The sequence below is a fragment of the Neltuma alba genome, unplaced genomic scaffold (assembly GCF_004799145.2).
Source record: "Neltuma alba isolate B1F8T4 unplaced genomic scaffold, ASM479914v2 tig00012206_pilon, whole genome shotgun sequence".
NCBI classification, from domain to species: domain Eukaryota; kingdom Viridiplantae; phylum Streptophyta; class Magnoliopsida; order Fabales; family Fabaceae; genus Neltuma; species Neltuma alba.
The window spans coordinates 108,643-231,680 of NW_021636742.1; the positions used below are offsets into that span (position 1 = coordinate 108,643).

The 123,038-nt window shown below is 33.4% G+C and overlaps 12 protein-coding genes and 2 pseudogenes across 27 annotated transcripts; 10 read left to right on the forward strand and 4 right to left on the reverse strand.

Moving 5' to 3' along the window:
- The first annotated feature begins 3,444 nt into the window (after positions 1-3,444).
- On the forward strand, positions 3,445-5,109 carry LOC114724945 (cyclin-D4-1-like). Its single transcript, XM_028911414.1, has 6 exons — positions 3,445-3,564; positions 3,655-3,780; positions 3,878-3,964; positions 4,105-4,414; positions 4,523-4,644; positions 4,876-5,109. The coding sequence occupies exons 1-6, from the start codon at positions 3,502-3,504 to the stop codon at positions 5,107-5,109; spliced, it is 942 nt and encodes a 313-aa protein (XP_028767247.1). The 5' UTR covers positions 3,445-3,501.
- Positions 5,110-20,946: 15,837 nt separating this feature from the next.
- Positions 20,947-22,358, forward strand: LOC114724978 (uncharacterized). 3 transcript variants are annotated; one of them, XM_028911444.1, is made up of 4 exons: positions 20,947-21,579; positions 21,671-21,754; positions 21,840-21,913; positions 22,008-22,358. In XM_028911444.1, the coding sequence occupies exons 1-4, from the start codon at positions 21,199-21,201 to the stop codon at positions 22,033-22,035; spliced, it is 567 nt and encodes a 188-aa protein (XP_028767277.1). In that variant the 5' UTR covers positions 20,947-21,198; the 3' UTR covers positions 22,036-22,358. The 3 variants fall into 3 exon arrangements, with proteins under 3 accessions (XP_028767277.1, XP_028767278.1, XP_028767279.1); XM_028911445.1 differs by having other exon boundaries at positions 22,011-22,358; XM_028911446.1 differs by lacking the exon at positions 22,008-22,358 and having other exon boundaries at positions 21,840-21,917.
- Positions 22,359-29,857: 7,499 nt separating this feature from the next.
- On the forward strand, positions 29,858-32,954 carry LOC114724946 (probable amidase At4g34880; annotated as a pseudogene).
- LOC114724924 (probable amidase At4g34880) lies at positions 30,437-41,969 on the forward strand. Of its 2 annotated transcripts, XM_028911381.1 has the most exons (7): positions 30,437-30,441; positions 36,411-36,422; positions 39,552-39,990; positions 40,101-40,315; positions 40,457-40,696; positions 40,813-41,011; positions 41,347-41,969. In XM_028911381.1, exons 2-7 carry the CDS (start codon positions 36,412-36,414, stop codon positions 41,710-41,712), a joined length of 1,470 nt encoding a protein of 489 aa, XP_028767214.1. In that variant the 5' UTR covers positions 30,437-30,441; position 36,411; the 3' UTR covers positions 41,713-41,969. The 2 variants fall into 2 exon arrangements, with proteins under 2 accessions (XP_028767214.1, XP_028767212.1); XM_028911379.1 differs by lacking the exons at positions 30,437-30,441; positions 36,411-36,422 and having other exon boundaries at positions 39,051-39,990.
- A 2,982-nt stretch (positions 41,970-44,951) lies between these two features.
- LOC114724937 (probable amidase At4g34880) lies at positions 44,952-47,427 on the forward strand. The gene is made up of 5 exons (XM_028911407.1): positions 44,952-45,582; positions 45,713-45,927; positions 46,066-46,305; positions 46,403-46,601; positions 46,759-47,427. Exons 1-5 carry the CDS (start codon positions 45,040-45,042, stop codon positions 47,149-47,151), a joined length of 1,590 nt encoding a protein of 529 aa, XP_028767240.1. The 5' UTR covers positions 44,952-45,039; the 3' UTR covers positions 47,152-47,427.
- A 1,901-nt stretch (positions 47,428-49,328) lies between these two features.
- On the forward strand, positions 49,329-51,827 carry LOC114724936 (probable amidase At4g34880). Of its 2 annotated transcripts, none has more exons than XM_028911405.1 (5): positions 49,329-49,904; positions 50,075-50,289; positions 50,435-50,674; positions 50,759-50,957; positions 51,171-51,827. In XM_028911405.1, the coding sequence occupies exons 1-5, from the start codon at positions 49,359-49,361 to the stop codon at positions 51,561-51,563; spliced, it is 1,593 nt and encodes a 530-aa protein (XP_028767238.1). In that variant the 5' UTR covers positions 49,329-49,358; the 3' UTR covers positions 51,564-51,827. The 2 variants fall into 2 exon arrangements, with proteins under 2 accessions (XP_028767238.1, XP_028767239.1); XM_028911406.1 differs by having other exon boundaries at positions 51,080-51,301.
- Positions 51,828-53,223: 1,396 nt separating this feature from the next.
- Positions 53,224-56,029, forward strand: LOC114724938 (probable amidase At4g34880; annotated as a pseudogene).
- Positions 56,030-58,822: 2,793 nt separating this feature from the next.
- Positions 58,823-59,375, reverse strand: LOC114724916 (uncharacterized). Its single transcript, XM_028911373.1, has one exon. It carries the CDS (start codon positions 59,200-59,202, stop codon positions 59,008-59,010), a length of 195 nt encoding a protein of 64 aa, XP_028767206.1. The 5' UTR covers positions 59,203-59,375; the 3' UTR covers positions 58,823-59,007.
- Positions 59,376-67,842: 8,467 nt separating this feature from the next.
- LOC114724928 (ribosomal RNA small subunit methyltransferase E) lies at positions 67,843-72,563 on the reverse strand. Of its 4 annotated transcripts, none has more exons than XM_028911386.1 (9): positions 72,350-72,563; positions 71,830-71,903; positions 71,274-71,416; positions 71,120-71,166; positions 70,915-71,023; positions 70,577-70,638; positions 70,152-70,263; positions 69,636-69,800; positions 67,843-68,142 (listed from the first exon to the last, which is right to left on the reverse strand). In XM_028911386.1, the coding sequence occupies exons 1-8, from the start codon at positions 72,560-72,562 to the stop codon at positions 69,649-69,651; spliced, it is 912 nt and encodes a 303-aa protein (XP_028767219.1). In that variant the 5' UTR covers position 72,563; the 3' UTR covers positions 67,843-68,142; positions 69,636-69,648. The 4 variants fall into 4 exon arrangements, with proteins under 4 accessions (XP_028767219.1, XP_028767218.1, XP_028767217.1 ...); XM_028911385.1 differs by lacking the exon at positions 67,843-68,142 and adding an exon at positions 68,176-68,544; XM_028911384.1 differs by lacking the exon at positions 67,843-68,142 and adding an exon at positions 68,176-68,552.
- Positions 72,564-73,552: 989 nt separating this feature from the next.
- LOC114724979 (thymocyte nuclear protein 1) lies at positions 73,553-74,347 on the reverse strand. Its single transcript, XM_028911447.1, has one exon. The coding sequence runs from the start codon at positions 74,294-74,296 to the stop codon at positions 73,811-73,813; it is 486 nt and encodes a 161-aa protein (XP_028767280.1). The 5' UTR covers positions 74,297-74,347; the 3' UTR covers positions 73,553-73,810.
- A 10,519-nt stretch (positions 74,348-84,866) lies between these two features.
- On the forward strand, positions 84,867-87,172 carry LOC114724917 (uncharacterized). Its single transcript, XM_028911374.1, has 3 exons — positions 84,867-85,365; positions 85,846-85,918; positions 86,627-87,172. The coding sequence occupies exons 1-3, from the start codon at positions 84,919-84,921 to the stop codon at positions 87,070-87,072; spliced, it is 966 nt and encodes a 321-aa protein (XP_028767207.1). The 5' UTR covers positions 84,867-84,918; the 3' UTR covers positions 87,073-87,172.
- A 742-nt stretch (positions 87,173-87,914) lies between these two features.
- Positions 87,915-105,572, reverse strand: LOC114724929 (pre-mRNA-processing protein 40A). 9 transcript variants are annotated; one of them, XM_028911392.1, is made up of 30 exons: positions 105,318-105,538; positions 104,820-104,983; positions 104,615-104,673; positions 103,674-103,742; positions 103,266-103,586; positions 103,001-103,189; positions 102,797-102,873; positions 100,598-100,667; positions 97,905-97,957; positions 97,748-97,805; positions 97,288-97,646; positions 97,122-97,194; positions 96,939-97,034; positions 96,780-96,848; positions 96,586-96,663; positions 95,814-95,900; positions 95,685-95,719; positions 95,401-95,506; positions 94,158-94,238; positions 93,980-94,072; positions 93,856-93,909; positions 93,640-93,756; positions 93,353-93,451; positions 91,261-91,308; positions 91,095-91,187; positions 90,249-90,356; positions 90,084-90,148; positions 89,628-89,730; positions 88,522-88,800; positions 87,915-88,430 (listed from the first exon to the last, which is right to left on the reverse strand). In XM_028911392.1, the coding sequence occupies exons 3-30, from the start codon at positions 104,645-104,647 to the stop codon at positions 88,296-88,298; spliced, it is 3,048 nt and encodes a 1,015-aa protein (XP_028767225.1). In that variant the 5' UTR covers positions 104,648-104,673; positions 104,820-104,983; positions 105,318-105,538; the 3' UTR covers positions 87,915-88,295. The 9 variants fall into 9 exon arrangements, with proteins under 9 accessions (XP_028767225.1, XP_028767224.1, XP_028767223.1 ...); XM_028911391.1 differs by having other exon boundaries at positions 104,615-104,676; XM_028911390.1 differs by having other exon boundaries at positions 104,780-104,983.
- A 6,321-nt stretch (positions 105,573-111,893) lies between these two features.
- Positions 111,894-115,983, forward strand: LOC114724926 (protein SHORT HYPOCOTYL IN WHITE LIGHT 1). The gene is made up of 4 exons (XM_028911383.1): positions 111,894-112,142; positions 112,220-112,447; positions 113,002-113,067; positions 115,374-115,983. The coding sequence occupies exons 1-4, from the start codon at positions 111,990-111,992 to the stop codon at positions 115,527-115,529; spliced, it is 603 nt and encodes a 200-aa protein (XP_028767216.1). The 5' UTR covers positions 111,894-111,989; the 3' UTR covers positions 115,530-115,983.
- A 2,457-nt stretch (positions 115,984-118,440) lies between these two features.
- Positions 118,441-120,869, forward strand: LOC114724934 (tubulin alpha chain). Its single transcript, XM_028911404.1, has 4 exons — positions 118,441-118,665; positions 119,247-119,481; positions 119,578-119,948; positions 120,041-120,869. Exons 1-4 carry the CDS (start codon positions 118,573-118,575, stop codon positions 120,692-120,694), a joined length of 1,353 nt encoding a protein of 450 aa, XP_028767237.1. The 5' UTR covers positions 118,441-118,572; the 3' UTR covers positions 120,695-120,869.
- The last annotated feature ends 2,169 nt before the right edge of the window (positions 120,870-123,038 follow it).

Consider the following 123,038-nt stretch of genomic DNA (forward strand, 5'->3'; position numbering starts at 1 on the left):
AGGGGGTGTACTACATTTAGGGAAAAAAATGACATAAAAAGAAGTTAGAAATTATAATATTTCAATTCAGACACCTAAGAAGTTAAAATCTTAGAAGAAGTGGTGCTTAATATATTATTTTGCAAATGTAAGTAAATGACTAAAACGCCCGTGTACTAGAATTTTTTTAAAGTTATCAAATTTATCATTGCTCGTATATTTCTTATTATTAATTGTTCAACACTTACTACTGACAATTCACAACTTATTAATAAATAACTTGTCATTATCAGTATATTTCTTGTCATTTGTTGTGTAACACTTATCATTGCCAATTCATAACTTGTTAATCAATTTTTTGATACAAGGGCAATTTCATCATTTAACTACATTTGTAAAATGCAAAATGAGGCATCACTTCATTTTTTGAGATTTTGACCTCTTAGATATTTGAATTAGAAAATAGCAATTCCCAACTTCTTTTTTATGTCATTTTCCCATATTTATATGTGAAATTTAATAATATGACTTATAAATTGGATAACAATATATTTTATTTGTTTTATAAATAGAACTAGAGCAGAATATTAATTTAACAGACAATTTAAAAAAAACTCATATTGAGAACTGAACTTGTATCCACAAAATTCGTAAGTTCAAACAAAGAAAGTTCAACTAGTGTATTTTTTATTCTTTTTTGTTTTTTTTAAATATCTTAAGCTTTTTATAATGATTGTCATGTTCTCTGTGATAATCCAGAAGGCAGTGATACATGAGCCCAGCGCAAACGACAGAGTGATTATTAGAAGTCAGTTAAGATTAACTTGTTCCATAACATAACTAATTATTTTTCCTCATGCAATATCCCAGAAAAATAATAATTTACATATCACTCCTCTGATCCAATTTATAAGATAGGAAGAAGAGATTTTTCTTAATTCTATGTATTAGTTATTTCTTTAAATTTTTAGCACGAATTTACTATTTTGTCATTTATTTATTGTAGTGTAAATAATTATTTTTTTTTGAAAGACATATATATTAAATAGGGATAAAGTTAAAAAGTTGTTATATTTTAATGAATAGTCAATACAGTTTGTGATTTTCCTTAATTTGTGTGAAACATATTAAGAATGCCTCATAAATAAGACTAGAAGAGTGTTTTTATAGTGAAGAGTTTATTGACATGCAAAAGGAAAAAAAAAAACTAATACACATACATCCATACACTTTTCACTGTTACATATATTGTTTTTAATCTAGCTAAATTAGTTGGCGAAAAAAAAAATCTAGCTAAATTAATAGTAAGGATCCGACTCTAATCTGTATTAGAATAGCATGATTAATTGATTATAGCTGTTTATTAATTATCTGTGACCTTATAGCTTCTGTATACATGTCTCTTTGCTTTAATTAATTTAGATCTTGCTTTACCATTTTTTTTCAGGAAAAAAAAAACAGCTAATAGAGGCAGTAACCTTAGAGAGTGTTTGGATAAAAACCAAACCATTGTTTCAAAAGTGCTTTTACGGATTACGAAGTAAATATGTGGAGGAGGTTATTTCGTTTTGCGGAAAAGTGCTTCTGAAATCACGGTTTTAGAGCATCCAAACAGGCCCTTAATGATATGGGATACTCCTAGGCAAAAATAACCAGTAAAATTTATTTTGGTAAATTTCAGAACTGAGAAATCACTATTAATCGAAAAAATTTATAACTGGTAAAAAGTCGCATTATTCTAATATATACATGTACATATACATATACATATATATAATAACTTGACAACAACACAGCTCCTTTCATGCTCTGCATGACTATCATGGAGGCGCGCTTTTGCTAATTTAAAAATTTAAGCATGATTGATGAAGTAATGTACTATTCATTTAAACATAAAAAGTAAAATAAGGAAAATTCATTTAAGGGGTGTTTGGAGATTAGGAGAAGTACTTTTAAAAGCATTTTTCTGTAAATTAAAATAAACTTTTTCACATATTTATTTTGTATATCATAAGATTACTTATGAAATCATGATCTGATCTTTATCCAAATACTCCCTTAGAAAGTCAAACTGCCTTGTAAACCCAAAAAGAAAAAAAAAAAGCAAGTTAAATAAGTTCACCCAAAAAAAGAGGAAAAAAATAAAAAAAACAAAAATGAAATATCTATAAATAAGCTAATATAATGACGTAATTCGAGGCTTGAAAACTCACGCCAAGCCGAAGATTTAATCCCACTCGTAACGATAAGAAGCAAGTGCTTATTTCTCTAATAAATTTTAAAAAATATAAATAATTTAGTATTATTTTCAAATAAAATATTACTTCCGGTCTTAATTATAAGATTTTGTTTGTAATCTATAAACAAAGTTTTATAATTAAAACAAGAGGCAGTATATTTTTGTCTTATTCATTAACATTTTACAGAGACCTGACTTCTTATAACTTTTTTTTCGACCAGCATGACTTCTTATAACTTACATTCAATAAAGACCTCGCTCATCATAATTTTGTGACATGAAACGTTCTCTTTATAAGTTGGAAGAAATTTATAAATAAATTATTTTCCAACCGGATATTTTTTTGGTCACAATTTTGTGTTTTTTTTTTGGCAGCAAGGTCACAATTGTGCTATTAACACGGCCTTTGCTCATAGTCATTTAGGGGTGTTTGGATGAAACTAAATCATGGTTTGGAGAATAGATTCTGGAAAAAATAGATTTTGTGAAGAATAGATTTTATGAAAAAGTGATTCTGATAAATGAGAGTATTTAGATAGTTGTTATCAGAAGAACTTTTTATATGTACAAATTTTATTAAAAAAATAAGTTAATATGATAATTACATAAAAGATAGATTTTATAATATATTTTAATTTAAAAAATAAAATTGTTAATAATATATTTTTTTACCAACATAATTATATATAAAAATATAATTAATATGTATATATATTTATAAAATATAAGATTAAATATGTTTATAAAAAAATAATTGAGGAATGTTAAAATCATATTATCGTTGAGATCTACTCTACAGGCACAATCATACTCTCCTATTTGAGTTAGAAGCATAATGGATTCACTTCTTCTAAAACCATGGTTTTGAACTCCAAACCATGATTTTGATCCAAAATTATAGTTTCTGTTTGTTCCTGGATGTTTGACAAGTCTGGGACCCAAACCATAATTTGGATCCAAAACCATAATTTTCTATGTTATCCAAACATGCCCTAATGACGTAAAATAATCAATTTTGTATTGTTAGTGCATGTTTTTATGAAGCAAAATGATGACATACTCTCTCTCCTCTTCTTCTCTTCTGTGAGTTTATCTGTAAATGCACAGAGAGGAAAGGACAAAAGAGAGAGCTCATCAATACCCACAAAAGTACAAAACCTTTTAGGGAGAGAGAGAAACGTGGAGGAGACACAGAGATGGCAAACCCAAACCCCTAAGGGCTAAGCCATGACCAAACTGCCAGGCCACACTGCTTCTCTCGCACCTATTCCTCCTTCACCGCAATGTCTCTTTCATCGGAGTACTCTGCCGCCGGTTATTTGTTCTGCCGCGAGGACGCCGCCGACGTGTTGTGCTGCGGTGAAGATGTGTCGATCTCCCGCCACCCTCCATCACCATCATCTTACCTCCCCCTCTATTCTCCGCCGTCCGAGGAGATCACCATCGGCGAACTCATCGACGTAGAGTCACACCTGATGCCGAGCCAAGATTACCTGAATCGCCTCCGTAATTGTCCGATCGACTTCACCAATCGCCAGAAGTCCACTAACTGGATCTTCAAGGTAGCGAGGAGTACTCTCGCACTTTCGTCGAAGAAACATTTTCTGTTTTTTGGTTTCGAAATTGGTTTCTGACTTTCTTCATCTCTGCGCAACGCAGGTGCACGCCCATTACCAGTTTCGTCCGGTGACGGCGTTACTCTCCGTCAACTACTTCGACCGTTTCCTCTCGTGCTCTTCTCTTCCGGTACAGTACGGCCAGATTATACCGAAGAGGAACTAACTGATTTTCTGGGAGAAGTTTCTGACAATTCTTTATTTTAGTTCTTTTAAAATTGTTTTAATAAATAATAATTGTATATCTCCTTGGGCTGAACCTGGCCGCAGCCAGCTGGGTGGCCGTTTCAGCTATTATCAGTGGCGTGCTTGTCTCTTGCGGCGAAAATGGAGGAACGTCGAATCCCGAACTTGCTAGACCTGCAAATATTCGATCCCGGCTTCGTTTTTGAATCCAAGTCGGTTCAGAGGATGGAGCTCTGGATCATGTCCCAACTCAACTGGAGATTGCGATCTGTCACGCCCTTCGATTACCTCCATTACTTCTTCTCCAAGCTCCCTGCGTCCTCATCCGATCCTAAACCCGGATCGGCGACCCGGTTGTTCAGAGCCTCCCAGTTCATTCTTACCACCACCCGCGGTACAATCTTTGAAGCTTGGCCTGATCATTTCGCTACGTTCAGTGTGATTATTCGTTTTTTTCCATTGAATTAATGATTTTTCTTCAAATTTATGGGTTCGATTGCAGTGCTCGATTTCTTGAGATTCGCACCGTCAAGTATTGCCGCCGCCGCCGTGCTCTGTTCGGCCGGCGTAGCCTCTGACGTCTACCCCCAATCACTGCCGTGTTTTCATGACAGCATGAACAAAGTACGCTATACTAATTGCTAGTACGGCACATGTTTTACTGGGTAGTTCTGATCTCTCAGAATGAAATCGATAATATAGTATTGATTATTAATTATTGCTCCCGAAAAGTGGAAAGGGGATCATTCATTCATTCTAAAAGAGGGTTTTACAGTAACAAAACAAAATGTTTGTTTGTTTTGGATTTTTTTTTTTGAAATAATAAAGGATGTGATCTTTTTGTTTGGAGAACAGGAAATGATGAGAAGCTGTCATCGACTAATGGAGACGTACGTGGATGACACGTGTCGCGGGAACGAGGCGGCTCCTCCTTCAAGTCCAGCAGGTGTGCTCGACGCCGCCGCCGCCGCCGCTCATGCGGGCTCCGACACCCGTTCTGAGAACGCAGGCTCCGCCGCCACTACCCAAACCGACCAGCGGCGGAGGAAGCGGCTGCGATCCTCTGCACCGAATGTACAGGCAGTTTAGCGCCTGTGGTTAAGATCATCAAGCATCCGAAACATATGGGAGATTCATCTGTTGTCATTTGTCAAAGATAGATAAAACAAAAGGCTACAGTGCTTCTGATAATTTTTCCTTTTTTAACTAAAATGAAAAAAGGCAATCACTGTTAATGTAATTTTTATTTTTTAAATTTATTCTCATTTTGATTCTAATTTCTCAATTTCAAATATATGTCTTGATTTTTAAAAAGCAAAATGGTTTAAATTTTTATTAAATTATAAAGACTAATATTTTAAATAAAAAATTAAAAAAATTAAAATTTATAATTTTAAATTCAAAAAATAAAAATCACGGTGAGAGTAAATTAAAAATAGAAAGTTTGTATTGACCCATCACTCAATGATGGGATCATCCGTTGATTGGTGGAACACCCTGGTCCAGTGATTTTTGTGATCCGCTGTATTCTTTGGACAATTATTTACCAATATAATATATTAATATAATGACAGTACAAAATCTAGTGAGTTTTTCGCTGGGACTTTTGTAATAATGTTTCAATTATTACCAATTTACCATTGACCTAGGAGGATTCACGGTGGAAGTTTTTTCATTGAAGACATTTTTAATGAATCCTGACAGATTTTTTTTTAAAATTTTTTTATGGTGGAACAGTAGAAAATCTTCCAATGAGTTTTTTTTTTTTTTTTAAGTAATGTCCTTAAATGGTTGACGCATCTCCTCTGTTACGTTGAGAAACAGCGAGGTAACTAACAGCAGCAGCGCAACCAAAAAAAAAAACTAACAGCAGCAGTAATTAGAATTGGTTTAACACTTGTTCTTTCTAAGTGAAACTTTGGATTCAAATTTTGTAGGGAAAAATACTACTTCAGTGTTGAAGGTAAGAGATATTTAATTAATTTGGATAAATTAATAAAATTAAGTAAATTAATTAATTTTAACAAGGATAACATTATCTCCTAAAAATATTATATGTGACACTAGATTATATATTCATTTGTTTGTCAGTTAGATAAACTAATCATTAAAAAAGATAAATCTGAAAAATAAAATGAATTAAAATTTTAAATTTCTTATAAAAAAATTATATTTCATGTCAAAATTATCTTTTTTCTTGCTAGCTTCTATGTTTAAAATTAGAGGAGAATTATTTATGGTTAAGGATACGACCAAATCTGTACTAATCATGGGTAAAGAGCATGCTCCTGCAAAAGATGTCATGTGCATAGTGATTATATTTATATTTTTTATATAATATAAGATTGATAAGAAAACATATTATTTATATAATTGAAGAATAGCTGGCCAAAAAAAAATATAATTGAAGAATAATTCATTTTATGTGGGAAAGAAAAAGGATGACGCGGGGGAGGGAATTGGGATGGCGCGAAATGGGACGAAAATTTTGGAGGGAAAGGATCGGAGGCGGGGCGGAGGCAACAGGGAGGAATCGAAGCCTTTGAAATGGGGAAGGGACACGTTGGAGTTAGGGGTCACATCAAATGGAGCAAACACACCAAATTGAATATTGTGATCTGACTCTGACTCTGAGATGTGACTGATCGCTTTTCCTCTTGTTGCGGAAACCTGCCTTTCTCCTTTCTTTGTCCCTTCCCTCTCATTTTTGTTGTCGTCTGGATTATTTTCTCACATCAACAAGTAAGAAACTAATTTTACATGGTATTATTAAATATTGTAATGAAAAATCTTTCAGGACATGATGTTTAAAGTGTGTTTAAAGTGTTTAGATCTCTCCCATTTTCTTCACATTTTCGTGATTTCATATTCAATTCTCACCTGTTCGGATTCGGGTTCGGATTGGGGTTCGGGTTTGGGTCCACTTCCAAAATTACTTTTTTTTCTCTTTAAAATATAAATTTTTTCCCATTATTTAACTCATCACCCTTGTAACAAAAAAAAAACAAACATCACCCAAAAAATTATTTAAAATAAGTTAAATCAAATACTCTCAAACCTGTAATCTCCAAATTATATCCGCTATAAAAATTTAAAACAAATTATATTGTAGGATGAATCAAAACATAATTTTGAACAAAAAATTATCATATTTTAAAAATTTTCAAAATAGACAGGATAATTAGATTATACTATAAAAAAAATATAATAGAATTGTTAACAACCTGGTGTGAAATATAAAATTTAGAACAAATTATTTTGCACCTGAGCCATAGACATTTTTATAGTGTTAGAAAAATATTGAGTTAAAATGCATTTTTTAAATAAAATAGTTACAGAAGAGATGTGGATACAATGTAAAAATTGTAGGTTGATCAAATTGAGGTCAAATTTTAAAGACCAAAACGACCAATTTCAGATTGTTACAGGATCAAAATCAAAATAACATCAAGTCTCAAATATTAAAAATGGAATTAATATTTTTTGAATCTATTTAAGTTAGTCAAATGACTTTTATATTTTTTTTTAAAAAAAGCTAAATAGAATTGATTGAGAGAGTGTTTGAATGAAAATCAAACCATAATTTTAAAAATAATTTTACAGTATACAAAATAAATATATAAAAAATTTATCTCAATTTATAAAAAATACTTTTAAAAAATATTTTTTGAAGAAAAGATGGCATAGGGCCAACCGAGCACGTCAGTGATGTTGAGTAATAGGTACCGGTGGCTAACCTTGGTCAGGTGATTGAGTTGTACTCCTCCGATCTTTAATATAAAATTTATTTAACTAATTTGATTAGATTAAGAAAGTTAGATAAATTAGTTAATTATAAAAAATAAAATTATGATATGTTTTTCTTAAAATACCATAATAATTTTACTTAATATCCTCCTTTTCTTTTTTATTTGATTATGATTGAGAAAGTATCTATAGGGATAATTTAAAACAAAATTAATAAATATAAGAAATGTGTCTTATATTTAAAATAAATCAATTCAATAATTATATCATATATTAACTATAAAAAGGGTAAGATCACATTATGTTCCCAATTGTTCATCTCCAACACCCTCTTGCTCTGCCGCCTGTCTTTTCCATAGATCCACCGCACTCATTTTTGCTCTTTTGTTCGCGCTCCCAGTTTTCCCGCTTCTTTTATCCCAACCCTTGCCCAATGACCCCTCCCATTTTCAAATATTGTATTCGTAGCCCTCCCAAGCTTGGCGAATGGAGACTGGAGCGGGCCAATTGCTGAATGCTACTTCCTGTTCTTATTATAAAAATTAATTAATTAATTTGAGTAGATTAAATAAATTTATTAAGTTAATTATTTGTAATAAATTAATATTATTTTTTTAAAGTATTTTTGCTAATCATGTGTATTAGCCATAACTATCATTTGATAAAACTTTTAACATGTATAACTACTACAAAGATCACTTTGAAAAAAATGAATAAATATGAAAAACAAAATGAACTGGGTATTATATTTTGAACTAATTTAAAAATCAAACTAACTATTATATTAAGAACCAGAGATAGTATATATTTAATTGTTATTGGAATTTTCATAAACCTGTGCATCTATGTCAATAATTTTTTTTAAAACAAATCATTGGATTATTTGCTACAACCAGGTTGAGTTCTAGTGTGTAAGAAAGAAAAAAAAAACCCTTTTGCCATGTATTTTTTTCCAATTAAGGTCAAACTCAAATTTTTTGCTTAAATGATATTGTGTCATTTATGACTCAATCTAATTACCAATTATTATTGTACGAAATGGAGGTGGTTCAATCTTTTTTCTGGTGACTCTTTACAAAACTGATGTTTTACTCATTTCTCATTCCCTAAACTCTATAATGCTGTCCTTAGTTGTATAATTCTGTTATTTTTATGTAGTTGACCTGTTTATCTTAAGAAAACATTATTGGAAAAAGATGCGTAGTGTAATGAGATGTTCTTATCTGATACTTATTACAGGATTGATAACATTTTTAGAAGTAACCGTTGTAAAATATTTTTTGTTTTAAATTTATATATTTAAACACAATTATTCAGAATAAATAAAGTGAAATAAACTGTGAACCATGCAAAATTTATCTCGTGATACACATCGAAACTAGCACTTCCAGGAATTTTTTTTTTTTGTGTATATATATTTGGCTAAAGTATAGACATCATTTTATTAGAGATAATCCTATTCGAGATACTGTTGACTGTGACTATTTCCTTCTACTAAATCTAAGTTGTCGGTTGTTGTCGGTTGTGTGGGGTATATTTTTTGTTCTTTGATTTCAAACCCCATATAAAGCTGCTGCGCGGGCATGTGAAATCTGGGCTGGGCCCATGAAGGTGGGACCGGCATGGAAAACGGGGGCCCACAAAACAGGCTTTAGATACATGGTGCTGAAACTGAAGCTGGCTTTTTGAGGGATCCTGAAGGGTAATAGGACAAACGTACACAAACAACCCTTCGCCCCTCCACACACCAATGTCAAAACTCCAAAGTGGTGTAAAAGGGCCTAGATAATTACAATAAATAAGGTAATCGAGATTAATAGACTTGATTAGACATTAATGGTTATGATTAGTACTCCTTAATGCAGGATCTAATTGTAAAGTTAATATTAGTCCTATATGTAAGACCTATTTCATATATTTATTAATTTTTTTTCTAAATTAATCTTACTATATTTTCCCAACAATAATTAAGTATGAGAGGGAGGGAGGGAATTAAGGAAGATACTTGAGGTGTTTTGAAAAAAAAAATCATATTAACTACTCCCTCCGTTCCTTATTATAAGAGACGAATAATCGAATTACGTTGATAAAAAAACGGTTAAAATTAGTTAAGAACAATCAATGTGTGAAAAGTATAATTTTTTTTTACAAAAATGCCCTCATTAATAAGGAGAGAGAGATGAGAGAGAACAATTAAATTATTAAAAGAGAGAGAAGTGGGAGAAATAGAGAGTGTGAGTTGGAGACAATAAATATGGTTAAAATAGAAAATCAACACAAAAAATAGAGATAACTTTTAAGTGTCTCTTATATATAGGAACATGCCATGAGCATCAAATGTCTCTTATAATAAGGAACTGAAGGAGTATTAAGTAATTTAACTAACATCTTTAATCTGTTTAAATTAGTTAATAAGGTCGTACATTCTTAATCGAAGAAGTAACTAATTAATCATGATGAATCTCACAGCATATAGGCCTGTAATCACATCTTGATATCTTGGATTTCATTTCCGCACCCCCTTTTTAACACTTATTCAGTAATTTTTTATTATGAAAACAAAATTGCTAACCTTTTTATTTTGATATTGTTTTAATTTTGTTCTGTGCAAGACCTTAGCTGTAGGAGATCATGTATGAAATATGCCTATTAATTTAGGATATTCAATGCATACACAGTCTTAGAATTGTGTGTTTCCATACATAGTCACATTTATTATTATAGATAAAAAAAAAGGTGATATTTGAGTAAGGGGAGTCATTTTAAAATTAATACTCTTTTGAATTTAAATATAAAACTCATTTTTTACGTAGAAATAAGTAAATATAAAGGATAAGGTGCATCCAACACCTTGAAATATTTTTTTCGAGTGCATTCAATATCTTAAAGTATTTTATGGTGCATCCAATACCCTAAAGTATTTTTTTAGGTGCATTAGTACTTTAACGCATTTTGTTATGCATCCAACATCTCAGAATATCTTTTTTACGTGTGTTCAGCATCTAAAAATATTTTTTTGATGCATCCAATTTCAAGAAAAAAAAACTTTAAAATGCTGAGTGTTTATAAAAAATATTTTAGGATATATTTTAGGATGCTGGGTCCCCGTAAAAAATATTTTAAAGGATTAGATGCATTAAAAAAAAATCTCAGCTGGATGGATGTAACTTAACTCTAAATATAAATGTCTGGGTCCCATACTCTGTGATGTATGGGTTAAAAATAATAATGGATGATGCAAACTCCAATCCAAGGTTGGTAAGCTGTCAAAGTGTGACGGGGGAGACTGGAGAGACAGAGAAGCAGTACAATTCAATTCCTATCCTTTGACCAAACCTCTTTCACACATTTGTATTTATCTGTGGCCCCCTCTCCCTCTCCGTAACTAACCCGAAACACAGCAAAGTAAGCTATTCATTATTATAAGCTGAACAATTAGTTAAAATTAATTAAAAATAATAAATACATTAGAAATAGGAAAGATTATAAAAAAATCATCGAGATAGAGAAATTATACATAGGGATTTATTTATAAAATTGTTATCAAACTCATACTATTATTGTCAAAACCCATACTAATATTGTCATAGATCCTTATTTGTAATTTTTTTTATTTTGAAGGTCTTCTTTGTAATTTTTTCTTTAAAATATAATTTTATTTTTAAATATGTGGTTGTAATAAATAAAAAATGATGAAAAGAATGTGTGAGAAAATATGATAAAAAAAAGTATGACAAATGAGAGAGAATAAATAATTAAAAGTAAAATTAAAAAAATAATATTAAATATTAAAACAAATCCAAATTTAAACTTATGAAATAGACCATATCCCTCTCTAAAATTGAAGCTTATATATAAAATCGAAAGGAGTATTTTATTTAGTATGGAGAATGTCACTAAGGTTTGATAACACTTTAATAAGTTTTGACAACATTGAACTTGTGAATAATAACATACTTTTGTAGCAATTTCTTATTTGGGATTGAGTAATTTTAAGCTTTTTTTTTTTTTTAAGATTCTCCCTATTGAGTATTTTTCATATTTTATATTATAAAATATTCTAAAAATTAATGTATTAATGACTTCAGTTAAAAAGTACTCTTTATTACGTTGGCAAAAAAAAAATAATTTATCAGTCTTTACTATTTACTCCAAAAACATCAAACAAATTAAACTAGAAGAAGGACTTAGAAGAAGGACATGATAAATCATCCAAAGAAAATAAGCAAATATGCTCCACCGGCCCTGGGCTTAAGGATCTTATACTCTTAATGATCTTTTGTAATCTCTCTCTTAACATGGGAATGAGCAGATTCGCATCAAGGCTTCCCAAAAAAAAAAAAAGCAGGACTCAGTCTTAAACAATTCTTTAACTTAAATTCATTTTATAACTAATTTCTCAACTATTACTCAGCACGATTCAACATTTTTTTTTTTTAAACTTATTTATAATTTATAATTCAATCCCCCCGCCATGGTCCTATGTTTTTGCCTTTGTAGTTGCTGATGTCATGGCTTATATAAGATTAATTTTTCCTAAAATTCTTTAAGACGTATTAAAAAAATTGAAAATTTTTATATTTAAGGCAAGGTCATGACCTAGATAAGGTTAATTTTTCCTAAAATTCTTTCAGATGTGTAAAAAAATTGAAAAATCTTATATTTCAAACAAGAGTACTTAAAAGAAGCACCACAAACTTAAAATCATCTCTTATTAAAAAAAAGAAAAAGAAAAAGAAGTGGTGTGTGGTAGATAATTTCATTTTGTATAAAAAATATTTTCATTTATTGCTTCCGCATTCTAAATTCAAATTTAAGTCTCTCTTATTTCTCATACATTCTTAATCTTTAAATTATTTTTTAATGTACTAACAATTATATAAAAGCTCAAAAGCACATCTCTTGTCATTTGTAACTTTTACGCCCCATGATGGTGATTTAATTAAGGAAAAATAATAAAAGAAACACCTACATAATTTCAAAATGAAAAATAAATAATTTTGACTTCTTAAAATTATTATAAGAGTAGTTAAAACTATTACAAGAGTATTCAGGATAATCTATTTATCGTTTTAAAATTCAATAGATATTCTTTTATTTTTTAAAATTAATTTAGTTTTTTTTTTGGGTGTCATGTCTTAATTTAGTTATGAAGGCGTAGACTGTACTATATGAACATACTTAAATGACTTTGACCAAAAAAACAAACTTAATGACAAATACTTACTTTTAGTTTGAAAAGTAATTAATATTATCTTGATTATTTGTCGGATAAAAAAAAAAAACTATAGATTGTTCGAATTGTGTTCATATATGTAACACATGATCAATGTTGAGAGGATGGGTTATTTGAGTGTATCGTTTAAATGAATTATTAAAGAATCTATTGATTCAATTTTAAAAATGAACTAATTTTTAATTATCTGATAATCCTTTATAAATATTTGAATTTTATTTCTTCTTTTTCTTCTTTTTTTTTGGGGTGAAAATACGGGGCAAAAGCCCAATTTCTTACTTGAATTTTATTTCTATTACTCCAATCTTTTAGTTCTACAAACTCCCTTGTCAGAGGCATTATGTTATATGGGCCCATTACATACGTTTGGGTTACAGTGACGAGCCCATTGTCCATTTATTGGGCCCAAACCCTTTGTTCATTGTCAGGCCCAGAACTTTTGAGTTAGGTCTAGTCTTGGAGTGGAAGCCGGTCGTCGAGGCCTAAATAAAATTATCTTGCATATCTTTATTCTAATTAATAAATTATGTTCATGCTTCGTTATTTTTGAACAAACAGAAACAATATAAGAATATTATTTTAAGTTTATTTTTTTAATGAACCAAACATATGGTCAGTTTTATATGTATATATATAAAATTTGTAAAAAAAAAACACGATTAATAAATAATAAATAATATGAATTTTCTCAAATTTAACGCAAAATACATAACCCAATTTAGTTATTACAAAATTAAGTCATTCCTCCACACACACATGAATATAATTTCGTCAAAAAATTAAGTTAGATAAAACAAAATATTTAATAATATATTATTTAATAGTTAATTAATGAGATAGGATAATGATATATGATATATGATTAAACCTATTAAAATTTGGTTGTCGAAGATTTATTCACTACCCTCCACGTGTTGATATTGGTAGCTCCTACTCTCCTATAGAAACATATCTTAAAAAAACAATCTGGATTAAGGTGCATTTTTGTTCTAAAAATTTTCGTTTCGTTGAGGAGCTGTGGGTGTCCAGAATTTTTGTTGGAACAGTGCTTTATGCTCTTCACACCAACTTCATCATCTTCATCGGCTTCACCGACCAAATTGATCGATCCATCCACGTGCCTAGCTCGACAGCAGTGTTCTTGTGGTCTGAAGTGCAGATTACTCTTTCAAGTTATTAATTACTTTTTGCTGAAACTAAAAATATCCCTTGTTAAATTTGAGATTCAATAAAAACTAAAATATATATTTAGTTATTTAATTTTATATAAGGTTTTAGTTTAGTTTTTTAACTTTAAAAAGTATACTTTTAGTCTTTTAATCGTAAAATTATTGCATTAAATGATTTTTTTTGTAACAATTATGACTGTTTTGAAAGTTAAACTTAATATCATAATATTTAGTAATGTTTTATTAACATTCAAGAGCTCAATATTATTTTTTTTTTGTTAACGGTTTTAGAGTTAAAGGATTAAAAATTTACTTTTTAAAGTTAATGGATCAAAATAAAATCTTATGTAAAGTTAAAGGACCAAAAGTATTCTTTAGCCTTCAATAAAATATATATAAAAAAAAGTAGGCAGTTTTAAATGGAGAGTTCAACCAAGGATAAATATGGGAAAATCATGTTTTGCTGTAAATTTAATTAATGTATAAAAATAGGTATGCTACTAATTTAATCCTTTATGTGTAAGATCCTTGCACCATGCTTCTCTCCTCGTAATGATAAATTAAAGAAAGAAGTTTTTTGTGCCGTTGATAATTACATCTTTAAATTTTTTATTAAAACATCTTTAATCATTATTATTTACTTAAAAATGCATAATTAAATAAAAAAATTGAATCTTAAGAGTTAATAGGATTTAATTTTGATAAAATATGCTTAAAGGGGGAATTATAAATAAGGGGGAAAGAAGGTGATTTGAGAACGATCCCAGGGACCCACCAGGAAACAAGGAGGGGCCAATAATTGAAAGAATGGAATGTGAGGATATGTATGAGGTCGCGGAAGTGAAAGGCGTCCGTACAGACGAAAGCACACGAGGAAGCCGACAAATCAACAGCCCAGAGAGAGAGAGAGAGAGAGAGAGATCCAAATATATGATTCACAATCAGACACTCTCCCACATACACTGTTGTCTCCCGCCCCTCCCTCCCCCTCGCTCTCTCTCTGCATGCTCGCCAGCTCACTTCAATCATCACATGCGAAATTATATCGAGTTATTTTTTTTTTAAAAAAATTATCATTACAAGCTGCTCTCTTATCATTAAAATTTTTAAATAATTATATTTTTTATTTGGGATTTTATTGCAATTCTTTTTAAGCTATTTCATCATAATATAATATATCTTGTATTTAATATAAGAGCTAGATAATTAATTTGTGCATATTAAAAAAATTAGTTAAGTTAGTTACCTTTTTTTAAAAATAAATTGATGTTTTTTCTAAAATATTTTTATCAATCATGTGCATTAAAATTTACAAGAAAAATTTTATAAAATAGATAAATATAAAAAATAAAATAAATTAGAATCTTATACTCATAATCAAGTTAAATATCTAACTCACTTTTATATGAGAGGTCAGAGGTAGTATAATACTACATCCAGTATTTAATATAATACCTCATTTGATTTTTATTTGGTTCTAAATATGAGACCCTAATCCACTTTATTTATCATATTTGTGTATTTTTTTCAAGGTACTCCTTCTAATAATAGTAATTCTAACCGGTATACTTGATTAGTAAGAATATTTTAGGAAAAACAACATCTATTTGTTACAAATAACTAACTTAATTTTTTTCCTTAATTTTCTCAAATTAGTCAACTAGCTCTTATAATTAAGATCGGAAGTAACATGAGTTTCAACCCATTTACTGTAATTTGCATTGCAAACTAGATTTTGTGGAATTTTTTTAATCAATTATCAAAAATTATTGTTTGGCTGGATATCTCTTAAATGGTTGAAGTCTTTTGAAGGGTTTCATTACGATACCAAAGTCACCTCCTCTCTCATCTTGCTGATTTAAATTCTTGTCATATTTCTTTTTATGTTCCGACACTCTGTCTTATTTTTTCAAAAAAGAAAGGTTATATATTTTTTTTCCGTCCAACCAAATCAAATAACTCCAAAATATCAATAATTTGTATTGTGGATTGAGTTTATATTTTCAACCTTCTTACTTAGATTGGCAACTTAATTTCAATCTCTTACTGAGTGATAATCGTTGCCAACTAAAAATATATCCTTTTTTTTTTTTGGCCCCCCTTAAAAGTGATTGAAGTTGACCCGTTACAGGACGAGTAGGTCAAAATAGTGATGGGCCCAAAGTTATTGAGAAGACCCACATGATAAGTTTTTGTCAAATATTGGCCCATATGAGCTGTATTTCAGTCACACATTCTTCCAATTTGCCAGGCAAAATCCAGACAAAAATTTAAAAAAGTTAAAAAAAAATAGGGGAAAAAAGCTTCAATTATGAAGGGGAAACTGCCACTGCGGACATATCCCTGTCAAAATGATCTTTTCTTGCAATAATATTGTGCCATGTCAGAAAAGCTAATCAACCAATTGATATTTTGTATCCTTATTTTACTTTGAGTTTTATGAAATGAAAAAAACAACACCGTCAAGAGAGCTTTCAAGGGCCAGTTTGGATGAAGCCAAAAAAACATTTTTACACTGTATAAAGTAAATATGTAAAGAAAAATTTATGTCGTCAAGCATTAAAATTTAAAATACTTCCTTTTTAAGGGAAGTCATATGGGAGTTATTTTTGAATATCAGTTGGAGTGTTAATTAAAAATGGATATATATAGTAAATTCCTTATTAATTTTTTATATTTCTATATTTTTTTAAAATTAGAATAGAAAAGATACATAGTAATGGTTTGAGTTTATAAGCGAGATTGAACCCACGACCTTCCACTTGTGGGAAAGCATTCAAATTACCAAGCCTCTAGACGATTGACATTTTCAAATCCGTCTCTAATTATATATAATAAATATAAACGGAAGCGTTCAAGTTTGAAACTAGTAATTGATACAAGATTTGTTTGTTGTGATAACCAATGCATGCCTGAGTGATCCAAGGGAAAAGTGCACATGCCTCTTAATTCTCATCTTTTGGTGGGATTCTCATATAATTATATTATGATTTTAGGTTTAGGGTTTAGGCTCTTGCATTAGGGTGGCTACCAACCAACAAGGATTTTAATAATCCTCATCACTATCACAAACCAGGAAGCTTCATCCATTTTTTGATCACCTCATAAAAAACAGATTAGGAACATATTTCAACATAATCATGTTTTATTAATGTCGTTTATAACCAAACTTTTGACCATTTTGAGTCTGATTTTGTCTGCTTTTGCAGAGGACCCAACTTGGGCGGTTCCTTCTTTTGCTTCAGTCTTACCAATACTCTCTTTTTTAATCAAACTTGGTTGATCTTATCTCTTCATTAATATTAATAGCTCAAATTTCCCACTTTTTTATTGTCTCATAGTATTTGATCTGATCTTAAGAAGCCATTTCTCTTACTTAATTCATGTTATTCATTAAGTAGAAATATAATGATCATGAATTTAAAAAGTTTACTTTTTCTCTACCAACTTGTGTTGATATGAATGACAAGAGGCTTTATTTATTGAACAAATTATTATGTACTCCATTTTCAACTAAGGTGTGTGGTGTAAATTTAGTTGGGTCTTTTATCTTTACTGTATCTAAAAGAAAATTAGTGTATCTCAAGAGAGATTAACATTTTTCTCAAACTAAACAATAAATATCAAGATTAGACTTTAGTGTCGGTAAATTATAATATTCGCCGCAAGATATTTATGACTCAAAACCTAAACACATATGGCTTATCTTTGGCCCATTTTTGGTGTTATTTATAATCACTGAGTAATTTGAATTATTATAAATTTAATACGTATCATTATTAGATCTTTTTAGTGGTGCAATTTTATCCAGAATTTTTTGGGTGCATGAGAGATAAGATTAAGACTAAAGCGATTACAGATTGCTTATCACAAAGTCTTCATATTTACAGTGAGATTCAAACTTACAACCTTATAAATTATTAGCTAACTTTTTACTAGTATCTAACTCTTGTTGGTTATTTCTTTTTTTTTTTTTAAATTTTTGCTAAAGCATAAGTATCCTCCTATTAGAGGCAATCCTATTCGAGGCACTGTCAGGTACTAAATGTGGACACCTCTCCCAGCAGAGAGTTGAATCTTGGTTCACTACGTTGTGAGAGACTAGTCCTTACAACTATACTCAACCCCCATTAGTTTGTTGGTTATTTTATCTTATTTCATCAGGTAAGTTCTTTTTTTTTTTTTTTTGCTAAAGCATAAGTATCTTCCTATTGGAGGCAATCCTATTCGAGGTACTGTCGGACACTAAATGTGGACACCTCTTCCAGCGGAAATTCAAACTTTGGTTTACCACGTTGTGGGAGACTAGCCCTTTCTGCTAGACCCAATCCCTATCGGGTAAGTTCTTAGTCTCTTATGGAAGCGTCACGTGTGAAACAGGTTTGAAGATAAAGAGGTCACGGCCCATATTGCATATGACATTGCTTTAACATGAAGGTCCATTCTCGATAGATTTTGTTATGTTTTTTTTCCCCTAATCAATGTAGCTTTTTTTGTTGTTGCTAGAAGCATATATATATATATATATATATATATATATATATATCCTTCTATTAGAACTAATCTTATTCAAGGTACTGTCAAGCACTAAATGTGGATATCTCTCTCAATGGGAATTCGAATCTTAGTTCGTCACGTTATGAGGGATTAGCTCCTTCTGTTAGACTTAACCCCGTTGATTAATCAATATAGTTTTAAAACTCATGATATGAGTATTATTATTATTTTTTTTACCAGAGATGATATGAGTATTAAAATCTCATTTTCTGGGCTAACGACAAATTTTCACCGGCTGAAAAGATCCGAGGCCTTATAATTTTTTTTTTGTATAGAATTATTATTATTGTTTTTGTTGTTGTGAAAGTGAATCTCCTATGAATATAGGTATATCACCTCATTTTCTTTTAAATTAATTTGAAAAAAATCACTGTTGATTTTTATGGTTGAAGTAATATTTTTATTTAGTGTTGGAAAAATGTTTTTATTTAGTACTCATTATTATATTTTTCTGAATATTCCGTCTCATGCTATTAATAGAAAATATAAAAAGTACATACTCATAACTTGTGAATATAAAAGTAACAAGAATTAATTATATATATTTTTTGGCCAGGACAAGAATCAATCATATTAATAAACAAAAATTTTGAGGTTACAGTTTTTGTTTAAAATTGAATGAGATTATATGGAGGAAAAAAATATAATTTGCTAAACAAATGAGGGAAGGGAATATTCTAAAAATGTTAAGAAATAGAATTTTTGGGATTTTATAAAAATGGGAGTCCACGTGGTGACATGTGTTTGAATATGTGGGAGAGCATATGTAAATATTAGGCACACGTGGCCACATGGTTGTGTGTGTGTGAGAGAGAGAGGGGCACAGAATAAACAAATGCATAGGCAAAAAAAAAAAAAAGGCCACCTACATTTCTTTGAAAAATCGAAGACATGATATAATTTAACTACAGATACTTATCTTCATAGTCCAATATATTCCTAATTTTTCAGTTTTTCCTTTTACATGTAAGTATATAATCCCAAACTCTCAACTCAAAACAAAACAAATGGGCGATAAATATAATTTCTTCTTCTTGTTTTTTTTTGGGGGCGGGGGTGGATAGCAGTTATGGGTGGGATTATTTTTTTCCAAAAAAAATAGAAAATAAAAGAAAAAGAAAGTAGCACATGGGATTTGTGGTGTGAAATGTGAATAATGAAAAGACAAAAAAAAAAAAAAAGAAAAAAAGAGAAGAAGGTAGAATGATGTGAAGAGAGAGGCCATGGATGCAGGATACATGTTTGGGACAGAAAAGGAAAAAGAGGGACACAAAGCTTACCAACCCAAAATAAATACAAAATGTAGTGTTTATGTGCAGAAATTGCATCCTCCCTTTCCTCATTTGTATCCCTAATCACTCTCTGTTCATGTGTCCTCATTTAATCTCTGGACCACTTTCATTCATCCCTCCTTTCCTTTGTCTCTCCATTCTCCATCCTCTCCTCCCACATTTCAACATTTTGGGTACTTTTCAACAAAATATAGTGTAATAAAATAAAGCTCGTATAGATGATGCGTGGACAGTCTCAGAAACACAAGTCTTAAAATATCATAATCATTTCATCTTTGACATACTATTTCCTCCCTAATTATTGATTGGAGCATGGTAACACAACACAGAGTAGTGACCTTTCTGGGATTGATGACATTGAACCAGTCTCACAGGGTCCCCATTTTTAATTTAAGCTGAAAGGAACATTTTTGAAATTAAGATTGAAACAAAAAGACATTTTAAGGACTAAACTACTCATTTGCTTTGGGCATTATAGAGTTCCGCTTTTCTGCTTCCTTTGGAGAAGTAACAGAGTATTGTTTATTATCTTCACTCTTCCATTAACAGTATTTGCCATTAATCTCCCAAAAGGGGACATTTGGTAGACGCACGGGGGAAAAAGAAAAAAATTGACTAAAAAACATGGCCATTAACGCCAATGCAGAACAGGACTTGAACAGAAACAAAATGGGAAGGTTACATTTGAAGTTTACAAATGAAATTGGAAAGGTTAAGTTTGATCTGATAGAAAGATCAGGGCCAAGGCATAACAACACCACAGAAGCAACTTACTTGGTGGGAGAGGGTGACATTACTGCACAAAGGGATAGGTGTCCATGTACTGTGGAAGGAGAAGTGGACGTGTACCTGGTTTTGTTAAGAGGGTACACAGTGCCTCGCTGTCTCGCATGTGAAAGGCTTGTGCCTTCCCCCTCTTCCCTCTTCTTTCTTCCATGCACCCACTATATCCCAACCATCTGGCATTCTCTTCTCTCGCTCCTATTCATAACCTCAATAACACAACTTTTCGGTCCCTTTCTCTCCTCATTCCTCTGCAATTCACATCCAACTTGGTTCTCAGTAACCAGGACTAGAGAGCGATTCCCATTGCTTTCGGTGGATACAGTTTCATTCTTTTCGACATTTCCCACTTACCCTTTTCAGATTTTCCCTGGAAAATCGGAGGTGAACGAAGATGAATGCATTTGCCTCAGAATGCAGCAGTGGATGTGAGTCTGGTTGGACTCTGTACCTTGAACAATCTTTCCTGAACCAGAATGGTTCACACAGAGATAATCGATTTTATGGTGAATACAAAGAGAAAAGAGAGCAGAACGAGGAGGAGGCTATGGAGGAGGATCTGTCTATGGTTTCTGATGCTTCTTCTGGGCCTCCACATTTCCCAGAGGATGAGACTTACTTCAATGAAGATAATGGGTGCTTTTATCCTCCAGTGTCTTCGAAAACAGCCAAACTGGAGAAAACTAGTAAAGCGAGAAAGAAAGTCGGAGAAAATCAACACCTGCTTTCTCTGCTTGATGACACTGCAAGCTCTCCTGTTTACGACTTCTCTAAGGTAAAATTTCGAACTTGAATCACACAATTTCAATCTCCGATAATGGGGTCGTGGGATATGTTTCTTATTTTGTTCTCCACTATTTTTTCAGAACGATGTCACTATGACCAATCAACAAGGTTCAGCAGAGAGCATGCTGGATTATTCACAAGGTTTCTCTGCAACTTATTTTGAGGTACTGGGCATGTGTTCCTTTCAATTTTCATTTGGAGATTCTACTTTGTTAAAGTGCTTATTCAGAGTTATTTGTTCTGTTGCAGGAGAGATCTTCATTCCCAGACAATTATGGTTATCTGCAATCATCTATATCACAAAATGAGCTTCAGAATAACCAGTAAGTTATTGTATTTTGTACTATTGTTTCTTCTCTGCATTGAAAGAAAATTTTGCATTCTGTGTTGATTCAATCGCATTCTGTGTTCGATTAGCAGGCGGTATGGAGGGAAAATGAGATGAAGATAAGGCGAGTTCCATTGATGGCTGCCAAGAAGTTGCAGCAGAAGTTACTGAAAATCAATGTAGGGAGAATTCGAGTGTGAAAGGAATTTGATCTCAGAAGAGATTATGGCCCGGTTCTTTTCTTTTCTGTCAGTGCAGTGGAAAACAACCTGCAGAAAAAGAAGTTAGATTTTGTTTTTCTCATTTACTTTTTGCCAGCAAAATTTTAATGTTCTTGTCAATGAATAGTGGATACAAGTAAGCTAAGTTAGGCAGGCTCTGTATAAGCATGCGCATTCCCTTGTTTTTGATGAAGACCCATGCTCACTTTATATCAGCAATGTTCACCACTTGCAACTCTTATTTAAAAATCATTCAATATATAGTTTACCTCCTTTTTTTTTTCCCCCGGGTGTTGAATATTGAAGTTAAGTATTAAACCTCAGTATCATGTGCTTCTTCAGTTTTGCTAAAACTGCTCAGTGTCCGAAGCCTAATTAAGAAGATCAGATGAGATCTTGTGTCTGTTAAAAATATATCGCAGAACTTCCTGCTTTGGAAATGAAAATTTTCTTTAGTAGGTCAGTACATTCTTGGGGTTCACAACCTGTTCCTCAACCTGCATATTTGATTTAGCAATTATTCTTACGTCTGTGAACCAACAGAACCCTTATTCATGTCCTTAGCAAAAATGAGGTATTGAAGATGTCAGAGTACTGGTACTCTTCACTTGCCACTCCCATCAAAATATCTATAAACCTTGCTTCTCAGGAGAAAAGAAAACTAGAAGATCTAACCAGAAAATTAACAAACATTTTATAGCAGATTGGGTCACAAAATATAAACAGATTTATAAATAAATTGTAAAAAGATCAGGCGCACTTTCTGCAGGAATCATGATTTACCTAAAAATTTAATTCATGGGAGAGCGAGAAGAGCAAATGGGTGTCCATTATAAATTAAAATGATGCAGCTTGTGATTTTATTATTGGGTGATTTTATTATTGGATAAAACTGTTCCTGATTTTACTCATGAATGCAACCTTTTAGGTAAAGCAAGACAAATTCAAGGATTGCCATTAAATCTATATGATACTGTAAGCATATATATAATTTAGATAAAGGCTATGTCATCCTACTTGATTAGGTAGGATTCCTTTACACATTTGCATTCAAATCTTTATATCAGAAGTTGTGAATTCATGAAAAAAATCTCTAATCATTAATAAAGACACCACCTTCATTGATGTTTGGAGGAGTCCAGACAAGGCTGTGAGAAAGTTCTAGCCTTTCCATATTATCAACACAAAGTTAAAAGGCTTTTTTTCTTTTTCTTTTAAACTCTGAATCACAAAGGAGACAAGATAATAAAGAGTGATATGGGTGAAGGCAGAGTGGCAAGGATAGTGTACAAAGAGGAGGAGGAAATAACAGTGTTCATGTTGGAATATTTCATATATAATCATATGCATTTTCTTGAGGGTTTTGTAAACTCCAGGAGATCCTGCCTGAGATCTTCCTGACCCAAAAGAACATGCTTCCCTTTTGTTTAGTATTGTCCACTTTATCTCATTTGGAAGGATTCTCATTTTAAAATGCTAAATTTAATGTTTGTTTATTTTGGGGTTTTGCTCCCCCAAGTCTGTCTGTTTGGAAGCTGTCATAGGAGTTGATGTCATGCACAATTATATGTCTTCTTTTGATTACTTTTCTTTTTCCTTGAATCATTCCCAGTCAGCCCTCTGTTTACATTAAAATATCTTATTGCATGTGAGCCCAGAAAATGTTAAAATGATCAAAGATATAATATGGCCTTTGAGAATTTAGGATGTCAAAAACTCTTAATCTCTGTGCTCACATGTCTCTTGTTCATATAAAAAATTCACCGTGTAATACCTGGAGTTTTCTTTATATCGGATTGAAGAACTAGAAGTATATTCTAGCTAATAACTACAGAATTTTCCTTAAAAACAAGTGTCTGATAATTGGAATCGGTTTCAGAATAAGACAACAGATTTGAACCCCGGGGATAGCTTAGAGAAATTGTAGACAAGTTAAGAGTTTACCGTCTGTACTATTTTTTTCCAGTGCTCAAACTGCAAATCGAAAATATTTGGAATTATTTTTTTTCCGGCAAAAATATCATATAGAAAGAGAAGTTTTTAAAATTAGAATTAGAATAGAATTTGAATTATATGGGCAGTCTAGAGAATAGTTAAAAATTTTCCATACGCTGACCATGGATTTTTCTTGCTATACTATTCTGGTCATGGAAATACATACTGATGTTGTTAATTGAAATATTTAGTAGTTGTTATGGAATAGTTAGACCATCACAACAAACTATATGATTTTTAATAAGCGTAGGCCCATTTGAAATAAACGTAGATGTAGGTTTATTTCAAGGATTAAAACGCCTTCAAGTATTAATTTCCCTCTTATTTCTTTTTCTTTTATTTTTGTAACACTCTTATTTCATTTTCTTGTGTATATATGCCTTTTGCAAATACCCCAAATATTAAAACAAGGTCAAGTCATTGCTTAGCTGCACTCAATCAAATAGGATAATGCATGTCTCCTTATGTTCCAACAGTGGATAGCTTTGGCCATAATATATTATAATAAACGCATAATCTTAACCAAACTTCTGATACATAATTGAACTTCTTCTGAAATGGGACTCTTCCACGTGTCCTTATTTAAAAAGGGGGTCAAACTAATGAGCCAGACTAATAAGCAAAAGACAAATCAAACAGATACAGAAATAAAAAGAAAAGGTTGATGAAGCGTGATCAAGTGAATGCTTAGCTGCATCCCATAAGAAACCCGGATAAGAATCTGTAAGAGATAGAGTATGGGAGAAAAGCTTCTGCTATTCCAACCACCGCCCAGAGCCAAAACCTTCAATCCCAATGTATGTAACTCACAACAACACAAGGCTTCGTGTCTTCCAAACACGTGTCCTGTGTGGTAATCTGATCTGCTATTTCTGTATGCGACCATTTCCTATTTAGTTTCCTTGTTCCCATTTCCTAGGACAACGCCTTCCTGTGTCTGTGAAAGTGTCTCTTTCTCTGTCAAGGATATGAATGTGCTAATAACTACAAAACCCATGAGGCATATATGCATGCATGTACTGTATCGTACTGGTATCACCACCTTTGGATTCAGAAAGCACACTGTTAATTTTTATTGTTTCTGTTTGATGATACAGAAGTGAGGCTAATCTTAGTGAACATAAGCTTGTGCTGCTTAATTATGACAATTCACATGGATTGGTCTAGAAACAGTGAGTCTAATGGATCACTATACTTTACAGCTTGCATTTTGCTTGAGAAAAGCAAAACCTATGGCATCTATATTGTTCATTCCAACAAGTGTTTTTAGGGTAGGTTACAAACGCTCTACATAAAGAGTACACGAAACATGAATCTTCTTCTCCATTTTTTATATCATTACAGAAAACTTCATCATCAAGTCAAAGTCTCCATATTAATTATCTTTTAAGTCTTCTCCAACCTTATTAGCTAATTTCTGAAGGAAGATTGTCTGGTCTACTCAGACATCTGTAAAAAACTCAGTAATAATGGTCTTCCTTTGATTTTTAACTCATATGATAAACCGAATTCCCAAGACTATACATTGGATAATTAGCTAGGCGACTTCAAACTCACGCTATGCATGTACCTACTTATTATATAATATCTTCAAAGTGGACCCTGAGTGAAGGAAATTCAAGTCTTGTACAGTATTACTCAAGTTGCGTTAATTCTGAGAACACAATAGATAGGATAAGCCAGATTTTATATTTGACCCCAGGTCATGAAAAATCTTGTATCAAACCCATCATGTCATTTTTCCTTAACCAATCATATCCTGACACTTTACATATCTCCAGTAAATAATTTTGTTCCACAATGTTCTTTTTCCATTGTCGGCAGAATGAGGAACTTGAACTGTTTTGAGTCATGTTAAATAACATATAATTCTCGAGGATTATTCCGTCACATCAGCAGATATCTTTGCCCTTTGGATTAGCTGTCTGGAGAATTGATTTATGTGAGAAGATACAAAAACATTTATCTCAAGCTGATCCAAATAGTTTCTTGATATAATTAATCAGGAAGCAAAACTACAGGAATAATAATTCACCTTTGATGTTCTTGCTTGGCCATCGACTTAATCTAAATTATTGGGCAGAAATGGTCAGGTTGTTCCCAATACATACACGTCAACTTCGTGCTGGACCTTGCTAGCTAGAAAGAAACTACCTTCAAATAAAGATGATCTAAGGGGGAAGGATATAATAAACCCAAAACATTGTTGGATCCAGCGGATGGACAATACATAGATAAACTTCTGATAGAGACAACGTTAAGGTCAGATAAAAGTCAATTACTTGACATAGATGAACTTGGGTTGAGCTTATTGTGTTCTTCAATTATGGTTGCTTAAAACAAAAAGGTGAAGGCCCAGTAAGTTACTGCACATATGCGTGGAGCTAAATAGAGTCAAAAAGATGCTTCAGTATCACAAAAGCATTAGCCAGAAGATTCTTTGACGTACCCTTTATTTTCAGTGTTTGAAAATTTTACCTTTCTTTTGTTTTAAAGTTCCTTCAACCAATTCAGAATAAGCACTGTATTTATGATTGTTACAACCTCTGCAACACAACCTGATATAATGATGTAGAATGAAGTATACCATGCTCTGCAAGTTTTAGCTTTATGCTCATTCGTGAAGATGTTTTCTTTGTTTGTTTGTTTTTTTTTTTCCTGATTGAAAGAGACATGCACTAATGGCATGATGATATTATAAGTGGGATAAGACGAGAGTTTTCATGCTATTAGACTGCAAAACTATTCTCATGCAGATCAGAACTTAAAATGGGGCTCTTCTTCAGGAGTGTTTGGATGGAAACCAAACCATGGTTTCAAAAGTGCTTTTACGGTTTACGAAGTAAATATGTGGAGGAGTTTGTCTCGTTTTGCGGAAAAGTGCTTTTAAGAAGCACTTTTGATAAGCTTGCCTCATTCTTTGTTGCCTTGTTTCTCTTCGTTTTCTTCAGATATTCTGATGATAGTTGCATTCTAACATTTAATTTATAGCAAGGCCCTACACATCTTATTTAGAAGTAGATTTTGTTGAGTCATCCGTATTTTGAAGACATTGATAATAAATTAATAAAATTTATAATATTATGGCAAAAGAAATATAAAATTTATAATAAAATTATATTGGTCTAAGGTACCTTCAACAAAATTATAACTAGCACAAGTATACAACTCATTATTTCCTAATTTTTACGCAGTGCGCTTGAGAAACAAAATATACATTGCTATGTCTTAAACTGAAGTCTTGCTAAATGTGGAATTCTAGAATTGGGCTAGTCTTATTTCAAATTGGGCCGAGCCCAATTATCAAAGCAAATTGAAACGAGGCCGATTTCAAAGTTTAAGGGACATCTCAATTCACAATTGAAGATGTGAGAAGTGCAAAGTTGTGCGATCCTTTCATATTTAAAGCATTTCTGACCCCAAAAACAAAAAAACAAAGCATAACCTATGAAGTAGAAACTTATCAATAATTTTTATTATACTCTCTCTTGAAGTTGAATAGAAGACAAAAACTATATGGGGCAAAATTGTAAAAACAATAACATCTTAAAATCCCCCTTTCTTATTTGTGATTTTTGAAACTGCTGTGACCTTTTGGAGATTTTTAATTTTCAAAATTTATTTTATTGAAATTTTCCTTAATACAAATATCTGCTTAGTTTTTTTTTTGTTGCTTTTTTTCCCCCATGTAAAAGGGGTATTGAAATTACAAGCGAAATTAATTCTGCAGTCTCCTATTTATAGAAAGCTTTCGTGCTACCAAATCACAAAGCTATTTTCTGCGCTTAGCTTATTTTTATCTCCCATATTCACTGTTAATTAATTAATATTAATATATAAAAACACTTGCAAGCACATAATAATTGCATTTCTCATGATAGGTTTTTGGTCTTTTGCCCATCATGATTATGACAACATCAGAGATGAAAACTGTTAGTCAGAACAAATATCTAATTTTTTTTTTTTATGATACGAAATTTAAGGGGCAAATAACTGCGGGTGGAATTGAAGCCGCCTTCGAAACATCCCATAACATTCTTTACGGGCATATTCTCTGTGACCCCCACCCTAAACAATATGCATTCATATTTTATATACTCCTCCGGTCCTAATTATAAGACCCAATTGACTTATTTGAGGAGATTAAGGAAGTAAGTTAAGTTGGTATTTATAATAAATAAGTGTTGTCATTCCTAAAATATCCTTGCTAATTAAGTATATTGGCTAAAACTATCATTATTAGAAGGATTATCTTGGAAAAAAATGCATAAATATAAGAGACAAAATGGATTGGGGTCTTATAATTAGGACCAAATAAAAAAATCAAATAGGGTCTTATAATAAGGACCGGAGGAGTATATAAAATCTAAAAAGGAAAAAAAATCAAAATTATAAAAAAGAAAGTCCTTCCACAGGAATATATAATATGGAAATTAATTTTTCTCGATTACCTTGAGGTTGCATCTTTAAGGAATAGTTAGTTAATTAAGAAAGAAATGATTAATTATTAGTTAATTAATATATACGCATGATAAGATTTTTTTTAAAAATTATAACACCATCTCAAAAACTCAAAGCTGATAATGTTCTCAATCATGACTTCGTTACGCGTATGATTATGATCTTGTTAATGAAATGACAGGTAAACAACACAAAACTGCAAAATCTGAGTTTTTTTAAAATATGATTATAACTATTTAATATCCAATTTTAGTATGTCCAATTTGATTATTGGAATGAAAACAGTTGTGATGGAAACACATGTTTGTTTGGAAAGATACTACTTCCTCATGTTCTTAACATAAGAACTAGATTTAAATTAATTTTAATCCTAAATATAAAATCCTAATCTTTTTTTTTTTATAATTTATAGTTCATTCTCTAAGGTATTCTTATTGATTACATATATGAAGAGGTTTTCATTTAATGGTAGTCATGATTAAAAAGATACTTTAGGTAAAAGAATCAATTCATATTTGTTACAAATAATTAATTTAACTAAGTTTTTTTAGCTTAGTCTTTGCAAAGTTTTTTTAGCTGAGTCTTTGCAAGTTAGTTAAGCAGCCTTTTTATATTAAGTATTGGAGCTAGTATTAATTACTATCTCTGATTCTTAATAAAAAAGTTAGTTTGACATTCAATTTAACCTTAAATATAAAACCACAATCTATTTTATTTTTCATATTAATCTATTTTTTTAGCTAGTCCTTATATTAGTCGTACATATTAAATGTTTCATCAAGTGGTAATTTTAGTTAGTATACTTGATTAGTAAGAGTATTTTAAAAAAAATACCTATTTATCATAAATAATTAATTTAACTAATTTTTTTAATTTACTTAAATTAGTTAACTAGTTCGTATAGATATTATATTAAGTTTCTGAGGTAGTATCTTATATTTTAACGAGGAAGTCGTTTTTGAAAGATTTTAACGATCTGTTGAAAACCATGAATGTATTTGTATCATAGGTTGTTTCAAACTGTTGAAAACGAGGAGTGGGCCATTACGTACATCCATAATCTGCGTCTATGGCTTTTTCGTCAGTCCTTACAAACACTCAAAATCTAACCACTCAAATCTAACCACTGAGTAGGAGTTGATTATACTGCCAACATGAGAATCTTGTTAGTAAGTAACTTATAAGTATCTTTATAAATATTCTCAAAGTCGTCTCCACTGGTAATGTATGGAAAAAAATAAACAAATGACTTTGAAATTACTATGACAGAAATTACAAGTACCAATTCCAACGCCATCTTCAAACTCAAATCACAACCAAACAACATGAGAACGAAGCCTTCTTCACCGTTTCTGAGCCTCGAAGGTGTAGTGGTAATAGGGATCATTCTCACAGGTTTCGTCAAAGAGATGAACGGCTCAGATTTCAGGATCACCGAAGCCACCATAGATGACATCCAGAAGGTTTTTGCAGAGAACAGGCTGACCTCCGCACAGCTTGTTGACTTCTACTTGGAGAGGATCAGAAGACTCAATCCCATACTTCGCAGCGCAATGGAGGCGAACCCGGACGCGAGAGATCAAGCGCAGGAGGCTGATCGACAGAGGACGGATACGCCGTGGGATGCCAGTGCTGCCCAAGTACAGCATCGACGCCAAGGACAAGCTCAACACCGGCGCAGGGTCCTTTGCGTTGCTGGGTTCCAAGGTTCCACGTGATGCGCACGTGGTGGAGAAAACTCCGGTCAGCCGGCGCCGCCATACTCGGCAAAGCTTCTCTGTTGGAGTGGTACGGGATTCGCTCCTCCGTCATGCCTCGGAGTTGGTGCGCCAGAAGTGGCTTTGCTGTGGTCTGTTCTTCTTCCTTCATCATCCATGTTTCGGTTGCTTTATGAATTTGCAATTTTAAAAATCGTTGAGGATGGTAAATGATTTTTTTCCCATGCTTGGCTTAGTAGCAGAAAACATGGAAAATTAAAAGTGTCTAGTTTCATATTGCCAATTACGAACTTACCGTTTATAGTACATATCATATAACATATTCTTATATTCCCTCCGTTCCTTATTATAAGAGACGAATAACCGAATTACGTTGATCAAAAAAATAATTAAAATTAGTTAAGAACAATTAATATGTAAAAAGTATAATTTTTTTTCCAAAAATACCCTCATTAATAAGGAGAGAGAACAATGGTAATTTATTAAAAGAAAGAGAAGTGGGAAGGAGAGAGTGTGTGAGTTGGAGACAATAAATATGGGTAAAATAGGAAATCAACACAAAAAAGTAGAGACAACTTTTAAGTGTCTCTTATATATAGGAACATGCCATAAGCACCAAATGTCTCTTATAATAAGGAACGGAGGGAGTATATAATAAGACCAATTATTTGACCATATTTTTTTTTAATACATTTTTTACTTAAATTTTTATAGGACCATACTTATATGAAGTCACTGATATTCATTATCTCAAGTTCTTCAATTGTATATGATCATATGTCTTTTTTTTATAATGTTTTTATAATTAAATAATAATATTTTAAAAATACATGGACACATGGCTTTATACAGTTGAAGAACTTGACATAATAGATATATAAACTTTATCTAAGTATTTATTATTATTATAATATATTATTAAGGGGAATTTAACTATAATTTTAATATTAATTAAAAATTATTTTATTCAATTAATTTTTTATTTTAAAATTTTTTTACAATGATGTAAAATTTTTTTAAAATAATTTGGAAATTTAAAATATATGGCATCATTACTTTAAGAACCAATTAATACAAGGAGTGGGGGGAGACGATGAGGAAGGAGGGTATAGGAGATTGAAAAAAATAATACATTTAATTTTGGAAGAGTTTTTTTTTGTTGCAAAATCTCTTTTTTCCAAGAGAAAAAAGTTGTTGCAACTGGAAACATGCATGCAATAAGTTAATTTATTTTGTTTTGTCTTCAGGTTTTAAGCTTTTGATATTCAATTTGTATTTAAAAAAAATACACGCATGCAGGATCCTTGCGTGGGAACAAATAATACAGGCGGGTCGAGTTTTGGATCGGCAATATCAGTAGCAGCAAACATGGCGGCTGTTTCTCTGGCCACCGAAACCCATGACTCTATCATCTGTCCATCTGATCGCAGCTCCGTCGTCGGCATCAAGCCCACCGTCGGTCTCACCAGCCGGGCCGGGGTCATCCCAATTTCGCCTCGCCAAGACGCTATTGGGTATCTATATATATGTCTATAATTGAAACGCATGCAATTGACTTTGCTTGCTTAGCTATAGTTTGATTGAAATAAATGTTTATAAATATATATATTTATATATATGACGCCGGCCAATGTAATATGCAGAACAGTTTCAGATGCAGTTTGCTTGATGTGATTGTGGGGTTTGATCCCAGAGATGATGCAACACAATCTGCAGATAAGTATATACCTGAAGGTGGTTACACGCAGTTTCTCAGAAAGGAAAGACTGAGAGGAAAGAGATTGGGTGTTGTTAGGCATCCATTTTCCAATCCCTATAATGGATCATTTGCCATTTCTGTCTTTGAACATCATCTCAACACCATGAGGTAAACAACAAGATCCAATGATCTGTTCTCTAATTCATTCACCTGTACGTATAGGCAGATTATTAGTATTACAAATGGATGTTACAGGGCAAGGGGTGCAATTTTGGTGGATGATTTAGAGATACCTAATATCAGCATCATTCAGGACCCTTTTCAAAGTGGAGAAACTATAGCCCTCACAGCTGAACTCAAATTGTCCCTCAACATCTATGTCCAGCAGCTCATTTCCTCCCCCGTGAGGTCACTAGCAGACATTATTCAGTTCAATATCGATCACCCACATTTGTTAATCGTCAGACAAACATTAATTTTTCTTCTGTGGTTAATTTCATGTCTAGAACTTATCCCGAATCTTACACACACACACACACACAGCAGTAAATACGTAATGATCTTTGAACGTGTTTGTAGGAAAAGACAAGAGAGTTTGGGCAGGATTTGTTTATTGCATCAGAAAAGACTGATGGGATTGGTGAAGGAGAACTGGAGGCAATAAAGAAGATGGAAGAGTTATCAGCAGAAGGGTTTGTGAAGATAATGAAGGAGAATGAATTGGACTGGTTAGTAATACTAGGATCTGATGCCGCCACAATGCTAGCGATTGGAGGGTATCCAGGAATCACAGTGCCTGGTGGGTATGACCAATCTGGAACGCCCTTTGGGATCTGTTTTGGAGGCTTGAAAGGATCTGAACCAAAATTAATTGAGATTGCTTTTGACTTTGAGCAATCCACTAAGGCCAGGAAACCACCTTCTCTTCACAATTGTGTTTGAACTTTGAAATGATGATAAATGTGACGAGCATTCTTTTAAAACCCATTTAGATTAAATCAAACAATTTATTTGAAAGATTAATCATGATAGAAAAGAAAAAACCTTAAAATCTTAAAACCATTATCATGATTAAAAGAAATAAACTTATATTACGGGTAACATAGATCGTTAACTTGGGCTTTGGACTTCTAACATCCGGAAATATTATTCAACTATTAGTTCAAACCAAGCTTATACTTTCAAATATACAAACTGATAGATCGTTTTAATATAAGATATGGAGTCTTTTAGTCAAAAGTCAACACTTTCAAGCAGAGTTTTGGAGGACTCTGGTCCTCTGACAGTCCTCCCACATCAAATAGTAGTAATTAAAAGTATTAGTTTACAATATTAGAGTAGATAAGTCCTATGTGGCAATTTATAACAAATCAGCATATATAACAAAAGTTGGGAGGCCATACAAGCTATAACAGCACACTATGCTTTCGGAGCCTTCCCTGATGGGCCACCACCGAACTATTACCTGAAGATAGTAAAAACCACGGAATGAGACAAACGTCTCAGTAACCAACTTTCCAACTAATCATACAGGTGTCAAGTGGGACAGTTATTAGTTCTCGAAAAACATAGATACATCCATAGAAATATAATTTTAATCATCCAAACCCTCACTATGGGAGCTAACACACAAGCCACATAAGTCTATCCTTCACTATGGCGGATTAATTAGACATATAGCCTATCCCTCACTCTGGGGGACGAATAAGAAGCTATAAAGGCCTATTCCTCACTGTGGGGATGAAGGAAGAAGCCAACTAATATGCACTAATGGCATCCTTACCATCTGGCAGGATAGGGCTCAATCCAAAATCCAAATAACAACCAATCATCCATAATATAACAAAAATGTCTCAATCTTTTCTTAGTATAATTCATAAGATATAAATCATATATCTTTTTCAAACTTCTCAATCACAACTTCAAAAATCCCACAAGACAATTTTCATAGCTCAAAAGATATAACTTATCTACTCGAGTTCCAATTAACAAATTATTATACCAAAATAGTAAAATATTCACAAACAACATATTAGCACATATAACAAGTAGAAAGTGGTTACCTCTTGCCAAAGCAATAAAAAGGATTACCACAAGGTCAATCCTTTGCTCAGCCAATAATTAATCTACACAATTAATATAACCACATATTAACATAAACTAATTAATTAAACTTCTTTATATTAGTTAAATTTCTAATTTAATTTAATTTTTATTTTAAATTCTCGCAGCTCTCGTAACACAAAATTAAGTATTTTAGAAATACTTAAAATCTTCTAACAAACCAATTATTTATTTACGACCTTCAATTTATTTATTTTAATAAAAAAGATTTTCTAAAATTTTTAAATATAAAATTATTATGTTCTAAATTCTAAAAATCTCAATTTAAGTTTAAACCTCAAAATCAAACTATCAAAAATTCAATAATATTTCAAATATTTATAAATAAATGATCTAATCAAAACTTTAATGATATAGCTATCATATATATATTTTCATGAATAATAAATTTTTTAGCTAAAATAATTATTTTAAAATCTTCAATTACCTGATAAATAATACTAAACCGATTAAAATCTCAATAATATGTCAAAGTACCCAAATAAATTATTTAACTTAATTTTAATCGGTAAAAATATAATATAAATCATATATGCCAGATTTTTCAACTAGAAAAATTCATTTAAGCACTAAAAACCAACAAATGAACAAATCTAACTAATTAAAATTAACAACTCATTTACCTCTAAATTTTCATGATCATCTTTTACCAAAACTCCATATTTATATCATATATAATTCTCAAAATTTTCTCTAATCATTATAGTAATAATATAAATAGGAAGCTTAAAATATACAGAAAATATTCATAAAGAAAGTTTGATAAAAAAAAGTAATTTTATGTACCTAAAATATCTTCAAAGCTTGTTTTCTCTTTTACCGGTTTGCTCCTCTTTCTCTCACCCCCTCTATCTCTCTTTCTCTCTTTCCTTCTTGTGCCGGGGAACTGGATAGTTTAATACTCCCACACATTTATTAGGCCCCCTCATATTTCTCTTCTATCTCTCAACTCCCAACTCTCATCTTTCAACCTTCACCCCTCACTTTCAACTTTCACATTCAACTTTTCACCGAATTTCGGTGGAAAGTTGACTTTAAATTTTTTTTTTAAATTAAAATGTTATTATTTTATTTATATTTATTTATTTATTTTGGAAATTTTTTTAACCTAAAATAAACTTTAAGATATTACAATAAAAGCCCTAGTGCGCGCGCGCACTCATTTGATGAGAAAAATAAATAGATGTATGTATTGTACTACCTCCAGTCCTACTTATAAGAAACAAGGTCCTAAGATAGTATTGTTGAATTCAAAAATAATCTTGGATGTATGCATTACATATAATATAAATTAAGAATATGTATTGAAATCTTTTAATTTGATGCGACTTTGGATATTGTTGCTCTGTATATGCAACTAGCATTGCTCATATGTAATTAAGAAGGATTAGGGCAATGCAATTTTAATTAGTCCAAGATGTAGAAAATTTAATTAATAAATATGATTGACTAAAAATGGCTAGACCAAATTATATGCACATAATTTTATATGTATAAGAGATCATGTAACCAAATCAATTTATACCCACACCATTGTGTACTTGTTATTGTCACTTTAGAGGGGTGTTGCATGACTGGTGAGAATGACAAAAAAAAAAAAATCTAAAATTTTCAAAATATTTACATCAAGTTGTTTATATTTATTATATCAAGTTTTCCAATAACACACAAGTACATGTCTTATTTTTGAAATATTGACATTTAATAGTATTTAACTATAAATTCACATGAAACAAAAAAAAAGGCATATAATCATTTGTAATTGAGAACTTGATATAATGAATATAAGCAATTTGAGTTAAGTTTTTTCCCCCTAAATTAATGCATAATGCTATTTTAAAATTAATTAATTATATATGTATGCTTTCGAATATTTTAGATTATAATACTTGCTATATCACTACTATAAGAGCTAACTAGGATTAGATTTGGTCATAAATATAACATATCAATTTATTTTATCTTCCATGTTCATCATCTTTTCTCACACTAATAGCTATAACTTATAAATTAATATTAAGAGAAATTATGTTACATTTATTATCATTAACTGTTTTATAGGAAAATGATAGCAAAATACCATGTGAATTTCAAAAAGACAAATAAGGCACCTGAATAAGTAAAATGACAAATAGGGCACTGGGTACCAATTTGGAATTTAGATTTTTGGCCTAATGACTGAATTGTCCTGATGAGTGAGGTAAAAAGGAGCTGAAAGTGAGAAGAAAGCAAACAGAGAAAGACGTTGATGAAACACGAGAAGAAGGAAAGAAGAATGTTGGAAATGTTATTATCTTACTTCTCCACATCACTATTCTGTAGACATTGTTGATTTGGTGGGCTTTGGTTGTGGGAAAGAGGATTTGTAGTAAGAGAGGGAGTGAACCTGTAGGATTACGTGAGTGAGTAGAAGTTGATGGCGGGATTTGGATTATTTATTTTTGTGGCTGTTTTGTGGTGAAATAGGAACATGATTATTACATTTGAGGGTTTATATTCAGTATTTGGTGAATGATGAAGCAGAAATCAGAAAATAGTGGCAAGCAATTACGTAATGTAACTGCTATCATATGCCTGCTGATTTTTGGTAAATCCCATTACGTGAATGGTAGATTTTATTATACATGTAGTTAATTATAAAAGTTAATAGTTCAATATTTATTGTGATGTACTTCAGGTGCATGTTCACTAAATGATTTATTTATGCTTATAAGTTGTCCTTTCGGTGAAAACAGGTTTACAAAACCCATTGAAGAAGTGGTCACTTCACTATAAAAGTTGTAAATCCCATTATGTGTTTTGTAAAATTCAGCGTGAAATTTTATTAGTGGTGAAAAGTAAGTTACTCATCCCCTAAAAATATGTTGCAAAATCTATTAACAAAGCGGTTACTTTTACTATAAAAGTTGTAAATCCCAGTATATGTTTTATAAAATTCAACGTGAAATTTTATTGGCTTTTAGAAACAAGTTGCCTATCCCCTAAAAACAGGTTGCAAAAGCCATTTAAGAAGTGGTCATTTTCACTATAAAAGTTGTAAATCTCACTGTGTGTTTTGTAAAATTCAGCATGAAATTTTATTGATTTTTAAAAACAAGTTGCTCATCCCCTGAAAAGAGGTTGCAAAACCCATTTAAGAAGTGGTCATTTTCACCACGAAAGTTGTAAATCTCACTATATGTTTTGTAAAGTTCAGCATGGAATTTTATTGGCTTTTAGAAACAAGTTGCCAATCTCTTAAAAACATGTTGCAAAACCCATTGAAGAAGTGATCATTTTCACTACGAAAGTTGTAAATCTCACTATGTGTTTTGTCAAATTTAGCATGAAATTTTATTAGTTTTTAGAAACAAGTTGCTCATCCCCTGAAAACAAGTTGCAAAACCCATTAAATAAGTGGTCATTTTCACTACGAAAGCTGTAAATCCCACTATATGTTATGTCAAATTTAGTGTAGAATTTTATTAGTTTTTACAAATAAGTTGTTTATCTCCTGAAAACAGGTTGCAAAACCCATTAACAAAGGGGTCACTTTCACTACGAAATTTGTAAATCACAATATGTGTTTTGTAAAATTCAGGACAAATGGTTTAATAATACTAGAAAACTAGACAGCTTCACATTCTCTGAAAATGGTTTTATGCGAAGAACAAAGACAGGACCGAAAAGAGGAATGCTAGACAATAACATTTTAAGCTATGGGGACTCATTGAAAATTCTCTATGAAGAATAATATTTAAGCTTCCTACTTGTTTATCACAGTTGGTGTTACTTCAACGACCTCTTCGACGGCGACAATCTCAGGGAGTACGAGTTATTTCAGACAGGGCAATGTATTAACTTTCATAATTAACTACATGTATAATAAAATCTACCATTCACGTAATGAGATTTACTAAAAACCAGTAGGCATATGACAACAGTTACATTACGTAATTGCTTGCCACTATTTTCTGATTTCTGCTTCATCATTCACCAAATACTGAATATAAACCCTCAAATGCAATAATCCTGTTCCTATTTCACCACGAAGCAGGCACAAAAATGAATAATCCAAATCCCGCTATCAACTTCTACTCACTCACGTAATCCTACAAGTTCACTCCCTCTCTTACTACAAATTCTCTTTCCCACAACCAAAACCCACCAAATCAACAATGTCTACAGAATAGTGATACGGAGGAGTAAGATAATAGCATTTCTAACATTTTTCTTTCATTCTTCCCGTGTTTCATCAACGTCTTCCTCTGTTTGCTTTCTTCTCACTTTCAGCTTCTTTTTACCTCACTCATCAGGGCAATTCGGTCATTAGGCCAAAAATCTAAATTCCGAATTGGTACCCAGTGCCCTATTTGTCATTTTGCTTATTCAGGTGCCTTATTTGTCTTTCTGAAATTCACATGGTATTTTGCTATCATTTTTTCCTGTTTTATTTTATTTTTTTAATTTATTCTATTTACTATCTTTGGTAACCAGTTTGTAGGTCAAAACTACTTAAAAATATATTTTATGTTAATCAAGATAAAAATTCATCTCATATATTTATTTTGTATATTTTATATTTAGAGGATATTTGGTTTCTTTTGAAAGTATTTTTTTAAAAAAATTTCATATAAATTAAAAATTCATCTTATATATTTATTTCACCTACTATAAAATTAGTTTTAAGACTAGTAATTATAGTCAAGTAGCACTCGTGGGCGGAAGTACTAACTAATTAATACAAGTGCCTTTTGTCTCATGGTCTTATGGGTATTGTAGTCTTTTCATCTCGTTTCCCTACCCCAAAAGCTGCTCTGACCCCATCCTTGGCAGGAAACCCATTTGCCATTATGAGCATTTGAAATTTCAAAAGCTTTTGATAAGAAAAGGGAAGTCCACTTTCCTTTTTCCACCCATAAACGGAAATGCATTCTCTCCTAAGCCCCCCCCCTCTCTCCTTTTCCCTCCTGAGCATTGCAGCCCGCATAAACGAACTCCCTCATGCTGAAAGTGTCACAGATTGAAACAAGAGCCTGTTTGCGCACTGGGATGGAAGAGAAAGGATGAATCTGAAATTCACCAAAAAGATATGCATCGTCGTCTTTCTTTCTCATCAGTTTTCGCCCTATTTTATATCAATCTTATTTAAAGTTTTGCTCTGATCCAGAGACTCTATTAAGGATTGATTAATTAAGCATGAGAACTACTCATGACCGTGGTCAAACTCACGTGAAATGAAATAGGGCCCCATTAAGACGGTAATTAGGGTTAATTAAGGTTGAGGATTACTCCCAGCTATCCTCAAACTCAGATACTAATGAACAAGATGAGAACCAAGCATTCGTCGAAACGTCTGCTTTTCTCTGTTGTTCTCGTAACAGTGACTCTGACCGGGTGGGTCAAACCGATCAATGGCTCCGATTTCACCATTAGCGAAGCCACCGTTGATGACATCCAGAAAGCTTTTGCAGAGAACAAGCTGACCTCCACACTGCTGGTTGACTTCTACTTGGAGAGGATCAGCAGCCTCAATCCCATACTTCGCAGCGTACTGGAGGTGAACCCTGATGCGAGAGCTCAGGCGGAGGAGGCTGATCGGGAGAGGAGGGATCCAGTGTTTACGTCCTCACGGGGACCACTCCATGGGATACCGGTACTGCTCAAGGACAGCATTGCCACCGACGACAAGCTCAACACCAGCGCAGGGTCCTTTGCGTTGTTGGGTTCGAAGGTTCCACGTGACGCGCACGTGGTGGAGAAACTCCGGCAAGCCGGCGCCGTCATACTTGGCAAAGGTTCTCTGTCGGAGTGGTACGGCACTCGCTCCGCACGTGTGCCTTTTAATTGGTGCGCCAGAGGGGGGCATGCCCTGGTCTCTTCTCCTTCCTTTTTCCTTTCTCTACTGGAATTAATGTCGACATATTTGATTGACAAATATTACTAATTCGACTACATATATGGAATTGATCCATCTTTGTGCAGAATCCTTATGTAGAATCGGGGGATACATGTGGGTCAAGTTTTGGACCAGCGATATCAGTGGCTGCAAACATGGTTTCCGTTTCTTTGGGCACTGAAACCGATGGCTCCATCATTTGTCCGGCCGATCACAACTCCGTCGTCGGCATCAAACCCACCGTCGGTCTCACGAGCAGGGCCGGCGTCATCCCAATGTCACCTCGTCAAGACACTATCGGGTAATCTTCTCTTTCTAGCCGGTCCAAGCTGCAAAGTAAAGTGAAAGGATCATATGTGATTTCCTGTATAATTTCTTTCTTGTCTGGCATTGACTGAAAGTTTGAATACATGTTTAATTGGAATGAGTGTGTATATGATAGGCCAATATGCAGAACAGTGTCAGATGCAGTCCACATGCTTGACGTGATTGTGGGGTTTGATCCCACCGATGAATCAACACATTCTGCAGCAGAGTATATCCCTCGAGGTGGTTATAAGCAGTTCCTCAGAAAGGAAGGACTCAGAGGAAAGAGACTTGGAGTTGTCAGGAATCCATTTTCTGACCCCTATAAAGGATCTCAGGCCATTTCCGTCTTTGAGCATCATCTCAACACCTTAAGGTAACAATACTGTTAACGTTATTTCATCAATCACATTATTTCATTAATCTGTTATGAGCTTTATAGTACAGATGGTTACTATGGATTTTGAAGATCGTGATTTGTGCAAATTGAAGGGGGAGAGGTGCGACTGTGGTCGATAATTTAGAAATAGCCAATATCAGCATCATTCAAAATCCTTTCGACAGTGGTGAAGCAGTACTTTTGTTAGCAGAATTCAAGTCGACCATAAACAAATATCTGAAGGACCTCATTTCCTCTCCCGTTAGGTCGCTGGCTGACATTATTCAATTCAACATTGATCATCCTGATCTGGTAAGCATCATCATCACAACAGGATAAAGCTAACTTGGCTTTCTCTTGCATATAGCTAGTTCTTTAATACGCGCGCACGTGCGCATACACTCAGTTCACAGCATATTTACCTTCATTTACATCTAGGCCAGAGCAATGCTCACCTTTTAGCTTGTATGAATCCTCTCATAGTTGCATTATTCCCATGATTGGCCTTACAAAACGGCAAGCTGTCATCTACAGAGAATAGTATCCACAACTACACTGATGATAATTTCTTTTTGGATATTATACTGAGAATCACACGTATGTTTTATTTAGTAGTAACTGATGATAAACTGCATTTGAACTTGTAGGAAATGACAGAGGAGTACGGGCAAGAACAGCTTGTTGCATCAGAGATGACAAGTGGGTTTGGAGAAGAAGAGATAGAGGCAGTGAGGAGGTTGGAAGAGTTATCAGAAGGAGGGTTTGAGAAGGTAATGAAGGAGAATGAATTGGATGGGTTGGTGACATTAGGATCTGATGCTGCTACAATGCTAGCAATTGGAGGGTTTCCTGCAATCACAGTGCCAGGTGGGTATGATCAATCTGGAATGCCCTTTGGGATCTGTTTTGGAGGCTTGAAAGGATCTGAACCAAAACTCATTGAGATTGCTTTTGACTTTGAGCAATCCACTAAGGCCAGGAAGCCTCCTCCGTCTTCACTTGCTTCTCTCTGATTCACTAATTTTACCCTTTCCTTGAGTGATGTATGTGTTTTCTTAGTCTAGTTATTGCAAAATAGAACCTTTCATCACTCGTTAATAAGATTTGATGCTGTTCACGTAGGACAGTAGCAAATTGTTGCTCTAGGTGCTTCATCCGTTGGACGCCTGTTAGTACCTATTGCTTGTTTCATTTAAACCTTAAAACAATGCTTTTTCATGCTTGAATTTTTAGTTAATGCAAATTAATGTTACTGACTCTGTTATGATCATCTGTGTAATCTAACCGTCCTTTCCGTTTGAAGACTCAAAGCAACAATCGATATCAATCTGTATAGCAGAAAATCTGTCATAAGTCACCTTTCTCTTGTTTTTAGAACTATTCCTTTTGATTCTGTTAACTCTAAACCTTTTTCCTTTTAGTTCGATTTCTTTTGGATCTCTTTATACTACCTCCGGTCTTTAATGAAATAGTTAGTTGACTAATTTAAGTAGATTAATTAGTTGACTAATTTAATTAGATTAAAGAAACTAATTAAATTAGTTATTTTTAATAAATATGTTTTGTTTTTTTGTAAAATATTGTTGCCAATTAAATGTATTGACTAGAGCTATTATTATTACAAGGACTATTTTTGGAAAAAAACAGATAAGAGACAAAGTGATTGGGGTCCTTAATATAAGATTTTATTTGACTTTTATTTTAGTCCTAAATATAAAACAATAATTTACTTTGTCTCTTATCTTTTTTTCCCCCCAAAATAGTTCTTGTAATAATAATAGTTATATCCAATAATTAGCAAGAATATTTTACAAAAAACAAAACATACAAATAACTAACTTAATTAGTTTTTTTAATCTAATTAAATTAGTTAACTAATTAATTTACTCAAATTAGTCAACTAATTCTTTCATTAAAGACCGGAGGTAGTATTAAGGATAGAAGGTAGTACTTTGTATTGTACTATATTTGTTTTGGAAAATCATTTTGTTGTTCATAAAAAAAATATAAATATAAATCAAGAGCGATTGGCAATCTCCTTGGTTAAGCTTAGATTTCTTATTAAGCTAATCGCTCTTAGAATACTTGCTTTTCTATGCTTGCCGGTTGATTGTATTGAGACCAGTGTTTACTCAGTTCAGTCTTCCATTTCTTGCTATTTATATTAACCTATAGAGGATACTTGGAAATTTTACGAAGAACTATAAAATTAGTTTATGGCATGTTTATAATTGATTTGTAAATCATTTATAAATATAAGGGATCTTTTGGATGAATAAGAAAGCTTTATAAATCGATTGTCTAAGAAAAATATGACTCACCATAGTAATTAGTGGATTAATAAAAATCTAAACTACCTCCCGATGTTGTTTATATTTGTTGGTATTTGTATTTTAATTAATTTTAAAGGAAATTAGTTAATTAGTGAACAATATGTTATAATTGCGCAAATCTCCAAGGAACAATTACTATGCTCATTTTATTTTGAGAAAATTATAATTAGGTCCTATCTAAGGAAATCAAATACAAGAAGTTAAATATTAGAAATAATTTCATGATTTTAAGGAATCTTTTTGTGTTTAATTTTCTTAGGTGGGACCTAATTGTAATTCTCTTTTTTATTTTTCTCGGCATGACTCGTGTACTTATGATGTTGGCAATTTTTCCTACCAATTATTTTTCTTGTTCAAATGAATAAAGCATGTCTAGTAAAAATGGGAAAAACAAGAAGCTAAACATTAGAAAGGCCAGACATTTAATATCAAACTAAACTGTAATAATAACGGTTTACAGAATATAGAAAAAGTAACCAAAAAAAAAAAAAAGATAACGACGCAAGAAAACAAGGATTGATAATAAAATTCCTCCCATCCTCAATGTGAGATCTATTTATCTAATATATATAGATTAGGAAAAATAACTAAATTAATTAATTTTAACAAATCGATTTTGAACGGTTCATATTCAATTAAATTTTTTAAACAATTTTTATCTTAATAAATACATAATTTAAAATAAAATTAATCTTAACATTAAAACTTCAAAGTCAAAGTATGTTTAGTCTTTTTATTTTATATAAAGTTTTAACTTAGTCATTTAACTTTAAAAAGTATTTAGAGTCTTTTTTTTTTTTTTAATCTTTAGTCTTAAATGATAATCTTTGAGAACAATCAGGGTTGTTTTAAAAATAAATTTAATAAGTTAGTATTTGAGAATATTTTATTAACATTAAGATCTCAATATTATCATTATTTGTTAATGGTTTTAGGACCAACAAAAATAAAAATATACCTTTTAAAGTTAAGAGACTAAATTGAAACAAACAAAATTAAAAAAACTAAGATTATATTTTAATCGTTTTTTTAAGCAAACTTATATTTGAGAAAAGAGTAAAAATTTTATATTTGAAGTGTTTATATTAGATCTTGTATAAAATTAATATTTCATGAGCATATTATACTCATCCCTGTGAGTGCTAAACCAGAACCAAAAAGAAGCAAGAGAGCCCTAGAAAAAGGTAATGAGATTTTGTTTGGCCAATAAAGGTGAAGAGATAGATGAAGAGGCAAGTGGAAGTATACTTATTTAATAGCCTCTCTCTCGACAACAAAAAAACTGAACAGGAGTTTTTTTTTCCTTTCCAATTCTCTGAATATGTCATCTCTGTTTCTAATTATAAGATCTTATTTATATATAGTCTACAAAAAAAGTCTTATAATTAAGACTAAAAATAGTATATTTTGCTTATATAAAATCTGTTTCTGACACTTATACGCTGAAAAATCAAAATTTGAAATCCAATGAATCATACATGAGAACATTTGCATTATATTACAACAGTATTATATTATCAGACTAATTTAGCTTATTACTTCAAATGATTAATTATTAATTAATTCGATAGCATGTTCATCCTCCTCTTTGTTTATCTCAATATCTCCTCTGGGACCACCATTGCTTTCTTTATATTAACAGAGACCGTATTAAGGATTGATTAAGGGTCAGGATTATTATTAGCTCATAGCTATCTTCAAACTCGCATCAAACAAAATGTAGCCCTTTTTTTTTTTTTGTTGCCAACAAAATGTAGCCCTATTAAGCTGCTAATTAGTGTTAATTAAGGATTACTCACACCGGCATCTCTTAACTCAGATGCCAATCGGCGAGATGAGAACCAAGTATCCCTCCAAATCTCTAGTTTTCTCTGTTGTGCTTGTAATCTTGACTCTCGTGGGGTGGGCCAACGAGATCAATGGGACCCTCTGCGTCCTTCACCACTGTGTAAGGATAAGGATTACTCAAAAGCCATCATCAAACTGGGACGTGCAACAATCAAAAACATGAGAAGGACCAAGCATTCCTCGCAACGTCTGGATTTCACTCTCGTAGTAGTGATTCTGACAGGGTGCATCTGGGAGATCAATGGCTCGGATTTCAGCATCACCGAAGCCACCATTGATGACATCCGCAAGGCTTTTGCGGAGAACAAGCTCACCTCCGCACAGCTGGTTGCCTTTTACTTGGAGAGGATCACAAGCTTCAATCCCCTACTTCGCAGCGTACTGGAGGTGAACCCCGACGCGATAGCTCAGGCGGAGGAGGCTGATCGTGAGAGGAGGGCTCCGGTGCATCCGTCCTCCATGGGACCACTCCATGGGATACCGGTGCTGCTCAAGGACAGCATCGCCACCGACGACAAGCTCAACACCAGCGCAGGGTCCTTCGCGTTACTGGGTTCCAAGGTTCCACGTGACGCCAGCGTGGTGGAGAAACTCCGGCGAGCCGGCGCCGTCATACTAGGCAAAGCTTCCATGTCGGAGTGGTACGGTGCTCGCTCCCACCGTGTGCCTCCTAATTGGTGCGCCAGAGGTGGACAAGCTCTGGTCTGTTCTCCTTCCTTTTCCTTTTCCCTTTTTCTTCTGTATTCATTGGAATTAATAATGGCGACACATTTCATGGGCAAATATTATTAATTCTACCGCAAATATGAAATTCATCTCTCTTCATATATAGAATCCTTACGTAGAATCGGGGGATACGTGTGGGTCCAGTTTTGGATCAGCGATATCAGTGGCTGCAAACATGGTTTCTGTTTCTTTGGGCACTGAAACCCATGGCTCAATCATCTGTCCGGCCGATCATAACTCCGTCGTTGGCATCAAACCCACCGTTGGTCTCACGAGCAGGGCCGGCGTCATTCCAATTTCTTCTCGTCAAGACACTGTTGGGTAATCTTCTGTTTCTTGATAGTTCAAGCTTGCACAAAAGTGAAATGATCATTTCCCGTATAATTCTTTCTTGACTGGCTTTGACTGAGAGTTTGAAATTGAATACATTTTTAACTGGAATGCATGTGAATATGGCAGGCCAATTTGCAGAACAGTGTCAGATGCAGTTCATGTGCTTGATGTGATTGTGGGGTTTGATCCCAGAGATGAATCAACACATTATGCTGATAAGTTTATACCTCTAGGTGGTTACAAGCAATTTCTCAGAGAGGAGGGACTAAGAGGAAAGAGATTGGGTGTCGTTAGGAATCCATTTTCCGGTCCCTATAAAGGATCTCTTGCCATTTCCTCTTTCGAACATCATCTGAAGACTCTCAGGTGACAAGAGAATTGATCTGTTCTACTTCATGCATCTGTCATAGACAGGTTATATTGCTATTATGAAGTTACTTAATGTGATTTGTGCAAATTGAAGGGCAAGGGGTGCAACTGTGGTGGATGATTTAGAGTTACCCAATATCAGCGTCATTCAGAATCCCTACAAGAGTGGTGACTTAGCAGTCATCCGTGCGGAATTCAAACTTTCCATCAACAAATATCTGAAGGACCTTGTTTCCTCGCCCGTCAGGTCACTGGCTGACATTATTCAGTTCAACATCAATCATCCTGATCTGGTAAGCATCGTCATCATGACAGAAGAAAAAAGCCATCTTGGGTTTACCTTCTTTCACGTTTTGGCCAGAGAAATCTTCACACACGCACACGCACACAAGCTTGTATCAGCATGGTCCTCTTTTGCAGTAACTGATGAAGCTGGATCTGAAATTTTAGGAAAAGACAAGAGAGTACGGGCAAGGGAAGTTTATTGAATCAGAGATGACAAGTGGGTTTGGGGAAGAAGAGAGAGAGGCAGTGAGGAGGATGGAAGAGTTGTCAGAGGAAGGCTTTGAGAAGGTGATGAAGGCGAATGAATTGGATGGGTTGGTAACACTAGGATCTGAGGTTGCTGCGATGCTGGCGATCGGAGGGTATCCTGGGATCACAGTACCAGGTGGGTATGACCAATATGGAATGCCATTTGGGATATGTTTTGGAGGCTTGAAAGGAACCGAACCAAAGCTCATTGAGATTGCTTTTGACTTTGAGCAATCTACTGAGGCCAGAAAGCCTCCTTCCTCTTCACTTGTTTCTCTCTCGGGCACCTTCTCTGCTAAATCAGCTTAGGATGTGAATTTGGGAGGATCGATGCAGAGTTTGGAAGCCTATTTGGATGGTTATATTCCTTTGGTTTGCCATGAGGGGCAAAGATTTACAAGACATATGATCAGAGATATCAGCGACCAGTGTTTCCAATTAAAGGAACCCGCAGAAACACTTAATTTTAAATGATTCCACAAAACCGTAATTTTAGCATCTGCCAAAATTGCGCAAACTCATGTTCTGTGTGTGTATGTTATAATTGTACAAATCTCCAAGGTAACAATACCAAACTTGGCATGACTCGTCGTTGCGATGTTGGAAATCTTTCCTACCAAGTATTTTTTTTTCCTTGTCTTTTGCCTTTGTTTTTTTTCCCCTCTGATGAAAGCAGCATCGCCTAATAAAGATGGAAAAAAAATGAAGCTAAGCATTAGAAGATCCAAACATTTAGTGCTGAACTAAACTACTAGCTCTGGTGCTAATTATATGACCTCGTTTGTAACTTCGGTTCTAATTATAGGACTTTGTTTGTAGACTATAAATGATGTCTTATAATTAGGATTGGAAATAATATAATAATAATATAGAAATTGCTGCAAAAATTTGGTAACGACACAACAAAATAAAGATGTACATGTATCCTAAATGAAAGACTGATAATGTAAATCATATTATAAAATAATTGTATTTAGGATTGAAGAAATATCAAGTAAGGTACTACCTTCGGTCCTTAATATAAGACCTTGTTTGATTTTTATTTTGGTCCTAAATATAAGACCCCAATCCACTTTCTCTATCATATTTATATATTTTTTTCCAAGATAGTCTTCCAAACAATAGTAGTTATAGTCAATACACTTAATTAATAAAGATATTTTAAGAAAGACAACACCTATTTATTACAAATAATTAACTTAACCTATTTTCTTAATCTCCTCAAATTAGTCAACTAGCTCTTATAATTAGGACTAGAGGTAGTATTTAAAATTCTCTGTCCCTTGCTCATCAAGGCCGGTATATATATACTAGTTCCTGTCCTAATTATAAGAGCTAGTTGACTAATTTGAAGAGATTAAAAAAATAAGTTAGGTTAATTATTTGTAATAAATAGGCGTTGTCTTTCTAAAATATCCTTACTAATTAAGTTTATTGGTTAAAACTATCATTATTAGAAAGACTACCTTGAGAAAAAATACATAAATATGAGAGACAAAATGGATTGTGGTCTTATAATTAAGATCAAAATAAAAGTCAAACGATGTTTTATATTAAGAACCGGAGGAGGTAGTATAAGGAAATACTATGTTGACAATTATTAGTGCATACTTGTTGCTGGCTTACTATTCTTCTTTATATATTTATATACTTCCTCCTTACTAATATAAAAGTTAGTTGAAAATTTAGAGGGTACGGTTTTTCTTTAAACTTAATACTCTTTTAGTTCTAAATATATAATTCATTTTATAGTGTAATTTATATTACAAAATGAAAATACTTCAATCTACTTTATTTCTCATCTTTTCTCAAAATATCCATATTAATTGTAAATGATTCTATCTAAAATATAATTCCAATAATCTAATATACATGACTGAATGAAGATGATAGTTTTGGGAGACTATCATATGTTTGTGACAAATAACTAATTTAGCTATCATATCTTTGGCTAATAAAGGTGAAGAGATAGATGCAAGAGGTGAGTGAAAGTATACTCATTTAATAGCCTCTCTCGACCCGGGGGGGGGGGGGAATTTAACAGGAATTTTTTTTCCAGTTCTCCCAATATATATTTTGCTTATATATAATCCGTTTTTGACACTCATACGTAGAAAAATCAAAATTTGAAAATCAATGAATCATACATGAGAAACATTTGCATTCGTAGGATCTTCAAAACCAGGAGAAAAACTTGACGTTATAACAGTGTTATATTATCAGACTAGTCTAGTTTATTACTTCAAATTATTAATTATTATTATTAATCAATTCGATAACATGTTCTTCTCCTCTTTGGCTATCTCTATATCTCCTCTGGGACCACCATTACCTGCTTTATATTATCCAGAGACTGTATTAAGGATTAATTAAGGGTCAGGATTATTATTAAGTATTAACTCATAGCTACCTTCAAGCTCACATAAAACACAATGGAGCCCTATTAAGCTGCTGATTCTGTGTTAATTAAGGATTACTCACACTGGCATCTCTTAACTCAGATCCCAATCAACAAGATGAGAACCAAGTATTCCTCCAGATCTCTAGTTTTCTCTGTTGTGCTCGTAATCTTGACTCTAGCAGGGTGGGTCAACCAGATCAATGGCTCAGATTTCACCATCACTGAAGCCACCATTGATGACATCCACAAGGCTTTTGCGGAGAACAAGCTCACCTCCACACAGCTGGTTGACTTCTACTTGGACAGGATCAGCAGCCTCAATCCCATACTTCGCAGCGTACTGGAGGTGAATCCCGATGCGAGAGCTCAGGCGGAGGAGGCTGATCGGCAGAGGAGGGATCCGGTGCCCACGTCCTCTCTGGGACCACTCCATGGAATACCGGTGCTTCTCAAGGACACCATTGCCACCGACGACAAGCTCAACAATAGCGCAGGGTCCTTTGCGTTGCTCGGTTCCAAGGTTCCACGTGACGCGCACGTGGTGGACAAACTCCGGCGAGCCGGCGCCGTCATACTTGGCAAAGCTTCTCTGTCGGAGTGGTATGGCATTCGCTCCTGGCGTGCACCTTCTAATTGGTGCGCCAGAGGTGGCTTTGCCATGGTCTGTTTTTCTCCTCCCTCCCCCTTTCCTCTTTTCATCGTCCATGCTTTGGTTGCCTTATGAATTTCTCTGTTTTCTCCTATATGTTTGGCTTCGTAGAAGAAAACATGGAAAAGAGAAAAAAGTATTTAGTTTCATATTTGACAATAACGAACTTACTATTTGTGCAGAATCCTTATGTAGAATCGGGGGATACGTGTGGGTCCAGTTTTGGATCAGCGATATCAGTGGCTGCAAACATGGTTTCTGTTTCTTTGGGCACTGAAACCCATGGCTCAATCATTTGTCCGGCCGATCATAGCTCCGTCGTCGGCATCAAACCCACCGTTGGTCTCACGAGCAGGGCCGGCGTCATCCCAATTTCTTCTCGTCAAGACACTATTGGGTAATCTTCTGTTTCATGCTATTTCAAGCTTGCGCAATAGTGAAATGACCATATGCGATTTCCCGTGTAATTCTTTCTTGACCGGCATTGACTGAAAGTTTGAAACTGAATACATTTTTAATTGGAATGGATGTGAATATGGCAGGCCAATTTGCAGAACAGTGTCAGATGCAGTTCATGTGCTTGATGTGATTGTGGGGTTTGATCCCAGAGATGAAGCAACACGTTGTGCAGATAAGTTTATACCTCTAGGTGGTTACAAGCAATTTCTCAGAGAGGATGGACTAAGAGGAAAGAGATTGGGTGTCGTTAGGAATCCATTTTCCGATCCCTATAGGGGATCTCTTGCCATTTCCGTTTTTGAACATCATCTCAACACCCTCAGGTGACCATTCTACTTCATGCATCTGTCATAGACAGGTTATATTACTATTATGAAGTTATTTAGTGTGATTTGTGCAAATTGAAGGGCAAGGGGTGCGACTGTGGTGGACAATTTAGAGATACCCAATATCAGCATCATTCAGAATCCTTACAAGAGTGGTGAATTAGCAGTCATGCTTGCGGAATTCAAACTTTCCATCAACAAATATCTAAAGGATCTTATTTCCTCACCAGTCAGGTCACTGGCTGACATTATTCAGTTCAACATCAATCATCCTGATCTGGTAAGCATCATCATGATAGCAGAAGAATAAAGCTATCTTGGGTTTCTCTGATATTCAATGATTGAAACCACTCAAATATATTCAGTTCATAACATGTCTACCCTCATTCACGTTTTGGCCAGAGAAATCTTCACACACACACACACACACAAAAGCTTGTATCAGCATGGTCCTCTTTTGTAGTAACTGATGAAGCTGGATTTGAAATTTTAGGAAAAGACAAAAGAGTACGGGCAGGGAAAGTTTATTGAATCAGACATGACAAGTGGGTTTGGGGAAGAAGAGAGAGAGGCAGTGAGGAGGATGGAAGAGTTATCAGAGGAAGGGTTTGAGAAGGTGATGATGGGGAATGAATTGGATGGGTTGGTAACATTAGGATCTGAGGTTGCCGCGATGCTGGCGATTGGAGGGTATCCTGGGATCACAGTACCAGGTGGGTATGACCAATATGGAATGCCATTTGGGATATGTTTTGGAGGCTTGAAAGGAACCGAACCAAAGCTCATTGAGATTGCTTTTGACTTTGAGCAATCTACTGAGGCCAGAAAGCCTCCTTCCTCTTCACTTGTTTCTCTCTCTGGCACCTTCTCTGCTAAATCAGCTTAGGATGTGAATTGGGAGGATCGATGCAGAGTTTGAAAGCCTATTTGGATGGTTACACGGCTTTGGTTATTTTTTTTTTTTTGGGACTGAAACACGCCTTTGGTTTGCCATGAGGGGAAAGATTTACAGGACATATGGTCACAGATGTCAGAGACCAGTGTTTCAAAGTAAAGGAACCTGTACTTTTAGCATCTGCTATAATTGCGCAAACTAATGTTCTGTGTATATGTTATAATTGCGCAAAGGTCCTAGGTAACGGTACTTCACTTGGCATGACTCGTGTCGTTGCGATATTGGGAATTTTTCCTATCAAGTATTTTTTTTTCTTTTTTTTTCCCATTTCTTTTCTTTTGTTTTTTTTTTTTCCCAAAGAAAGCGGCATGGCCTAATAAAGATGGAAAAAAAAAATGAAGCTAAACATTAGAAGAGCCAATTATAGGACATCAATTGTAAACTTATAATATAAATTATATTATAAAATAACTCTTATATTTAAGATTGAAGAAATATCAAGATATTTATATACCGGCCTTGATGAGCAAGGGACAAAGAATTGTAAATATAAGGAAATACTATGTTGACAATTATTGCTGCATGCTTGTTGCTGAGTTACTGTTCTTCTTTATATATTTATATATATACTTTCTCGTTACTAATATAAAAGTTAGTTGAACACTTAAAGGGTTGGATTTTGCCTTGGGTATAATACTCTTTCAGTCCTAAATATATGACTAATATTGTAATTTACACTATAAAAAAAGAGTACTTCAATCTACTTTATTTCCCATCTTTTCTCAAAATATCCATATTAATTTTAAATGATTCTATCCAAGAGATAATTTCAATCATCCAATACATATGATTGAATGAAGATGATAGTTTTTGAAGACTGTCATACCTTTTGTGACAAATAACCAATTTAACTAATTTTTTTAATGTCTCTAAATTAGTATTTTAGTCCTTATATTAATAATTGGAAGTAGTGTATTTATGTGTATAAATATATATATTCATAATATCTAATTTTGAGGGTGATATATGATTGGTACGCGGAATAAAAAGAATACTTGACTTATGCTGGATTGAATCACTAGCCGGCAAAAGAAAAAGGGTGAATAGCTACAAATATTCTTATCCTAAATTAATTTTCATTATTACTAAATTAAACATAAAATAAAATAGGTAATTATGTTTACGTGAAGGTGCTTAAGTATAAGTGTTTATATTAAGAAGTTCCAACCACATAAATATTTATTTAGTGCTACCACTTATGCCAAATTGCCAATTGAGTTGTTAAAATAGGTGATTTTATTGGAAATAATAAAAAGAATATAATTTGATCTATTTTTCTTAGTAATGTCATTTGATCTTCTACTAAAAAATAAAAAGATTCTAATTGGAATAAAAAAGAAATAATTTTTTCCTTTTTTAAAAAATATATTTATTTTCTATTTTTCAAATTTTCAATGTTAACATCACAAACTCAATGAATTTGTGTGTATATAAAGAATTTGAGAGGTGTTTGGATAAGATTAAAACTATAATTTCAAAAGTGTTTTACGGTATACGTAGTAAATATATAAAGAGTTTATCTCAATTTGTAAAAAAATACTTTGGCTACCCACACACCCCCTTGCTCACACCTTCACGTCCTCCGGATCATCGCTGGATAAGGATAAGGGTTACTCAAAGCTATCATCAAACTCAGACATGCATCAACCATAAACATGGGAAGAACCAAAAGTTCAGCGCAATATTTGGTTTTCACACTAGTATTCGTATTAGTGATTCCGACAAGGTGGATCAGAGAGATCAACGGCTCGGATTTCAGCATCACCGAAGCCACCATTGATGACATCCACAAGGCTTTTGCAGAGAACAAGCTCACCTCCACACAGCTGGTTGACTTCTACTTGGAGAGGATCACGAGCTTCGATCCCGTACTTCGCAGCGTACTGGAGGTGAACCCCGACGCGAGAGCCCAAGCGGAGGAGGCCGATCGAGAGAGGAGGGATCCGGTGCTTGCGTCCTCATTGGGACCACTCCATGGGATCCCGGTGCTGCTCAAAGACGGCATCGCCACCGACGACAAGCTCAGCACCAGCGCAGGGTCCTTCGCGTTACTGGACTCCAAGGTTCCACGTGATGCTCACGTGGTGGAGAAACTCCGGCGAGCCGGCACCGTCATACTTGGTAAAGCTTCCATGTCGGAGTGGTACGTCCATCGCTCCCCCCTTGTGCCTGCCAACTGGTGCGCCAGGGGTGGATTTGCTCTGGTCCGTTCTCCTTCGTCTCTTTTCCTTCTGCATTAGTTTCTTCATAGTAACTACTTAATAATACTGAACAAATATGAAATTGACGCCTCTTTATGCAGAATCCTTACGTGAGAACAAACGATACATGTGGGTCAAGTTATGGATCAGCGATATCGGTGGCTGCGAACTTGGTTGCCGTTTCTCTGGGGACTGAAACTGATGGCTCAATCATCTGCCCAGCTGATCACAACTCCGTCGCCGCCATCAAACCTACCGTTGGTCTCACGAGCAGGGCTGGCGTCATCCCAGTTTCGCCTCGTCAGGACACTATTGGGTAGCCTCCTGTTTCTTGCTAGTTCAAGGTTGAAGAACAGTAAAGTGAAATGATCGTGTAATTTCTTCTAGAGTTCCTTTCTTGCCTTGCTTTAACTGAAAGTTTCAATATGTTAGGCCACTGTGCAGAACAGTGTCAGATGCAGTTCATGTGCTTGATGTGATTGTTGGGTTTGATCCCAGAGATGAAGCAACATATCAGCAGCAGAATATATACCTGAAGGAGGGTACAAGCAATTCCTCAAAAAGGAAGGACTCAAAGGGAAGAGATTAGGTGTTGTCAGGAATCCATTTTCTTTCTACTATAATGGATCTTGGCCATTTCTGTCTTTGAACATCATCTCAGCACGTTAAGGTAGCAACACTATCGGTTCTTCTTCATTAACCTGTTATGAGCTCCATAGCCTATGTTGTTACTGTTATGAACATTCAGTTATGTCGTCTGTGCGAATTGAAGGGCAAGGGGTGCGGCTGTGGTTGATAATTTAGAAATACCCAATATCAGCATCATTCAAAATTCTTCTGAGAGTGGAGAATCAGTGGCTATCTTAGCTGAATTCAAGTTGTCCATCAACAAATATCTGAAGGAACTCATTTGGTCCCCTGTCAGGTCACTGGCTGACATTATTCAATTCAACATCGATCATCCTGATCTGGTAAGCATCATCGATATTCATCTCTAGAGAACAAGACTTTCCTGGGCTTCTCTGTTAATTATTACTTTGCTCGTAATATACCCTTCGCAAACATATATGTGGTTTTATCAATCATCTCACAGTCACGTATGCTTGATTTAGCAGTAAGTAATGAAATGAACTGTATTTGAACTTGTAGGAGAAGACAAAAGAGTACGGGCAAGAAGAGCTCATGAAATCAGAGATGACAAGTGGGTTTGGAGAAGAAGAGAGAGAGGCAGTCAAGAGGTTGGGGGAGTTATCAGAAGAAGGGTTTGAGAAGGTAATGAAAGAGAATGAATTGGATGGGTTGGTAACGTTGGGATCTAAGGTTCATAAAATGCTGGCAATTGGAGGGTATCCTGCAGTCACTGTACCAGGTGGGTATGACCAATATGGAATGCCATTTGGGATATGTTTTGGAGGCTTGAAAGGAACTGAACCAAAACTTATTGAGATGGCTTTTGACTTTGAGCAATCCACCAAGGCCAGGAAGCCTCCTTCCTCTTCACTTGCCTCCATCTAATTTACTCACTCGAGCTTTTGAATGATGTTTGGTCCAGAGTGATGAATGTTTTGCTAATCTAGTTACTAGGAAAGCTGTTCAAGAAAGAAAAAACAATAAACGTTTGGTCAGTTGTTAATAAGATTTGATATGTTGTGCAAGTAGAGCAGTGGCTACTGAAATTTGGAGGAGAACTCAGGATTCTAATATCAAGACCCAAAATTGCAACTGGGTATGCGGTTATAATGATGAACACGTAAACAGCTATAAGAGGTATTAGTCTCATGGTTTTATCTAATTCAATCAAAGAGGCTAAGGATCTGATTGGCTTCTTAAAGGTCATTTACATTACAGCTACAGAACTGTGATCATTGAATCTGATTGTAAAAGGGCTGTGGAAGTGTGGAACTGATAAGATTCTGCTTCAACGTCACTGGCAAAGTGCATGTTTGCCACATCTTTTATGAAGCAAATCAAGCCGCTGACCAAAAAGATAACAAACAACTTTACTATTTCTCAACTTCAGAGGATCAAACAGAGCTGTGCGGTGGGGATCCTCTAAAGCAGGGGTGTTTCTTGCTTGGATTTTTCTTTTGTTTAATGCAAAATCAAATAATAACCACATGCGTAGTACTGGAGTCCTTTTCATTTGAACACTCAGAAATGTAGAATATGTCATAAGTGATACTATGAAGAGTTCATGAATAGCGCGCACATGTTCTTGTATTTGTTTTGTTTTGTTTTTGGTTTTTGGCCAACACGTGTATGTATTTTTTGATTGTTAACATCATATGAAATGCATAATAAAATGTACAGCTTCGTTTGAATGAAATTCACTTTTCACAAAAAGAGTAGGTGTTTGAATTATCTTAGTTTAAATGATTTTGTGCTATGTAAAAAAAAATTACATGAGTACAATTTTGTCTTGTAAAACATAAAAGTACTTACCATTGTTTCAAACACCCGTTAAAAGAAAAAAAAAATGGGCAAATTAAATTGTGAAACTTGTTTATTTTGAGAGTTGGCTCAACGAGGTTATTGAACAAGACCTTCTAATCAACAATATATCTAGAAATTTAGCTGTTAATAAAATACAATGGCATCGTGCGATTCATGTAGTCGACCATACTTAGTAGAATAAGACTTGTTTTTTTTATTTGTTTCTTTTGAGAGTTGACCCACAAAAATTTAAACTTTTCTGTATTAAATGTGAGTATATATCTTAACGAAAATTTGAATATTGGTTTTATCATGTCATAAAGAATTAGCTATTTCTGCTGTACCTAACTCTGTTGGTGTCTCTTGGAGCATATTGAAGCTGAATGAACGTTCATCTGTAAATCTCGGCTGGGTGTTTAATAATTCTTTCAACTATCTCCTTAGAATCAGATTCAAAAACCACTTTGCGGAGCCCCGGATTCCACGCTGTATTCATTCCTCTTTAAAGTGCCCATTCCTCTGCCTCTGTAGTGCCAAAGCATGCACCCAGAAGTTTAGAAAATCCCGCTATCCTTTCTCTAATTCTTGAACCATCAGCCAAAGGAAGGCTCCAATTCTTTCCACCCCTTTTCACTTCCGTATAACATTAAATACGCAAGCCAAGGAAGAGTTCCCTTTGTTTTCAATCATTCCATTCAGATTCTGAGCTTCTTTAGTTTTCATATTCTGGAGACCAGCTTCTCTGCTGAGTTCACTTGGTCTTACTTCTGGCCCTGAATTGCCCACTACGAAAAGTAATCTTTTTTTTCCCCCATGCATTTCATAATTAAGAGTGTTTGAAAAGAAAAACAAATCATAATTTTAAAAATAATTTTACACCATACAAAATAAGCATACGAGAAGAGTTTGTTTCGACTTACTTAAAAATACTTTTTAAAAATGCTTTTGGGTTAATCCGAACACCCAGGATAAATACTAGTTTGAGAGTTAACTTGACATATAATTTTAAAATCATGCTTTTTTTTCCCAACGAATTTTAAAATCACATGTATTTAATACTTTTTTGCCAGAGTGCAAGTATTTAATGTGTTCATATATATAATTATATATAGAAAATGTTATCAAAACTCTCAGTTGCAAGAAATACATAATTCTAAATAATTTCATAAAAAACTATTACTTCCGGTCTTTAATATAAGACTTTATTTGACTTTTACTTTGGTCCTAAATATAATACCTAAATCCATTTTGTCTCTAATATTTATATATTTTTTCTAAAGTAACTCTTCTAATAATGATAGTTTTAACTAACACACTTGATTAGCAAGGATATTTTAAAAGAAACAACACCTATTTATTACAAATAATCAATTTAATTATTTTATTAATCTACTCAAATAGTTAACTAGTTATATTTAGGTAGGAGATAGTATAATTTTAGCATCCATTAGAAGTTAAGAGCCCAGCGGCCTGATTCCCCATCTCCTCGTTTTACTACTTAAATTAAGAAGGCACGATTAGTACACACCCCAGAAATGAGAAACGTCTTGTGCTACTTTAGCTTTGTTTGTTTTTTCTTGGTTTCTGAGTTCTGACTGGTGTTTGTAATTGGGTTTTAAGTTGTGAATGCAACCATTCAGTTTCAAGTCAAAAAAAAAAAAAAGGGAAACGTCAACAGGTGAGATCCGCTATTATGCACCGACCCAAGCGGGCGGCACGCCTCTTCGATTCTTGTTCCTTGGTCTCCCTTCATTATCATCCCAATTTAATTTTTATTCATAATCATTCAATCCTATTCAATTAATCGGGTCAAAAAAATCCTACTCAATCAATGAGAGTGGGATAACTTATGCTATTTTCTCTTGTTAATCTGTTTTAACTTTCTTTATACTAGTAACTAACATTCAAATGAGTATAGAGTAATTAATAATAATACTTTCATAACCATTCTTCCAATAAAGCTCTAAATGTTCCGTTTGGTACAAAGTATTAAAAATAAAGGATTGAGATTGAGATTGCAATTGAAAAAAATCATTAAAATAGTATTTAATATGAGTAATTGCTTATTATATGAAATTAGACAAATTTATAGAGTTGAATTAGGAAATACCTATTCCCCTAATGATATTTTCCAATCCCACATACATGAGTTTGGCTAATCCCATATGATAAACAATTTCTTATACTAAACATTCTTTTAATAGATTTTCTCAATTATAATCTTAATCTCAATCCTCAATTATAATCTTAATCTCAATCCTTCATAAACGCAACCAAAGAGTAAAGAGAGAAGAGATCAATCCATTAAAACAGACAAGTCAATAGAATCTCAGTTTAGTTAATCATACTCACTTAGAAAACACTTTGTCTACCTACCATTATATTAATCAAACAAATTTATTATCACAATATGTTTTTCTTATATATATAATCTTGTTTTCGACGCTCTTCACAAAGATGGATTAAAATTTAAGATTCAATGAATCATAATTTAGAAACGCTTGTATTTTTGCAGTTTCTTCAAACCAGGAGAAAAACCTGTCAGGCCATAAGAAATCTGGAGAACAAGAAGATGTCATATTAATAATAGATATTATATTAGCGCATTCTTACTTCAAATTACAGAAACTGCGTTTTGATTAACTAAAACTGTATGGAAGCAAGAACCTGTCTTCACAGGATTCCGAAGCGTGCATTGGGATTGACGAGAAGGGATGAATCAGAAATTTGAAAAGCCATGATTAGCCGACGGAGCTCTTGCCGGGATGATCGGCGGCCTTCAACGTCTTATCGATGAGCTTTCGAGCCTTCCGGCTTCGGATCTCCACCTTCACGCTCGCGCTCTTGTCCATTTTGACGTACGGCTTCTTCGATTTCTTCAGCGATCGGACTTTCGACTTTATGCTCGCCACCAGATTCTCCAACTGATTCGCCATCTTCTTCTTCTTGTTCTTCAAATTTATGTTTCTATCTATTACCGATTTCTGTTCTGTCTCACAACTCTGGCATTTCTTCTTCTCGTTCTTCGATTCCTATACCTATTGCTAATGACGTCGCTTCTGGATTTTCTGTTACTCCGTCTTTCGCTGGAGAATAGTATGGGAGGTCAGCCGGCGTGTAGACACTGAACCAGAGGTTCTCATTTTATTCATACATCTTTTGACAAAAAGGCTTATTTTTGCACTTAATTACGAACTTGGCCATTAACGTTTTCTCACTTTCCCGCTTCACTTGGCGTATACTGGCAAATTATGTGCCCCTCCTGCTGACTGGCCCTGACCGTCCGGGAATCATTTGAAAAAAGGACCCCCAAAAACAAAAAAACACTATATTTGAAGTGAGATGAGGAAATTGTGAAGAATAATCTGCTGGGATACGGATATCGAAAATGCTTTTTATTTCCCTATTAAAAAAAGCATTTTATATATCAATATTTAATATAAGAGTTAGTTGAAGATTAAATTTGATTCTAAATATAAGATTGTAATTCATTTTATCTCATATATTTATCTATTTTGCTTCGAGTAATCTCTATGATGATCGCAAGAATTGTTTAAATACACACCAATGAGAACCATTTATGAAAAACAACACTTTTTTATTATAAATAATTAATTTAATTAGTTTTTTAATATTTATAAATTAATTATCTAGTTTTTATATTTTTTAAAAAAGGAGGCAATAAAAAATTAGATCAAATGGAATGCAATGATATTTTCCCCCCCAAAATCTATACATTTTATGCAATTATAATACTAGCAAATTATTGATCCTAAGAAATTCTTTATATGTGATTGAAAATAAAATTTTTTTTGAATAATTTACTTGTAATGGTAGAATTAAGTTTTAAAAGGAAATCGCCAACAAAATAAATTTCAATGAATTTCAGTCGTCAAATTTATTGGAATTAGTTTTGGCGCTCATTCGTGATACTCATTATTACAGTAAAATCTACAAAAGTCACATACAATTTTAATAGTTTAAATTTAAAATTATTAACTAATAATTTCTAAATAAAAATTATTTTTTGAAAAACTTACAATTAATGTCTTACATTTATTTTAGATTATATATTTATTAAAAATATCATATATATAATTAAATCTCTGATATTCATATTAAATTTCAACATAGTTCTCCGTATGAATCTCGTGTGAGGCAGAAAGAAGAAGTTGGTCAAAAAACGAGAACTGCCGAAAAATACACAAGGGCAATTTTGTAAATGTCTGTTATCCTACGTAGGACCAGTACCCTGCCAAATTTATGAGGAATCAAATTTCTCACATTTTCCAGCGTAGAAAGTCAAAACGGTTACGTTCCTTGTGATCAATAATCCTGCACGCCAAATTTATGAAGCAAGCACTCCCTTCTTGATGAGTTTGACTTTTTCCTTCAACATTATTTTTTAAAGGAAAAAAAAAGCAATAATTATTGAATTGAATGGAAATTTTTAAGCAAAAACATATTTCAAACAAAGGCCCAAGGAAAAAACACCAACTGTCCAACACGACTGGCACGATACCCAAGCAACTTGACTAAACATGTGGGGATCGTTGACCTCGGGATTGTTTGGAAAACCATAAAAATATTTTTTTAATAAATTGTGAAAAACTCCTTCACATATTTATTTCGTATACTATAAAATTACTTTTAAAATTATAGTTTGATTTTTATTCAAACACCCTAGTCAAAATCAAATATTAGTAAGTTATGAAGTACTAGATGAGAGAAATTTTATTTCAAATTTTATATAAAAATACCCATCTGGTCCTAAATATAAGGGTCTTATATTTAGGATTGGAGGAGTACTTTTAAAGATTTTTTTTGGGTTTTAAAGATTTTTTTTTGGGTAGTTTTCCATACATACAAGAGCTTTTTTTGAATTAAAGTGAAGAAAAGACCATCTAAAGACTAGTTTGAAATGATAACTGGAGTCTTCAAAAATAACTTTTTAATTTTAATTTACTGAATACAAAATAGTACTTGAGGAGGTTTTACTTCACTTAACATAAAAGTGCTTATAAATATTTATATTAAACAGCTCCAAACAAATATTGACCTCGATGGTGTCCAAACAGCTGGATGGCAAAAAAAAAAAAAAACAATGTAGGAAGTATTATTGTACTTGTGGCATATTAGATGGTAGTAAAAAATAAAAGAAAACATATCCCCGGTTGCCTGCACAAGGTGCTTTTGCCCCTTGGATAGAATTGCTTGATACTTCACAACGGGGAGAATTGCTTGATACTATATTTTAAGATTTTTTTTCCCTTTTACCTTTTTTATGAGCATTGATGTCAATAGCCAATAGGAACATCCTATATTTATTTTTTTGGCCAGAAAAAATATATAAAAAATAAAATTATATATTGTTTGATAAATATAATTTGTAACAGAACAAGTTACAGCTCTTTTTTGATTATATCATGATCTTTAGATGCTATATTTTTTTAAGATTTTATCAGTATTTACTACTCCTCCGGTCCTTAATATAAGATCCATTTAACTGATTTGATTAGATTAAGAAAGTTAGGTAAGTTAGTTAATTATGAGAAATATGATGCGTTTTTTCTAAAACACCATAATCATCTTTCTTAATACCCCATCTCCCTCTTCTACTTGATTATAGTCAAGGGAATATCCATAGGGGTAATTTAGAGAAAATTGATAAATATGAGAAATGGGTCTTACATTTAGGACCAAAACCAACTCAATAATTGGGTCCTATATTAAGGAGCGAAGGAGTATTTAGGATACCCAGTAGATTTTAGGTAATTCAAATCAAGAATTCGTACTAGAGTCCCTGACATAGAAAATGTTTAAAACCTGGGTCTTAGAAAATTACCTTAATGCGATTAAGGCATGTAATTGGAGTAATTGTTAAATACTCTTCCGGTCCTAAATATATAAGGGTCTTATATTTAGGACTGAAAGAATAATTATAGATATATTCATCACATTAGTAGAAAAAGAGGAGTGGATCTAATCAGCTTCTATTAGAATATATTACTTCACACTTGAATATAGTTGTTAATGCAATTAAAATGAGGATTTTACCGTTGGCAAAAAACAATATAAAGGATTTGACCTCTTTTCACCTCGATTGGAGCATGACGTCTAAAAGCATTGGAAAGGTATAATTAAGATTTAAGAGATACGTTCTGGCAAAAGAAAAGAAAAGAAAGAAGAAGAGGTAAATTGGGTTATTGATTAAAAAAAGTATGTATATTAACTATCTTGAATTTACATGACATGAGATTTACATCATCCTCCTCTAATCCTATTTATAGTACAAAGAAAAAAATATATTTTTTAGTTATATTTATAGTGATACTGCAATAAATTTTTTTTATATAGATATACAATTTTATCATTCATTTATTATTATATGGACCTTGTTTACCTAAAGTATAATGTTTATTAAACAAGAATAAAGTTGAAAGGTTATTAAATTTTAAAATTTTCTTAATCTGGATGAAATATGTTAAAAATGATTTACAAATAAGACTATATGAGTACTTCACTTTCTCTAGTACAAAATACAAGGGGTCTTCAACTCTTCTAAAAGAAATACTTTTTCATAATATAAGTCATTTAGAGAATTATTAATTATCATTTTTTAATTTTAGTCTTATTTATTAGTGGCACACGTTGGATATTACGAAGCATAGTTGAATTTTTTCTAATTATTTAAGAAATATTTAACAAGTTAACTATTTTCATGAAATAATTGAAAGTGATTTCTATTTTAGGGTTGTTTGAAATTTGAAAACCCTCATAAGTTTTGTTAAAAAAAAAAAACAAAAGAAAACCCTCATAAGCACTTAAAAAGTGTTTTTATATAAGTTGATATAAAATTTCTCTTACATATTTATCTTGAATTTTATTAAATCAATTCTAAAAAGCTATTCCAAAATCCCCCTTAAATCAAAGAGAATAACATCGATATACTTCTTTGGTTTTTTATGTAGGACCTAATTGAGGAGTTGGTGTTGGTTCTCTATGTAAGACTTACTTCACTTGTTTATCAATTTTTTCTCAAGTTAACCCTATTGATATTTTTCCAACAATAATCACGTAGGAGAGGGAGGAAAGAAATTAAAGAAGATGTTTATAATGTTTTAGAAAAAACATATATCATATTAACTAATTTAACTAACATTCTTAATTTATTTAAATTAGTTAATTAGGTTTTATATTAAGGAGCAGATGAATACATCATAATAGATAGAATTAGATTTTCATGTTGCTAAAAGCTTATTAAGATTAACAAATCATAAATTTTTTGTTTTTATTAAGTACCTTGATAATATTAAGAAATTTTTAAATCGATTTTATGAGTTAAAAGATTACATTAATGAAATAAAAAAATTATGAAATGAAAATAAATAACATTTTAAATTAATTTAAGAGACAAAAAAATCTATACATCAATAAAAAAAATTAAAGAAAACATTTGTCTAATTTAATGTAACTCAAACAAAATTTAATAAAAGACTAGGTTTGTGAAAAGAGTAATGCCATGAATCAACAAAGAAGCAACAACGTAACTAATGAGGTTAGGTCGAAGATGTTAGTTTTTCACAACATGATGAATTAAGATATCTACATTTAATATCTGATAATGTTTTGAATAAAACTGCCTCCGAAATAAAGATGTTTTTATCCAAAAAAAGAAGAAGAAGAAATGTGAGACAATTACTATTTTAGTTCACCATGACTTGTCTCCCAAACACATGACGAGGAATTGTCTGCTGCTCTATGAGTTACCATTACTTTTTGTATTTTGCCACCTACCATTACATTATTTATACTCCGACTGAATTATAATATATGACACATGTCATACCTAAATATAGAAGTTTTACAAGCATAAACATGTGGGGTCCATGTCTGATTTGGATCTTATGTTATATAGATGATGTGGTGTTCTTAAAGTACTTGATAATTACTTCAAATATGTTGGCTGTTATTAATACTGAAGAGTAACATTTAAGTGTTTGCCAAAAAGAAAAAGAAGAAGAGTAACATCTAAGATAACAATTATTCAAATAAATATTGATTCATGTTTATTTTTAACTAATCACGTGAAAATGCTGCGCTGCTGTTGAATTCTTTTTTTTTTTTTTTAACGTCCTGATCTGCGCATGGCCTTAACACCTCAAATAATAATGTGATAATAAAATTAAGGAAAAGATTTATTTACTTAATATATGTTTTGCTTAATTAAATCAAAATAAGTGGATTATAAAGTGTTGATAATATCAATAAAAAGAGTTTGTTAGAAAATAAATAATAATATGTGAAAAATCCGCATATCTAGATTTAAGTGGAAACGAACGCGGTAAGTATATAAAGTAAAATACTCAAGGTTTCTCGGTAACGTAATTATGAAAATTTATAACCAACTCAAATTGTGTTAGCTGATAGAGGCTTTTATTTGGGAAAATTGGTTAAAAAAAATCTCTGTTTAAAAATTTAATTAACTAAAAGGACCTGAATTTAAGTAGGTGCAAATATGATCTGTAAGTGCAGTATATCTTCCGCTGTGTGCAGCATATATATCGTTATGTGCAAATAACATCCATATTGATAATTGTTGCACATTATTGATGATATATTGTACACAGAGGAAGATATATTGTACTCATGAATAATAGTTGCACTTGTTTAAATTTATGTTCTTTTAACCAATTAAATTTTTAATCAGGGATTTTTTTTACCAATTTTTTCCTTTTATTTTCTTAAACAAATACTACCTCTAATTCTAATTATAAGATTTTGTTTACATACCAGAGGTAGTAGTTGGTTGTTAAATAATTCTCAACTTTTACATAAAAGAGATCTAGTCAAGGTAAATCTACCATTTGTCCTCCATTATCAATATAGACAGAGTACTCTAATATTTCAAAAGAAAAAAAAAAAGAACAAAGTTCGGATGTATCTATAATTCACAGAACTTTGGATTTCATTAAATATGAAATAGATGTGGTGGGTCAAAAAATGTTGACTTTGTATGTCATATATTAATTATAAATTAACCACATTTGTCACATTCATGGAATTAGAAACTAACAAGGTGGTGTTTTCCTGGTGCCATACTTTTTCAACAACTCTTCCTTATTTGATTATTCTAAAAAAATCAATCACACCCAAAAAAAAAAAATCAAAAGATTCCAAACATACGATTCGAAATTTATTGTATGATAATTTTTGCAAAAAAATAAAAATAAATAAAGAACCTACAAGTGTTCAGAAACCCCGTCAAATTTTGACTAATCCGTATTAGGGTGAATTAGATCTTCAATTTAAAAATTAAATTACAATATGTCATAACTAAACTTTATTAAGACACTTTAATTTAATGTTGAGTTCATCAATCAAAATATAATTATACACGACAATTTTTTTTGAAGATATTAATTATTAACTGTAAAATGCTCAAATGTTAAAAAAAAAACACATTTATTAATTATTAATTATATTTAATAAAAAATATGACAATAAATAATGTCTCCGACTCATATTATTTTATCTTTATTAACACTGCAAATATGAAAAGACGAATAATCTTGCACGAAATTATTACTACTTATTAATTATAAGCTGCTGGCTGCATAGGAACAATTGAAATAAAGAATCGAACTATCTTAATAATAACAAGAATGTCGATGTTATATATACCGAAGAAAATTATTGGCCAGTTTTTTATTACAAAAATATTTTATTTATAGTATATTAGACTCTATATATATATATATATATATATATATATATTCCATCCCATTCTAAATATAGAAATTAGTTGGATGTTTATTTTAGTCTTAAATAATACTATCTATAGTGCTTAATATAAGAGCTAAATAACTAATTTGGAAATATTAAGAAAATTAGTTTAGGTAGTTATTTGTAGTAAATATGTGTTATCTTTGTTAAAATACTTTTGTTAATCATGTGTATTAGAATAACGACCCTTTAATATCACTATGAGGACTATTTCGAGAAAAAATAAATAAATACGAAAGATAAAAATGAATTGAGATCATATACTTGGCATCAATTTAAATCTCTAACAACTCTTATATTTAGAATTGAAGATAATACTACCTTCGGTCCTTAATATAAGATTCTGTTTGACTTTTATTTTAGTCATAAATATAAGATCCCAATCCACTTTGTCTCTTAAATTTATGCATTTTTTTTCAAAATACTCCTCATAACAATAATAGTTCTAGCCAATACACTTGATTAGTAAGGATATTTTAGAAAATATAACACTTATTTATTACAAATAACTAATTTAACTTTTTTTCTTAATTCTCTCAAATCAGTCAACTGGTTCTTATAAACAGGACGGAAAGAAGTATATAAGATTTTGACCTCCTTTTGTCTCTTATGTCAACAAAGAAATAATAGCATTAAACTATTCTCTCAAGAGCAACTGATAAAAATGGCACAATACGGCACCCCATTAAACACCGGCCATTTAGCTCATTGAGAAAATTACTGTAAATCCCACAAAATTACAAATAAGGACCCTATAAAAAAATTAATATCAAGTGAGGCCCAAAAATTACAAATCAATGTCAACAAACTAGTTAATAATTTAAGATGCCCAATGCTTCTAAGAAAATAGTTCAAGGATAAAAATGCCTTTTAACCTTTAATAGTTCACATTGAATATGAAACGGGTGAATCAATCATAAGTAATACTCTTCCGGTCCTAAATATAAAACTCTTATAATTTTAAAGTAGAATTATTAATGGCAAAAAATTTTTTTAAAGTAGAATTAATGTGGATACATTAGGAATATTAAACTGTGGAATTTTAGCTTATTCTTTCTGGATCATTCATTGCAACTTAATAATAACACTGCATAAAGAAACCTTCCCCAGTAAACACCATCCTTATATGTTGCCTAAAAGTCAAACCACAAACGAACACATCTTTCAGCACAGGGACCCCTAACCCCACAATTAATATACTCAGTTTCTTACTTATGAATTGTACGTCGGCAAAATATTATTCTTCATATGAAATACACGAAGTTTGAATTCAAACTCTTTTTTTTTTTTTTCAAATTATAAATTATATGATCAAACTCACTTTCATTTGCATACTAGCAGGCACATTTTATAATAATCAAAACAAATTAGCCTCTAAATGAGCTAGTCTTGTATACTACTCTTCTGGTCCTATTTATAAGTCACTTTTAACATATTTCATACAAACAAACAAAATCTTAAATTTTATTAACTTTCATTTAAAATTTAACAAGTTGTCAACTTTATTCCTCTTCAACATACATTATATCTCATATAAACAAAGTGAACACAATAATAAATGAAAAATAAAATTATATATCCATACAAAAAATTTCTCTCAGTAATTTATAAAGAGGACAAAAATATCTTCTCTCCATCCTATAAATAGGATCAGAAGAATATTGAATAGCTTGGCAAGAACTGGGCTCATAGCCCCAGGAGGGGAAGCTCCCTTGACTTATTTTATTTGTAGAAGTCTCTCTAATTTAAAAAATAAATAATTATCTCTTTTTTCCTTTAGCATTTAAAATTTTTAAACATTACTTGTTATTTGCCTATCCTAGACGTGTCATTTCTATTTCAACAAGTAACCGTAGAAAGATGTTAGCCATCTTCCCTACCATCGTTACCTTCTAAAGTAATGGCAGAGATCCAACCAGCCGAACTCTCTGGGCTACAGCTTTTCGGGATTGATTATATGAGCATTATGGCTATTAGACGCCACAAATTGTTCATAGCGAAAGACCTAGAGATTTCAGAGACATCTGTGCATTTCATGCGTAGACTTGTTTGGAATTAGGATCCTTCAATGGCACCTCAATGTAATTTTCCTAAATGAAAAGCGTGTTCCAAAGTCAATGAAGTGAATAAAAAATGACCACCAAACACTTGATTCAATTAACAGGGGTTTATAGGTGAAAACTTGCAGACATAAAACAACATATTTTAAGATCCACGTGCAAGTATCTTATCTTCATCAGAAATTTCAATTTCCTTCATCTACAAGGTAGGAGAACAAACATGAAGGAGGCAAATACAAGACACCCCACGTGATAACTGTAATCTAAGAAGAACAAAGCACATGAAACTGAGAAGTACACAGAACTTGGCTGCACAATGTAGTTCTCAGGCAGAAGATGTGCAAAGCTTGACTTGATCTTGTTCATTGCCAGAGAGAGCTAGAAATCAAGTCACAACATGCCAGGAGATCCAGGGTACCCGAATCAGCAATCCTGTGCTGCTATAAAGTAACAAGGACGTTTTCTATTTTTAAAAGCCTGAGGGCAGAACAAGGACAAAACACTAGATGCCATAAATTTCATCATTCAAATGAGAATGGCCTCAGATCATAACTGGGTCTAACGTAGACACGTTTTCTTTGATCATTGTTTCAGTTCAAGCGTGAATCGATGTTTCACATATTTACCAGAAGAAAAACAAATGATAATCTATTCCTTTCAAAGGCAATAATCAATCTTATCATTTTCCTAATCTTATCAAGACTCAATATACTCTCGAGTTTTTCTTTTTTAAAAATTTATCTTTCGTAAACCCCAGTTTATGGAAGGTGAGTAGATTAAATATATTATATCGGGAATACTTTTGAACAGGACTGACCCTTCACATATTTACATGTTTATGCGTTATTTTCAGCAAGATTTTGGCGGCAAGAATGAAAAAGTTCTTTTGCAAGAGGTGTTCAAATTACTTATGTCCTGAATGATTTTGGCAGCAAGTGTGAGTGTGATATAATGTCATTGCACAAGTCTAAAGAGAAAGTCCAATCCTAAAAAACTAGTTTACTAGGAGGGAGCGTTCCTTGAAATTATAAACCCCATCACACTTATGAGGCTCCCCAATATGGGACTCATAACACATAATTCCCTTGCAGTTTGCAAGCAAATTGATCTGGGTTCTGCATTGATAAGTCGTACTTTAATTCAGTCCCAAACAGTAGAACAATTAGATGGATGCAACACTATTACACTGGGGCAGCAAATAAATTATCATCATATCATGATCTCAGCAACTACATCAAATAGGGTTGAACAGGACTATAAAAATAGATTATGCAAAATATCCTTGTTCGTGAATTTTGGATCTGATTGACGAACTGTTTCAACGCAGACGTTCAGCGAATCCACCCAGTGATGGAGGGCCGTGGTCTACATTAACTTTTGAGCATTTATTTGCGTTTCCCATACTCAGACATAATTTTAGCTTGAACTAACATGAGCACTTGTGTGAAAAAATTACCTATCCAATAAAGACAGGGAAAATTATAGCTGTATGTTTGTATCTAGAAAATAAATGCATGATCTACCTGTGGTAATGAGTCAAGAGACAGAATTTCTCTGAGCGTCAGACCACATGATGACAGTAGCCAAAAGCGCTATTGCTGCAGTTTCAACCCGAAGTCGATGTGGCCCTAGACCAACAGTAGTAGCACCCGCCTCTATCATCATATTGACTTCCTTCTCTGTGAAGTCTACAATACTCCATAGCAAAAACAAACCATAATCAATTTCGTTTAATTTTTTTCCTCTCAAGTTGATAATAGATCATAGGCATCACAGATTAACATTTTAGTCTGGTTGTCCAAAGCCCTCAAGCCAAGCCAAGACAAGGCATGGGCTCCCAGCTTAAAGTTTGTCCCATAAAAACTAATGGTATTGTTTCGGATAATCTTACCATTTGTAATATAAAGAGGGAGTGGAAATTTACCAAATAATTATCCTCAACTCACAAGATGAACAATCATTCAAAATCCCCTTTGATGCTCAGACATGTAGCAAAAGTGTGAAACCAAATAGACGGACTGAACATTAGACAAACTAACCTCCTTCTGGTCCAATTATGATCAAGCCACTAGTTTCCTGTGATGACGTCAATGCACCAAGAACAGGAGCTGCCTTGGCTGCTGCAAGGAGAGAGAGCTTGGATTGTGCGATCTAAGGGACAACAAATAGGTTGATCCGGTTACTAAGAGAGTAGAAAATGAGTTCAAATGCCATTGTATTCTTTGACATCAAAGTCATTATGTAGCCTCAGACTACAAACAACACAATGGAATCAGATCCATCATGTTGGGATTGGAATGCCCAAAAGTAAAGGGCAAGTAGAATATGCAATAATGTTGATATCCACTATCTATAATTCTAGCACTGGGCAATAAGATGGAGGTTACCATAAAAGTGGTTCAAATTCTCCTCAAAGAACTTGAAGGGATGAAAGTCCCTGGCATAAAAAAAATGTAGAACTTACAAGATGCAAAAGGTCATCAATCTCTATTGGAGGTTTCAGGACCATTTCATGCAGCCTTTGGCCTGCACAAAAACGTGAGAATGTAAGTAAAAATATTCCACAAATCAAATGAACCCTCACTAGACAGACTAGTCCCTCTAAAGCTGGAATAAGGATTTCAATTGACGTGGAATGGCAGAACAAAAGAATGAACCAAGCATGTTGGGTGTTGGAATCTTCATTCCATTCTTTTCTCTACAGAAAACTCCCTCCAACCAAATGAAGCCAAAAAATCTAGTGAATTATTAATAGAAGTTAAATGTGTTTTGACATCAGATACAAGTAAAAAATGTAGTTACATTGTTTAGATGCTGCTAAAATGACACGTTCCAATCTGTCTACCCGATTTTCTGATATTGATGGACAACGTTCAGTCAAGAGAGGAGTTACGCTACTGGCTCCAAGTTCCTATGGCAGTTAAAAATATGAATAAAATAAAACACCGTCACACAAAGAAATTCCAAATCTAACCAAATAACATCTTGATATACAACTGAAACATACCGCACACTTCTCTACAAGCCAGTCAGCCCGACCACCTTTCAGAGTACCTAAACAGGGGTTGGATCTCAAAAGGTGAGAAAACATATTGAAAAATACAAGTCTTCAAAATAGTGCCGCAAGTATACAACTGGTTTATAAAACTACAAGAACTTACCAAAGCCTGCAAACACATGCCATTGAGCGTTTTGCGGAGGTATTAACTTTGGATCATTCAAAGCTACAAAATCAAGTCCTGTACGATCAATGTTCTGTATGCGCCCTTCCACTAAACCTCCTTTCCCATTAAAGAGCTCTACCCTTGCACAGTACGATATCGATCATCAAGAAAGTTTTCTCTGGATCCCAGATAAGTGCTAGAAATAAGCATGATACACCACATGTAAAAAGATGAGAAAGAACTGTCCATCCACTTTTTTCAATTGGATCACAAACATAGAAGCAAGCAATGCCACAACCTTGAACAAAATAATCGAAATCCACCGCCAGAGCAAACTCCCTCTCAGCCTTCCCTTTTCAGTCTAAACAAACTAGCAACTGACACATTAACAAGATATACAGAGTTTTATAGCTGATTTGTCTTTTTGTTCAAAATTTTGACATCTATACCAGATCATTTAGCAAGATAGAACCAAACCATGCTTCAGGGTCAAGACTTATTGGCATAAATCAAGCCATCCTGTCATTCATAAATGACAGTCATTAAAAATTACCTATCATTGGCGCTCAATCTTAAAACTTTTGTCATGTGCCAGAATTCATCACCTTGTACGCGCACAATATTACCCTGCATTATTAGAAAGTAGAAACAAATATATCATTATATTTAATCAACCAGAGGTCACATTAGCCACAGTGGTTTCTATAAATGAATGTCATTCGTTAAACGCCAAAAAAAAAGAAGCCAACTTTACGTCTGAATCAAAAACTTCCCGAACCCAACAAGAGAACCGCAAGAAATATTGTCATCTGAAATGGAATATTAGACGCTAAAAATAGTGACCCATGACTCAAAGTACCAGGTAATAAGAAAATCCTAAGAAGTTACTAAAATGCAAAATATAATCCTCTCAGTGAACGACACGACACACTAAAATGAAACTAAGTTTTGGACAGGATAAACCCTGAGCATTCAAGAGAACGGACAATCGGTTACATAAGCAGAGTGAAAGTAGCAAGAACAGATATCGTGAGACAAAATGCACCGCAGTATATAAAGGAGGGGGAAATTGCCTTGGAAGGAGGAAGAACTTCGGAGTAGAAACGCGGGAGGCCGCCACGTGACTGGTCCCCATAATCAGATGATGAGAATGCTCGGACGCTCAAGGTTCTGAGCCATGAGCCGTTTAAAACTTCTGCAGAACGAAGCCTTGCGTGTGGTAATGTTTGCATTTGGAGCAATTTCACCTTTGAAGGGAAAGGACGCAGAATGGCTCTCAACGACATATCTGCCGAGAAGTAAAATTTCTCCTTTGATACCCCATTTGATTGCTGTGGACATTTGGGGGCATAGCGTGTCCTTTTGCGTATTTTTTTTTTTGGCCTGAGGGAGTATGGCTTGGCTAAGCTGGTTTATTTTGTCCTGAATCCTAATTTCTGTAAAAGACTTGCGAACTTTTGAATTTTACTCGCAAGTTTTTCAAAGCACATGACCGGGTTAGAATGGTGATCATATCAGAGTAAATTGGGTATTGTAAAATTTTTTTTACTTTTTGAATATCAAAACCAATAACATAGCAAAAGGCACCAAGTATTAGGGAAACCTTCGGTAATCTTATAAGATTTTTCACCATCCCACATCTATGAAGTTGCATTATATTTCAAAAGAGACACTTTCGTGATGTATGATGATTTCTCAATATCTCCACTTAGAAAATCTCTTTAAAATGATAATTTTGTTAAAATTTATTATTTTTAATTTTTTTTTGGAATGAGTATTATTTTTTAAATTTAAACATACTGTTCATACCATAATTCGCAATCTAAATAGGAGGATGCATGCCTAGCTCTCATGATTGGCAGTGACAATACACGCCCTCTCTTGGCGGGACGGGCTTAAATCAACCCACCTCCTGATAGGCTGGAAAATTTTCAATCCAGCCCAGCATGGCAACCAATTATGGTACTCCTTCGACCCAAACCTAACCCCAAAATGGAACATTACGAACGCCCACACCCTTATTTATTTATTTTTTGGATAGGCATAGGTATCTTCATCATAAAGTAGGCAATCCTGATCGGATATTATGCTCGAATACTAAACGTGAGTACCTCTTTTGAACTCAAATTTTGATCCATTGTGTTGTGAAAAAGTGACCCATTTTACTAGACCAAACCTCCCTCGGTTAAGCTCCCACCTTCTTGATTCTTAGGAGTTGGGAGATCGGAGTTCTCTGAATCTGATCGGGCATGGATCGGTATAATAACGCACGAAAGTAACGTAACAAATCTAGCCAGACTAAAAACGATTCGTTACAAAGCCAAGCAAAAAGACCTAACCAGGGATCAGGGAGGAGGCATATTTACAAACGCCCATCCAACAAGCAATTTCATCCCCACAAACCGAACAAAAAAGATTACTCTGATCCCTCTTCTTCCCCATTTTACATTTCTGTCCCACCATGCAAAAGTCTAAACCACACAGATCAAGCAGGCAAATCTACAAAAACCTATCATGCCATTTCCCCAAGGACCCTAATTATTCTCCTTCTTCGGCGTCTCCTTCAGTTCATCCTCCTCGCCCTCCGTTCCGTCTTGACCGTCCCCTTCATAGCCACCTCCCAACTCACAGATTTTTTTCCAGATATCCTCCGAGACCGGGACAACAGAGAGCCGAGGCTGCTTGAACAGTGCAAAGTCCTTCAATCCTCCGTCCCCTTTCATCTCCTTCAGGTCCACCGGCCTCCTCATTTCCCCAACCACCTTCACGTCCACAGCGCCGTCTTCACCCTCCACGTACCACTCACGGATGACGGTCACGACGCCGACGACGCGGCGGGCCTTAGCGCCGGAGTGATAGAAGAAGCAGAGATCGTGGAGGGCCATGGACTTGAGGTATTTCTGAGCTTGCTTGTTCTTGACGCCGTCCCATTTGGTGATGCCTCCATTGGAGGCTTGGTCCTCCCATGACCAGTCTGATGGCTCTGTCTTCAAAAGGAAGTACTGTTTCGCTTTTCCCATTCTGATTTTTCAGTTTCTCTCTCTCGAATTGTGGCTCCAGATTCTCTTTTCTCTCGGAATGGGAAGGGTGAACGTCGAATTGAAAGGCCATTTTTTTATGGCGCCAAAATCACTGTGTTGGCGCCAATCAGACCATAATCGGCCCATCCAGCCTAAAACAAGCCTAATATAAAATAAATTCGGGCTCTTTTTCTTTTTCAATACAGATTTGTTTTGGGCCTGAATTTCTCCAACCCAATCAATTATGGCAAAATAAGCCCCATGACCAAGGTTACATATGATGATTAAGGGGGTGTTTGGAAACACCCAGAATCACTTTTCAGAAGCACTTTTCTGCAAACGAGACAATCTCCTCCACATATTTACTTCGTATTCCGTAAAAGCACTTCTGAAACCATAGTTTTGTTCTTATCCAAACACCCCTTAAGATTATTTTCTCCCATAATGAATTTAGTAAACAACAAAAATGAGTTGCACGGAGATGTTTAAAAAAGTTTGTATAGTTAGGTGTAATTAAAATACTATCGTTGATTCTATTTATAAGACATTATTTATAGACTATAAACAAGATCTTATAATTAAGACCAATTAAGACCAGAGGTAGTAATATATATGATTGAGATTACTAATCAACCCCTTTTAAAATGCATTATAGGAGAGTGAAAAAGATGTTGCCCCCTCCTCCCAAAGCTTATTTTGTAAGCATGAAGTTGTAGAAACAAAGGTTTTGATTTGTGCAAGGCATATAAACATATAATTAGGAGCAAAATGATTAGGTTAATTAGCACAATTAATCCCGAGTTGTCAAGTCAGACACTCTAATTGGGTTCCCCATTCAGCAGAACATTCCGTACGGCACTTGTAGTTTCAATGTTAACGGCAAAATATTCTCTGATTTCCTCTTTCCACACGAGAAAATCCAAGAAGCCAGAAAAATGAGTATGTCTGCCTTATAAAAGATTAATTCAAGGGTAGTTAAAAAAAAATAAAAATGAGAATAAATTTGAAAATAAAATGAAATATTTATAGGAAAAATTGGGGGAAAAAAAGGAAAAATATAAAAAAAATGATTGTTAAATTTTAAAATTCTAAATCAGGAATTATTACAAAAATATATTATCTTTTGTTTTTTTAGTGTAGTCATTTTTTTACGAGTATAGTACCTAATACTGATTTGAAATTTTAAAATTTAATAATCATTTTTTTGGGATATTTCCCAAAAAAAAATCTCCTTTTAGAAAAGAAAATCGGTGAAAATTTCTTATTTAAAAATTTATGGACTAAAAAGACCTGAATTCAAGTATAAGAGGTTTAGAGATTAATTAGCATAATTAGTCCTTATTTTGAAGGGTTTCATATCGACAAGGCCTCACATTCCTAAGAACAAGTCATCATCCCATCATTAAGTGGAGGAAATCCGAAATTCATTTGCCCGTGAACATTCATATTCTCATTCTCATTTCATTCAAATAATCATGCATGCCAACCAAACAGGGCCTACACTAATCTTAAACATTCTCCTCAACGGACATAAGCTATAATTAAAGTTTCTATTGACTAACCCGCTAAGATAGAAAGGGGTGCTTTCATCATCATGAAAAGAGGCAAACACCATCAATGATGACCAACTCGGGAGATGTCACAATCATGGTTGCAGGCCAACTTAATTAATTATTACTACCGATCTAATTGACTAATATGAGAAAATTAAAAAAATAGTTAATTATAACATATCTTACCTGATTTATTTGAAATACTTACATGTATAATTAGATTATATATCAGTTTATATACCAGACAAATTAGTTTGGAAAAAAAATAATAAATACAATATTTTGAAATAATTTATTTAACTTTCTTAATCTCTTCACATTAGTTTACTGAGCCTTATATCAAGAATAAGAGGTAATATCTTATAACTCAACAATATATAATAAAGCGGCGCATAACTCAGCTTACGACGAACAACATCAAAGTCCATACGAGTCCTTTAGTAATCATCAAAGACCCATTAAAAAAGAAAAAGAGGGAATAAAAAGGAATAGAAGAGTATTGTGGGGTATTCTAGAACTTCATGGACATATTTTTGACACAGCTTATAATAAAAATCTGCTTGTAATGAGTTTGTACGTACATATGACAAAATACAGTTGTAACTAAAACGTGATTTTAGTATAAGCAGCTTATAATTTTAGTATAACCGATGTTAAAAGTAATGCTTGAACGACATTAATTACCTTTTCCTGGCATAGTGTTTTTAATGTGAAACCAAACCTATGCTTCTAAGCACTTATTTTTCTAAGCACTTATTATTAACAGTTTTATCATGCCTAGCTTATGCTGTTGGTTTTTCTTAGTAACCACTGACAAATAGATGCATTTGGTCTGCTTTTGTGTCATATGTGTGAGACAATAATATATATACCATCAAATGCTAAGTGACTAATTATTGATTATTTGTATATATACATTGTTATTTAATTTCCTTAATCCATTCTCATTAATTGGCCATATGTGTGTTGGGCGAACCAAGACACTATATTCTATAAAAGGGAGTTTTCTTCTTTATACTACCTCTGGTGCTTAATATAAAAATTAGTTAGAAGTTGAATTTAGTCCTAAATATAAAGTCTTGGTCTATTTTATTGTCTTCCATATTTTCTCCTAAATATTATTGTTGACCGTAAAAGGTTTCTACCAAAAAGTATTTCAACATACATAATTAAAGAGGATAGTTTAGGGAGACCAATCACACATTTGAGTTAAAGAACTAACTTAAATAATTTTTTAATATTTTTAAATTATTTATCTAACTTTTATATTAAAGAGCCGAGATTAGAAAAAAAAAATTTTTTGCTGATGAGGTTTTTTTTAACTGATATATTTTTTAAATTTAATCCATTAAAATAATTATCTGCAAGATTATATTTTCAAATATTTAATTTTACTGCTATTAACAATAGTTAAGAAAAAAATGGGACTTTTAATTACTAAATGGAAAATTTTGTATATCTTTCTTTTGGGAAAAAAAAACCTTGTTATATTTTCAGGCTTTCTAGACTACGAACTGTGGTGTAAATCCACAAATGTTTACGGTGACCTGTTATAATCAACACATTAATTAAATAAAGCACAGTATTTGGTTACATGATGTAGACGGAATAACTCATCAAAATATCCTAATTAATAGTGTATGTCTGAATAATTTGATAGGCATGGTCATTAACTTAAGCAAATGAAATCAAGTGGCCCGTGGAACAATCTTCTTGGTAGCAACAAATTAAACATTATGGCCGGGCTGGAAATTAAAATCATCAATTTTGAATATAATTTTACCAAACCTATAAGATTGATTGTACATTAAGAAAGTTAAAAAGTCTATGATTCCCCACACAAGTTATTATTATTCACTTTGGAAATTAAAGGAACTTTCGGTCCATTTTTGTTGGTTTTTTCCCCAGCAACTTGGAAACTTTACAGCCTATATGCTTATCTTCATCATTCCATATCCCATTATATTTTGTATCGGTTTGATTACGACCATTCAATTAATTAAGATCTTCAAAAATAAGAGAGCTTCGAATTGTCACTGTACAGAATTAATGTTTTTTTACTTGATATTTTACTGGGTCTGGCTACCTATAATTTTAAATAGATTAAGTTAAATAAAAACAAATATATGAACGTAACACCTATATTAAGAGAGCAAGTTTTGCCGAAAATATATGGAGCAAACGGGGGTTAGGTAGACGCTCAAATTCTTTATAAATATCATAATTTGGTTTACAATATGTAATCAACAGAAAATGAAATCATCGATGAATATTAATTATTAAATTAATTAAAAGAAAGCCTGCCTGCATCTGCAAGAGTTGAAGAGCTTGAGAGAAAAACAAAGGACTTAACTGGTATTCATATATGGAATCATGCATATAAGTACAATAATAAAATATTGACTCAAACAATATGGAATTAAGAGGACAGTACACCAAAATTTTTTTGCTTGAAAAACAACTGTTTATCATTAAGTATTCCCTAATATGTATATCGGAAACTGAAAATATAACACAGATTAAATGAGAGGATGATGATTTAGAGGATCTCATTTCATGGATTTTGCTTCTGAGTGTAGATATAATCTAAGTGGGCTGCAAGTGTTCTTCTCATCAAACATTCTTCTTCTTCTTCACTGCCTTCACAATTTTCCTCTGCGTTGTTCATCAACCTCTTCACTTCCAAACCCTTCAGGGACGTCAAATTCATATGGTCAGCTCAACAACTTTCATTAAAGTTTATATGTAAGGTACTTGAAGCAATTCTGAAACAAGAAAATAACTGAAACTGATCACTCACCTCATGTGGAGAAACGGAGAAAGAAGGAGAAGGAGAAGGAGAAGAGGCAGGAATTGGTCGGATTGCAAGTGTGTGGCTGCAGACCAAGAAGAAGAAGAAGATAGCTGCCATGAAAAGAGAAGATAGTGTTGGCTTAGATGATGACATTTTTCTGTTTCTTCGTAGAATTTGCCAAGTTCCCAAATTGGAATTCTGTGAGAGACGCATTTAGAATGAGAATATGATAGCTATTTATATAGCCACACTGCGTTGAAATTGGGAGTGGCATATAAATGCAACTTTACCCTTTGGATTCTTTAATTTATTGTATGCATACTCATTATCATCTAATTACCAGCCCTACAATTAAAATTGCTCTTCATTATTATGCATGTTTGAACAGTGTTTTTATATTTTCATCTTTAATTTCCTCCTTTTTTTAAAAATTATTTTAACACTAAACTGTGTAATCAAACCCTCAATATCTTGTTTGTTAGCTCACCGATTAATGATGAAAATAATAATGTATAAATTAATTTTTTTTTTAAAAAAAATTCATCACCATCTTCATTCAAAACTTTACTATATCAAGTTTAGGAATTATTTATTTGTATCTCAAAAATCTAATTCTCTTTTTATGTTTTTGGTTGAGCCTAGTATCCACTACCGATAACAATGACCAATTCTACATCTTTTTAATATATATAGTTTTTGTTGACAGATTTGTTAGGAATATAATTGACTTCATGCAATTGATGGAAGTCAACAAGTGGAATTACTCAAATGTGATCAAAGTCAGGCAAAGGCCTAATTGAGGTTGGGAGTTGAATCTCCACTTACAAATAATGCATTTTGGTGAATATACAAAAGCTCCTTGGGTTCGTCAACGTTTTTTAATTGCTCCACCATAGACGTACCCTCCTCCCCCTCTATATGAAAATGTATATTTCGTTAGATTCCATTCACAAAATTTAAAATAAAATTTAGGAATCATATGTATATACAGGCAAACATAGACAATAGCTAGTACTTTTTCTGATCATACATATAAGAGTTAGATATATAATTAATTTATAGAAATAAGAAAATAAATTAAAGTTAGTTATTTGTAAAAAAAAATACGTGTTCTTATAATATCCTTTAATTATTCATATTGAAAAACTATCTTATTTATGAAAATCCTCCTTTAATATGTGCAATTAATATAGATAGTTTAAAAAAATTTATAAATTAGAAAGATGGATTAGAATGAGATTTTACATATTTAAGAGCAAACCAAACTCCTCAATTATAACTCTTTTATCTAGGATAAAGGGTTTAGTATTTATATAACTTCATTTTCACACACACCTATTTAGTTTTATCTCTGGTTATTTAAGCCATGAGTGAAAAAGAAAAAAGAAAAAGAAAAAAGGAAAACACACATGCTTTAGTCGATCTACCAGAAATTTAACCATGTATACATCCAAAAGTAGGCTCGACCAATTAGTGCATTGACATGTCATGGTCCTAAGAAATTAAGATATATAAACTATAAATGAGGTTTTATAATTAGGACTGTAGGTAGTAATAAACATGGGTTCTACATGATATTTAATGTGTTTGCATATTTCTGCAACTTTTCATTTGAAAAAAAAAATAGAATTTCTTAATAGCCCTTTGACTTCAACTTTAGTGGCCAAACAATCATGAAATGTTATGGTCAAAACTAGTCAATTATAATTTTATTTTATTTTTTGGGTGTTTGTGTGTAAAGTTACTTACAAGATGATGATATAGGGCATGCTCGCACGAGAGGCATGCTTAATGGACCTCATGGCGTGGGAACTTAATGATCGGTTTAACATTATAATAAGATCACACTAATTCCTTAATAATTATTATCTTCTTTTTTAAGTAAGTGAAAGACAACATTAGCAATTTCATTTGATGAAATGTTTGCTTGTGGGGTTTGGTTGGGGTCCTTTTTTTTTTTTCCTGTGTCCTTGTTTACCCCAAAAAGAGTAATAAAATAAAATAAGCTTTTTCATTTGCAAAATTATTTTAACATCAACCTAACTTATCAAGTGATATGAGTTAAATAAAAGGGAGAATTGCAATGAGGTCCCACCTAAGGGAATTAAATACAAAAGGTCCCTTGAAATTATAAAATTATTATGAAGTTCCAAGAGACCTTTTTGCAATAAATTTTATTTGTTTAATTACCAAATTACCTTTTTTTTTTTTAAGTCTGCATTGACAACTGAAAGAGTAGTGGTTGACAACTTAGGATGCAGGGATTGACAACTATCACGGCTAGTTTGACAACATATTTTCTCAGCATATCACACCCTAAGTTGTCAAACCAGCCGCGATAGTTGTCAATCCCTGCATCCTAAGTTGTCAACCACTACTCTTTCAGTTATCGATGTAAATTGAAATTAATGACCAAACTTGGTATCATCTTATTCTTTTCAAACCATCCATTCCATTTAATTACACTTTTGGTCCTTAGTGCAAGACTAATGTAGTTATATTAAGAAAGTTAGTTAAGTTAGTTAATTATATTAAATATAACATGTTTTTTTCTAAGACACTATAATCATTTTCTTTAATATCCTCCCTCCTTCTCTTACTTGATTATGGTTGAGGGAGTATTTATAGGAGTAATTTAGAAAAACTGATAAATATGAGAAATAAATATTATATTTAAGACTAAAATTAACTTAACAATTAAATTCTATATTATATCAAGAATGTGAGGAGCATAATCTGACAATAAATTAACGGGGATAAAATCGAAATAGCTGATCATTACATGTATTTTTTATATATATTTAATTATTTGTAAGATTCTTTTCTTGTTTTTTTTTAAAGATCTTTATTTATTACGCATCAGACAAAAGAATAGTAAAAACAAAACCCAACAAAGAAACAAAGCAAAATTCCGACAAATCGCTGAAAACATTCCTTCCTCTCATCATATGGTTGTGGCGGCATCCGAACTTTTAGAGAGAGAAACCAATTAATTAACCAATTCATCCCACTAATAACCTCTTAAGTAACTTGCTACTTTAACATAATGATGTTATTCATTAGACACCAATAAAGTAATTAACGGAAGTGATAAACTCTCTTAGCTCCAAATGTCATCAATCTTGCCCAATATAAGTCACTTTCAACATATTTTATGTAGGTAAAAAAAAAAAAACCTTAAATTTTATTAACTCTGTTTTAAAATTTTATACATTATACATATATTTTTTTTAGAGCAAAGTAGACATAGTAATGAGTCCAAAAAAAAAAGTAGACATAGTAATAAATGGAGGATAAAATTATATATTCATGTGAAAAATTTTCATACTGCCCTATAACTACAACTAAAAAAGTATATAGAGGCTTCCTCTCTCATGCACTCCACCATTCATCACTTTTGAAATTTGAGCCACAGGAGCCAAGCCTATGAAGTTCTATACAAAATAAAGCACTCCTACTGCTACTTGATTATAGAATCTATTTAAGGGTTTCAATTCAATCTTAAATATAAGGTCTCATTTATTGTTGTCTTTCATATTAAATTTTTTATCTCATAATACTCCTATTTATCCGTGCATTAGCTTTTAATCATTATTCGAGAGGTAGTTCCTGAAAAAGTATCACAAAATTAGTTAATTAGATCTTATATTTAAAAAAAATTTCTTAGTATTTATTATTCACCTTGAGAGATCAAAGTAGGACTACAGAGAACCATGAGAGAAAACCTTCTTAGGCTATGTTTGGATTGCAGTTGGAGAAGCCAAAAGTGTCTGGGGAAGCGTGAAACTGAGGTTAGTGGCTTATTGTGGTTCAGAAGATTGTTTGGATGGGGCTTCTTTTCTAACTGACTTATGGGAAAAAGTAACTTTTCTAACTGACTTATCCAACGCAATCTGGATCAACTTTTCTAACTGACTTATGGGAAAATTGTGTAAAGCTTATGATCTAATTAGTTATCTGATTTCATTTACTTTAATTAGAGGCCAAATGAATTTTAATTTATATTCATATTTGTCCATCATGTATATTTAATTAATTATCTACAATGTGTTTTCAAATTTTTCTCCGTAACAAATATTTTTATTTTATAATCTCACAAATAAACTATTTATATTTTCATAATAATTTTACATATTTTTTTCAAACTATTATCACATTAAAAACATAAAATTTCAAACACTACTATTCAATAAAGTTCATGCCCTTTTCAGTCATTTTACAACTAAACTAATTTTTCTATTAATCATCCAAACAACTTTCAACTTTTTCAACTGACTTTTTATAAGCACTTATCCAAACACAAATCGCATTACACTGACTGACTTTTACTCTAATTTCAGTTACAAAAGTCAGTCGAACTAGAAGTCAGTTTTGCCTAACGTTAATCCAAACATACCCTTAGTCCACAGGTAGACAGTTTAAATCAAATGTAATTTAGATAGTGAATCGTACTGTCTCAAGTATAGTGATATATGCATGGCTAAAGGAGGAACAAAAGGTTCCTAAAAACCTTGAGAGATGAGATCGCATGATATACTAAAGTTGCCAGTAATCTGTATTTACCATTGAGGGTGAAATATAAAGCAGCGGGCCAAGAAAATGGTGGGAAAGTGGGAAAGAAAAGAAAAGAAAAAAGATGAACACAGAATTGGAGGGAGAGGAAAAAAACAGAAGGGGTCAGGCATTTATGTACTGCAAAACAGCACAATTCTCAGAAGTATCATCAGAGAGCTTAATCATTATGATTTATGGCCAACCACTTCTCAATATGTGCATGTCAGATAAAGCTTCCAAAATGCTTTTTCAGATACACAAAACAATTATTACAATGCTTTCTGATATGTATGAATAAGAAGATCATGGCCAGATATATACATAACAGATTAACTATCAGGTTATTGAGAGTACAAGTTCTTTTCCTGATACAAGTAATTAAACAAGAATATTCATAACAAAACCAATCTGATTCAAACCAAAACAAAAGAGAGTTTGGAATGTACAATTTCCCTGGGGTTTTGATGAATTGGTTTATCATCACTACTACTTTGCCAGACTTTAAGTGTCACCTGACAGTTTCAAGAAATAACGTATACGATATGCCTAAAGATGATGTACCCACCATATGTTTGATGAATTGAATATCCCTCTCTTCTTTACTCAAATCATTTATTATTATTATTATTATTAAAGTAATGTGGCTCCTGATCTGTGCAAGTCCCACACCCACGTGATATCGATCGATTATTAGGATTATATATATAAATAAAATATGTGATATTAAAAGACAGTGAAGGACATGACAGACTGATAAAAGGGCCTTTCATATTCCGAACCCTATTAAGTAAAACAAAAGCTTTTGATTTAACGTCCAAAAGAGAAAATGATATGCCCTACATGTTGCTCTTAACCTGCAAAATGCAACCAAAAGCAATCCAAAGTTGCTTCTAATCTCTTTAATATATATATATATATATATAGGCACACACTCCCTGGTGGTACCATTAAGACTAAAACTAATTAATCCATAGCAAGAGGGTTGATTATTTAAGTGTATGTACGTTAAATATAATTTATTAGTTATTAATTATTGAAGTAGTTTGTCCTCTTTTCTATTTCTGGCCAACAGCTAATATTAAGTTTGATGAACTACTAACTTAAACATTTTTACTTACCTTGTTTTTCAGGTTACTCCGCTCCAAATTGGTTTTCAAAAAGGTTAATCTCTAATCCCATAAAACATACTACTCCTCCGGTCCTTAATATAAGATCCATTTAACTAATTTGATTATATTAAGGAAGTTAGATAAGTTAGTTAATTATAAGAAATATAACACATTTTTCCTAAAACACCACAATCATCTTTCTTAATACCTCATCTCTTTTTTTTACTTGATTATGGTTGAGAGAGTATCTATAGGGGTAATTTAGAGAAAATTGATAAATATGATAAATGGGCCTTATATTTAGGATTAAAACTAACTCAAGAATTGGGTCCTATATTAAGGACCGGAGGAGTAATATTTTAGTCTAAAAAGAGTCAGATTTTTATGACTGTCGTTTTTCTAAATTTGCAACTCTGCTTTTTGGATCCCTTGGTCGATCATTTACTTTTCTCTTGCCATTCGCTTCACGTTCATTTGAACTCCAAAGCCTTCAAATCCACTTTACATCCATTACCAACACACCCACCCACACACACATGTACGTTATATTAGCTTTCACACACACTGCTCACAACTAGTGTTCTTCAGTTTCTCTTTTCCTATCGCTTGGAAATGGAGGCATCCAAGTCTGCATCAGTAAAACAGCTAAAAGAACACCTCCAACACCAGCAAGAACCTTTTTCACTCCATAATTACCTCTCAGAAAGAAGTTTCTTTCTCAAGAATTTCAGCTCCCATATTGATGATGGCTACCACGTTAGTTCTTCTTCTTCCTCTTCTTCAGAGAAAACCCTAAAGTGGCAGATCAATTATGAAAAGCACAATATCAGGAAAAGGTTCTTCCATGCTTCCTCCTCCATCCTTAGGTCTCTATTTAACAGGTTCGTTCCATTAAATGATCATCAGAATCATCAGAAGCTCTCAACGAAATGGGTTGCCACTGATGCAGCTTCTGATGAAGATGGTGAAGAAGACGACGGCTTAATTTGCCATGACTATAGTCCAAAGCTTGTTAACATGTTTCACTCTTTCACACTCCCCGAATTCAGACGACTACAGGTAACTTAACCAATTCTTATTCTTTTATATAAACAAGAACTCACACACACACACACACATTGTTAGCTTCATGTTACCAAAATTTTCAAATTAGCTCGGAAACAACATCATTAATGTGCGCATGTCCTGGATTTGACGGAGCAACAATGATTTTTGGGGAAAATGTAATCTTGATTACTGAGCGTTTAAAATCTTCAAGCTCACACTTTTTTTTTGCTAAATTCAATTTTGTATAACAGTGGGAAGTTTATGGATAGTTTTTAGTTTTAAAAAATGCGACGTCAAGTTATTGTTGCAAGTTTGTGACAGGAAAAATGACTGGTGGGATACCAGGCATATTAATAATTTACAATTGTATTAATAGAAGGGAATTTTATATGTAAACTGAATGTTGTTATTTTTAATTAATTTGAACATGACTAGAATTTTCAAATTCACATGATCTTATTATTGAGACTGATGGTTAAACCCTAACCACAGGTGGATGCAGGTGCAAAACCCAGTTGGATAAGTACAGTAGAGAAGAAATGGGAACAACCATTCGCTAATTCAGGTTCGGCTGTCTCCTTTATAATATTTAATGTCGTTTAGAGAGAAATTTCATTGTTTTTTTTAAATATTTAATTAAATTGTATTACCCCCTCTTATAATTAGATTAACAAAGCATGCACTTCCTCTATCATTTGTTAAATCCAAAAATGGAAAATCATAGAGAAGTTTCAGACGAATTTTTAATTATTAATTATAGGTCCCATTTACTTGTTAACTTGTGCTATTTACATGTTATCCTGTGACATTTTTTGTAAAACTTAGACCTTTTAATAATTAAATTTCTTACGTGAGATTTCCATGTGATTTTTCCTTTCAAAAACCTCAATTATACATTTTGTGCTAACGAAGTCAGTACTTTACATAATACAATTTTATTTTTAAAATCTGACAATAAATAATTAGATTGAACCTGCGTCTTAAATGAAGTATAGGATTACTTTTAATAAGATAACAGAAACTTACAAATAATTTAACATTTTAAGAAATAATTGTGTATCTTACCAAAAAAAAAATTTCATTGTGCTGTAAAGTTAAATTTTATAAATTATTAAGAATGCCAAAAGCATGAGATAATGTATTTAAATTCAGAAATACATTGTGTGTAATTTAATGTAGAAATATAATATATACATTAAATTTACTTTAAGTTGCATTATTATTATCTTTTCGTTACAAGTTTAAGTCGCATCATTTAATTGTTATGGAACAGTGTGTGAATTCAAAAGTGAAGAAGGGCCAGAGACAGCTATTTACACTTTGTCCCAGAAACCTGAGGGAGAACCATTCTTCTCAACCTATCTTCCAAAGCTACTCCTAAACCCTAATATTCTGAAATTCAGACGCCAAAAAAGAGACAAACTCCACCACCACGTTGTTCATGGAAGCAAAGGGAAACATGAGGAACTGTTAGGAAGGGCAGAAAAAGCCAGAGGATTCCAAGAAAATAAAGGAAAGAGAGGGAAAATCTGGTTGCTGGAGAAAAGATGTAGTAGAGAGACTCAGAATATCACCAACTTGCTGCATGCAGATTCCTGTGTGGTATCAAAAGTGTGGACAAATTTGCAGAGGCCAAGTAGAGACATTCACTTTGAGATTGGAGATGCTATCATGGATGACATACTCAAAGAGATGCTTTCTATACTTGTAATTAAATAGACTCTGCTCTGACACATGATTCTGGCTTCTTACGTTTCTTCTTTTTGAAGCAGCAGTGCAATTGATGATTTGTGAATATAATATTTTTATATAAATTCTATAATTTTTTAGGGACACAGATTGAAATAAACGAGAATGATGTCCGTGATATTAATTAATTTCAGAGCTTATCTTGAGAAAAGCCATGTTTATAAAATGCAAAAATTCATACTCCTTCCCCTCGAACACCTGGCGAATGTCACCTATTTTTTAGAGCTCTTTTTCCTTTTCGGTCAGTTTTATTTTGGAGCTGAACGATGCTTAATATTGAAGTTGAAGGAATGCCAAGACACCATTTGGCTTGGTATTTCTTTTCTTTTTCTTTTTCTTTTGATATGGTTTGGTATTTCTAAAGAAAGATGAATACGAAAGTAGGAATATTTTTATGTGTTTTATTTTCAACGCCATCCAAATCCAATAAAGACTATCATTCACAAACATGATTTATCCTTCATAAAAAGTTTTAATTTTTTTTATTTGCTGGAAGCCATGACAATTCCTCAATCAGAAGATGGTGTGAATGCCCACGAGATCAACATTTTCAACGCTTCACAGTGAGTGATTATCTGAAAACTAATAAGAAGTTACTATAAAATTACTTCCTCTAATTCCTACACACCACCGACGTTCAGTATTTTCCCAAAGAACCGCGTAACCAACCTGAGTCCGGCTTCCCATTATAGGAAATCAAATTAGCTTCGAGTCTTTCTTCACGCACAGCCAGGTCCAATATACAGAGACATGAAAACATACTTGGTATTAAATTCCCACTCTTGCATGCTTATATGTAGATTTAAGATTCATTTAGCTTATAATCTTTTAGTAAAACTTGACTCTGCAAATCTCGAGATGACATTGTGACAAGGACCAAATTCAGACATGAGTCTGGGTGTCAGCTATTGAGAGGTACAATCAAACCTAGTCAGTGAGGTTTATTCACCATGGCCATAAAAGGAACACGGTGTCAAATCTTATGAGCATAAATATACAAAAAAGAGGCATTGAGCACTGCTATCAAAGAACATGCCAATAGATGTAAGTTATCACGCGAGCTGGGAACTTAGACTTACCTCCTAGTCCAATTCTCTGACTAAAACATAAATAAAATGGCAATTCTCTGGAGATGTACTGATATTTGGAATACATGAGATTGAGCAGAACAGGGGAAGTGAATGACCATATGACTACCATCTTTCTCCATCATCACCAAACTCCCCGTCTTCAAGCTCTCCATGATCGTCATCTCTGTGAGAACTACGGTGGTCTTTCTTGTGTTTTTTGTGTCGCACTTCACTGTCCGAGTCATGACCAGATGCATGCTGTTCCATTTATCCCAAGAAAATTAAAAAAAATAAAAAGTGGATAGACATCCTACTCGTTTATGAAACTGCAAGCAGTAAATTTGCATACCCGTGATGATTTCTTGCGGTCTCTACTATGTCCACGAGATCTTTTTGTCCTCTCTTTATCGGTTTCATGAGAAATATGCTCAGGACTTTGATGCTGCTTTCGTTGTTTTCTACCATCGTCTTCAGATCTTTTGGTTTCCTTGGAGGATTGAATCTCAGTTGTATCCATATTGTCACCATCAGCTTTATCCTTCTTATGTGCCTCTTCTTTCTCTTTTTCCCTTCTTTGCTTCCCTTTCCTTTTTTCCCTATCCTCTCTCTCTTTCTCCTTCTTTGCCTGCTGTAAGTAAGACTTCACTCAATAGCCGTACATTTGAGGATTATTCTAAGATGCAACTTCTTGCACGCATACAACTGATACAAGGTAAAAATTCGGCCCTTGAATTGATCTGATGGTTGTAAGTGAAGAAATGGAAACCTGATTGTAATGAGATTACTCATGCCTATTCCCTAGTTAATGAAGTCGTTGCCCTTGGTGATCATGCTGCTAGACCTAAAGGACTCATACAAAAGTATGCGCTCAGGCTAATTTTCTTTGGCCTTGTATCTTCTCGGTTTTTTGACTCTCTTCGTACACAGTTTCCATTAATAAAGCTTCTTTTCCACTCCAAAAAAAAAAAAAAAGGTAACGGAAACCTGATTAATCGGCCACCAAAGGAAAAGGAGAAAACAGATAACCCTATCTGTGGAGAACAAGTTATGGGTTTGGTTTGGATTGTTTTTACCTGGGACACAAGGAGCATTCCCTGGGGGGAAAAATTAACGGGGAGTATGAATTTAGTTTTCCAGAAACAGTTGACTGTTCCATGTATATAGTTGATTGCTAACACGTAATTTATAATTTGATGCCTCTCGACCATTAATTGCAATTTTCAGAGTAGACAAAGGGATAAGGCTTTTGTTGTTGTAATAAAGACGAAGGGCGACCCACATGTGATCAATATTCTAAGAGTCCTAAGTGCATTTGAAAGAGAATATAAATATAACACAGATACATCAGAATGCTTGCAAGAAAATTTTCACAAAACAGTAGTGATACTGATAATAACGAAAACAATGATGATGATGATGATGAATAATACCAAATGCGATGGGAATAATTCATACCTTCTCCTCTTTCCGCTTCCGCTCACTGTCCTTTGCATCCTCTTTCAGCTGCGCAATGTATTCCTCAAATAGTTCCTTGCAGTAGGTCTCATCTCCAATTGATCTAAACAATGCAAATGCACAACCAAGGAAAATAAATAAAAATACCATGGATTAATTTTTATCAGCACATAATAATTAATATCAGTTTCTAGAACATGTAAAGAATTGTATACGAACCACTAATTGGATATATCCCCATCAGAACTATGTTTTAAACTGACCTACCCACTTCCATCTTAAGAAATGAGCACAACTATTTATACATAAACCCCCCATAATTTATTGGCACATCTTGGAAGATTCAATAGGCCAGCCAATAACGTCTGATGGCTCCAAGTCCGTAAGTCTGACGATAGAAATGACAACTCCCTTTTACCATTTAAGTATTATGCCTAAGTTTCTAATCATTCTGACCTGAACTCTTGACAATCTTCAAAATGTGGTCTGAAGTCCTCCCACTTCGAAGACGAGTTAATATCCTGCAAGGAAGAAAGAATTACACTAGCATAAATATGATATCTTACTGCCCAATTATCAGAACTTAGCAGCGCCTATAAGTCGAGGTTTATATCACTGCACCTTGATAGAATAAAGCATATGAAAGAAATCATCTGCAAGACGTTTCCGCTTCTTAGCTTCTTTCTCCTCCTTCTCTCTTGCCCGTTCAAGTAGCTCATCAAACACTAACTGCAAGGTGATGCAGCGTCAAACCAGTTCATTTCGAGTTGAAAGGCAAACCAAAAGAAAAGCATATTCTTAATCATTGCGACTTGAGTCACATTGGCCAGAGTGCGGGCATCCCATCCGTCCAAATTTATGCTGTAATTACTTCAAATAGCGTTCTGCCATAAAAAAGTTATCTCGAAAGGGATGGGTGGAGAAAAAAGCAATTTGGTTTAAAATGCAAATTTTTTGGTTTTGGACACCAAAATCCCAAGCCCCCTTCATTCTTATGTCTGAATCAAACTGACCAAATAAATAGATCCGATTTTGCTATTGCCACCACTGTGTAGTGAAAAAAAAAAAGACAGATAAGCATTAAAATTAGAACACACATATTAAACAAGATTAGCTGCATATTTTCAGTGCAGTTTTTGCCATTACTGCACAGCTGTAAAAATTAACGTTTAAGATTATCTAAGTTAGGCTTGAAAAAATATGTGCAACTAAAAAGATTGTGAACATATCTCAGATGTCCTCGAAAGTAATGAGCAGAAGATTCCAGAATGAATATGTGTGTATAAAAGAAGTTGTGGGAGAAAAGTTTAATGCACTGGGCATAGATATAAAAGAACTTGCAATAAGCATCCATGACATACAAACATTAACATTAGAAAGTGAAATACCAGAATATACTAAGATAACACAGGCACGCAAAAAGAAAATAAGTAAATACACTCGTAGGCACTGTCAGAAAGTAGATACCTTTATGTTAACATCAGATATGGGTGGAGAGCTAATATCTTTTAATGGGGCTGCTTTAAAGTCTTCTAATGTCCAGGTTGAAGACAATGTGATCTGCAGTTATGATAACATTGTATACATCAGAATCAGTGCGGATCAGAAACCAAAAAAGGCTAAGACACCATACCTTCCCCAACTTCATTGCATCTTTTATGCGAGCCTTGTCTTCATGATACTGTAACATAAGAAGGAAGATTGGCATTTAGCAAGTCATACAGTAGATATACTTAAGGATGTTAGCATATTTGACATGTGTCCAACATCAAGATTGCCATGGCACACTTATTTTCAAGTGTTAGCATGTCAGAAACCAACTTGTGTGTGTGTTTTTTTGGGGGGGGGGGGGTGCGGGTGTTGGTTCAATTGAGGACCCATTTTGGAAACAGCTTGAGTATAAGGTTTTGGATCTGGTTTGGAACCCTCATTGATTGGAAAACATATTGAATTCAGCAGCAGATTGTACTCTTGTGAGTAGAGTATAATGTGCAAGTGGAGACCAGCAGCAGCAAGCAGAATGTTAAAAGAGCTGCTCACAGAAGGAGGTTGATAAATTCTAAAGGCTGTTTCGTGTGTTACATGATGTGATCAAGGCGGCTGCTGAAAGAATGTCAAGGACGAGAGGGCATGCAAATCAGAGCAAGCATGTTCTAGAGCTATTTGTCAACTGAGGACATCTTTATAGAGACTATTAATTGCTGAAGATTTTGAATGCAATTAATGAGGTGTATCTTTATAGAGAGTATTAATTGCTGAAGATTTTGGATGCAATTGATGAGGTGACCCTGTAAGTCACAATGCTTTGTTTGTGGGAACCTGACTGCAATTCACACACAACTTCCAAGCTCAACCCCGGTAAGATTCTCTCAGATCAAAGGAGCAGAGCAATACAGAATTAAGACAGAAAACAAGAGTAACAGACAGGCATTGGGTTCCAAGAGGTCAACTCTAACATAAGTCACACTATTACACCATTATGCCAGCATGAACAAGACATCACACAGTTACAGCCACAGCACATTAGCAACACACTCTCAAAACCGTTCTCAAGCACAGACTCGGGAAGATATAAAATAACTCTCAACAACAGATGCAGAGTCACTGGCAAAAACATGAAAACACAGGAATAGTGAGGAAAAAAACGGCTTCCAAGTGGTCAGTACACTCATCTTCCCTTTCACACTTCTGCACCAGAATTCTTCTCCATTTTCCAAGGCAGATTCCTTTCTTAAATAATATTTCAACCACTTCTTGTTGGCAACTATAAAACCCTGTACAATTTGTTCGTCTTCTCCATGTTTCCATTTTTCGCCTCTGCTATGAGTCTTTGAGGAAGATATAAGTCGAGTAGGTAGAGAAATCCCATCAATATCCCCGTTTCTACCTTTTTGCTGTCTTCCATAAGTATCTATGACAGTGTTAGGGTGAGCATTGAGTAGGTTAAGTAATCCCATTTAAATTATTAAAGCAAGGTGGTTAGGACATAGGTTGATGCTAGCTTTCTATTCCTTCAGAAGTATATCACTAACGGAAGAGATTAAAAAATCTTAGATATGACATGCAAAGTGCGCGTGTGAACATATCCATATCTATGTCATGTTGAATGTCCTCCAGTTCAAGTTACATAACTAGAAAAAAGAATGATCACATTCACTCTGTATGTTAAAGAGTGGCAAAATTCTCTTTGAATTTTGAACCCATATTATCAGTTGCAGTAGTTTATCCACAACCAATCTTGGTAGATAGAAACCCCAATGGAAACATGTTTCTAATGTTAAATTAAGTTCAATGTCCCCCGAAAAAACATTTACAACACATTAGACGTTTAAGAAAGAAAAGTTCTTTTACTTCAGGTAAAAAGTTTACCAAAATATAAATTGCCAACAAATACTTAAACCCACAACAGGCCCAAAGGTATGCAACTTAAACATTGGACAACAATTTCATACAAAAATCTATAAGAGAAAATGACAAAAAAATACCTGTTGAATTTCGAAAAGACAAATAGTCATCCTGACTTTCTTGTAATGGTTTTGACACGTCAAAATTAGTCAAAATCACCTATTTGTCATTTTGAAATTCAAAGAGTATTTTTTTGTCATTTTCCCAATCTATAAGCCTATCCAGGGAGGCTTGTCATTTGATATTTGGAATACAAGCTTTCCAACAATATTAGAAAACAAAGTTTGAAATCAAGCAGAAGGAAAGCTAAATGCACATACTTGTTTTTCAAGCTCTTCAGCAACATCTTCAAACAAGTCTTTTGGAGTTGAACCTGAGGTGTTTGAAGCCACAGCTACATAAGGAGGTAAATCTTTGACCTGCAAGACCATCCAACAGAAAATCGTCATTCCTGTCCTCCGAATAAATAGAGCAAGGGAACAGATCAGCAAAGAAAAAACAAGGATGTAATAACGTTTTGTGACAAAATGGAATCCCCCCCCCCAAAAAAAAAAAACTAATTTTATAAAAGGACGATGACATATGGTCATAAAGATGGCCAGTTAACCTTCAAGTAATAATCACGCCAGTGAGTTTTTGCTGTAAGAGTGCCCGCAGCAACATCTTCATCCATCAATTTGCGGAAATCGTCACGGTTTCGACGTTCTGCCTTTCTCAATTCTTCCTATTTTATTAAGAAGTAGAATGAGTAAAATTGAGCCAAAAAGGAGGATGGAAAGGGAAAATCTAACTTAACTAGCTAAAGAGGTAAATGGAAAAGAACCTTCTGTATCTTCTTCTGCTCTTCCTCTTCCTTCTCCAAGTCATGTAAATAGTCCTGAGAGATGAGATATAAATTAACTTGACTGTCAAATTTGATAATTTAAGAGTTCACTTTAGATAATTACCTGAAATATTTCTAAGCGATCCATTTTCTCAAGACGGGAACATCTTTCATCGGCCTCTAAACGGTCTTGAACTTTTCGCCACTGAGTGCTAGACTGTGGGATTGATAAAGTGATGGATCAGCATTACTTGAGCATAGAAAACCTGAAGAAATCAAATGAAACCTAAACAAAACAATACCTTAATAAAGTCACAAGATTCTAAAAACTTCCTGTATTCCAATATATTTCGCTTCCGCTCCTCCTGTGCCCTTGCTCGTTCCTGAACAAAATTGCACAATTCAATAACCAACAAGAACATTGCACTATTGAGCTGCTCAAGGAAAGAGAACATCAGTCATGATCCTTATTTCTCATTGATCATAGTAGCAAACACTCCTATATTCATAAAAATGAATTACATAAATAAAAATTGAAGGGAAGAAACTAAGATTCGTAAGTAATCCTTGTATTGAGAAGCTAACATAAATAGATTCAAATAATATTTTAAATCAAACAACTGGTACAAGTGAGATTATGAACACACTTGGGCTAAGGGGGAGTTTGGATTACCCCCACAATCAACTTAAAAAATGCATTCACACAAGCCAAGACAAAACTTTTCCCACATTCATATACTGTAAAATCACTTCTAAAAAGCTAATCCAAACACCCCTTAAATAAGAGCATCTGATGACTCTTGCACAACCCAGAAAACATCAATAATCAAGAGTTTGTCACTCACAGATGGAAACCCTGGAGTTGTTCCCTGCAATCTACATCTCGATGCCTTAGTTTTTAAAGTAATTAATCTCCCTTACGGCTCAGAGAATTTAGTGACAAACAAAACTCTAGCAACTTGCATCACAACTAAAATCCAGCACAAGTTACGACACAATACTATTTGATGCTCCAGAAACATCCGGTCTAAATAATAAATCACAAGATAACCACAATGATCCTGATATTTTGACCGCTGTCTCAATATTAACAATGAAATACGCTGGGGGAAAAAAAATAATGAAATAATGTGCTAAGAGATATTTGTGGTGTTATCATCATATATTGGATAATGTTTTAGGTTCTCCTACTGACATGTACGCCATCAAATTGTATTTTTTTTAAAACAGCATTCACTATCAAATTTACTGTAAATTCTAACGATATTTTTTCAGTCAAAATGATGTTAAGCGTTTTATACTCCATACATTGTTCATAACTAAAATGCAAATGGTATTAAAAGCATAAATTCATTCTAGATATGTGCTAATAAGGGGAAATCATTCATAGGCTGACTTTTTTGACTCATCAGTGAATAGTGAAAAACATGGCTCCCATACAATTAGATTCACCATAAGAGAGAACTCATGGAAGACAGGTACACTGCTAGATCATGCCCTTACATTATTTAATAATGGTTATGAGATTAAGGAACTAGATTCCACCTTGTTTAAAAGTTCCTCCATGAAACTGTCAAACAGATCCCTTCGATCTCTATCTCGTTCCACAGCCTTGAAACAGTCATCATTTTCAAACAGAGATACTGCTTTGCTGAGTGATCATTAAAAAAAAAAACAAAGAAATTGAAGAGAAAAGTTAAGACTAGCATACCACCATACATAAATAAATATAAACAAATACTTTTTAAGTCAGAAAGGAAAGGGAAAGGAAAAAAAATTCACATATCATGAATTAGGAATTAAAAAAAGCAAAAAGAAAAAAAAAAAACCTCCATCGAGTGGATGATGTCAACTCTGTGGATTCCTGGAAAAGTTGAAGTATATAAGAAAATAATAAAATCGGAGGAAGCAATAAATAGCATAATTGAGAAAAAAACATGGAAGCACATAAAACATACTTCTAACATTTTCTTGAAATCCTCCCGTGCCTTTTTCTGTTTCATGCGCTTTTCCTCAGCTTCCTGCTTTTTCTTCTGATTTAGGAACTGAGAAATAAAAAATCACTTCTTTTAACATTTCAATCAAAAGTGAACTCTTGATTCAGCCAATGTATATAGGCCATCAACAATTATAAAGCAAAATGATCAGTTTCCAGTCTCCATCATTAACCTTTGCCTCGACTAAAGCAATTTAGCACTGTACTATGTCTGAACAACTTCGTTTGCATCGAAATTACAATTTGATTTCTGTCAGATCTCTTTTACAGTGACTATTTACCATAAGTAACTACTACAGAATCAACTCTTAAAAGCAGAAGTAATTCATAAGGTTACTTGAGCAATTATCTAGCTACATTTTTTCCTTTTGCAATGCATAGTTGCCTCACAATAATAAAAATATCTAACAAAAACAAAAGAGGATAAATATTGACGCTCACTCAGACCACTTATCAATTGAATAAGCAATAAAGTGTTACCATTAGAGAAAACAAAGCTAAGGGAATGTAAACGAAAAAATTTAAAAGACATGATAATCAGTCAATTTCACATAAGAAGAAATAGAAGCAGCGAACCAAAGAAAAATAAGAGCACTCTCTATGGCTGCTTTAGAGATAGCTCTTATCATCTTGCTATGGCAGAACTTCTTTAACAGAAGAAGAAGAAAGGGGGAAAAAACCCAGTAAATGTATTATACTCCAACATTACATCAATTATCCACCTAAAGGATTACCTCATTAAAAACTTGTTTCCGCTCTCCGAGTGATTTTAAGGCACCATACCTTTTGTCATTGATTATTACTCTCATGGCCTAAAACAATGATAAATCAGAGGCAAGCAAATCAAATGAAGAACCAAAAATTGAACAGACGAAAGAATACAACAATTAGTAAGTGACAGCATATTATATCAATATGACTGCTGTACCCGATCCCAAGTCCAGTCAGACCCAACATTCGCGGACTCCAAAAGTGCTTTGAAAACATTTTTAGCCTCCTAATAAGGAAAGGAATGTTGAGCGGTCAAAGATCAGGAAACCAACATGAGAAAGAGAGGGAATCAAAATATAGAATTTTACTTTCATACCATCTTATTGGCATACACTAAAGGTTCTGGCTCAACTGCTTTTGTTTCCAAAGCAACCTCATTTGTTTTCTCCCCCAACTGTTCTTTCTTAACATCCTACAAAATTTTAAATAGATCAGATTGCTAACTAGCATATAAAGAATTCACAAGATACATTTCAAAACTACAATGATAAAGGCATACTTCCTTATCCTGTGCTGGAACCCCATCAGCAGAACCAAGAGTATCTTGAGATGAAACCTTTTCTGCATCCTTCCTACAATATTTACCAGAACAAAAATTAAAATGACGCTTCACCAGGAAAACAAATAGAAATTGAGGCATGAAAAATAAATGTGACAAGTGATACGTTGGTGTTCTAGCAGCATTGACGTCAGTAACAGAAGCTCTATCCACATTAGAATCTGATGGTGTGACAGTATTTGCAGGTGCCTCAGCTTCATCCCCATTCGTTTTGTTTATAGGAGTCACAGCAGGAGAAGCAGATGATCCCGGAGTTGTCTCAGAATGAAGATTACTGGAAGCTGTTGTAACAACAGGAGCAACTGAAATGGGGCTTGATGGTTCTCTTTGACCAGTTAAAGATGAATTATCTGCCACTGGTGTCACTTCAACTACAGTAGGAGATGTTGAATGAGCATGAGAATTCAGTACAGCATTGGGTTCTGTTCCATTGACAACTGCCTTTCCAATTTGTTCACGGGCCAACTTCAAGCATAAAATTTGCAGAAAAGAAACGTGAGTCATAAAAATACGAGACAGAAAATAATAGAGCAGTCAAACATAACACTGTTTTCAAGGAAGGAAACCTTCAGTTCTTCAGGGATTGTCCATTTTGATTCCTTGGTGACTTTGTTGTAGTAATACCTATAGAATATTCATTAAAAAAAATAAAAAATAAAAAATTAGCAACAAACTTTATAAAACAGAAACATAAATGATTCATCTTAAAAAATCAGCACACACTTTCTTCCATCAGGACTGGTATACTCCTTCCAGTTGGTTGATGCATCCGCCCTCTGACAGAATGACAAGAATCAAATAAGTAGACGAGAATGTTAACCTCACAAGAGAACTCCTTCCCAAAAAAAAAAAAAAAAACACAAAAAGAAAGTTCATATCTCATAAAAATTTCCTTAAAGCAGGAATGGGAAACGAAGAATATCAAATTCACGGTAAGATGCAAGTTTAAGAGGCAATCAACACAACAAGCCAACTCACATGACAAAGAAACAAAGCCTATCTAATTGCCGTCCTTTCATTTTCCTCATTCCCGAGCAAGAAATGTAGAAATGATTTTGTGAAATTGTATTCTTCATTGCTCTAGCACCTTGACTTTAGGATTCTAAGTTTCAAGCAGGGCAAAAACCTAGAGACTAATTAAGGAAATCAGCCATCCTAAGGAGCAGAAACTCCAGAAATTATTGCATTTGGATGGCTTTTGAGCTTGTATTTACGTTAATAAATTTCTCTATTTAGAAGAAACATTAAACAAAATTGATAGTGATTATTTGAAGCTATTTTCTGAGCATTCAGCTTCCACATTGTCATATTAATTCTCATCCACCTAGAGCAATCTTAGCATGATATCCAAGTGAATCAAATCATTTCTCCATCACCCTGTAATGCAACTTGTTACCCACAATACTTCCTAAGAAATCAGAATGGTGAATGGCTCGTTAAAAAAAGGTTTAGTAATGGCACGTCTGCTTCTTAGGTTTATCACTATAACTTAAACCAAAGTCCAAAATATCTCTGGTAAACCACATTCACGTGAAGTATTTATTGTATATCAATTCTATTATCCTAAAACCAGACATATACTTCACAAGTAAAGTGAACACAACAAAAACCAAGGCAATCCAATATTTGCCACTGTCAGAAAACCCAGCTTTTAAGTACCCAACAAAACAATGGATAAAGACTCAAATATCTGTATTATGTTACGTAAAAACATATAATAAAACGTTTGGAGGGGCGAAAATACAACAAGGGCACCCAATTTTAATCTAGTGACGAGAAAGACATATGAAACTGGTGACTCTCAAGCATATCAGGATTTACAAACTATCATACTGGCTTATAAGTCATGAGAAAATTTTAGACGAAAAAAAAATTAATGACCAAGGTGGTATGCAATGATAGAATTTACTAACATTCAAGCAACATAGTAGGGAGACCAAGCAGCAAAGACCCATAGCATATCCTACCTCTCAATAGAGTAGCACGGCAGGTACCTGTAAGCATCTTTAGAGCTATGGAAGTCACACATGTAGATTTGGACAAATCACACGAAAGAAGTGAATTTCCAAAGGCATTAAAATGATCATCAGCTTTGAAATGCTGGGAATGATACACGACATCATATGCTCAAATCCTTACCAACAAAAACCTCCCAAGACATTTATCTCACGGAAGATGAATGAGAACTGAGACGCATGCCATTGGAAATTGCCCAAGAATTTGACACACATTTCTCATGATTAAAAATGAATAAACAAACGTCTACCATCAAAGCTATCTAATGCTTTTACCCATACAATTTGTGGTCTTGACAAATGAAGCACCGATACTTCAACAAGGCACAATATTGTGTCTGATACATATCCACGACTTGTATCAAATATAACACAATTTAATATTGCAGTTAAACACTAGATATTTTTATCATGTTAGCATTCCTAATGTCATGTTTCATCTATGCTTCTTGGGTATCTATAACATTTGAAATTTTTCATCAAAGTGGAAGATAGTATTCAACTTACATAGAGATCACGTTTCAAAGAGAAAGAACCCAACCACGATAGAAGAAACAGAAGGAGGCCAAATTATTTTCATAAATACTACTCTTGATCATAAATATAAGACCCAATTAACTAATTTGAAGAAATTAAGGACAGCGTACGTTACATGATCTCTTTGAAATGCTTATGTATATTATTAGATTATATACCAGACAAATTAATTTGGAGAAAAACAATCAATATAATATTCTAAAATAATTTATTTAATTTCATTAATCTCTCTAAATTAGTCAACTAGATCTTATATTAAGGACTAGAAGTAGTATAAACCTAAACAAGGAAAATTGGATTTTCTATATAATGTATAAATGCAAACACAGGAGAAAAGTCAACGTCTTTTAAAAATCAAAAACCCCTACCAACAAAGCAAGGAATTAAAGCCCAAAACACAAAAAGATTTTACTATTAAGAAATGGACCATCTTCCCCCATTCTCTCTGTCTATTAAGCAAAACTTTATCTGAGATTAAAAAAAAAAACCATTATATGAAATAGAAAATTCTTCCACAGCATCATCCACAAAAAAGGAAAGCAAGCTAATATCAGGCAGCCCACCCCTCAATTGTCACAACACTGACCTCACAGTAAGATGTAAAACTCAAGACCGATGGTTGGCGCCTGAGAGAAAACCTGAGCAGTAATGAGTGAGCTAATGGAGCAGACCATTTTCACCACACTTGGGCAAAGAGGAAGCATATGACAATGAAACTAGAATATGTTCAGCCCAATTAAAACTGTTTTGAACCAAAACAGGCATGTCCTTGCTCTAACTTCCACTAGGAACAACAAATAAACCCAGTGGTATGACTAACAAGTCATTCAACAACATGAAAGAAAAATCAGCTCTATGACTCACCTCAATTGGCGTCATCAATTCGAATGGCTTCTCCCAGCTAGATACTTTAGTCTTCTTATTGTAGTAAAATCTGGAGAATCAAAGTGTAAAATTATGCAGTGAGATGATTTATTGGTAGTTAAAAAGCTTTGTTAGAAGGTTGAAGAGATTAAAAGGAAAGATACCAAGATAGCCTCAGGGAAAAGAAACAACAGTAAATACAACAGTAGATACAGATCATAAAATAAACATCACAATCATATGTAAGCACTACCGGTAATATAAAGGAGAGAAGATTTTGGGGATCCGTGTTGATATATATATATTCCAGCATACCCCTTTTTCAGAAAATTCAATAAATTTCCTTTTATTTGGAGAAAAAAGTCTGGGTGAGAGAAAGAAGAAGAACCAGATCAATATCATTATAAAACAGCTGATTGAATATAACAAGTTATATTGACTATATACCGGTGGCAATTCTTATCGACATACGCTTTGGTTGTTAAGTTGAGTATATAGCAAAAGTGTATTGTAAAGATAACTTTGTAGCTTCTGAAAACTAACTATTCAACTATGAATGATGAAGATCAACAAGGTTAAGAGTATAGTGGGTGATGCAGGACTAGTAGAGGAAAAAGAGATAGGAGGGAATGAAAGGGTGACAAATAGAGAGGAAGGAATAGGGATAAAAGGGAGAAGGGAAAGAAAACAGAAGTAAAATTATCACTGATATATCACCCATTATCCACTTAAAAAATTGATTAAAAAATCTGTGGCCAAGGAAAACTTGCCCAAAACAGAAAGGCAAAAGTAACAGAGTATCCCTAAGTTAGGCCTTAATTCACCAACTTAACTTTCTGTTCAGAAATAACTGCTCATATCAACATCCATTCAATCACTCCTTATATTCTTTACCCATTCTTCATCAATCTTCATGAGTTAAGTCAAGGCATGAAGCATGGAAGCGATAGAAAAGTCCAGCTTAAAGGAGGAGGTAGGACAAAAAGCAGTGACAGGAAAAACGGCAAAAGAAAAATAGGACTCCCCAGCATAACAGGAACAATGAATTCAACAAAGCATAGCACTTTGATTGGTTGAATCCAAATATGAAATACCACTGCTTTGGGTTTTACTCCCCAAACCACGTCATCTTTCAAACAGCATTATCTTCAGTTAGAGTGCTCGAAAGATGAATGTTTACATATTTCTCACATTCAAACCTTGCTTCCAAATGCTCTTTAGAATCTAAAAATTGTCCACATTCCAACTTCTGGATGTTCTTCAGAATCTACACTTAAAATGCGACCATCATCATCAATATTCAGATGAGCAATCTGGAAGTCATACTACTATGACTTCATGGGTTCATGCCCTTCTTCGACCACATCCTCTGTTGCTTCATATCCTTGACCATTATGAACATTAGCTTGTTTGAATTTGGAAGGGAACAGAACGTGATATCAGTTTGAAAATCGAAAAATGTGCCAATAAATGAAGCAGACATTTAGCATTCAAGACTATGGAGAGAATGCTTCCTACCTTTATGACGGGACAATCTAGCCACAGTTGAATTAATGCTAAAAAATATATATATCTTGTTACTTTTACCTGTTAGTATCATTATGATATGATACAAAGCAATTATATACGCTAGCCAATTGTAAGGCATCATTATAACTATAGTAATACATAACTAATTTTTTACTTATTAGTTTATTTCAATTGATCATTAAAGATGTATAAAATACTATTTGCTTTTATGTTAAAATTAAAATTATCACCAAAAAACTAAAATTAAAAATTAAAACTTTTCAAACTATCCAAGTTTAATTATCTTGTCAATTTTCTGGCCAGGAAGAATTTTCATAAATTTAAACTCAACTATTGGGAAAATTAAAGGGAGCATATTATTATATATTAAATATGACAAAATATAAGGGTTCTCGTCAAGCAGCACTTCTGGCTAGCAGCAGAATTATCTCATTCTTTACCAAATCCATACACGGCTTCCCCTTTTATAATAGACATATTAGCCAAAAACCCTAATTGGTCCTTTTGTCGCAACTCCCTAACTACTGTCATCCTACTTCCCTAATCGCCCTTAATTCCCACTAACATTCACATAGACAAAAAATGACCTTTTTCCATTGCAGGTTGCATCACTCAACCATCAATAGTATTGGCAACCTAAGAAACAAACAAGCATTTGAGTCTTTTTACCTCCTTCCATTAGCAGAAGTATGCTCAATCCAATCCGTTGATCCATCCTTTGTGGAATCTGGCAGGAAATTTGTTGCCTGAAAGTAACAAAATTTTTGGAAAAAATCAGTATATTAATACAAGCAATACATAAGCAGAAAATTTCTGGTGATGAGACAGGCAAAACTCAATATAAAATAAGTTTAGAATAAGTATGATTCGTACTGAAGGTGCAACAGATGGAATTGAAGGTTGTTCACTGCTGCTTGGTAGAGAGGTACCAGAGGCAGTGCTCACGCTAGCTCTAAGTTGTTCCCCAGAAGAAACATTGAGAGCTTGGGTTTGAGAAACAGGTTGATATTGGCTGGTGGCACTAAAATTACTTTGCACTTGACCATAAGAAGATGGTGCATACTGCACAAATTGAATCCTTCAGTTAGCAGTCATATATAGAGTTCTCATCCACCACAAATATACGCCAGAACTTTACCGTATAGGATGAAGAGAGGGGTAATCCAGAGCCACCTAAACCTGGAGTGTAACCATTAGGGGTCTGAGAATCAGACTGAGGCACTATTGATTCAGATGGAATTGGCATATTTGGCCGAGCAACGGGCAAAGGAAGTGCCTGTGATGGCAGATGTAACTGCTGTCCTGGTCTTGGAGGCATCTGTTGAATTGGTTGAACAAATTGGGGTTGCTGATTTTGAGAGGGCATTCCAACATTCATTAGGGGAACACCAGGGCCAACAGGTGGATAATGTTGGGAAATGAACTGCTGTGATTGCTGAGCAGGAACTGCAGGGCGGAACTGTGGAAACAACCAACAAGTAGGTTTATCTAAACTGATAACATTTAAATATAGAGTTGTTAACCATTGTAAGAAAATATGCATTACTTGAAGAGGCATGGGAGGAGCAAAATTGCGAGGAGGATCCCCTGAACCCATAATAGGAGGCCGCAGAGGCTATCACGAAAAGAAGAATAATAAGAAGAATTAAACAGAAATCAGAAGCTAGAGATATAACAATAAAACAGAAGATGGAAATAAAGATTGTCATCCAATGAAAAGGAGAGAAAAAACCTCTAACACCAGGCAAAATTAATAAAATACAGGAATTCAAAGCACATATCTAGCTTGTATGCCATATTAACTAGCATTAATTATCATATGGTAATTTTAAATAATAACAAAGTGGGACCTCATGCATTGCAATAATTTGATAAATAAACAGCACTGTTGACAACATTAACAGCGCAACTTGCAACAAATTTTATATTTTATACTATTATTGATATTGATGATATTGCACAAAACAAACATAAAAAAAAAAAAAAACTGATTAATTAAGTAGTCAGCATTGATTACCAATTTATCATGCTTTAAAAGAATTTAAACCAAAAATTCACAAGTTAACTAGTATACGATAATAGAACAAGTTTCGCACCAGACTAACATGGAACACCTCTCTCACATAGTCATGTGTATGGCAACAACAACAATAATAAACTAGCACATTCAGCCATACAAAGGCCAATTGCTCGTCAATGTATTAAAAGGATAACATGGCCACAGCCATCATGACAGAGGACTCTAACAATGTAAATGCCTGCCTATATATCAAAGTCACAAGTCCCAAATTTGCACAATGCTAATTGCGAAGTTTCAAAGCTTTATAATCATTAAGCATAATGCTGCCACATCAATGAAAATTTACCAGCTTTATATTCATTGAGCATAATGCTGCAACATCAATGAAACTTTACCAGTACAAAAGGAAAAGTTAAGGAATAGTAATTCGTTATTGCATTCCAGGTGAAATTTTCTAGATCTCTTACCTGTAAACCAGGAAACTGAGGATTATTAGACATCTGCGCAGAGCACCAACCTTTACAAACTACTGCAATCAACACAAATGATGAGGTTCTCTGTACTACCAAAATAACACTGTAAAACTGCAAGTTCAGACAAGACAACACCCACACAAAAATTAGTATGCTTACATTACTGCTTTTCAGACCAGGCGGAGTTTAATATACTTACTATGTTTACAAAAATATTGTCCCCAACTAGCACCACAATGGGGGAATAAAAATCATAAGTTGGGGGCAGAGTTTGGTTATTGGAGACAGGCCAAAAGCAATGTATGGGCAGAAATAACCAGCAGCTGTAGGAAGTTAACGGCTTGCTGATTACTGCATCAGCTTCTGCAAGTGGGGTCACTCCATTAGAGCGAAAATGAGGAAATAGATGCAGTCTACAGAGATGAAAATCAAAATCACTGTATATCAAACAGTGCAACCATCACGATGCTCGTAAAAACTATACTTGACAATTAAAAATGAACACATAAAAGCCCTGAAATTTTAATCTTCCAAATTCCAGATAAACAAAACTAATTAGCACCCAGAAAACGGAATGCTATTCAAGAAAAAGCAGACCTTGATAACATTTGTTGAATATGCACGCGGAAACTAATAAGAATTCCACAACACACGTGATTCTCCAGTGACATGATAAATGAAGATGCGTAACACATACCAATGGTACTAGAATCAAGAAGAGGAGCGTCGGATGAAACCTGCGAAGGGCCCGAGTCGACTTGGGTCCAAATCCCGCGATTGTTGATTCCCTGCTGAAACCTAAGGGGAACTGGTGATTGACGGACACGAAGTAAAAAACAAACACCTCTCCAACTAAACGTACTTCCTTTCTCGTATTGCCGAGCTGAGCTGCCCTCGTGAGTTTTGAGAACCCTGCCGTTTCTGAAGTTTTCCTTTTTCTTTTCTTTTCTTCTCTTTTTTCGGCCAATTACCTCATTTTGATTAAGGAATAGGAAAAAAAAAAGATATTATATGATTCTTAAGCTCCTTTTGTTCAAACTTTCGATTAGAGGGTAATGATATATACCCACACATTTATATCTTTATTATTTGGCCAACAATAAAATTTGTGTGAATCTTTTTATATTTGTATTATATGGGAAAAAATCGTCCATACTTATGCTACTGATGTAAGAGAAAACTATTGCAGATGTTAGGTTGTTTTCACAATCTAACCTTTGTTATTTTTAAAGCTCTAACTCCTAACTAACAAAACTGTTATTATAGATGAGATAAATTTTTGAGGTTATCATTGATGACCGTTACATTACTGGCAAAATAATAATGATAAGACAGTAATTATTCCGATAGGTGCGGAAATAAAGATAGGATATAAATATTTAAATATATAATTGAACAAATTAACTGAAATAAAATTGATAAAAAGAAAAAAGAAAAGTTTAGTCTATCAAACTAGTTTGATTTTAACTCTTCACTCGATTAATCAAAGTAAACCAAAAGCCTTACTTTTGATTTTCTTTTCTTTTAAATATCTTCATTGAAGCTGGCAAATTTGGCCAAGATGCATATTGATTTAGCATGTGATTTGCGCAGTTATAATAAGAATGTTGCACATTGATAATACAGATCAAATTGTTTGCGTGACTTTTTTCATAATATTTAACTTGACCAGTCATAAATTTTGAATTTGTTTGAATACACCGAGTCATAAAGAGCCAAATATCTCATCAACCTAATAACTCAGAGAATATGATCAACTCTGCCCTTTTAGCCAATAACTTAAGTTTACCCAAGATGTCTCAAAGCAAATGTTATAATCTTATACTTTTCCGATCATTTATATAAGACCTAATTGGGGGTTGATGTCGATTCTATACATATATAACCTATTTCATATATTTATTAATTTTTTTTCAAATTAACTTTATTAATATTCCTTAACAATAATCAAATAGGAGATGTAGGAAGGGAATTAAAAAAGATGTTTATGATATTATTTTAAAAAGAATGTATTATATTAACTAATTTAACTAGCATTCTTGATTTATTTAAATTAATTAATTATGTCCTACCTTAAGAACCGGAGGAATATTAGATTGTACATGTATAAGGCATAATCTCTTTATAGCAATCATTCTAAATTTAAACCCATCAAATGTAGCACAACTTATGCAACAACAGGTGACTATTCTGTTAAAGCAAGTTAAAGGCGGATTAAAAGTAAAAATCCTAAAGTGCCGAAAAGACGCAGTAGGTCCTGGGATGTGGGTAGAAGCATTTGGGAAAGAAATTTGGAAGTTGAGAGTCCCAGTAAAGATAAAATTTTTTCCTCTGGATGGTGATGAAGGGTGCAATTTCCCCTCGTGAGGCTCTTTGGAAGAAGAAAGTGTAAGTTCACCTATATGCTCCCTTTGCAATCGTATGCCTAAAACTCTTGAATATCTGTTGCTTCTTTCTGATAGAACTCGAGTTGTTTGGTTTGGTAGTAGTTTGGGGTTAAGAATTAATGATAGTAGTCTTACTCACATTGATGCTTTTTGGCTCTTGGGTCTGCTACGCAGTGATGAATGGCTAGAAAAAGCGAAGGCCCTTGCGGCTTGTTTGCTTTGGCAAATCTAGAAGACCCGTTGCTGCTTTATTTTTTAATATAAGTCTTGCAACCCTATGAGTATTATTCAAAGAGCAACAGACTTATTGGAGTCGTATTGGATGCAAATGGGTGGTCTTGTGTTGGCTTGAATGTGCAGAGCTCTGACAGCTGTTCAACTGAAGTTTCTAATGCCTTACAAGCTACTACCTCTGGTTCTTAATATAAGAACTCGTTTGATTTATATTTTGGTCCTAAATATAAGATTCTAATCCACTTTGTCTCTCATATTTATCTATTTTTCTTAAGATAGTCCTTGTAGTAATAGTAATTCTATCCAATGTACTTAATTAGCAAGGAGATTTTTGGGGAAGACATATTACAAATAATTAACTTAACTAGTTTTCTTAATCTATTCAAATTAATCAATTAGCTTTTATATTAAAGACCAGAGGTAGTATGTGGCCTAATGTGACTTTACATTGTGATGGTGCTTGTGATAAATCTTCAACATCATCAAGTATTGGTTTGGTTGCCAGATGTCCCTCGGGGGAAGTATTGTTATGTCTGATAGGAGATGTTGCGGAAGCTACCTCTCCCTTTATGGTTAAAGTTTCTGCTCTTTAACGAGGCATTTCTTAGTGTATTGATGTTGGTTTTGATAATATTAAGTTTGAATCTGATTGTTTTTCACTAATTCAGGTTGTTAATCAGCTTTTGAAATGCCCAAAATGGGAATGTTTGATTTGGTGGAGGAAATTCATAATCCTGACAAAGCTTTGAGATCTTGCATCTTTGAGGGGATCTCAAGACATCACAACTTAACTGCTGACTGGTGTGCTCATGTAGCTCTAAGGGAGAAGTGCTTGAAAAACTGGCTTTCACAACCCCCTTCTTCTCTGGTGAAAATCCCAACTAGTAATGCTCTTACGGCTGGGAATTTGGTTACTTAATTTTTGGTCTTTTGTCATTTAGGGGATGTTTGGAAACCAAACCATAGTTTAGAGAATAGCTTCTGGAAAATAGATTTTGGGAAGAATAGATTTTGTGAAAAAGTGATTCTGAAAAGTGAGAGTGTTTAGATAGTTGTTACCAGAAGTACTTTTTACATGTGCAAATTACTAAAAAAAGTATAAGTTAATATGATAATTATATAAGGGATAGATTTTATAATATATTTTGATTTGAAAAATAAAATTATTAATAAATTAATTTTTACTAACGTAATTAATAATGTAAAAGATAATATAATTAATAAATAATTAATATATGTATATATATTTATAAAATATAATATTAAAAACATATATGTTTATAAAACATAATATTAAAGGAAGAGCAAATGCGTAGAACCGACTGGGAAATGAATCAATTATTTGAATTAGGAAATGGGGTTCTTTTGTCATTCGTGTTGGGCCCACATCAAGGTTCAAATAATTTGAGTCAAGAAACTACTCTGGACCGCTTCTGGTGAAACCATGGTTGGGAGTTCAAAACCATGGTTTGCCCCCAAATCATAGTTTCACATTTCTTATCCCTATTTGGCTAATATTTTCTCTAAACCATGATTTGGGTCCCAAAACCATGGTTTGGGGTGCTTGCCAAATAGGCCCTTAGTGTTATTATGGTTTGTTTGTTCTTTGTTTTATGTTCTATTTGGTCGCTATTAGTGCTCTTATGAGCATTTATCTGTGCTATTACTTTTTCTCATGAACTCTTTTCTTATTGAATGAATTATTCAGTTTGATACAAAAAAAAGGAGGGGGGGGGGGAAGATACTCACGTGCCTTGTTATGATACGCATAATTGAGGAGTAAGCTCCCCACAATCATGATGAGGTAAAGTTATGCAACATCAAAGGAGAAGCTATATCTATGAATTCTCAAGACAATAGTAAGAAATTGGAGGAGAAACATTCAATGGAATTACGTTTATAGACCTTGGGGAGAAACTTTGAAGAACAATATCATACAAATAGTTAAAAAAATAGACACAGAGCTCATGAATTGAAGTGAACTAGGCCAAAATCACAACTTCTAAATTCAAGATCCTTTTAAATTCTCCTGACAAAAGAAAATTGTTCATTACAAATGACTTTAATAACAGTACATAATATCTTCAAAAATAGTAAGATAGGTGCAAACTCAATTCAACTTTTAAGTGTTTGTTTGGGTCAGCATTTTCTGACCCAAAAGCAGTTTATTTTTATATTAAACCCGATTGGAAAATCATGGGCTGTTTGGGAGGGCTACTGGGGGATCTGATATAGGACCAAAAGGCGGATGTAAACGTATGTTTTGGATAAGCTAATCTGAGGTGCTTATTCAAATTGAAACTGAGTTTATGGACCATTATTAATTAACATGTCAGATTGGTTGTTAATTTCTCACTCCTCCTCATTATTTTCGCATAATTCTCCCATTTCACTTCTTCATATGAAATTAATTTAAATTCATTGTGTTATGTTAATTTATTTTTTTTATCATGTTTCACTTTATATTTATAATCTTTTTTATGATTTCTTTAAAGTTTTAAAATTTTATTCACTCATTAAATTTCACTTCTTCATATTAAATTAATTTAAATTCATTGTATCATGTAAATTTTTTTTATCATGTTTTATTATTTATTAAAACTCATACCCATTTAGTAATTTTACAAACAAACTTACCTTTACTCAATCATAATCCAAACAATCTTTTACTAATCTAACTTTTACAAACTAACTTTTTTAAACTCTAATTCAAACACAATTTACCTTACCCAATTTAACTTTTACCCAATCTTATTTTTTTAAAAGTCAGATTAGAAATAAATTACTTTTTCTACCACCAATCCAAATAGACCCCAAATCGATTCTACATCCTTAACTATTTTTCCTTTTTCCCCCTTAAAAAAAAGAATTGGGTAAACATTTAAATGTTATGTTTGGCTGACACTAGAAAGCAAGCATGGAGATGGAAAGGGAAGCCAAAGGTTGGAAGGAGCTGTATAATACGGTGGAATAACACTCCTTTCTTCATTCTATATGCATAGATTTATTTGATATTCATTCCTTCCAAAAGTTTATGGAGGGCCACACTATTTGGGAATGCATGCTAAGAAAACTATCTTGGCTTTGCCAATTCATCCCAAACATCTGCATGGCATGTATTTGTAACTCGGGAAATTTAGGTCTGTTTTTTTATTCATGTATTTATATTACTCTCCTATTTCTATTAAACCAAATATAATTTAAGAAAAAAATTCTCTTCCTTCTCCCTTTTTTTTTTAAAGCGCGTCAAAGTTTATTTTTATGTACATGTCTCTATTCCAATTCCCATTTTATTACACTTTTGGTTTCTTCAAAACTTTCTTCAACACACCAAAAATATGGGGCTTTTAATTAGCCCATGTGATCCACCAATTCTAAATGATTATTTTCTTGCTGAAGTGGAGGTACGAGGCTGTCGAGGTCTTTGTATGATTATGCAAGTTTTTTCTCTATAATCACAACGGACAACCATGGTTACCATTCCTTCCAAGTTACTATTGATTCTTTTCTCTGTTTTCCTTTAACAGGAAAACATTATTAACTCTACCAGAAGACTTCTTGTGTAGAAACTAAAAAAAGAGAATTGCAATCAGTTTTTAAATAAGAAATTTAATTATTTTAAAATCTGTTGACAACTGAAAAGCATACAATAACAAGTTTTAATATAAGAAGTGACAATTGATTTATATTGCACACCTGTCAATAAAATTTTTTAGTAATTAAATTTTTTCTTTGGAACCTTATGGTAATTCTTTCAAAACTAAAAAGTAATTATTTCAAATTTTTTTTGTATAAAAAAGAAAAATAGGGATGTTGATCATCTTGCTAGAGTAGCCTGTATCCTTGTGAATGACTTTAATTCTTTTGGTCATTTCCTCGTAACAGAGAAGAGGTGGAACATGTGGATAAATAGGTTACTCTAATTAAAGCTGGGAGTTCTGTTCCTAATCCAATAAATTCTGAAAATCGATTTCTGTCAACTGGTATTTTCTTTCGCTGAAGTAATGATATATGTGTATTTTCCTTCCCAATTTAAAAAAAGAAAGACTACCTTTTTTTTATAGAGAAAATGATAAAAAATACTATTTTTGATGAACTATTTATCATTTTGAAATATAACGGATTTTTTGGTCATTTTTTCTCTTTTTGTTCAATATTCATGTGTGCGGTAGTCAATATACTTATGAATTGGATTAGCTAGTGTGATTTGTTTTTATTACATTGATACCGCTCATGGTTTGATTTTTATTACATTTGTACAAGTCATAATTTAAAAAAAGTTATCAAAATATATTTCTGAATTAATAAAAGATAAGAAAAAATTAATTCACAAATTGTTATAATTTTATTTAACTTTTAATTAGTTGGTTATAGTTTTTTATTAAGTTCCTAAAATTTCTTTGATTATATCCCGTAAATATATTTTTTGAAATTTGAATTTATATTTGTATGAAAGAATATTTAAATTATTTTAAACATTAAAGTTTTTTTTTTTTCCTGTTTTTTGGTGCTCTTAGGGATGGGATTGTCAAACTCCACAAGAGGACGTACGTACGTTGTTGTTGGCTAGTTTGGGCATTTTCTCGAATGCGAAATGTATCGTGGCTAGTTTGGGCGTTTTCTCGAATACGAAACATTTGGAGTGACCTTTGCATCTTGGTTCATCTCCATACCCCAATGGTAGTTGCTGACGCTCTTTTGGCGGTCAGTGGAGGAAGTTATTGCCACTCGGCTCTGTAATCACCGTTATGGTGTTTTCAATCACAGTTCAATCTCCCCCACTATTTCGGATTCCGCACTCTGCTTTTCCTCTGCCCAAACCCGCTCTTCAACTTCGTTATTCACGAATCATCGTCCCTCCTCTGCAGGCTTCAAGACCACGTATCCCGAATTTTCCTCAGGTTTGAGATACCTCTTGGAATTAAGTTCTGTATGTTTTTGAAATTTCAGCTGTAATTGCTCTCTGATTTCGCTTCAGGACGACAGTAATTCAGTAGACGATCCTCGCAAATGGAGACGCACTATCAATTCGGCACGCGGTGGCATCGACGACGATTACGAGGACGACGGCAACGACGACAATGACGAGGAAGAAAGAAGTCTGGATCTATTGGTTAGGTTTCTTCGCAATATGTTCAAAAAGGTCTCAAAACGAGCTAGGACGGCAGTTCGATCTGTTCTTCCTCAAGCCATTTCAACGAAGCTGGTAAGGATCATCCTCCTGAGTTTTTTTTTTTTTTGGTGTTGGTTGGCAATTTCTTGCTATGGAATTGAAAACCGGGAAGGGTAATCAACGCATACTTTCTTTGTAAGAAAAGAATCTTCTTCTCTAACTCAGTGTCTTCTCCTAAGAATAGGTGATCGGATAGGACAATGGATGTTATCTAACATTTAACTAGAGAACAAATTCACGATTAATTTATTTCGGTCATATCAGCTCTCCCCTTAGTACCAATCCTCATACCCAGCCTTAGTAGGGAATGCACACTCCTATGGTACCCTGGTGGAGTCATATGGTTGAGTAGTCTACATAAAATGGGGAAAGGGTTTCTGTAAGTCATATATATGTCAAATTGGATAATTTCCTCTGTTTGGGGTTCTGAGACATGGCGATAAATTTGTGAATGTGATGAAGCCATTCATTTCCCCTCTTCCAATGCCCGGGCTAAAACTGGATTTTATGATCAAGCAATTTGCTTTCAACTTTCAAGTAAAAGTCAGATGCTTTTTCTTTTTGTTAACTCTTTTCTTACAATGCAGGTGGGATTTTCTGTAAACGGTGTACTCGTGCTGGCATTCTTGTGGATTTTTAAGGCATTTCTTGAGGTATTATGTTCATCTATTTGAAATGGGCGTGAGTGTCGTGAACAATGTTATTGCCGCCAATTCTAGTATCTAATGTGAGCTAATTAAAGGATGCTTTCTGCTCTCAGGAGATATTCATTAGGCTACTTACATCTCTCTATGGTATTTTAATGACATTCAAGGAGATGTGCGTGATAAAGCGTTGGCAAATATTTTTTTCTGGAAGCATCATCAGGGTGCCTTATTAAACTGGAGGTTTAAAATTTGAAGCTATTCCTACTTTAGGGGATTGTGATGTTGATTAGAATTTGAAAGTGGATGGTTAGCCGATTCTTATATTGCAATTCCTGGTCCAATAACTAGTGTTCTGGAGTAATTTAGATATTCTTCAGTAATTGTTAAGATGTTTCTTTGATTCATTTTGGACAATTAGGATACAAGAACTATGAATGGCAGCAGGGCTAGGTGAGTGCTACGCTGAAAAAGCACTTTTGATCCCCTTCCCCACGAGGAGGGTATGGGGATCTGCGGAGAACCCATTTACCAACCACAAAAAATGGTGAAAAATTAAGTAAAAATCCAATAAAACTAAAACAAAAATAAAAAAGTAAAGATGGAAGACTAATTCAAACCGTACAACTAATTTAAAGCTGCACCTTCGAATTCAAATCAAAATATCTGGGGAATTACCTAAAACATGAGATTTGCCATTGGGTAAGGACCACGCCACAAAATTAAAAGTTCAAAAGTACTACTAGCAACAGCAGCTGAATAAATTCCTTTACGCAGTGAACAGAAATTAGCTAGAGCAGACATTAGACAGTTTCAACTAATAATAAATGAGCAAAATCACAAATCTACCTGATTATGAAGACCTTGAATGAATATACAATATTACATAGAAAAGGAAGAAAGCGAAAGAGGGAAAACAAAGGAGAGAAGAAAGGATCAAATAATAATGAAGAGAAGAAAACAAGAGATGAGGGTTTGATTATGTTTCTATGTTTTCGAATGTCATTTTTCGTGGAGTTTTCAAATTTAATTGAAATGAAGGAATGACAAAGCAAGAATCTGGATTTTATTAGAGAAGAGAAAGAGAGAAGGTGAAGGCGAAAAGCTTTGACGGCAACAATAGACTCTCTTATAGGGTTTTCTTGTATCCTCTTGAGAGGCAAATGAAAGGACATTGGGGATTTTGGACATGGAAGGGGCTACAATTATTGCTCAGTAATTGCCAAAATAAGTTATTATAGAATGAGTATAGTTAATGTGAAACTGTGAAATGGATGTTAATATAGGTGTGGTGCTTGAGTAATTTGGACATGGACATGGACATGATCCTTGTTTTCTACTTGGAGGATTTGACAGAGGTAGTGTGGTTTTCATTCCCATCTCCATAGGTTAGAATTTAGAAATTCCTCAATTTGGATAATTGAATAGGGCAATTAGCACGTACACCTAAATTGTGGATTTTTTGCCATCCCTATGTGCAATGTCTTTTTCATTTGAGCTTGTTTAGGGTTTGCATCATGTAACCTCTCTTCTCTTGGGAATTGCTAAAAGAATGCTGTAATAATAGGATTATTTTTAGCCTTCGAGAGCAGCATGAATTCTCACCTTTGTGAAGGTTTTTATCACAAGATATATGTGCCTGAAGCTTACTGTTTTTCAATGTTGAATAGCACATGACTAATTAAATTAAGAAATCACTGCATGAAAGAAATTTAAGTGAAGTCCATAAATCTTGGGTGCTAATCGAGGCTACAGGATGTCCCTTGGTGTGCGTCTCTTTGTTAGAGGCTTATCCCCTTGAAGCCGATAGCTACTAACCAGCATTTAAATGTTTGCTTCTTGCACCCTTAGTTTGTTTCTGGTGGTCCCTGAGAGAATCAAATTTGGTAAATATTGGTTCCTGTTAGGATCTGTTTTGGTAGTTATTTTCATAGGTAAGAGTTTGTTTCCCTAAGGCATGCGTTCTCTATGCACACCAATCAGCCCTAACTAGATTATGTTTCTATGTCTTCTAATAGCAATGTAATAACGTGATTCAGACAATCGAAAACTCTGAATTCCTTCTCTCAACATTTCGTTTTCAGTGAATCATCAAATTAGAATACATAAAGGTTAATCGATCTGGAGGAAAACTCAACTAAATAAAATGTACATGCAGAAATTTTACTAAAATATAACTATGGATTTTGTATTTCCATTTTTGGCCTGGAGTGGAAAGTAATTAATCTTTTAGGCTTAGAGATTTTGGTTTAGTACCTCTTTTCAAGATTTCTACTTCTTGTTTGCCCATTAATACTTGCAATCATTCAATGTAGGTGGTGTGCACACTTGGAAGTGTAGTGTTCGTGAGCATCTTATTAATTCGGGGAGTGTGGTCTGGTGTCACTTATCTACAAGAAAGCCGAAGCCGAAAATTGAACGAGCTTGATGAAGAGTTCCATACATGGAATGGTGCACAGCCTGTTGCTTGACTTACTTAAATAATTAGTTTCCACTGTTGGATGGCTTGCAGCCTGTGACTTGGATTAAGAATAATAGTTTCCTTTAGAGAAAAGGGAACATCGAACAGAGGAATATTAGAGATACAACGAACATAAGGGGGTAATGGAATTATCCATGACTGCAGTTTTAACTGACTGACAATGCATCTGGAAAGCCGCAGAACGAGATCCTTCTGCATTTTTTTACAGAGGGTAACATATCATGAAATCCCCTCTGGCACTTCACACCTGGAACTCGCCAAGTGTACTGAGCTTTTCCCCAGTGACAGAATATTGACAATTTGAATTATAGCAATGTTTAGAAGTACATTAGCATCTGCCTTGTTTTCTTTTTGCTGAGGACATTTACGTTCATATCCAATCAAAAGCAAGTTGAGTTGGCCTTGTATTTCCTGGTTTAAGCTTGGTCTAGTATTGCATTTTATAGTTGGCCGAAAAAAGGTATTGCATTTTATATTTCGCAAGCTATGAAGGTGACCAGTGACCCGAATGTTGAGCCTTCTTGATTACTTGTCACGTGACCATGACTAGTGGCATGTATTACCACAATGGGGAGCCTTCTTGATTGCTCGTCACTTGACCATGACTAGTTGCATATACTGTTAGTGTTTACTGAGACATCACTTGAAAACTGAATAATTTCCTTTTTGTTACTCCCTGTTATCATTCATCCCAAATTTGGGGATTGTACATACCTAAAGGCAATAGATATGGATGTTCTTTCATGCACATTTTGGGGGATCGTTTTTCCCAACAACTGGAAGCCACGGAGCTTGAAAAAACATGTTCTTTAAGCTACTGGAGTGTGATGATGATGGATCTGTATATAAACATGTCTTTTACATTATTCACCACGTAGAATCGTTGGCTGTACACACACCAACTAATTTACCCATAATTTTGTGGGTAGCAAACGATAGTGGGTATAGACTTCCACTTGATTGAATGTGAGATATCATTGTCAAGGAAAGCAAAGGAGGGTCCACTGTATTCAATTTATCACGAGATTTGCCCCGAGCTGATAAATTAATTTTCACTGAGGAGTAATCTTCTATTTTTGTGTTAGTTGTGATGTCGAAAGAAGGGACCCCCTTGACACCTTAAGAGTATATTGTTAGACCTGATTTTAGGTCAAGAGTCTCACTCAATGGGATTGATTTAATCCCAGAACAAAAATTGATGAGTATGAAAAATAATGTGTATATAAAGAGAGGCTTTTTCTTTTAGACGGTTAACTTTTCGGCCTAAAATACTACTACTTTTGGTTTTTAATAGTTTGTTTGATTTTTATTTTGATTATGAATATAAGATCCCAATCTATTTTGCATCTTATATTTATCTATTTTTTTTAAAGATAATCCTTGTAATAATGATAGTTTTAGCATATATACTTGATTAGTAAGAATATTTTAGATAAAATAACATCTATTTATGACAAATAACTAATTTAACTAGTTTTTTTAATTTACTTAAATTAGTAAACTAACTCTTATATTAAAAACCAAAAGCATATTATTGTAAGATTTTAATTATAATTATAAAATATTATGAGTATTATTTTATATTGTACTTGTTTTTATGGTCGACGTTTTAAGGTGACTACGTATATCTATGTATAGAATTTTTTTCTGGCAAGAAAAAATAAGATAGATTGACAAAGTTTAGATACAATAACCAACACTAATTATGAAAAGACTCAAAAAATGTTAAATTACTCATATTATATAAATTTCCTACTTTGTTGGCCCCATTATTAATTATTAATTAATGAAAATAAAAAATGGTCCCATTTATTATTCAAAAAAGAAGGTCCCATTTCCTATGAATGAATGAGCTTCGGAAAAGCAAATTGAATCTTCTTTAATTATGCATTCGAAAAGAAAAGGGGAGGGTATTTTTTCTTGGAGTTATTTAAAGAATTCATTATAATTACGAGGAAAATAACAACTGTTTCATGATATCGTGCTAAAGAATATAGGATAGGTACATATTAGCTCATTAAAAGAAAAATTGATAATATAGCAAGAGATTTTTTTTTTAAAAATCATTTTTATTTTATTTTTTTTTGCCCACACTTTTTACTTTAATAAACATAGTTCCAATTTTCCAAATGCTACCTAAATATGTTGTGTTCATTCTATCAAAATTATCACAATTTGCAACTTCTGTAAAATAAAATGAAAATGGGCTTTTTCTATGAAAGCTAAGTCCAGAAAAAAACTTGGTTTAAGAGAATAAAAATGTTTTTATTTTATATTCCATTTATTCCACAATAATTTCTTTAAAAAAATTTTCTTGAACTTATTTTGTCAAGTTTGCTTGAAAAATTTTAATTTCTTAAATAACTAGCAAATTTATATATCATTTTTACTACCAATTTCTAATTTCTAACCATAATGACACATGTCATCATCACAAAACTTTTTTTTAAAATAATCATTATTGAAACCACGGGTCACGTTTGTATAATACATATGAGTAAACAAAAATAAACATTGATTAAAAAAACATGAAGTTAGTTATTTTCACACAAATTTCACAGAAAACAAAAATAGTAAAAGAAAAACCAGATATATATTGGCGAAAGAAATTAATAAAAAGGACAGTTATAATAAAGTATGGAGATTTTAAAAATTTGGGTTTTGGTTAAATAAAATAAATCGGTGGCAATAATGGATTTCAAAATTTGAAAAATGAAAAGAAAAAGATTAACCCTTGGGTTACCAGGGTGGTTATCCAAACCAAACGCCCAACGGGTGTTAGCCAACTCATTCGCTTCCTGCCGTCCGTTGGCATGGAACACGACAGCGCATCTCCGTGATTTCAAAATTTAAATATCTCCCTCATCCTCCTATAAATACCATCTTTATCTCTGCCTCCCTCCTCCATCCAAAGGGTTTCAGAAGAAGGCGTCTTGATAAACGCCTTCGTTCTCTTTGTCTTATCTGCGATTCCTGTTCTCTGATTCTCTTCCCTTCTCCAATTCTCGTTTCATCTCCTGTATTCAGCGACAATGAGAGAGTGCATTTCAATCCACATTGGTCAGGCCGGTATTCAGGTCGGAAATGCCTGCTGGGAGCTCTATTGCCTCGAGCATGGAATCGGGGTGCGTATCTTTTTTTCTTAATCTGTTAATATCTGTTTCGTAATGGTCGGATCTAAATTTTCTCTTCCGTTTTTGTTTGATTTTCTCTTGGGATCTGAATTCTAGCGTTCTTTGGATTTCTTCTACGGTTTGTGTTGTGAATCGTGTCAGTTCTCAGATCTGGGAATTTCTAGTCGTCAATTATCATAGTATATCTTTAGATCCGGAACTTCGTTGGATTTAGCTTTTAGTTTTCGCACAGCTTGTGTCGAAAATTTTCTGGGTTTCCAGATCTGAGATTTTTCAATCGTAGTGCTGCGGTTTTTGGCTCGTATCTCTTCTTTTGTACGGCTGGTGTCGAAAATTTTGAGTTTTCAGATCTGAGATTTTTGAATCATTATGCTGGAGTTTTTGCTCGTTTCGCTATTGTTGTTCCTCTTCTAATTTGTAATTTCATAATCAAATGTCCTCAAAATTATCTGATCTGCAATCTCATTTGCTCTTTGTCCTAAACGGCTGTTACCTATAATTATTTGAGTTCCCAATCTCTCTCTGGATGCTTCTTGTTAATTTTAACTCAAATATCTGTATCCATTCTACAGCCTGATGGCCAAATGCCCAGTGACAAGACCGTGGGGGGTGGTGATGATGCTTTCAACACCTTCTTTAGCGAGACTGGTGCTGGAAAGCATGTTCCTCGTGCTGTTTTCGTAGATCTTGAGCCGACTGTCATTGACGAGGTGAGGACTGGAACTTACCGCCAGCTCTTCCACCCTGAGCAGTTGATCAGCGGGAAAGAGGATGCTGCCAACAACTTTGCCCGTGGTCATTACACCAGTAAGTGATCATATCTAAGTTCAATCTCTTGTTCTTGTTTGTTAATGTACTCATATTGTCTTGCCCAGTTTATTAATGTTTAATACTTTCTCGCAGTTGGGAAAGAGATCGTTGATCTGTGCTTGGACCGCATCAGAAAACTTGCTGACAACTGCACTGGTCTTCAAGGGTTCTTGGTCTTCAATGCCGTAGGTGGAGGCACTGGCTCTGGTCTTGGTTCCCTTCTTCTGGAACGTTTGTCTGTTGATTATGGAAAGAAGTCTAAGCTTGGGTTCACAGTCTACCCTTCACCTCAAGTATCCACCTCTGTTGTTGAACCCTACAACAGTGTCCTCTCCACCCATTCTCTCTTGGAGCACACTGATGTGGCTGTTCTTCTGGACAATGAGGCTATTTACGATATCTGCAGGCGCTCCCTTGATATTGAGCGTCCCACCTACACCAACCTCAACCGTCTCGTTTCTCAGGTATATCAAACGAAATTGGCGAATGGGTAATTTTTGTGAATCCTGAGATATTGTGTTTTAAGTCTTAACATCGTTTTGTTGGATTTGTTCAGGTTATTTCCTCTTTGACTGCCTCTTTGAGGTTCGACGGTGCCCTGAACGTGGATGTCACTGAGTTCCAGACCAACCTGGTCCCTTACCCCAGAATCCACTTCATGCTTTCCTCTTATGCACCAGTTATCTCAGCTGAGAAGGCTTACCATGAGCAACTCTCTGTTGCTGAAATTACCAACAGTGCATTTGAGCCTTCATCTATGATGGCCAAATGTGATCCTCGCCATGGTAAGTACATGGCATGCTGTTTGATGTACCGTGGAGATGTTGTGCCCAAGGATGTGAATGCTGCTGTCGCCACCATCAAGACCAAGAGGACCATCCAGTTTGTTGACTGGTGCCCAACTGGTTTCAAGTGTGGTATCAACTACCAACCACCTACTGTTGTTCCAGGAGGTGATCTTGCTAAAGTTCAGAGGGCAGTGTGCATGATTTCCAACTCCACCAGTGTTGCTGAAGTGTTCTCTCGGATTGACCACAAGTTTGATCTCATGTATGCCAAGAGAGCTTTCGTTCACTGGTATGTGGGTGAGGGTATGGAGGAAGGAGAATTCTCTGAAGCTCGTGAGGATCTTGCTGCCCTTGAAAAGGATTACGAGGAAGTGGGCGCTGAGTCTGCTGAGGGCGAGGATGACGAAGGAGATGAGTACTAGAAGCCCTTGATGTTTTCTGTTTGTTGAATTTGCTGTCCAGTACCTTTGTGTCTCTGTTATCATGGATGAATTTTATTTTTAACCGTGAATGTCTGGTATTGTAAGCGCACATGATTGAAACTTGCAATCGGATGCCATGCTATGTTCGCATTAATTTCAGCTTGTATTTGACTAATCTCCTTGGATTTTCGGATGCGTGATTAATTTAATCGTAAAATATCAATGGATGCACTAAGAACGTCTGTACCGTAACTGGACAAAAGAGGGCAAACAGGTTAACTAAATGAACACAAACAAATGAACAAATCAGCGCTTATATTTTTGGATGGTGGCGAGAAAAATTTATATGACGATAAAAAAATATCGACCAGTCTGCATGAACTCTGTGATAGTCACTGGAGGTGCGATTGGATTCTTTATCATAACTTTCCCAAACTGCAAATAAAAATGCCGTAATTGTGGATAAGGAAATTGTATTGAAGGACATTATAAGGAAATTATATATGGACGAGGTTGAACTTGTAAAAAAACTTAAAAAATATGTTTAGTATGATGAAGAAGATAAAGGAATACTTATTTTTCGTAAATTTGTATTGTGAAAAGACCAAAAAACAAAAAAAAGCTCATTGTTAGGAGTAAAATTACATTAAAAAGGTGTCTATATGCGAACTGCAATCTACCATCATTATCCTTGGGAAATCATATTCATACCATTTTTATGGGAATCAAAATTAGACTTCTATTTTTTTTTTAAACCATTATTCACTATTTCTTGGGTTCACGGATGGAATGCTTTTACCAAAGCTTTAATTTAAGGGAAAAGAAATGGCAAAAGGAAAACATTTCAACCATACCAAACATGAATATGGGTGTTAATGGATCGTGCACTTATTTTTTTTCCACGTTCATTTATTCCTGTAAAACAAACATGTTGTGGGATGATTGGGTAGTTGCTTGGGCGAGTGTTTGATAATTGGTGATGATGACAAGTGTCCTTTCTAAATGCCATTTCAGCAGCTCCTAATTTTAATTGACCTTATTTCACATGTTCTTGATTTTCTTACTTCTTGACTCTTCTTGACGCAATCTTTTTTCTTTTTTTATCAAACAAAACTATTCAAAAATATAACTACATTCGGTTGAAGTAGTCTTATATTAATTCTTTAACTATTACTTTTAGTTTTTATATAAGAGCAAGATAATTAATTTTTGAATATTTAAAAAATTAGTTAAGTTAATTCTTTTTAACAAATGAGTTGATTTTTCTAAAATACTCTTTCTAATTATTTGCATTATAACCATCTTTTGATAAGAACTCCCTTGCTATATTTTTTAGAAAAGAAATTATAAATTTTAGAGATAAAATAAATTAATATCTTATATTAGGATTAAAGTAATATCTTTCTAGCTCTCCTGTTTTGAACCGGAGATAGTATCTCTTATATATTCTGTTTTCCTTGTTATTAAATCAGCAGGAGTACAACTGTAAGGAAAAAGTAACACGAGTACTTCTGAAATGGAGGGAGTTGCTTTATTTTGATCTTAGGACCATTTAAAATAACTTCAGAATTAATTTTTTTTAATATAAATATTTTTTTACTTTAAATATTAATGCATATAATTTTCTTTAAAGGATTTAAAAGATGGAATTTATGAGATTTCACCTAATCAGAGACGGTTGAGTTGAGTGGAATTTTTATTTCTGTCTTTCTTTGAAATTTGTTGAAAGACTGATGTACAAAATATTTTCAGTGAATGCAGCTACTTTTAAAGCTCCTTTTTAATTATGTACAAACTATCTTTTGACTAAATGCAAATGAAAAAATATTTGCACATAGCTAAAAAAGAGGAAAAGAGTGGCAACGGCTTGAAAACCTAAATACTTTCTCCGATTATATTTACAAGCTTTAAATTTTTTTTTAAAAAAAGTGTTTTTATAAGTTTTAATTTGATTTTGTCTTAATATTTAATGTATTTTTTTCAATCATGCCCTTACTTTTTTTTTTTCTTTTTTACCATAATCTCTTTCATCGTATTTTTTCACACATTATCTTTCATCATTTTTCTCATTTGTTATAAAGACATATTTGAAAACAAAAGTATATTTATAACCTATTTATTGCTTTCAATAAATTTGAACTAATTATTCATTATCTATAAATTAGTTATATGAAATTTATAATAAAGATTGGAGGGGGCAATCAGCCAATTTTCCTTATTTTCGTAAAGCAAACATTTTTTTTCCTTTGTTTTTAAAAGGAAGGGGCAGAACATTGAATGCATGTTTTGTGGTCACAGGTCAAGACATTTATTGACCATCGTAACTGGAAAGTCAAAATTGTGT

What these genes read in the sequence shown, in the direction of transcription:
- LOC114724978 (XM_028911444.1), top strand. Translation starts at nt 21,199, where the DNA reads ATGAATGCATTTGCCTCAGAATGCAGCAGTGGATGTGAGTCTGGTTGG. An exon ending in CTGTTTACGACTTCTCTAAG is followed by an intron (nt 21,580 to 21,670) that starts GTAAAATTTCGA and finishes CTATTTTTTCAG; the next exon opens with AACGATGTCACTATGACCAA. An exon ending in TCTCTGCAACTTATTTTGAG is followed by an intron (nt 21,755 to 21,839) that starts GTACTGGGCATG and finishes GTTCTGTTGCAG; the next exon opens with GAGAGATCTTCATTCCCAGA.
- LOC114724936 (XM_028911405.1), top strand. Translation starts at nt 49,359, where the DNA reads ATGAGAACCAAGTATTCCTCCAGATCTCTAGTTTTCTCTGTTGTGCTC. An exon ending in CCAGAGGTGGCTTTGCCATG is followed by an intron (nt 49,905 to 50,074) that starts GTCTGTTTTTCT and finishes CTATTTGTGCAG; the next exon opens with AATCCTTATGTAGAATCGGG. An exon ending in ACATCAATCATCCTGATCTG is followed by an intron (nt 50,958 to 51,170) that starts GTAAGCATCATC and finishes TTGAAATTTTAG; the next exon opens with GAAAAGACAAAAGAGTACGG.
- LOC114724945 (XM_028911414.1), top strand. Translation starts at nt 3,502, where the DNA reads ATGTCTCTTTCATCGGAGTACTCTGCCGCCGGTTATTTGTTCTGCCGC. An exon ending in GCCGCGAGGACGCCGCCGAC is followed by an intron (nt 3,565 to 3,654) that starts GTGTTGTGCTGC and finishes CCGTCCGAGGAG; the next exon opens with ATCACCATCGGCGAACTCAT. An exon ending in TTCATGACAGCATGAACAAA is followed by an intron (nt 4,645 to 4,875) that starts GTACGCTATACT and finishes TTTGGAGAACAG; the next exon opens with GAAATGATGAGAAGCTGTCA.
- LOC114724934 (XM_028911404.1), top strand. Translation starts at nt 118,573, where the DNA reads ATGAGAGAGTGCATTTCAATCCACATTGGTCAGGCCGGTATTCAGGTC. An exon ending in TGCCCGTGGTCATTACACCA is followed by an intron (nt 119,482 to 119,577) that starts GTAAGTGATCAT and finishes ACTTTCTCGCAG; the next exon opens with TTGGGAAAGAGATCGTTGAT. An exon ending in TCAACCGTCTCGTTTCTCAG is followed by an intron (nt 119,949 to 120,040) that starts GTATATCAAACG and finishes GGATTTGTTCAG; the next exon opens with GTTATTTCCTCTTTGACTGC.
- LOC114724916 (XM_028911373.1), bottom strand. Translation starts at nt 59,202, where the DNA reads ATGGCGAATCAGTTGGAGAATCTGGTGGCGAGCATAAAGTCGAAAGTC.
- LOC114724937 (XM_028911407.1), top strand. Translation starts at nt 45,040, where the DNA reads ATGAGAAGGACCAAGCATTCCTCGCAACGTCTGGATTTCACTCTCGTA. An exon ending in CCAGAGGTGGACAAGCTCTG is followed by an intron (nt 45,583 to 45,712) that starts GTCTGTTCTCCT and finishes CTTCATATATAG; the next exon opens with AATCCTTACGTAGAATCGGG. An exon ending in TCTCGTCAAGACACTGTTGG is followed by an intron (nt 45,928 to 46,065) that starts GTAATCTTCTGT and finishes TGAATATGGCAG; the next exon opens with GCCAATTTGCAGAACAGTGT.
- LOC114724929 (XM_028911395.1), bottom strand. Translation starts at nt 104,647, where the DNA reads ATGTCTAATAATCCTCAGTTTCCTGGTTTACAG. An exon ending in ACTTCTGCTAATGGAAGGAG is followed by an intron (nt 100,668 to 102,796) that starts GTAAAAAGACTC and finishes TTGATTCTCCAG; the next exon opens with ATTTTACTACAATAAGAAGA. An exon ending in CAATCCCTGAAGAACTGAAG is followed by an intron (nt 97,647 to 97,747) that starts GTTTCCTTCCTT and finishes TTATGCTTGAAG; the next exon opens with TTGGCCCGTGAACAAATTGG.
- LOC114724924 (XM_028911379.1), top strand. Translation starts at nt 39,436, where the DNA reads ATGAACAAGATGAGAACCAAGCATTCGTCGAAACGTCTGCTTTTCTCT. An exon ending in CATCATCTCAACACCTTAAG is followed by an intron (nt 40,697 to 40,812) that starts GTAACAATACTG and finishes TGCAAATTGAAG; the next exon opens with GGGGAGAGGTGCGACTGTGG. An exon ending in ACATTGATCATCCTGATCTG is followed by an intron (nt 41,012 to 41,346) that starts GTAAGCATCATC and finishes TTGAACTTGTAG; the next exon opens with GAAATGACAGAGGAGTACGG.
- LOC114724917 (XM_028911374.1), top strand. Translation starts at nt 84,919, where the DNA reads ATGGAGGCATCCAAGTCTGCATCAGTAAAACAGCTAAAAGAACACCTC. An exon ending in CCGAATTCAGACGACTACAG is followed by an intron (nt 85,366 to 85,845) that starts GTAACTTAACCA and finishes CCCTAACCACAG; the next exon opens with GTGGATGCAGGTGCAAAACC. An exon ending in ACAACCATTCGCTAATTCAG is followed by an intron (nt 85,919 to 86,626) that starts GTTCGGCTGTCT and finishes GTTATGGAACAG; the next exon opens with TGTGTGAATTCAAAAGTGAA.
- LOC114724979 (XM_028911447.1), bottom strand. Translation starts at nt 74,296, where the DNA reads ATGGGAAAAGCGAAACAGTACTTCCTTTTGAAGACAGAGCCATCAGAC.
- LOC114724928 (XM_028911386.1), bottom strand. Translation starts at nt 72,562, where the DNA reads ATGTCGTTGAGAGCCATTCTGCGTCCTTTCCCTTCAAAGGTGAAATTG. An exon ending in TTTAGCAGCATCTAAACAAT is followed by an intron (nt 70,639 to 70,914) that starts GTAACTACATTT and finishes GTTTTTGTGCAG; the next exon opens with GCCAAAGGCTGCATGAAATG. An exon ending in TTGATGACCTTTTGCATCTT is followed by an intron (nt 70,264 to 70,576) that starts GTAAGTTCTACA and finishes GTTGTCCCTTAG; the next exon opens with ATCGCACAATCCAAGCTCTC.
- LOC114724926 (XM_028911383.1), top strand. Translation starts at nt 111,990, where the DNA reads ATGGTGTTTTCAATCACAGTTCAATCTCCCCCACTATTTCGGATTCCG. An exon ending in GTATCCCGAATTTTCCTCAG is followed by an intron (nt 112,143 to 112,219) that starts GTTTGAGATACC and finishes ATTTCGCTTCAG; the next exon opens with GACGACAGTAATTCAGTAGA. An exon ending in TTTTTAAGGCATTTCTTGAG is followed by an intron (nt 113,068 to 115,373) that starts GTATTATGTTCA and finishes CATTCAATGTAG; the next exon opens with GTGGTGTGCACACTTGGAAG.